General features: G+C 45.1%; 1 protein-coding gene across 2 annotated transcripts; it reads left to right on the top strand.

Annotated features, from left to right (window-relative positions):
* The first annotated feature begins 80988 nt into the window (after positions 1–80988).
* On the top strand, positions 80989–135095 carry TBX5 (T-box transcription factor 5). 2 transcript variants are annotated; one of them, XM_004053950.5, is made up of 9 exons: positions 80989–81617; positions 85496–85680; positions 87556–87650; positions 89831–89950; positions 90749–90896; positions 94574–94726; positions 103567–103658; positions 122638–122864; positions 132898–135095. In XM_004053950.5, the coding sequence occupies exons 2-9, from the start codon at positions 85534–85536 to the stop codon at positions 133470–133472; spliced, it is 1557 nt and encodes a 518-aa protein (XP_004053998.3). In that variant the 5' UTR covers positions 80989–81617; positions 85496–85533; the 3' UTR covers positions 133473–135095. The 2 variants fall into 2 exon arrangements, with proteins under 2 accessions (XP_004053998.3, XP_004053997.3); XM_004053949.5 differs by lacking the exon at positions 80989–81617 and adding an exon at positions 83288–83804.
* The last annotated feature ends 9084 nt before the right edge of the window (positions 135096–144179 follow it).

Genomic DNA, 144179 nt, shown 5'->3' with positions numbered 1-144179 from the left:
GATACGCCGTGGAGGCTTTGTTAAATTCTCAGAGGACTTTGGGCCTGGAGGACCATGTAAATGAAAAGGCAACAGTGATGGTTTACGAGAGCTTGTGGAGATAACCATAACGACACAGAATGAGTGTGGTCACTCTTTGTAATGTAAGCAGTGGAAATAGCAAAACTGGGTGTAACGTGGGCAGTAATTTTTACAGTGCTCATAATACAGCAGTCATCGTGGTATCAATTCATTTTATGCAAACATGAAGGGGGTGCTAAGATGCATTATACCACAGAGACTCCTTGATCCACGTCTGAGATCAGACTGCCTGGGTTTGCCTCTGGCCTCTGCCACTGTATTCCTTTTCTGTGTAAACTTGGGTGAGTTACTTGGTCTTTCTGAGTTTCAGTTTCCTCCTCTGCAAAATGGACATCACAAGAACTATGCCTATCTTCTAAGGTTGCTGTGGGGATGGATATAATGCCTGAAGCACTGTGCCTGGATAGTGAAGACTGAATAAATCTTTTCTGTGGCTTTCAAGCACAATGCATCCTCTTTGTAACACTGCTATGAAGAAGCGATTTCATCTCTTCTTATGGATTAACTAACTTTTATTAAACTATGTTGTCTCCCAGAGAAAGGTCCAAATCCTTGTTATCATGAGCCCAACATATCCAAAATCAAAATCACTTATCTCTTTCCTCGTTCTGCCCAAACCAGCATTCTCTAAGGTCTCTGTGGAGTCTTTTGAAATGCATCATTTATCCCAGCAGTCTCCAACTTCAGTTGTGCATGAGAATCTGCAGGAGAGCTTTTTAAAAAATACCCATGCCTGGTGTCTAACCCAAAGATTTTGGTTTAGCTGCCTTGGGATGAGGCTCAAGCATTTCCAGATGATTTGAGTTTACAGCCAGAGCTGAGACCAACAAGGTACACAGCTGCCCAGGGGAGGAGCATTCTCCTTCCCCTGAATTCCTCCTCACTCTTGAAGAACCCTGCTGAACTCACTGCTGAGACACTGTTCACTCTTCCTCATTCTCTCTAACCTTGGTGTCAATTGCATGCTTGTCGCTTCTCCACTGGACTGCTGAATAAACCTCCCTCTTGGCTTCTGGACTTTCAGCGTATCTCTCGTCGGCGGTCAACCTGCCCACCATTCTAGCTCCCCAAGTGTTCTTTTCACAGCATGCATCGGATCACAGCGCTTAATCTCTCAATGGTTTGCCATTGCCTGTACCATTTAATCCAACTCCCCAGCCTCTATTTAGAAGCCCTTCTAAATAGGCTCAGCCTGCCTTTTCAGCCTCATCTGCAACCTCCTCTTCTGCCTGAACAATCACTATTTGATCATGCTCTTCTTTCCACTACATCAGTCCTTGCCCAGTGGTAAACCCTTACACATTCCCCAGCCCAAGCCCCTCATCCACCTCCCAGGCAATATGGATTGCTTCCTGGGGACTTTGTAGCCTAATATGATACATGCTGTAGAAGTATGTACAGTATGGTTTTTATTTACATATCCGTCTCCCCCATTTGCCTTGGGAATTCCTCAAGTTCAAGGACTGAGTCTTATTCATCCGCCTGCTTATTCATCACCCCTCAGAAGCATTTGTGGAGCAGAACAAGCTGTATCCCTTTCAGGTTTTACTCTGTGACAGACTCTATTTTCCAGACTGCCACAGCGATATCTTCCATTCTACATCTTCTTCTTCAGCGTGACCCTGCGTGCCACGTGGAAAGTCTAGCTTCCCTCCACTTGGGCAGGTTTGTGAATGTTTCTACCAGTGGAATGGGGCATAAATGATGTTTTATGACTTCCAAGGTTGGGCCATAAAAGTCATTGCAGCATCAGCTTTGTTCCCTAGAGCACCTCTGCTTGCATCCTTAAGCCTTCATGGAGAAAGGCTGATACCCCTGGGGCCACCATGTTGTGAAAAAGCCAAGCTGCATGGGAAGGCCAAATGTACATGCTCTGTAGACAATCCCAGCTGAGCCCAGCCTCCAAGTGGTTCCAATACAGGCAATAGATACATGAGAAAAGAAACTTTCAGAAGATTCCAGCACTAGTCACCAAGTCACCTCCAGGCATTTGAATCTTTCCAGCTCAGATCTCAGACACTATAGAGCAGCAGTAATCCACCTTTATGGTGCCCAGTCTAAATTCTCGACTCTTAGAACCTGTGAGCATAAAAGATTTGGTATTGGAAACTGCAAAGTCTTGGGGTAGATTCTTCTGCAACAATAGCACCTAAAGGGCTCTGTTTTCTCCTTTGTTTGATATGCAGCCCTGCACTGGCTCTGCCTACCACCCCCTCCCATATCATCCTCCCTCACCAGGATGCACCTTTACTGGACTTTCTGCTCCTCTATCATCCCTACCTGGCTCCACCTCAGGGCCTTCACCATTGCTGTTCCCTCTACCTGGAACAGTGTTCCCTCTGCCTGAAACAGTCTTCCCTGCCTCTTTCTATCATGGTACCTTCTTATCATTACTGAATTTTAATTAAAATATGTTTTATATGACATATGTTATAAAGTATAAACATGTAAATAATTGATAATTATATGTTGTAAACATAGCATAAAAATTATATTTTATGTAATAGCCAATACATTCACAAAAACATACTCAACATCGTCAGTCATCAGGGAAATGCACTATGTATATACTAAGATGGCTAAAATAAAAAAGGTTGACAATACTAAGTATTGACAAGGGTGTGGAGCTGGTGGGAATGCAAAATGGCAGAACCACTTTGGAAAATAGTTTGGCAGTTTCTAATAAAACTATACATAGAGTCATGCACACATATAAGCCAGCGATTCCACTCCTATGTATTTACCCAAGAAAATGGCAAACGCTTATCTACCTAAAGACACGTGCATAAGTGTTTACAGCAGCTTCATACATAAGAGCTAAAACCAGGAAACAGCTCAAGTGTCCATCAACTGAGGGATGGGCTAAGGAACTGGGGTTCATCATCCGTACCACCCATACTATTCAGCCACAGAAAGGAACAGGCCAGTGATACTTGCAAGAACACGGATGGATCTCAACCACACTGGGCTAAGTGAAAAAAGCCAGGCACGGGAGGCTGCATACTGTATGATTCCCTTTTAACCACTTTCCAGAAAAAGCAAAACTAAAGGACAGGAAACAGATCAGTGGTTTCAGGAGGCTCTGGGGGCTTGGTGGTGGGGGTCAAATGGACAGGCTGTAAAAAGATTCAAAGGGACTTTGGGGGCAGGAAAATATTCTGTACTTTGATTTGGTGGTAGTTATACAATAAGACACATTCATCAGAACTCCTTGAACTATATCATTATCAAGGGAGAATTTTAATGTATGTAAATTACCCTGATAAACCTGTCTTATGAAAAGTCACTTCTTTAGGGAGGCTAAAGACTTCTCTGACCTTATTTTATTTAAAAGATATCCTGATCCATCATAATTCTTTCTCACATGACTTTATTTTTTTGCATAGTACTTAATGATTTCTAAAATTATATATAAACCCACATACATTTAATTTATACTATATATTTTATATAAATATATAATATATTTCTATAAATAAATAAGAAATATAAAATATATGTATGTAAACAAGAAATATAGAATATATTTTCTATAAATTAATAAGAAATAGTATATTTTTATATAAATAAGACATATATAATATATTTATATAAATAAATAAGAAGCCTCTCCCTCTCCCTCTCCCTCTCGTCTCTGTCGTCTCAGTCTCCCGCTTTCCACGGTCTGCCCCTCTCCCTCGTCTCCGTCTCCTGCTTTCCACAGTCTCCCTCTGTTGCCGAGGCTGGACTGTACTGCCACGATCTCGGCTCACTGCCACCTCCTTGCCTGATTCTCCTGCCTCAGACTGCCGAGTGCCTGGGATTGCAGGCGCGGGCTGCCACGCCTGACTGGTTTTTGTATTTTTTGGTGGAGACGGGGTTTCGCCCTGTTGGCCAGGCTGGTCTCCAGCTCCTGACCTCGAGTGATCTGCCTGCCTCGGCCTCCGGAGGTGCCGGGATTGCAGGCGGAGTCTCGCTCACTCAGTGCTCAATGTTGCCCAGGCTGGAGTGTAGTGGCCTGATCTTGGCTCGCTACAACCCCCACTTCCCGGCCGCCTGCCTTGGCCTCCCAAAGTGCTGAGATTGCAGCCTCTTCCCGGCCGCCATCCCATCTAGGAAGTGAGGCGCGTCTCTGCCTGGCCGCCCATCGTCTGGGATGTGAGGACCCCCTCTGCCCCGCCGCCCAGTCTGGGAAGTGAGGAGCGTCTCTTCCCGGCCGTCATTCCGTCTAGGAAGTGAGGAGCGTCTCTGCCCGGCCACCCATCGTCTGGGATGTGGGGAGCGCCTCTGCCCGGCCGCCCCGTCTGGGATGTGGGGAGCGCCTCTGCCCGGCCGCCCCGTCTGGGATGTGGGGAGCACCTCTGCCTGGCAGCCCTGTCTGGGATGTGGGGAGCGCCTCTGCCCGGCTGCCCTGTCTGGGAGGTGGGGGGGCTCCCCCGCCCGGCAGCCGCCCCGTCTGGGAAGTGAGGAGTGTCTCTGCCTGGCCGCCCCGTCTGAGAAGTGAGGAGCCCCTCCGCCCCGCAGCCGCCCTGTCTGGGAAGTGAGGAGCGTCTCCGCCCGGCCGCCCTGTCTGGGAGGTGGGGGGCCGCTCTGCCCAGCCGCCAAGTCTGGGAAGTGAGGAGCCCCTCTGCCAGGCCGCCACCCCGTCTGGGAGGTGTACCCAACAGCTCATTGAGAACGGGCCATGATGACAATGGCGGTTTTGTGGAACAGAAAAGAGGAAAAGGTGGGGAAAAGAAAGAGAGATCAGATTGTTGCTGTGTCTGTGTAGAAAGGAGTAGACATAGGAGACTCCATTTTGTTCTGTACTAAGAAAAATTTTTCTGCCTTGGGATGCTGTTAATCTATAACCTTACCCCCAACCCCGTGCTCTCTGAAACATGTGCTGTGTCCACTCAGGGTTAAATGGATTAAGGGCGGTGCAAGATGTGCTTTGTTAAACAGATGCTTGAAGGCAGCATGCTGGTTGAGTCATCACCACTCCCTAATCTCAAGTACCCAGGGACACAAACACTGCCGAAGGCCGCAGGGTCCTCTGCCTAGGAAAACCAGAGACCTTTGTTCATATGTTTATCTGCTGACCTTCCCTCCATTATTGTCCTATGACCCTGCCAAATCCCCCTCTCAGAGAAACACCCAAGAATGATCAATAAATACTAACAAAATTAAAAAAAAAGAAATATATAATATATTTTATATAAATAAATAAGAAATATATTATATATAACTAAATAAAATATATTTATATATAAATAAGAAATATCTATTTTATATAAATAAATAAGACATATATAATATATTTACATAATATATATATTTTAACTTGCTTACTGTCTGTTTCTCCTCCAGAATGGCTAACTCCCGAGGCAGGGATTATATTCATCATGCTTACTTCTCTATCTCTAGTTCCAGCCCACCGAGTGGCAGACAATGAATGTTCAAAATAAATATTTATTGAGTTCATGGAAAACAAAGCGGCTTAGGCAAATACATGCAGTGACCTAAGCTGCTAAGAAAGGTTTTTTTTTTTTAATCCTGAACTGAATTACTTTCAAACTAGGCAACTTCTCAGCCAGAGCCCACTCTCTGCCAGAACCTCCAGCCTCTTCAGAAGGGGCAAACGTGGATGATGAGGATTCCCGAGTGGCCTGGATTAGGGGACAAGAGGAGCACTTTCCCTGGACAGCTCAGGTCAGAAAAGAAATCTCCCTCTCCCAGGCATGGTTCACTTCCCCCATGCATGGCTGTGGCCTGTTCCGTCCGATCAGGCAATAAAAGTACAGTCAGGAGGTCTGCAACCTTTGGGTTTTGTTTTGTTTTATTCTTAAAAACTAAACATGTAGAACACAGATAATTTGGTTCTGCATGAGGCTTCCTTTGGCTCCTGCATCTGAGGAATTTAACAAGGGACAAAACAGGGAAATATATACATAGCTATTTGGTATAGAGATTGAAAACAAAGTTTTAATTCAAAGGATTATTAGAGTAACCTCTCTGGGCAAGTTGTGATCAGTAACGCTGCCCAGATAATCATATTGTGGGCTTTTTAAAGAATCTGGAGGCAGTGGGGGACTGTAAGACTTTTTCTTTGTTTTGTTTTGTTTTTTAAAAATTAGCTTTAAAAGGAAGAGTAGAGTGATGGTAGAGCCAACTTTTAAATATCCTTCTTGGAATGGTTGGATTGAGTTTCAAACCTTAATGTGCTCCCAGGGACAATAATACAGGCTGGAAAATAATTATTTTCCAAGTTCCAGAGCTGCTTTACCCCTCCATCTGTACTGTCCCTGGCCAAGTTAAGTTACCACCCAGGGCACATTGCCCCATTTAATTCTTTTTTTTTTCTGCTCCTTCCTTCTTAAGCACTATAAAGGGGGCAGGTCCTTCATTATAAACTCTTGGGGATCATGCCAAGACCACTGCTAACAAAACAGTTTAGAGTTGAGCCCCCAGAAGCTTGAAAAGATGACACACACCGCAGTTCAAGTTGAAAAAGATTCCTCAGGTGTAAAATCAGGCAGCAGTATGAAGCGACTCTTTTGTGTCTCACTTCTTTCACTCAATGTTATGCTTGTGAGATTCATCCACTTGTTTCCAAGAGGTTGTAGTTCATTCATTTTTCCCTGCAGTGCCGTACTCTTCTCAGTGAATTTGCCACAATGTATTTATCTATTTCACTGTGGATGATGGTTGCTTAGATTGTTTCACTTGTAGGGCTATTAGCAACAGTGTTGCCATTAAGGTTCTTCTACACATGCTGGTGACTGTGGGTACCGTTTGTTCTCCAATATCCTTAACCTCCTGGCCCGGAAGTTCAGAACCCCTTTGGAGTCACGGAGCTCTTGGATAACCTGATGGAAGCTGGGCCCCATGTCCAAAATACACAGACACATACACACAGACAGACAGAGACAGAGAGACAGAGACAAAGAGACAGAGATAGACATACACAGATATAGAGAGGCAAAGGTGTAGACATATACGATGTTGCGTATCATTTTAGGGAGGTCGCAAGGAGCTTCAAGTGTATGCAGGGATCACCTCAACAACACCAGCTGTACTCTGGCCTGGGAAGGGAATCAGAGAGACCTTTTCAGGGGTGCCTGACAAGCCGTATCTTTGGGGGAAACCAGAGAACAATGAGGTGAGTTTCCCTCAAATCTGCTTCTGAATACTTTTGTTTTTCCTCCTTGGTGCTGGGAGGTTTCCAGCCCCAGAGAGGGAGAAACAAGAGGTCAGTTTCCCCAGCATAACTCCAAACCCCATGGCACTCCTGCAAAGCCTGGTCTGCTCTGTGTGGATGTCTGTGTTTGCACCAAGGGTGAGGGTAAGGCTGGAGCCAAGAATAACCCATAATTCTGCACACAGCAGATTGAGTTTCTTGCAGAATTTGCTCCCAGAGGAAAAGGTAATGGCAGGAGCTGAGCATGGCTAAGGCCTCAGAGAGTGGATACACTGCATGTGTTGGAAAGCACCCACGGCAAAATTTGCAGACAGTGACGGGCTCTGGGGGGCATGCACATGGGTCCAGCCATGTTGGGCAGTGCCACTCTTAGTCCTGGTTAACAGGGTCCCTGTGCTCTAAAGGATTCTGCCCTTACTCTCTTCTGACTGTGCCCCTCCCTTAAAGGCAGAAGAGTTGGCAGGAGCCACTTCGCCCCATCATTGGTACTCCCATGTTCAGGGCACACAGAAACTGAGATTTCTGTCACCTTACTGCAGCTTGGCCACCCGGGATCACCCGGCTGTGGGTGATGCACCCTCTAGTCCCAGGATGCTGCAATTCCCACCTGCGTCTCTCTCTGCATTGCTCTGTGTGTCTCTTGTCTATTGCTCTCCCGCTGCTTCTATCCGTGTCTGTTTCAATATCTCACTGTGCTTTGTTTTCCTGTATGCATCTCTTCCTCAAGCTGTCTCTTTCCTTGACACTCCTCTCTCTCTTTTTATCTCTCTGTACATCTCTCTCTCTGATGTTCCCTCCATCTTTCCTTAGCCCACAAGCCTCTCAGTGCCTTCCCCCCCATAACTGGCCATTGGGGACAGCTGCCGGCAGTGACCTCAGAGCCCTTTTGTGCCCACTTTGCCTTCCTCCCTCTGCAGCGCCAGCCCTGAACCACTGCTGGAAAGGGAGCTGCAGAATGAGCTCAGCTCTCTTTGGAGAGACCTGCACCCACTTTCTCGCTCCAAGCCCCAGGGGTCCTTGCCGTCAGAGGGGCTTCAAAACAGCCTCTTAATAATTAGAACTAGGTTTCCCATGAATCCTAAAAAATGTATTTCGATCCTCTTAGCACCAGGGCAGGAAAAAGACTGGAAGCTCTCAGAAATCAATCGAATCTGCATCTCCCGGGCTTCCTGACCAGGCAGCTCCCTGCACCAGTCGGGACTCTTCCCAGGTTGATGCCTTATCTCAAAGGGAAGGAGAGGGAGATAGTTTTGAACTCATCACCCTTCCCCAGCTCTCCGCTGCAGGAGCCTCAGGTCCTGGAGTCCAGAAGGAAAAGGACTGGGGGACAGCGCCCCGAGTGTGAGGAGGTGCTCTCGCTGGAACCCGGCGCAGGCGGAGCTTCAGGAGCACCCAGGATTTCCTGCTCCGAGTCCGGGGTCGCATCGGAGACCCCCAGCTAATCAGCGTCGCCTGCCGGATCTTGCCTTTTCCAGAAGGTGAAGAAGGCATAAATTTTGAAATTCCCCTCCCCCTCCCCTCCCCGCCAAAATGGGTTTAGATTACCCCAGGCAAAACTGTCTCTTCAAAAATTAAAATTGGGAACGGTTCCATTCCAACTCAAATGGCTGAGCAGAGAATATTGCAAAAACTTTCCCAAGTTGCGCAAAAAACGGTTTCACTCCCGGCTCCCGCCAAGCATGTCCCTAAAGGGCATTTTTCCAGGCAGACGGTCCATAGCTCCCATTAGATTTTCAAAGAGCTACGAGGAGCCCACCACCGCCACCACCAAAAGGGTGAAAAAGTTAAGGACCCTTACAAAGGTACGCAGCGCCGCGATTACACTTCGAAAGAAAACCTCTGCCTGCCTCCCCGCCTCATTATTATTTTTTTAATCTCCCTCCCCTTCCTCCTCCTCACCCCACCCCTTTTTTCTTTCGTAGCTTTTCTTTGACATTTCAAAGCCTCTCTCCTGGTTTCGATTTGAAGCTCCCGGATAAAATCGATCAATTTCAAAAAAAAAAAAAAAAAAAAAAAGGCAAGGATTCCGGTTCTGGAATTCGAAGTTCTCCCCCTTCCGCGAGGGCGGAGCTGGAGCCAGAAGCAGGCGGGCATCAACATTTCGCTTGGGCAGGCACCTCACTCCCCCCCCACTTCCCTCTTCCCCAGACATTTTTCCCCCCAAAGAAAGAGCGGGATCAAAGAAAAAGGTTTAACGTTTTCGGCAAGCGAGCACCAGGCGCCCTGCGCACTTGAGGTCGGGGAAGCGGGATGTTGAACGTGCCCCGCCCATTTGGCGGCGGGTGGCCCCCACCTCTGTTTACTACCTGAATCTGCGACCTCAGGTATTCCAGGAAGCCCGTCCGGCGACCTTAAAAGACTGCGAGGTGGCCAAAGTCATAAACGGGAAGACAGAAAGCGACTCTTGGATCTGAGACCTAATTCTTGTTTTATTGATTAAGGAGGGCAGGCTAGATGGAGTTAGAAACAAGATGAAAAATTGAAAAGTCCCGCACGAGTCCTCTTCCGCTGGCCTTCGCCTTCCCAACAGCTTCTGTGCTTCTCACCCCAGCTCACCTCTGTGGGGAAGGGGACGCCCGGGGAGGGGAGGTGGAAATTTGCGAATGTGGCCCTTACAGGAAATTCAAAAGGAATAAGGCTAAGGGAGCAGAATTAAATCTCATTTTATTTAGTAACATCGTGGGCTGCAGGTAAGAGGGCGCTATCCTGGTTATTGATTTTTTCTTAATGTAACATTTTTACATTTTGTTCATCGTGGGATTCTTTTTGCATTCATTTTTGACGTTTTAAATATACTGCATTAAAATATTATTTGTCTTGATTACCGAGATATTTTCACCATCTTATTGGCCCATGCAAAGCCTCATTCTGGTCCCTGCCCTCTTAGCCAGGGCACCTGAAAGGGGCCTTCAAAGTCCAAGTCTTGGCTGGGAAACATTTGGGGGTTTGGGTATCACTGAGAGGAACATGCATTTAGGAAATGAAGAGAAGGAGACAGAGGAGGTTTTAAGGGTGCTGAGCTTGTTTTCTGATTGGAATCCCCGGGTCAGATCAAGGCAAGAGAGAAATCTCATTTTCCTCCCCTAAAATGTGACTCCGTTCACTGTGACATTTCTGGCTGTGATTGAGAGCAGGGAGGCTCGGCCATCTGACGTGAGGTCAGAGGCCTGGATTTTGTTCCTGGGAGCCCAAATCAAACTTACTGTGTGGCCTGGGACAAGCTGTGCTGTGCTGAGACTGTAGCCTCCTTAGCAGATTTTTTTTTTTTTTTTGATGGAAAAGACCAGCCAGAGACATCCAGAATATGTTAAATAAATCAGTTTTCCAAAATTCTTCTTGGTTTAAGAGTAGGTTTCCCCTACAAAGCCTCTATTTGATTAAAAGGCTTGTAATAATGGTTAAGCTTTAGTGAGTGTTCGCCCCAAGTCAGACACTTTGCCAGTCGTTTTTAAAGCATTATCTCTTTTAATCTTCACAACAGACCCAGGAGGTAGAAAGTATCTTTCATTCCTATTTTACAAATGAAGAAACTGAGGCCAAGAGAGGGGAAGTAATTTGTATACAGCGGCTGAATGGTAGACTTCAGAGATCAGGCAAGTTTCCTCCAAAGATCCCCTTCTTACACAATACATGTTTGTGAAAATGTCACTGCATTTGCATTTAAGAACATTTGAGGACAACGGAAGTGTGAATGGATTTGGAGAGGGAACGCCACCTGCTCTAGAAGAAGCCGCCTTGGGATCTGCATTTCTGTACCTCGAATTGCCCTTCAGAGCAGCTTCTTCCTTGCCTGGCTCATATGCCCCAGAATGAACTACACTGCCATCCAAAAACAGCTGTTTTTTAGCCAGTAACAACCCAGGCATGTACTCTGTGTACCAGAGCATTTTCAATAAGCCACAGATCCTTAGGCTGAGAAAGAAGCCACTGGAGGTTCAGAGCCAGGCACGGGGGATGAGGCAGACAGAAAACATAAGACGAGAAACTGGGAAACAGGGAATGTCCTGATGCTGCCTAAAATTCCAGGAAAAAAAAGGCACACAGTGGTTAGAGGAATGGGTGCTGCAGCCTGAGAACCGTGGAGAGGAAACGATGCTGGTTGGTTCCCCATTCATAGCCTTTGGTATCTCTAGGGTATTTGTTTTTGGAGAAGAAACATCTGTGAGGGTAAAACACTTCCTGAGTGAAGCAACTGTGTCCCACAGAAGTTGGGATACATCTAATTTTCTGTGATGCCTTCAATGCAGAAGTAAACATGATTAGACTTTTAGTTTTTCATACAAATACTTTGTTTGTTTGTTTTTTGTTTTGTTTTGTTTTGTTTTGAGACAGAGTCTCGCTCTGTCACCCAGGCTGGAGTGCAGTGTTGTGATCTCAGCTCACTGCAACCTTTGCCTCCTGAGATCAAGTGATTCTTCTGTCTCAGCCTTTTGAGTAGCTAGGATTACAGGCATGCACCACCATGCCCTGCTAATTTTTGTATCTTTTAGTAAAGATGGAGTTTCACCATGTTGGCTAGAATGGTCTCAAACTCCTGACCTCAAGTGATCCACCCACCTCGGCTTCCCAAAATGCTGGGATTACAGGCATGAACCACTGTGCCCGTCTACAAATACATTTTTAAATGTATTTATAAAGGTCTTTCAGATTTGGCGTTCAAACAAAAATGTCATCAGAGATCAGATTGGCAGCTGGAAATGGATGACCTATTAAAAATCTGAATTATCGTTCCCTGTTGTTAATGATTATAACTTTAATTCAGAGAGCGCTTTAAACACATTTCTCCTTTTGTCTTCAGGCCATAGCTCTGTGTGATAGATAGATTAACAAGTCATTCCTTTTCACCTGTGAAGAAACTAAAGCCCAGCAAGGTTAAGTTGCTCACCCAAAGTCACACAGCAGTAAACAGAAAAAATAGGATTCAAACCAAGTTTTTGTGGAACCCTAGACCCATGTCCTTATCCCACTCCAGGGCCAGGGGCTAAGCTCATGGAACAAACTCCACGTTTTGCAAGGCTGTCCAGGGAGTGTCAGAGATTCAGCATATCAAAGAAATGCCAGATGTGATTTCTGAAGGCAGCCCCAGAAAGTTCTCTCAATCCTTTCTTCTGGCTGGGAGGCAAGAAAGGAGCTGAGAATTGCTGTCCAGGATAGCCACAGTGCTCAAAAACTTGGGGCAAGGGACATACGTGTTGAGAAATAGACTGCCACTGACTGAGCAACACGATCCCCAAGTGAGATTTCTCAGTGACAGTCACTTGTCTCAAAGAGACAGCATCATCCAATCTGTTTGAGCCAGAGCTTAACAGAGTAGTCAGCATTTGCTGAGAACCTGTGTGCGATTTTTTTTTTTTTTTTTTTACCAAAGTGCTAAATCATTTCTCTTTCTAATACTCCAGTGAGGGATTCTCTTTCTAATACTCCAGTGAGGAATTGTCTGGGCAACCATGCACAGTTGTGCGGGTCATGCACTGTACAAAAGGGATGTCATTCACATCTTTCTATCCTTGCCTTTGCACATTTATATATATAGCTGCCCCTCAGTATCCATGGGGTACTGGTTCCAGGACTCCTTGCAGATAACAAAATCTGAGGATTCTTCCCTGATATAAAATGGCATTGTATTTTCATATAGCCTACACATTGTTTTTAATGCTTTAAATTACCTCTAGAATAGTTATAATACCTAATACAATGTAAATGCTATGCAAATAGTTGATATACCATATTGTTTAGGAAATAATGACAGGAAGAAGAGCCTGTATGTGTTCAGTACAGACACTTTTTTTTATTGTTGTTTTGAGTATTTTCCATCTGCAGTTGGTTGAATCCCTGGATTCAGAACCCGCAGACAGGGGGCTGACTGTATTTAATACAACCATTTTCCAGAAGATGGCAGTAAGGTGTCTTGTTTTAATGACAGTATATTATGACAAAATTCCAATGTGGAAGTAAGGTGACTTGAGGGAAGGGTGCCTTCTTCTAATTGCATAAAGACACAGTATGGGTAGTGACCCTGGCTGTGATCATTTTCACATACGCAGCTGGGCACACTGAAAAGTGGAGTGCCTGACTTACGTTCACAGAACTGGTTAGAAGGTAAGTCAGCCCTCAAACAAGCCCATAGTCTGGGCTTCCACCCACTATACTGGGGCTCCTAGGAGGTTGAGAAACAATTTGGAATCACCCAAATCTGGGTTTAACCTCTTCCTCTCCTGTTTAAAGCTGTTGTAAAAAGTGATTCATACCCTCTGAGCCTTGGTCTCTGCATCTGTAAAATGGGTACAATAATAGTTCCTCCCACAAGCCTAAAATTTATATGGAACCACAAAGACCTTGAATAGGCAAAGCAATCCTAAGTAAAAGAAGCAAAACTGGAGGCATCATACTACCTGACTTTAAAATATACTACGAAGCTATAGTAACCAAATCAGCATGGTAGTGACATAAAAACAGACACATAGACTAATGGAACAAGATAGAGAACGCAGATATGAATCCACACATTTATAGCCAACTCGTTGTCAACAAAGCTGCTAATTACATACAATGGGGCAAGGATAGCCTCTTCAATAAATGGTGCCGGAAAACCTGGATAAACACATGTAGAAAGAAGAAACTAGAGCCCTATCTCTCACCATATACAAACATCAAATCAAAATGGATTAACAACTTAAACATAAGGCCTGAGACTTTTAAACTACTAGGAGAAAACATTGGGGAAATGCTCCAGGACATTGGTCTGGGCAAAGATTTTTTTTGTGTAAGACCTCAAAAGCACAGGCAACCAAGGCAAAAATAGACAAATGGGATTACATCAAGCTGAAAGGCATCTGCATAGCAAGGTAAAGAATAAACAAACTGAAGAGACACTCCACAGAATGGGAGAAAATATTTGCAACCTATATTTGACAAGGAATTAATCACCAGAGTATCCTGCAGGAGCTGGATTTAAAATAAAAATAACCAGAATACATAGAAGTTCAAACAACTCAATAGAAAAAGGGAAAGGAAGGAAGGGAGGGAGGGAGGGAGGGAGGGAGGAAGGAAGGAAGGAAGGGAGAAAGGAGAGAAAAAGAAAAAAACAGGTATATGAAAAACTATTCAGTAACTCTAATCATCAGAGAAATGCCAGTCAAAACCACAATGAGATATCATCTCACTCCAGATAAAATGGCTTTTATCAAAAAGACAAGGAAGAACAGATGTTAAGGAGAAAAGTGAACCCTTATGCACTGTTGGTGGAATGTAAATTAGTACAGCCACTATGGAAAGCAGTATAGAGGCTATTCAGAAAACTAAAAATAGGCCAGGCATGGCAGCTCATGCCTATAATTCCAGCACTTTGGGAGGCCGAGGTTGGTGGATCACCTGAGGTCAGGAGTTCAAGACCAGCCTGGCCAACATGGCGAATCCCCATCTCTATTGAAAATACAAAAATTAACCAGATATGGGCCAAGTGCGGTGGCTCATGCCTGTAATCCCAGCACTTTGGGAGGCTGAGGCGGGTGGATCACGAGGTCAGGAGATCGAGACCATCCTGGCTAACACAGTGAAACCCCGTCTCTACTAAAAATATAAAGAAATAGCCAGGCGTGGTGGTGGGCACCTGTAGTCCCAGCTACTTAGGAGGCTGAGGCAGGAGAATGGCATGAACCAGGGAGGCGGAGGTTGCAGTGAGCCGAGATCACGCCACTGCACTCCAGCCTGGGCGACAGAGTGAGACTCCATCTCAAAAAAAAAAAAAAAAAATTAGCCAGATATGGTGGCAGTTGCCTGTAATCCCAGTTACTCGGGAGGCTGAGGCAGGAGAATCACTTGAACCTAAGAGGCAGAGGTTGCAGTGAGCCGAGATCATGCTGCTGCACTCCAGCCTGGGCGACAGAGTGAGACTCTGTCTCAAAACAAACAAACAAAAACAAACAAACAAACAAAACCCATAAAAATAGAATTACCATATGATCCAGCAATTCTACTTCTAGGCATATCTCCAAAAGAAAGGAAATCAATATATTGAAGAGGCATCTGTGCTCCCATGTTTATTGCAGCACTGTTCACAATAGCCAAAACATGGAAGCAACCCAAGTGTCCGTCAGTGAATAAACGGATAAAGAAAATGTGAGCTATAGTTATAGATGTAGATCTCACATTGGAATATATATATATACACACACACACAATGGAATATTATTCAGACATAAAAAAGAATGAAATTCTGTCATTTGCAGCAACATGGATGGACTGGAAGTCAATATGTGTAGTGAAATAAGCCAAGCACAGAAGGACACATGTGCCACATGTTCTCACTCACGTGTGGAAGCTAAAAAAGTGGATGTCATGAAGATAGTAGATTTGTGGTTACCAGAGGCTGGGAAGGGTGATGGGAAGAAAAGATAAAGAGAGGTTGATTAATGATAAAAATATACAATTTGATAGGAGAAATAAGATGTAGTGTTTGATAGATCAGTAGGATGACTATAGATCACGATAATTTACTGCATATTTCAAAATAGCTAGAGGAGAATAATTTGAGTGTTCATAGCATAAATAAAAGATGAATGCTTAAGGTGATGGATAATCCAGTTACACTGATTTGAGCTTTACAAGTTATATGAATGCATTAAATTATCACATGTATCCTGAAAATATGTACATCATCTATTATGTATCAGTTTATAAAACTTTAAAAATAGTCCCGACTGCAGGAAAAAAGAGATAATGTAAGCAAAGTGTTTCATTCAACACCTGGCATGTAAACATTGACTAGCATTATGATGAATTGTGTCTGATTTGTACATGGTTGAATCTTTTTCTTTCATGTGTCTTGAATGGAAGGATTCCAGACCAAACCCTATCTCCCAGCACACAGGATTGAGAATGTTAACAGGCTTTCTGGTCATCATGGTTCCTGGAAGGGTCTCTTGTTTGGGGACATTCTGTCATGTCTATTTTCAGTCCTATTTTTCTTCAGTTTGCAGCTGGATATGGAGGAATTATTGGGAGGGGGGAACTAGATGATTTGTCCAGCTGTGGCTGCCCTGAGTTCTCTGAGAGACAGAGAGAGAAAGCGGGAAAGAAAGACAAAGAGAAGGTGGTAGAGGGAGTTTGTCAACCCGGCAATACTCATGAAGCCCTAAATTTATTTTGCAAATGATGACTTTAATAATTCAAACCCAGCAAATGGCTGGGAAAGCCAAAGTACCACCTCATTCAGCACCTTAGTGACATTCAGAACTAAGAAACCTGTCCTCTCATTTCAGCCTGATGATGTCACCAGATGCAGATGATGGAATTTCCACAACCTCCTCCACAACAACAAAATTAAGTTATTAAGACCGCTGGGGAACTTACAATTCTTAACATTTATTATATAATTGTTATGATTATTACCACTCTAATTTATTTCCCTACTTAAAAATGTCCTGGCGACTGTAACTCATTTTAGGCTGATCCTCGCAAACCGGGAGACCTCGGATTATTTAGAGAGAGAGAGAGAGAGAGCGTTTAGCCAGGTGCGTGAGTCTCGAATTTCCTCAAAATTGCTGCAGGGCCTCACTCAATATAGAAATAAGCAAAAAACAGTGTGTGCATTATATCAATATTATGATAATGTGCACTGAATGCGGATCGTAAGTGATTAATTCGGTCATTTTCCAAGTTTATCCCTGGGGGTTTAGATCCTAAAGAGCCCATGAATGAACACAAGCACCCACATAATCCCATCTTCCTAGGGCTCTGTGGAAAAACACTTTAATGCAAAATGAGGAATGAGAAATTAGGTATATATAGTAGGAAAAGCAGCTTTTTAATTGCAGGCTTAGTCTTGTCTCTAACCTGTGGGCAAAGCGGGGGGACTCAGGAGGTAGAAAGGAAATAAAAGTGGCTGAATCATATCATTATGTGGTATTTCACCAGTATGTTAATATTATAGAAATGAAAAGCTCTTCTATGGAGAAGTTTGCATCTGAGGTTAAACTGAGTATTTGATCTGAAGGGCCTGTGAGTAGAAAAAGAAATTGGACTCCTACATGGACAGTTAAAATGCCAGTGGATTTATATTAATTGAGCCATTGAATGTTTTATGTTCAGTAAATGTGCTACCCTGTTATAATGATGATATTAATATTAAGAAGAGTTTATTGAGTATTTAATATGCTCCATTGTGCTAAGACAGTGATTCTCAGTGGGGAAGGTGATCCTGTTCCTCCTTCCCTCCCCCAGGGGACATTTGACAATGTCTGGAGACATCTTAGGCTGTCACAGCTGGCGGGGGTGCTGCTGGCATCCCATCAATGAAGGTCAGGGATGCTGCTACGTATCCTTCAATGTACAGGACAGTCCGCACATCACAGAGTATCCAGCCCCAAATGTCCATGTGCCAACAGGGAGAAACCCAGTGCTAAGGCTTTGCATGCATCAACTCATTTAATATTTGCAACAATTTTTCAACCTAGATATTACTAGTTCCTCCATTTTACAGATGAGGTAATGAGGCTTGGAGAAGTTAAAAGGACTGTCCAAGGTCATTCAAGGACTATTGGAGGCACTGAGAAAAAGACTCCCCTCTTGTCTCTGTTCACAGCTGGAAACAAGGCAGAGAAATGCTCCCAGATAATCCATGCGGCTCCCGTCTCATGCTCCCATGCAAGCTCAGGTGTGTGGCCCATGGAAGGTTCTACCTCCAGCCACCTACCAAACCACCTCTGTGCAGACAGAATGTACCCCAAGCCTGATAGACAGGTACGCAATACTATCTGCCCTGAGCAAATTCTGAAAGAATATAAACCAATCTATCAATGTTTATCTCTAGGGTCAGATTTGGGAGACTTTATTTTTCACCTTATTCATACATTGAGCATGTAACAATTTCATGATCAGAACAAAACAGTGATTTTAAAAATATGTAGAAAGCTTATGTAGTAATGGGGGAAATAATTGCGGCAAGGGAAACAAGATAAATAGGTGCATCTTCGGTGGCTACTCTCGGTTTTACAAGAATGTAAACCATAGTGTCAGGATGTCCACCTTGATGGAGGAAACCTGGAAGCTGGCAGCCCTCACTTTCTTACAAGGTAGGAAATGAATGCTTTCTTTCTTTTGTATACCTTGTCTATTAAATTGACTTACTGTATACTAATATATATTTTTACTATTTTTCATAAATTATGTTTACAATAATAATACAAAGTACCTCTGGACTCATTCTATTTTATTTATTTATTTTGAGGCAGAGTCTCCCTCTGTCACCTAGGCTAGACTGGAATGGCATGATCTCAGTTCACTGCAACCTCTGTCTCCTGGGTTCAAGCAATTCTCGTGCCTCAGGCTCCCGAGTAGCTGGGATTACAGGTGTGTGCCACCACATCTGGCTATTTTTTGTATTTTTAGTAGAGACAGGTTTCATCATGTTGGCCAGGCTGGTCTCTAATTCCTGACCTCACATGATCCGCCCACCTCAGCCTCCCAAAATGCTGGGATTACAGACGTGAGACACCGTGCCTGGCCCAACCTCTGGATTAATTTTTAAAACTTATTTATTTATTTATTTAGAGGCAAGGTCTTGCTCTGTCACCCAGGCTGGAATGTACTGGCATGATCATAGCTCACTGCAGCTCAAACTCCTAGGCTCAAGAGATCCTCCCAACTCAGCCTCCCAAGAAGTTTGGACTACAGGTGTGAGCCACTGTGCCCAGGTTAATTGTTTTTTTAATGCAAAAGAATGTAAACATTTAAAGTATATTTTTCTGAGACATCTTTCCATAGTTTTCTATAGATTCTCAAAGAGGTACAGGGGAGTCCAAAAATAATAATTGCAACTAACATGCATTAAACGCTTAGTTTCAAGAATTATGCTAAGCATTCCACATGCATCATCTCACTATCCCAATAACCCTATGAGGCCAATAATATTTTTAACCTTATTTTACAGATAAAAGAGAAACTCAGAGAGGTTAAGACACTTGTCTAAAGACCCACAGCAACAATGCCAGAATTTGAACCCAGATGCATCTAGCTTTTAACAGAGCTTTAATCGTCCACCACATAAAAAAGTTAAGCAGCACAGGATTCGGTTATTCTTTAGGGACCTTCTAAGTGTGCCATTTTATTATTTTCCAAGAGAGTTTCAGGGACATGTGAAACAGAACCTTACACATCTAACAAGAATTCTTCCACCTAAGAGCTAGGGGACAGCAGGTACGTGCACGGTGAGAAAAAGACTCACCTCTGGTCTCTGTTCACTGCTGGAAACAAGGCAGAGAAATACTCCCAGATAATCCATGAGGCACCCATCTGGGGATGGGGGTGGGAGAAGGTGACTTTCATTAAGTTAGAAGGGGGTGAAAGTGAGAACTTGAAGAGTACATGGTGGAGACAAGCATTTGGAATGGTCACAGTGGTTTTAAAGCTGTGTTAAAAACATTAACAAAACTGAAGGCGGGCTGGGAGTGTGGACCCGTCAATCAAGGCAGGGATTGCAAATAGTGTGTTCCCCTTTGACGAGACTCCTAATTAACCACAAGCCATCACATCCTACATTTGAGATGTGTCTTTCCTTATGGCTTATTGGAGGGTGGAAGAGTGTGTTAAATATGTCCATGTGGTGAGAGTAGATGGTGAAGAAACCTACAGTGGGTTATTACCTGGAAAACAGTGGCCGGCTTTGGTTGTCCAAGGTGAGGGTGAAAGAAATAAGGCAACTTGGATTAGATACAGTGCCAGGAGCAGGGTAAGGAGAATGAGGCACTCTACTTCTAACGCAGAATTTAAGGGAGCACTGAAAACCTCAGTAATCAAGATAAATAGTATTTTAATGGAATTTTTTTATTTTGATTTTTTTTTTTTTGAGACAGGGTCTTGCTCTGTCACCCAGGCTGGAGTGCAGTGATATGATCATGGGTCACTGCAACTTCTACCACCCGGGCTCAAGCAATTATCCCACCTCAGCTTTCTGGATAGCTAGGACTAGGGGTGTGAGCCACCATGCCTGGCTAATGTTTTGTGTTTTTAGTAGAGATAGGGTTTTATCATGTTGCCTAAGCTAATCTCAAACTCCTGGGCTCAAGCGATCTCACCTAGGCCACCTGGGATTACAGGTGTGAGCCATTGAACCTGGCTTAACATTTTTAAAAATACAAAATTAATGCACAATAATCTGTGATTTTAAATATCATTTATATTTTAAATGTTAAATGAAAACAAGATCTTATATGTCCAGGTAGGGTGAATAAGATGAAGTAAGGCTGGACCAGACCCTGGTTTTATTTAAAATTATTGCTGAACAATTTTAAAAGAATACCCAGCCATTGTGTTATTTCACCCCTACAACAGGTTAGTGGGCATCTCTAAATAACATAAGCAGCCTTTTGCATAACCTCAATGCAATATCGCATGAACAACCTTGACTTATTATCATCTAATGTTGAGTTTAGAATCAAATTCTCCTGATGGTCTAAGAGAGTCTTTCATGATTGATTTGTTCTAACTGGGGCCTGAAGTGCACACAGTCACATTTGGTTGAGATACCCCTTAGTTATCTTTCATCTAGAGCAACCCTCCTTTTCTTTACACCATTGCCTTGTTGCAGAAACAAGTCATAGATAATGCTGTGTATTCTGAATTTGCTTCTTCTGATGCCATTACGTTTTATTTATTTTCTCTATTGATTTCCTGTTTTCAGTTTCATTGATTTCTCTACTTCTTTTTTTTCAATAGAGACAGCATCTTGCTGTGTTGTTCAGACTGGTCTTGAACTCCTGGCCTCAAGCCATCCTCCTGTCTCAGCCTCTTAACGTGCTGGGATCACAGGCATGAGCCACCATCCAACCAGCCTATCCTTCACTTTTTATTATTTCTCTTCTTCTGCTTAATTTGAACATGTTTTCTATTCCTTTCCTAGTTTCTTAAGCTTCCACCTTAGATCATTCATTTTAGATCTTTCTTCTTTCATATCTGCATTCAATGCTACAAATTCACCCTTAAGCACGGCTTTTGCTGCATCCCACAAATTTTGATAAGCTGTATTTCTATTTTCGTTTAGTTGAAATATTTTAAGTGTCTCTTAAAATTTCTTCTTTGATCTATGTATGATTTAGAAGCATGTTGTTTAATCTCTAAGTATTTTGGAATTTTCCAGATATCTTTCTGTTATTGATTTCCAGTTTAATTATCTTGTGGTCGGAGAGCATATAGTCTATGGTTCTTATTCTTTTAAATGTGTTAAGATGTGTTTATTGCCCAGAATGTGATCTAGCTTGGTGAATGCTCCAGGTGACCTTGAGAAAAAATGAGTATTCTGTTATTGTTGGGTGAAGTGGTCCATAGATATCAATTGCATCCAGTTGATTGATGGTGTTGTTAAGTTCAACATGGCCTTACTAATTTTCTGCCTGCTGGATCTGTTCATTACTGAGAGAAAGCCTATATTTTGTTTTAATTAGCCTGTGTGGGTTTAGAGATTACTAGGTTTTATCAATATGTGATTGGGCAGGAACTAGCCATTTTATTAGAGTAATTCTAAATGTCTTTTCAATTTTATTTTTATTTTGAGATCAAGTCTCACTCCGTCACCCAGGTGGAGTCCTAGCTACTTGGGAGGCTGGGGTGGGAGGATCACTTGAGCCTGGGAGGTCGAGGCTGTAGTGAGCAGTGATTGCACCATGGCACTCCAGAGCTGGGCAACAGAGTGAGACTGTGTCTCAAACAACAACAACAACAAAAATACGTATACATTTTGGAATGGTTAAATCAAGCTAATTAACACATGCGTTACATTGTAGACTTATCATTTGTTTGTGGTGAGAACACAGAGAATCTACTCTCTTAGCAGTTTCCAAGAGTACAATGCATTGTTATTAACTGTAATCATCATGTTACACATTAGATCTTGAAGATTTTCCTCCTATCTACCTGATATTTTGTATCCTTTGACCAACATCTTCCATGCAGGCCCTAGAGTCTCTGTTTCTTAAAATAGAATACAATTTATGATTTTTAAGTTTTTCTCATGGGCTTTTTAAAAATTATCATTCTTAGACAAAATTTATTTTTTCAATAATTTTACTTTAAAAATTATCAAAATAAAAATGCAATTGAGATAGCACAGTTAGGAAAATAGAAACATAAATTAACAGCTTTTATTTATAAAGCAATAAATAAATCTACAAGAAAAATACAAACATTTAAACATAATATGAATAGATATATGCATTTGCAATATTTAAACACTCCATATTCTTCCATTACCACTCTGCTTCTAAAATTCTATTCTTAAGAAATAATCATGGCTGTGTCCAAACGTTTCCCTGTGCTCTGTCACCCAGGCTAGAGTGCAGTGGTGGGATCTCGGCTCACTGCAACCTCTGCCTCCCAGGTTCAAGTGATTCTCATGCCTCAGCCTCCTGAGTAGCTGGGATTACAGGTGCCCACCACCATGCCTGGCTAATTTTTGTATTTTTAGTAGAGATGGGGTTTCACCATATTGGCCTGACTGGTCTCGAACTCCTGACCTCAAGTGACCTGCCCACCTTGGTCTCCCAAAGTGCTGAGATTACAGGCATGAGCCACCAATCCCAGACACATGGGCTATTTTTAAAATACTTAACCACAGATACAGCAGAGACATTAATGAATCCAAAAAGATTCTGGCCATAATAACACACACAATAGAATTGGTGGATGCCAGTTGAATACTCAGTCCTGGTTTTCCCCCCTCTTCTATTCGGTTCTTTAGAATCCTCAAATTGCATCTGAGGTACCTGCTTACATATGTGAAGCACCTGGAACACTTTCAAATGATTTTTAGTTTTTCTACTCTCCTACTAAGGCAAGCAGAGATCGGTGAGTTATCTCTACATCATTTCTACTCTGTACAGATGCCACATCCACTTTATTGAATCAGCCTCGGACGCTGTACACTCAGGAAAGCTGGCTTTAGTTCTCATTAAACAAAGCCTGAGGAGCTTGTCCAAGCCTCCTCTCTCCCCAATCCTCTGTGAGCTGAATATACGTGAGCTTCTGTTTATGGAGGAAGATTAAATATAACAGAGGAGAAGAGGAGACTTTGGTAGGTTTTAAGACTTCAATTTCAAACCAATTGGGAGCAGGTGGTGAGACACACCAACTTCAAAGAGAATGTTGCCTCCAAGCTGATGAAGAGCAAGGTGTGTGGAGGGGAGGCACCTGGAATCCTGATGTGCTGTGGAGGACCCTAGATTCTGGGAAGCCCCAAGATGATGATGGTAATACATTGTGCTGCTCTGAGACCTTGCATCTAGTGATCTCTGGAGCAGCCCACATTGAAAATCTGTTGTTCAGTGTAGCCACTTTTATCACTGATCTTAACTAGATCTTCTGAATAACTTATTGCAGCTTCTCCATCAGCACTTACTGCTTCACCTTGCATTTTTACATTATGAAGATGGCTTCTTTTCTTAAACCTCATGAACCAAGATCTGCCAGCTGCCAACTTTTTTTCTGCGGCTTTCTCACCTCTCTCAACCTTCACAGAATCATAGTTAGGGCTTGGCTCTGGATTAGGCTTTGGCTGAAGGGAATGTTGCAACTGGTTTGGCCTTCTATCTAGACCACTCAAAATTTCTCCATATCAGGAATAAGCCTATTTCACTTTCTTATCGTTCATTTGTTCACTGGAGTAGCACTTTAAATTTCCTTCAAGAAATTTTCCTTTGCATTCACAATGTGGCTAACTTTGGCGCAAGAGGCCTAGCTTTCTGCCTATCTCTGCTTTTCACATGCCTTCCTCATTAAGCTTAATCATTTCTAGCCTTTGATTTAAAGCAAGAGACATGTGATTCTCCTTTTCATTTGTACACTTAGGGGCCTTTGTAGGGTTATTAATTGGCCTAATTTCAATATTGTTTTGTCTCAGTTGTGTCTACAGCTCCCACAGATAGTGATTTCTCTGATGGATTTAGGCCAAGTATATTGAAAATTTTATGGAAAGGATTCACTATTCTAGATACCATTAAGAACATTCATGATTTATAGGAGAAAGTTAAAATGTAAACATTAATAGGAGTTTGGAAGAAATGGATTTCAACTCTTTTGGATGACTTTGAGAGATTCAAGATTTCAGAGGAGGCAGTCACTGCACACGTGGTGGAAATAGCAAGAGAAACAGCGTTAGAAGTGGATCCTGAGGATGAGGCTGAATTGCTGTAATCTTATGATAAAACATGAATGGAGGAGGAGTTGCTTCTTATGAATGAGCAAAGAAAGTGGTTTCTTGAGATGGAATATACTCCTGGGGAAGATGCTGTGAGCATTGCTGAAATGACAACAAAGGATTTAGAATATTACATAAATTTAGTTGATAAATTACAACAGGATTTCAGTGGACTGATTCCAATTTTGAAAGTTCTGCTATGGGTAAAATGCTTGCAACACCATACTACAGAAAAATCTTTTGTGAAAAAAGACAGTCGGCGGTGGCTCATGCCTGTGATCCCAGCACTTTGGGAGGCTGAGGTGGGCTGATCACAAGGTCAGGAATCAAGACCCATCCTGGCTAACACAGTGAAACCCCGTCTCTACTAAAAATACAAAAAAACCCCACAAAAATTAGCCAGGCATGGTGGCAGGTGCCTGTAGTCCCAGCTACTCAGGAGGCTGAGGCAGGAGAATGGCATGCTTGCAGTGAGCCGAGATCGCACCACTGCACTCCAGCCTGGGCAACAGAGCGAGACTCCGTCTAAAAAAAAAAAAAGTCAACCAATGGAGTAATCTTTATTATTGTCTTATTTTAAAAAATTGTCACCCCAACCTTCAGCACTGCCACCCTGATTAGCCAGCAGCCATCAACATCAAGGCAGGACCCTCCACCAGCAAAAAGATTACAACCTGCCGAAGGTTCAGGCGATTGTTAACATTTTTTAGCAATAGAATATTTTTAATTAGGGTATGCACCTTGGTTTTTGTAGACATAATGCTATTGCACACTTAATAGACTATATTATACTATAAACATAACTTTTATATGCACCAAGAAACCAAAAAAATTATGTGACTCAATTTATTGCAGTGATCTGGAACCGAACCTGCAATATCTCTGAGGTACGCCTGTAGTTAGAAAGTCTTTGGCTCAAGTAACACAAAGCCCAGATTCAACCTGGTGCTAACAGTGAAGACAAGATTTCACTCAACATGAGGTCTAAGGTAAGGTAGGTTTCAAGGCTGGTTGATTCAGTAGTGCCACCGTGCCACAAAGAACTCAGGTTTTTTTCCATTTCTTTTGCTTTGCTACCCTCAACATGTGGACCTTGCCTTCAGCTGGATTTCCTGTTCTCAAACTGGCTGCATCTAGACCTGACACACCCAGAGGAATCAAGTGGAGGGTAGGTGGTGTCATCTTTCCCCATATCTCTGTCTTAGAAACAAAGAAACTTTCCTTAGAAGTTTCTTTTTCATGATTCTTTGGGTTGAGCGGGTTCAGCAGGACAGATGTCACTTGGAGTCTCTCATGAGGCTGCAGTCAGATGACAGCTGGAACTGCAATCATTTGAATGGCAACTGAGCTTGGTGTGCAGGATGGCTTCTTGTCTAGTGCCTCAACTGGGATGTCTGGAACAGCTAGGGGATGGCCAGGCATCTCTCTGTGTCCATGCAATCTCTCCATGTGGCTAACTTGGGCTTCCTCACAATATGGCAGCCTCAGGGCAATCAGACTTCTCACATGATAACTGGCTTCCCCCAGAGCACATATGCCAAGAGATCTAGCTGGGAGCTGCAAGCCATCTTATGACCTAGCCTTGGAAATTCCACAACATCATTCTCATCATATTTTGTGAGTCAAAAGTAAGCACAGGGTTAGCCCAGATTGGAGACCAGGAGACAACACAAGGTCATGAGTATTGGGAAGCCCAATTCATTGGTGGAGGGGGTCTTTGGAAACTAGCTACCATAGCCCCCTTCCTCCCAGAAAACTTCCATATGTCATTGGCCAAAATTGGATTATAGGCCCTTTCCTAAATCAATGGCTGGCAAGGGAAATGGAGTCAGTATGATTCATCATCACATCGAGGAAGGCACCACTATGGGGGTCAACATCATGGTATTGAGAGAAGTAATCCAGGGAAGACCCACCTTTCTTCCCTCACACTGCTGTGAATTTCTTATGGTTGGTCCTTACAATGATCTCTTTCCCCAAGGTCCAAAGATCACCTTCTCTCCCCCAAGACATACTGGAGAAGCAAGAGCTAAGGCCTTAGCCTTGTAACTAATCCCCTGCCATAAAATATACCAAGGTTACAGCAAAATTCTCTTAGACATTTTTTTCAAGTTCAAACTGTCCTCTAAGTGACATGGACTAACTGTGTTCCATGCCACTTAGAGGGTCTTGTCCCATGGTATTGGAACAACACCAATAATTTGTTTAGGTTCTGGACTCCTGGGAAGTTCTCCTGTGTCCACAGGTGTTTCTGGATGATTCATAAAACAAACAAGCAAGTGAGAGGGGGAGAGAGATAGCCTGAGGTTACAGAATGAGAACAGGACAAGAAGTCAAAAGGCCTCTTGTTAGCCAGGTGGTCTCAGACTAAATGGCTTTAACCTCAAAGACTCTTGGATTCTTCACTTGTAAATGATAATAATAGTAATAATATCCTCACAGAGTTTTTGTGAAGTTTGTGTGAGATGTTATGCAAAAAAGATATAAAATGATATATAGAAACCAGATATTCTTATGAAAGAAGAGGAAGGCAGAATAGCAGAATGGGCAGAGGGGAGGAGTGGAATGGGAAGCCTTGGATTTGGGTTCTGCCCTTTCCTGGCTGTATGTGTTCTTGGGAGAAATGCCATCACCTCTCTGAACCTCAGTTTCCTTATATGTAAAAGGGGGGGTGGTGGTAATGCCTATACATCTGCCTCACAGGATTAGGGGAAGCTGAATTGTGATAAGAGATGTGAATGAGATTTGAAACTCATTAAGTGCTCTATTGATGGGAGTTATCACGCAAGAGGAAGCAAACAAGAGTCACAGACTTTTTTTTCTCTCTTCCTTTGCTTTCTTTTTCTCTTTTTTTATTTTTTTTGATACAGAGTCTTTTTCTGTCACCCAGGCTGGAGTGCAGTGGTGGGATCTCTGCTCACTGCAATCTCCGCCTCCTGGGTTCAAGCGATTTTTGTGCCTCAGCCTCCTGAGTAGCTGGGATTACAAGTGTGCGCCACCACGCACGGCTAATTTTTGTATTTTCAGTAGAGATGGGGGTTTTACCATGTTGGGCAGGCTGGTCTCAAACTCCTGGCCTCAAGTGACCCACCATCCTTGGCCTCCCAAAGTACTGTGATTACAGGCGTGAGCCACCACACCCAGCTGAGTCATAGACCTTTTAAAGAGGGCATAGGATGGGTTACAGTAGCTGCCTTGGGCCGGGTGCCGAGAAGCACATTCTAAGACAAGGTTTGTTTTGTTTTTTTTTGAAACAGGGTCTTGCTGTGTTGCCCAGGCTGGAGTGCAGGGGCACAAACATGGCTCACTGTAGTCTCGACTTCCTGGGCTCAGGCAATCCTCTCACCTCTGCCTCCCGAGTAGCTGGGACTACAGGTGCATACCACAACACTCATCTACATTTTTTCTCTTGTCATAGAGGTGGTGTTGGGGGGTGGGAGGGCAGTCTCACTATGTTGCTCAGGCTGGTGTTGAACTCCTGGCCTCAAGTATTCCTCCCACCTTGGCCTCCCAAAGTGCTAAGATTACAGGCATGAGCCACACACACCCAGCCAAGACAAAGTTTTAAGTAATTTATTTGGGAGGAGATGCCAGGAAATATAGCAGGGGTGTGGGGAAGTGAGGCAGGATGGGAGCGAGTTAATACAGGGTGAGTTGTCCAGCAAGTGAGCTCTGTAGGATATTGGAGCTTAATCCTACTGGCGAATTGTGAAAGTCAGTGTAGACCCACACCCCAGGGTCAACCCACCCAAAAGGCTGCAGTATTTACATACCATGTTCCATTGGTCATCACTTGAGGGCTGTCCTGGGAGTGGGGGTGAAATAGCAATTTCAGTTTGCCCATAAACAGGGAGAGTTTGCCCACTCCAGTGCCACTCCTCAGGCAAAGAATTTCAGGTGCTGGCAGTTAGAAATTAGGCTAGCGTCAAAAAACACATGAAAAAATGCTCATCATCACTGGCCATCAGAGAAATGCAAATCAAAACCACCATGAGATATCATCTCACACCAGTTAGAATGGCAATCATTAAAAAGTCAGGAAACAACAGGTGCTGGAGAGGGTGTGGAGAAGAAATAGGAACACTTTTACACTGTTGGTGGCACTGTGAACTAGTTCAGCCATTGTGGAAGTCAGTGTGGCGATTCCTCAGGGATCTAGAACTAGAAATACCATTTGACCCAGCCATCCCATTACTGGGTATATACCCAAAGGACTATAAATCATGCTGCTATAAAGACACATGCACATGTATGTTTATTGCAGCACTATTCACAATAGCAAAGACTTGGAACCAACCCAAATGTCCAACGATGATAGACTGGATTAAGAAAATGTGGCACATGTACACCATGGAATACTATGCAGCCATAAAAAATGATGAGTTCATGTCCTTTGTAGGGACATGGATGAAATTGGAAATCATTATTCTCAGTAAACTATCGCAAGGACAAAAAACCAAACACCGCATGTTCTCACTCATAGGTGGGAATTGAACAATGAGAACACATGGACACAGGAAGGGGAACATCACACTCTGGGGACTGTTGTGGGGTGGGGGGAGGGGTGAGGGATAGCATTAGGAGATATACCTAATGCTAAATGACGAGTTAATGGGTGCAGCACACCAGCATGGCACATGTGTACATACGTAACTAACCTGCACATTGTGCACATGTACCCTAAAACTTAACGTATAATAATAAAAAAAAGAAAGAAATTAGGCTAGCGTGCTGGAAAAGAAAATATGAACAGATACAGGCAGGCACTAACTGTACCTCTCTAACAGAGGGCCACAGTTATCTCTTAGATCTAACCTACTGACAAGACGGCAGGTAGAGTGTAGCCATGGTCAGCTGCAAGGGTTGTCCACTGTGCAGGGGCCATTCTCCTTGTTCAATCCCCATAACAACCTGTGAGGTTAAACAAGATAATGCATACAGAATGGTTTGCCCAGTGCCTGGCATGGATTAGGTGCTTGGTTGCAATTATATATTCTTCTTCTTATTGCTGCAAAGGAAGGGCATTCTCTATGCACAGAGACTTGGAATCTCCTCTCCCTGGTCCTCAGTGACCTTGGAGGGGTCAATGTCTGAGTTTGTTCATCCTTAAAAGGGAATCCTGATTACTTCTCATCTCCCCGCCATTTTTCCACCGGGCAGTCATCATGAGTGTGGGGCATTTGGGATCCTTCAGCAGGGAGACCCAGGAGAGGGTGACCGTGAACCTCAGAAGCACATCTCACTTCATCCTGGTGCAGGGCTTCTCTCCCTTTCCTCGAAGCTTGGCTTTTGTGCATCTGGAAGTCCTTCTCATCTCACTCAAATGCCCATAAACCTCTTTTTTATTAGTCTTTCCCTGACCTCCCACCACCCCCAGTCATTTTACAACGACTACTTCAGAGATATTGAATACACGTATAAAGGAATCCACACCACTGAGGGCAAAGAAGGGAAAGTCATTTTCTTCCTTCTTCCTTTTTTTTTAATCTACAAAAGAACTCTTTTTATGTTCATTTCAGAAATAGCAGAAAATGTGGACAAATGAAAGAGGAAAAGTGTAATAGCATCCACAGACCAAGCCACCCAGAGATCACCAACTCTGTGTATGTCTTTTAAGGTATTCTTCTATGCATAAAGTTCATATTCTTTGACTACTTATAACTTCACTTTTTTTTTTTTTGAGGTGGAGTCTTGCTCTGTCACCCAGGCTGCAACCTCTGCCTCCTGGATTCAAGTGATTCTCCTGCCTCAGCCTCCCTAGTAGCTGGGATTACAGGCATGTACCACCACACTTGGCTAATTTTTGTATTTTGATTTTTTTTTTTTTTTTGAGATGGAGTCTCACTCTGTCACCCAGGCTGGAGTGCAGTGGTGTGATCTTGGCTCACTGCAACCTCCGCCTCCCAGGTTCAAGTGATTCTCCTGCCTCAGCCTCCCTAGTAGCTGGGATTACAGGCATGCACCACCATGCTCAGCTAATTTTTGTATTTTGATTTATTTCTTTATTGTTTTTTGGGATGGAGTCTCACTCTGTCACCCAGGCTGGAGTGCAGTAGTGCAACCTCAGCTCACTGCAACCTCTGCCGCCCAGGTTCAAGGAATTCTCCTGCCTCAGCCTTCTGAGTAGCTGGGATTACAGGCACCTGCCACCATGCCCAGATAATTTTTGTAGTTTTTAGTAGAGACAGGCTTTCACCATCTTGGCCAGGCTGGTCTTGAACTTCCCACCTCATGATCCACCTGCCTCGGCCTCCCAAAGTGCTGGGATTACAGGCGTGAGCCACCGTGCCCGGCCAGTTATTGTATTATAGTAGAGACAGGGTTTCACCATGTTGGCCAGGTTGGTCTTGAACTCCTGACCTCTCAAGTGATCCACCTGTCTCAGCCTCCCAAAGTACTGGAATTAACAGTTGTGAGCCACAGTGCCCAGGTAATTTCACTTATTTTTAATAAGAAGAATTCACGTGGTTCGTAGTTTAAAGGCTAAAATAGCATGAAGAGTGAGAAATCTGCCTCCCATCTTTGTCCCCAGCAGTGCATTTCCCCAGCCCAGAGCCACCATTGTCCTCATTCCTCAGGAATCTGTCTCATTTTATATATGCACTGGCTCACACTAGACCCACTGTTAAAACATGGCTTGTTTCTTAATTTATCTCAGAGCTGGTTCCTCTTTTTCTTCTTTTAATGGCTGTATAACACTCCACTGTAGAGATTAATCCATGACTTCTTTTTGGTTTTTTGGAATCAGGGTCTTGTTCTGTCACCCAGGCTGGAGTGCAGTGGTGTGATCATGACTCAGCTGCAGCCTCCACCTCCTGGGCTCAAGCAATCCTCCCACATCAGCCTCCTGAGTGGCTGGGACCATAGGCATGCACTACCACAATGTGCCAATTTTTTGTTTTTTGTTTTTTGTTTTTTTTTCTAGAAACAGGGAGGGTCTCACTATGTTGCCCAGGGAAGTCTTGAACTCCTGAGATTAAGTGATCCTCCCACCTTGGCATCCCAAAGTGCTGGGATTACAGGTGTGAACCCCCACTTTTGGGAGTTCGAGATTTCTTTAATCAGGCTCCTACTGTTGGGCATTTAAAATGTTTCCAATCTTATGTTATCCCAAAAGATGCTGTAATGTAGAAATATCATTGTGCAATTTTGCGAGTATCTCTGGAAACGAAATTCCTGAGTCAGAAGGCATATGCATTTGTTATTTTAATAAAACATACAGACATTTTAAGACAATGCATTCAAACTAGTTTGTAACCTGTTTTTTTGTTTGCTTTTACTTAATGGAGAGAGAGAGAGAGATCAGAGATGTCAGAACATACTCCATTTTGTACATGCATAATACCTTTAATTAACCCATCCTAAATTAGGAAATAGACTCCACTTTTGCAAAACTGTAAATCACTGCAGAATTGCAACTGCTCTGTGGCAAATGAGAAAGGTGTTTTCAACCATGAGATTGAATGTTAAATATTAGAACAGCGAATCAAAATCCCGTTCAATTAGGCTTGAGGAGTCTGAAAAGAATGAGAAAAATCCAGGTATCAAGAGCCGGTATTTTTTTTTTTTTTTTTTTGTAGCGAGTAAAGGATAAGGGATCCTTTTAAGTGATTCTTTTCCCCAAATGAGGATTCAATGTTTCAACTCATCCCGTGCAAATAAATTATTTATAAATTACATTCCTCTCTTTTAAAATAAACACCATTCCCCCAGAAATTTAGATAAATAAAACGTCATCTATTTATCAAATTGACTCGTCATGCTTAATAACCCATGGCCGAGCTAAAGGAATTGTTATCTAACAGCTAGGTCAAAAGTGCAAGACTCCAGACTTATTAATGCTAAGCCTAGCCTGGCCATTGATTAGCTCTGTGGAGCAAAGACTGGGAGGAAGGGGACTGTGGACACTTCAGTTCCCTGGGTCTTCTCCCCTCTTAGATGATACCATTTTCTCTGGCCTTGGCTTGCGTGTTTAACAATGTTTGTGTAGCACTCAGATAAAAGGTGCAGGGTGAGACTTAAGTGGTTGTTAAAATTGTCAGCCCCAAAGTCATCAGAATTCCGATTGATAACCCACACTTACAGTGAGAGGAGAATTTGTTTTCTTAGGGAGGCTGATTTTCCCTTTTTAATGACCTGGGAAAACTCTCCAAGTTCACTTGCACTTAGAAGGATTTTTATCCAAAATCTTAATTTTCTGTTTTCTGTAAGAACTGAACTTCTGAGCTAACGGAAAGAGCTCATAGTTTAAACTGGAAGGTCATGAAAAATGGGATTCAGGAACACAGAGATGAACTCAGAATCATCCTGCAGTTGTGGAAACTGAGGCCAAGAGAGAGGGACCAAATGGCCAAGACACATAATGACTTAGAGTCAGCTCTGGGATTGTGACCGAGGTTTCTTGACTCTTGGTCCCTTGCTCTTTTCCTTAATGGTTCCATGAATCACCTCCTATTTAACCCTTGCTGGACCACTCTCTGGAGCCCATCTCTCCATTTAACAGGTGGATAAACTGAGTAAGGGATGAACCCACACAAATTTAAGCCCAATATCCAGAATGTCTTAATTTTTGTTCCACATCATCTCTGCTCCTCAGAAACCGTGGAGCCCATTTCCATATTCTTCTAGAATAAAAGCCAGTCTAACATTTTAAAATATCTGGCTTCACGGGTGTGGTGGCATGCACCTGTAGTCCCAGCTACTTGGGAGGCTGAAGCACGAGAATGGCTTGAACCCCGGGGGCAGAGCTTGCAGTGAGCCAAAATTGTACCACTGCACTCCAGCCTGAGCGATAGAGTGAGACAGTCTCAAAAAAAAAAAAAAAAAAAAGGCTGCATCAGAGAAAGACTACAGGGTTCTCTGCTATAGCCAGAAAACAGCCTCAGCCCCCATTACTTCCTGGGGTATTCAGAAGGTTTGGGGTCAAATCCTGCATTCCTGCTTCTGAAATCTGTAGACGTGGAAAGTGAATCTCCCTAGGCTTCAGGTTCCTCATTTATAAAATGGGAATAATCATATACTGACCTAATAAAGTTGTGAGAATGACACAACCAGTTTCCTTTATTAATACCCCATGTTAACATAGATGGTACATTTGTAGAGACAGGGTTTCCCCATGTTGCCCAGGCTGGTCTCAAACATCCGTTCGAGACCTGTTTGTTCATAATTAATAAAGCAATATTGATACATTTTATTAAAAATAGTTGTGAGAATGAAATTTAAAAAGCCATGTAAAAAGGCTGGGTGCAGTGGCTCATGCCTATAATCCCAGTATTTTGGGAGGCTAAGGTGGGCAAATTGCTTGAGCCCAGGAGTTTGAGACCAGCCTGGCCAACACGGCAAAACCCTGTCTCTACTAAAAATACAATGGTGGTACACGCCTGTAGTCCCAGCTACTTGGGAGACTGAGGCATGAGAATCACTTGAACCTGGGAGGCGGAGGTTGCAGTGAGCCAAGATCACACCACTATACTCCAGCCTGGGTGACAGAGTGAGAAACTCTGTCTGAAGAAAAAAAGAGAAAGAATCCATGTAAAGATAAATTACATGGATTAAATGTCAGTTTTAAAAAATCCATATTTAGCACCATGCTTGACTTCCAGGAAGCCCTTAATAAATGGTACCTGTTGTTGCTGTTGTTGCTGTCATTGTTGTCACTGCTGTTGTTTTCATTGAAAGTTACATGGCTTTGCATAAGTCACTTCACCTATCTATGCAACAAGTCCCCTCCTGCAAAATGGGTATACTGTCTCCATGAAGGAGTTGTTTTGAGGATGCAATGAGATAATGTATACACAATTCTCAGTGCAGAGTCTGACCCATAATAAACCTGAAATAAATAGTAGGCATAATATTTACCTGTGATATTACAAAATGAGTGGTACAAATAATATTTATTGTTACATCACTTTGCACAACTTGTCTCCTCTGTGTCTCAGTATCTTTTAAAACTAAGTGTCGAAGCCGGGTGTGGTGGCTCATACCTGTAATCCCAGCACTTTGGGAGGCTGATGAGTGCAAATCACTTGAGTCCAGGTGTTCAAGACCAGCCTGGGCAACATGGGGAGACCCTGTCTCTATAAAAAATACAAAAATTAGCCAGGGGTGGCAGTGTGTGTCTGTATCTCAGCTACTCAGGAGGCTGAGGTGAGAGGATCACTTGAGCCAGGGAGGTTGAGACTGCAGTGAGCCAAGATCACACCACTGCACTCCAGCTTGGGTGACAGAGCAAGACCTTGTCTCAAAAAAAAATTAAAATTAAAATTAAAATTAAGTAAATGAGTGGCAAAGGTGTCTGTAGCAGTATTGTAATTGTGGGGGGCATAAGAATGACCTGTGCTGACTGCTTACATTGTAGATGCTGCAGACCTGAGGATCTGATTCAATGAGGGTGAAGTGGGGCCCAGGAATCAGTGTTTGCAGCAAATAGATCAGCTGACAGGGAAGCAGGTAGTTGTAGACCACTCTCTGGGAAATGCTGCAATAAAGGTGGGGCCATTTTGCACAAAGTCAACAAATATTAATTAATTCCTTAGTTCATAGACACCAAGGAGTCATGGATGCCTACTCTGTCGAAGGCACTGCAGAGCAGCTGACTACATAGACAGAGGTAGGCCCTTCTTCAGAGACTTACAGGCTGCTATTCCATTGGCTAAGCCAACAGGCTTCATTTCTAGCTGTGAAAAATTTCCGCCTCATCTCCCTTCTCTCCAAAGCCAGCATGCAGGTTTTCTGCAGGCCAGTGGGCAAGAACATTTACTGGTGATTTATTTAAAGGTTTTGGCAAGAGAGGCCAATAATTAACTTTCTCCAAAATGGCTCAGTGCCTAGAACCTCAGCCCCTTCGTAAGGGGACCTTCTGCTCCCACCCTCTCATTGCTCCGTGGCTCTCAGTGGCCCCACTATCAGAAGATTTCAAAGCATTTGGGATTACTTAGTCTCAGGGGCACTGGGCCTCTCTCTAGCCCACTGAGATGCTCAACATTGCCGTTTTTCCTGTTTCAGCTTTGCTGGGTTTGTTCATTCGTAATAGCAACCAAATGTCCCCCCCGGGTCTAAAAGGTCCTTCTTCTAGTTCCCTTTGGTGACAAGACTTTCTATGTTAACTCCTGGCCTCTCAGAATAACCTCTTATTGCAAGCCCACCTAATTGACTTCTCCAGACTTTGCCCCCTTGGTAGCCTTTGTTGGTCTTCCCGGACATGAAAGTTCATCAGACATGAAAGTTTGAGTGGGCGGCTCCCCCCTCCTCCCACTGTGGTCCTGCTCAGGTTAGCAGGGTGTCATCCGGGCTTAGGAATCCCTAGAATCTAGAATCATGGCTGCAACGGGGAAGAAAACTTTGGGGGAAGCTCTTAAACAAGAGCCCCAAAGAGGAAATGCACTTGAATGATGTTGTTATCGCTGAAGAACTGTGCATAGTTATAAACATTGTAAATGTCTTATTATGGAAAAGTTTCAAACATATACAGAAGTAGAAAGGACACTATAATGAACCACACCATAATTTCATCACCTAGCTTCAAATGTAGAAATATGAGGGAAGGGATGCTATGCACAGTGGCTCATGCCTGTAATCCTAGCACTTTGGGAGGCTGAGGCAGGAGGAGTGCTTGAGGCCAGGAGTTCCAGACCAGCCTGGGCAACACAGTGAGAACTAATCTCCATCCTTTTTAAAAATGTAAAAGAACCCGTCTCTGCAAAAAATTTAAAAATTAGCCAGGTGTGGTGGTGTGCATATATATGCAAAGGTGATATATATATATCACCTTTTAAATGTGTATGAATACACACATGCAGATAAACACTTATAAAAATGGGATCAAAAAAATACATACAGGCTGGGCACGGTGGCTCACGCCTGTAATCCCAGCACTTTGGAAGGCCAAGGCCTATGGATCACTTGAGCTCAGGAGTTCGAGACCAGCCTGGCCAATATGGCAAAATGCCATCTCTACTAAAAATACAAAAGCTGAATGTGGTGACAGGCACCTATAATCCCAGCTACTTGGGAGGCTGAGGCAGGAGAATCGCTTGAACCCAAGAGGCAGAGGTTGCAGTGAGCCAAGACTGTGCCACTGTACTCCAGCCTGGGCAACAAGAGCCCATCTTAAAACAACAACAACCGAAACAACAACCAAAACAACAACAACAACAACAACAAAACATACATACAGGACTACCTTTAATTTACTTTTCTTACTTAAAATAGGATTTTTGGCTGGGCGCAGTGGTTCATGCCTATAATCCCAGCACTTTGGGAGGCTGAGGTAGGCAGATTGTTTGAGCCCAGGAGTTTGAGACCAGCCTGGGCAACATGCTGAAACCCCATCTCTACTAAAAATACACACACACACACACAAATTAGCTGATTGTGGTGGCGGTCACCTGTAATCCCAGCTGCTTGGGAGGCTGAAGCAGGAGAATCACTGGAACCCAAGAGGTGGAGGTTGCAGCAAGCCAAGATAATGCCACTGCACTCCAGCCTGAGTGACAGCGAGACTGTCTCGAAAAAAAAAAAAAGATTTTTAATGGTTGCATAATATTTCATCTCTAGATAAAACATAATTTTACCAACCTCCTATTTTTGGACATCTAAGTTTTTAACTTTTTTGTTATATATTTCCCTGCTATGAAAATTCATACAGGTAAATATTTGCCCACATTTCTTTATGTGTTATTTCTGTAGAAAAGTTTTCTAGAAGTGAAACAGCCATAAATGAAGCTGTAAACTAAACTGCAAACTGCCAAAGTGCCTCCAGGAAGGTTGTTACCATTTACATTCCCTCCAGTATTGTAAAAGGGACCCGCTGTTTCAGTTAGCATCATGTTCCCCCAAACCCTTGATGGGAAGGCTCCAGAGACTTGGCAAGCATTTCTCATTATAATGTTTCCTCCCCAAATAAGAGAGCTCTGAGGAAAGAAAAGATGAAGGAATAAGAAAGGGGAATGATGACTATAGTGGGAAGAGAGAAGAGGTGGAAAAATGAAGGAATGGACGGAGGAAGCAAAGGAGAGAGGAAGGGAGGGAGGAAGGAAAGGGGAAAGGAAGGAAGAAAGGGAGAGAGGGAGGAAGGAAGGAAAGAAGGGAGGGAGGGAGGGAAGAAAGGAGGGAGGGAGGAAGGAAAGGAAGGAGAAATGAAGGAAGGGAGGAAAGGAGAGAGGAAAAAAGGAAGGAAGGGAGAGAGAGATGGAGGGAGAAAAGAAGGAAGGAAGGAAGGAAGGAAGGAAGGGAGGCAGGCAGGCAGGCAGGCAGGCAGGCTGGCTCACATAAGGGCAGAGGAAGAGACAATAGGAGTTAGAGAAATTGAGAAAAGGGAGAGACCAGGCAAAAAGGTGAGGGAGGTGTCATTATCTTTTGCTAGAGAACAGGAAACTAGGGGACCAGGAGACAGAGAGAGACAGACAACATCCTTGGCTGTTATTCTTCTGAACAAGGGACATGGCAGTATGGATCTTCAGCAAGCTGCCACCCTTTGCCTCATGTCCTGACTACTCCAACTTCTCCAGTCGGGTTCCACAGGCCCTGGGGACAGCCATACTGGCCTCTCCCACCTGTCACTTGGGCGGCTGCCTGGAAGCCTTCACTCTGGAGCTTCATGGATTTGTCAGGAAGAAACTGTGTTTAAAAACTATATGAAGGACAACACCAGCGCCATTTGGGAAAAAAAATCTTGGTTTGAGTCATTTGAACCAAAATAAATAAAAGAGAAAATTTAAAAATTTAAGTGGTGACAGTGTTGGGGATGGGAGTGGGAGTGAGGATTGAAATGCATAAAATAATTCCTGAAACTTTACTCTGCCCTGGCAGGGACGACCCCGTGGGAAGCCAAAATAGGCCAGGCGCATCTCCCAGTTCCTGTTGTCCAGTGAGTCTGGTGTTGCTCAACCCTCTACCAAAAAGCATGCCTGCCCCTCTGCACAGAATGGAAAATGAACATGGCTCTGCCCTGTCTCTGAGAGACCATTTAAGGCTTTGAAAATCTCCTGCAAGTTGAGTGACACTCCCGTGCCAAGAGCGGATGAGCATGTTTTGTTCCTGGAACATCTGCTATCTCTGATTGGAATGTAAGAGATGTCTGAACTTCCCGATATCCTCTTTCTCTCTCTCTCTCTCTCTCTCTCTCTCTCTCTGTCTCTCTCTCTCATCCTCTCTCCCTGTCCCTCCCTCCCCTTGCTGCCCCACCCCCGCATTTCTGTCCTCAAGCTGCTACAATGACCCTAAGCAAAAAAAAACCTGACTCTTTACCAACCCCAGGGAACAAGCTCCACCAACATCCACTTCTTTTTGTTTGGCAGAATCTCCTTTTATGTACAAAGATTATTGATGAAAAGACCATACTTTGCAAATGTATCGTCAAGTTAACCAAATAATAAAAATGCAAAATGCAAAGCAGTTTGTATTGTGAACTCCATTTGCAATTTAAAAGACTTTTTTATAAACATATGCCTTTATACACATATATGAAGAATATAAACAGATACACAAAAGAAAAACTTTGATATTAGTGGGCGGGGGGAGGGGAAATGAAGGGAGTAGAGGGCGTAGGTCACTGCACACTCTTTCTGTCTGATATTTTTTATCATGTGCGTACATGATCATTTTTTAGGATTTATTTTTTTTAATCCTATTATTATCTAGAGACTGGTGGATTTGGTTCAAATCTTGCTCTCCCACCTACTAGCTCCAGGAGTGTGGGTACCTGACTTCACGACTTCAGCAGTCATTGGTTGTAAAATGGGGCAATTGTATTGCCTGCCTTCTAGGGTTGTTGCAAAGAGCAGACGAGTTAGCACATGTGAAGCACTTAGCACAGAACCTGACACGTGTGGTCGATAAATATCGGCCTCATTATCATCATCATCATCATCATCATCATCATCATCATCATCATCATCATCGTTAGTGTTACTATCTGTGGCTGTTATCCTGACCCAAAGAACTTGGTTGTTTGTTTGTTTGTTTCCTGAAAGCCAGGAAACCCTGCAATATCACTAACCAGGCTGTTCTTTGAAGTAGGGCTGCCTGCTCCGCCCGGGGAAGGAGGGAGCCATGTGTTACAGACCTGAGGCATATAGATCTTCCCTCAGCAGATCATTAGGCTCATGTTTGTCACATTTATTTTAAGGAAACTGGTAGGGAGAGGGTGGACGAGGTTAATTGCCCTGTGGATGCTGGGCAGCCCTGTTCTCCAGATGGGGGGAGGTTCAACAAAGCCTGGCGTGACCCCAGAGGCATGGCTAAGGCCCTGGCTCCTAGGCCTTACCAAACAGAGAAATAAGACTTGCAGAGAGGGAAGAGGAAAGGGGTCACTGGGGCCTGAGCTTTCATCCTGGGGACTCTGGGCTTGCAGAGAAACCCAGATGGATTGGTTGTGGTTCTTACAGAAGTTTGGGAAAGCCCTAGACTTCATCTTATCCAGAATGAATCCGGCAGAGTCTCACTCCCCAAGCAAGTTAAGTCATTCTTATGCACAAATAATTCCTTAAACTTTACTCTGCCCTGGCAGGGAAGACCCCATGGAAAGCCAAAATAGGCCAGGCGCATCTTCCAATTCCTCTTGTCCAGTGAGTCTGGCGTTGCTCAACCCTCTACCAAAAAGCATGCCTGCCCACCAGCTAGTGGCGGGTGCAGAGGGTGGGGTGATTCCTTTCTTTCGATCAACAGGGTTCAGACTTTCCACAAACCTTTAGCACAGACCTACTGGGTGATGTCCCTACAGCCATGTCACTCCGGGATGTCACTTCACCTTTTCAAGCCTCTGGTCATTCATCTGCAAAATGGGTAAAATAATCATTCTGCCACATTGACTTTTTGGAAGGATTAATACACATAAGCTTTCATCAAATGGTAGCTACGTATATGATGATGATTATTATGTCTCAGTCTACCTGTGAACCAAGATTTGCTTTCTCCTTCCCTGTAAGACCTTCATCTTCATAAAAGGAAAACACATCAGTGTCCGTTAAACTGTATGTTTCAGCCCTTCCAGAAAATAATCAGGAACACACGGCAGTCCCGGCTAAATGAGTAGAAAATGAACTCCTGGTGGATGGGCGGGGGCGGGGGGGTGCGGGTGACACACCTAATTCAATGTTGATTTTTCTGGCCACCGAAAATATTCCTTTTTACGGACCTGCTGGAGCTCCTTAGATTAACAACCTCGGCCGGCACTCATCGCCCCCACCCTGGCAAAGCTTCCCAGCCAGGGAGAAGGTGTGACTTCAGACTTCGTGGTAAGGATGGGGGTTGGGGAGGCGGAATGCAGGCCGGTGTGTGAGGTGATTGTAACCAGAAACGCCTAGGCAGGCATCTCGCTTCTGCCCTGAGCGGCCGCTGGCAGGCAGCCGGACCGGGAGCCGGGAGCCGGTCCGAGGTGCCCTGACTCGCCGCTGACCGCCCCTCCTGGGCCGCGCCGATAGCTTATCGGGTCCACTCGGGGGGCGCCCAGTGCTAAAACCGGAAACGCGGCTGGAGGCCAGTGGATGCTTGATGGAGCAGTTCGCGCCGTGGTGCGCGCGCGCCAGGGCTTAGGCTCCAAGTAAAGGCCTTCTTCATCCATCCACCCACAACCAGGTAAGTAATTGCCTCCACCCTTGGATCCGTTCGCTATAGGCAGGTGAACGGCTGGTATTTTATGGACACTGTGGAGCAGGGAGGGAAGTGAAAGTGTGAGGCAATGCAGGGGTCCTGGGAGGTCAGTGCCACCTCAGTGCCCACGGGCCTCAGAGTGGGGACATGAGCGCGGGGCGAGGGGAGGTGATGCTGGGAACCCGGTTGTGTACCCCAAGTTGCCGGTAAGGGTGCACCTGACCTCCGATCCGCATTTTCTCTTTCCCACAGCTAGACCTGGGACTCCTGGCTCAGGCTTGGCGTGGGCTCCATCCCACCGCGATGCTAGCATGCGTATTGGGGTGCCTTGTCTTGGGGTGGGAGAACCTGTTGTAAGAAATTGTTTGTGGTATAGTCGAAAATGACAGAAATTTAGTCTGAAGTCTTGAGTTTAGGTCCAGGCTTTCCACTACTGTGCATTCCTGGGCCGCTTGCTTAACCTCTCTGGACCCAGCCTCCTCATCTTGCAGAGAGAAGTTCTATTATGAACTAAGTGGGTTGTTGGAGTTTGGTAAGATGTAGAGTTGGAAGATCTTTATAAAGTAGAAGAAGCCTTATTTTTGGTGGTCTATTGTTATTAGAACATTTTGGCACTGTCTGGGGAAAGTCAGCCGGCAGCTCAGCTGACTGGGGTGTATGTTCCCGCAGAAGGAGATCCGGGCGGGGTCAAACAGGTTGAACCATTGCCCTCTTCTGCTCAGAACAGGTGTCCCCAGCCTCGGGGAAAGACATTTGGAAGGAAAAGCAGGGGGCGTCAGTGACCCTCCGAGGGCTGCAGAGGTTAGCCATGTGCTCCTCTGAGGCCTTAATCCCAGTATCCCAAACAAGCCGCTCAGGACTGGGTCCCCGGCAGATCGCCGCCCGAACTCGGCCCCCAGTTCGTTTCTTCCAGCGCTTAGCCTGGGCTCACCGCGCGCCCTCACCCCGGTCCAGCTGCGCCTAGAGTTCACTCGGGGCAGCAGAGGACCCGGGAGTAGGCGCTCAGACAGACAGACGCCGCGGTGCCGGGCGGTCTCCGGCTGCGCCTGGGTCTGCGAATCAAAGGAGAAGCGTCCTTCTCTCACCCTCTCACCCCGCTCCGCTTGCTAGCCAAGCACGGAACCCGCCAGGCTCTGGCCAACCGGCTCACGTGGCCCGGAGCCCAGAGGCTCGCTGAGGCGGCTTCTCTTTACTTTAAACAGGGGGCCTCATAAGACCTGTTTAGGGGCCCTGCAACACTGTATACAGAATCGCCTATTTAAGTAAGTGCTTTTTTTTTCTCTCTCTCTCTCTTTTTGGTTCATCTTTCTAAAGTCAGGTTCTCAGTGGGATCCACATTCCCTCTGAGGTTAAGAACCATCCTTCTCCACCAGAAGCTCAGGGAGTTGTCGATGCAGGATGGAACATTACAAGATTACAGGCCCCAGGTGGTGGTTTACACCTGTAATTCCAGCACTTTGGGAGGCTCAGGCGGGAGGATCACTTGAGGCCCGGAGTTCAAGACCAGCCTGGGCAACATGAGACTTCCACCTCAACAAAAAATTTAAAAATTAAAAATAATTACCTAGGCTTGGTGGTATATGCCTGTAGTACTAGCTACTGGGAAGGCTGAGGTGGGAAGATCACTGGAGCCCAGGAGGTTGAGGCTGCAGTGAGCTGTGAATGTGCCACTGTACTCCAACCTTGGCAACAGAGTGAGACCCTGTCTCAAAAACAAACAACAAAAAACAAGATGACGTGTTCTTTCCTTACATGTACCCTTAAGGCTCTTGGCTGTGAAAGACAGTACACACATGTACACACTTCAAAAATGTCTCTTCCCAAAGGGAAACTGAGGCCCAGACAGGAGTTGCCACTGGTTCAAGGTCAGACAGCCAGTTAGAGGTTAAAAGTAACACATGGGCCGTTGGTTCTTGATCTGATGCTAAGTATCAGATCTAATCGATTATTAGTTCTAAACAAGCTAATCACCAGTCCACAATTCACCCAGAAACTGGCTTCCACAATGCACTTGATTAGGACTTCTGGCTATGGTTACTCTTCAAGGGCACATGCTAAACTAGTTGAAGACCACAACTTGAGTTTGCAGGCTACCAGTGGCTTGAAAAGATGAAAGGTTCAGCATAGCTCTATCCTTAATTACTAGATGTTTAACCTTTAGGATGGCAAAGTACCCCTGGAGACACTGATGAAAACTATGGACTTTCTCCAGAAAAATACACCCAAAATACAATTTTGAGACCAGCATCCAGGCTCTGAAGACCTGTGACAGCCATCCATGGAGTCATGTTAAGAACCTCCACTCCAACTAACCCAAAGCTCACAGCCCTGGAGGAGAAGAAGCCTGTTTGGGGAATTCCACCTTGGCTCCATGTCTCTGAAGAGGCTTGTCCCAGGGAGTATATGGGATCCTCGCTCACACACAACCCAACAGCCGACCCACAATGGCACACCTCCCAGTTATTGCCTTGGTCCGGCAAACCCCTGGCTAAGCATCCACAGCCGAGCTGAGGGCAGTGAGAAAAGTTCAAGTCGCCAGCTGAAGTGGTCTTTAACACCCCCCCGGCCTTCTCAGCCTCACTGTTTATCCATATGAAGCGCTCTCCTTCCCGGCCCACTTCCACCCCCACCTTTCTGAGATCGGCTATAAAAATAAACTATTTTTCCTTGTTAATAAATCTCCGCCCGGCGCCCTCTTTTAAAGAACTCAAAAAAAAAAAAAAAAAAAAGAAAAGAAAAGAAAAAGAAAAAAAAATCACTGCGCCCAGCGCGAGCGAGCAGGGAGATTAATCTCGAAGCAGGATTTATGTGGCGCGGGGATCCTCAAACAATTGGAGTCGTAAAGTGAAATGAGATTCGGAGGCGGGTGGGGGAGGGGGAGGGCCTCGGGAACCGCAAACACGTTTGTGTAGCTAAACAATGTGGAAACTTTTAAAGACCCATTTCTGCAGACATCTTGCAGCAACCGCGCTTCTCTGTCAGCCCGCGGGAAAGAGAGAGAGATATATTAACTGAAGACACAATCTAAAATTACTTAGGGGTTTTAAACATGCGGACAATGGGGGCGGGGGTGCTGATAAACTGTTGTCCATATTTCCTTCTCTCAGGGTATTATTTCCAAAATATTCCACCCCCTTCACAATGCCCCCTCCCTCCCCGCCCCTTCTTTTCTCTCTCCATTCATTACTTTGACGAGTGTGCAGCAGCCGAAGTCGAAGCCGGGAGGTACCAGAAGCCAGCGCGCAGGATCCGGGTTTGCGCCCTAGTGCCCGGCGCAATTGCGCCTGTGCGTAAAGACGCTGGTGAGGCGCAGAGCCCGAATGCCAGGGCTTAGGTACATCACATCTACTTCTGTGTGGTCTTTCTTAGGACGTTAGATTCTTAGAGGCTTTAAGGATTCCACGCAGTCTTTTAATGCGTGGCCTTGGTCAGGATCGCAGGCAAACCTTTTTCCCTGGCCTCAGGAGTAAGCGCGCAGGAACACATGCCCAGGCGGTTCCGGCTCCCAGCCCTGATATGTGCACTTAGAGCTGGTGAGCTGTTTTGGACTCCTTGGCTCCAGATATACAACTAAGAGAGAAGCAGGAGCGAAGGCTGGCCCTCCTTGTTGCTGGGGGGACTTGTGTAGGAATTGTCGTTAAGTTTGGCGAAATTGGGGCACGGGCTCAACATTCATCGTGCCCTGTGGCAACGCCCGCCTTCCGAGCACGGGATTCCCACAGTCGTCAAATCCCCGCAGGAACTAGGCTGCCTGGGTCAGCCTGTTTGACCTCCCGTTTGACCTCCCGTTTGCTTCTCTGTAAAATGGCGATATAACGGTATCTACCCCGATGGTTGTTGGGAGATTAAGTGACTGCAAAGCTCGTAGAAAAGTGTAGGTGGTCAATTAGTGTCAGATGTTTCTGTGGTTATCACTTCTTATGACTGAGTTGTAAGAGCGTGGGCAGAACCCGAAAGACTGCCCTGTTACTCTACAGAGGAGACAGGGCCAGAGAGAGGCATTCCGTGTCTCATAGTGAATGAGGAGAATGTTAGGGTTGAAAGCCTGATTTCTGGGTTCATTCATTGATTTGATAAATATCCCATTAGTTTCAGGCTCGGTGCTGAGCTCTGGAGGCCCAGCTGTGACCAGGATGGTCCTGTGCCCCGCGGAGCCCGACGATCAGCGGGAGAGACCGATGCTGAAACCTACAGTATTTCCTTTGATGCCAAATTCTTGCCCGCGCCTCTCCTTAATGCTTCTCTGGTCACAGCTGGGGCGCTGCAGGCTGCAGACAGACCCCTGCCCCAGGAGGCATACAAACGTGGGGGTTAGGGGAGAACAGGCAAAGGCAGAAGCATTCTCCACCTAGGACGCCTCTGTGGCCGCCGCCGCGCGCCAGCCTGTGACCAGCGGCGCAGCTTCACCCAGGCTGCCGGCTGCCGCTGTCGCCCTTGCGGGGCACACGTCCAGCAAAACATTTCTAAATGTGTCTGGGCCCAATTCCGGAGTGTGAAGCAATCCCTCCGGCCCACGCTGCCGGCGGACCCTTTATGTAGTCGCGTTTCAGCCGCGCAGCGCTCATCAGCGCCACTTATGTCATCGTTTCTGGGTGCGCGCGGGCAAATTTGTTCCGCGCGCGCGCGCCCAGGGACCCTCCCCTCCCAGTGGCCTCCACTGGGATTTGCTCCCAGGGCCCCCAGGGATTTGCTCTGGGGGCTTGGCCAAGAAAAGTGGCCACCGGGACGGGCTGTTCTCTGCCTCCGTGAGTGTGGCCCAGGTGGAAATTCCAGTGAAAACTGCGCATTCTGAATTAAAACAAAACACAGCTAACTTAAACTAACCTAAACTCGTTTAGAGAGGTTTGAATTGGCTGCCTAATTATGGATTCCTCCATCATGAGTCTCTTGAATTACCTAGGCAAAACTGTCAATTATCCAAATTGTTATATTGAATTTCCCAGAATTTCCTGGATTTGCCAGGTAGTCAACATATGCTGTTATGGGGACAACCGTCCAGATTGTATTAGCACAGTGTTCTGCTCTCCAGCTGTGGCTGGATGCCTGCTCACTCTCCTGAATTTTTCTGATACAGTACTTCTGGATTTATTTTTCCCTGGCAAATTCCAAGATGCTCCCAAGGCTGTGATGGAGAAGGGAGGGAGAGATGGGTGTGGTGATGAGAGTGGTGGTTACCTTGGCATCTTCTCTGAGCTTCTTGGGCTTCTGAGTATGTTCATGGCTGGAAGAAGAGCTTCAGAGGCAGCCCCACCAGGTTTCCCAAATTAGAGAATTAAAGCAATCTCTCTGGTCATCCACACACTAGATGTCTCAACTTTTCCCAAATTTCCAGATAATTAAGTGTATAAGGGAAATGAGAAGATGGGCCAAAATTTCCACATAATTTTCTAATTTTCTTTCATCTCCATTATGTCACGAGAAGTGTAAATATATCCCTTTTACCTTGAAAGGAGGAAGAAAGAAAGAAAAAGAAAGAAAGAAAGGCAAATAAAACAAATCTGTATTTGTTTGAAACTCTCTTCCTGCATTTAGAGGCTGTGTGTTTGTGTTTGTGTTTGTGTTTGTGTTTGTGTTTGTGTTTGTGTGTGTTGAGCCAAGGTCACTGAGCAGCAGAGGAACAGGGCTAGGGTTTGGGACAACCATGTCGATGTTTTCTATTTAGGAAATGTCTATTGGATCTCAATCTCAGTGGATCCCATTTTCCCCAGAAAGCACCAATTTCTAACACTTTTGTTTCTTCAGGCCCCTGCCTCTTGTAACCTATGACAGACCTCAAGGATAGAGGCTGGTTCTACACTAACAAAGTCCAGTGAATCTGTCCACAAAGTCTCCCCCAACAACTTTGGTATGGGTGGGTGGTGGTGGTGGTGGGAAATGTGTGGCTGCCTGGGGCAGGAGTCCACATAATCCAGCTGGACTGGATCTTGATTCCTTTCCCTTCCCTTAATTTCACCAGTGTAGGTCTCTGCCTAGAGACAGGGAAGTTTGAGAGAAGATCCAGAAGTCCCTGCTCTGGGAGCTCCTTAAGGGCTGTGGTTGGTTATGGTTTCCAGTTGTTGGGGATATTTTTGAGGGCACAGAGACTCCTGACTTTTGCAGCTGGAGAGGGGATTAAACACATGTCCAAGCGTGTGCACACCCTCTTCCTCCTCCAGCAGCACACAAAGAGGAGGAAAGGTTGGAATACGTGAAGGATCAATCCTAAGCCCTGTCATCAGGAAGGCAGCCTGCAGATCTCCAGCTAATTACAATGAGGTCCTGGACCATGATGCTGGTTCTGAAGACTTTAATTGGAGTTCAGGAACACCTCCCCACGGGAGGCAACATCCAGAGATTCTATTGCATCCCAAGGATGTGCCCAACTCCCAAACATTAAGAATATATCCTCATTAGAACCTGTTTCCCACTGGCGGTCCTCCGTCAACTCTTCAACTCGAATTAAACTGGGGACACTTCGGAGCCGGTCTGGGTCTGGAAATGCAGCTTTCAGAATCAAGGGCTCTGGAGTCTGAATGCCGAAGCTGAAGCTCTTCCCTCACTTGCTAAGTGATGTTGGGAAAGCAATTTAACCTCTCTGAACCTAGCTCTCATCTGTGAACCGTGATAACAGTACTCCCCTCTTAGGGTTGTTAGGAGGAGCCAATGAAGGAGGCAGGAGGAGGGAATGGCTGGATCAAGATTTGTCTGGTCTGTAGTAGAACTGGAGGCCTGTCCATACTGGATCCTCAGCCAACAGGTTGCAGCATGCACGCTGGCAGCGGCTCCTCTCAGCCAGATGGTGAGAATGTAATAAAATAAATATATATTGTTGGGCTATTCCAGAAACAGCAATGTGTGGCGTAGGAAAGCTTCGTGTTGAGCTATGTTGGTGGATGTCTGCTTTTCACTCCTAGGCCAGTCCTCAGGCTGTGGGTTCCAGTCCAAGCCCTGCCCCTTTCTTGCAGGGTGACTCTGTGTAAGTGCCTTCCCCTCTCTGGGCCTGGAGTAGGCAGTGCTGGAAATGACTCCTACCTGCAGGGTCATTGTGCGAATGAAATAAACGAGTAGGTGCGTGGCACGTGGTAGTGAGACTGAAAGATACAGTATCACAGCACGTCGTAACAAACACATAAGCACAGCCTAACACAATATACACATCCTAATGGGAGGTAAACGTGGTATAATATCCGATATTATGATGTGTTATATTGTATTATAATTCTAGGCTCACGTGAGCGTGCTGGAAGAGACAGACTGCGTTAGCCAGGACGTGCTTCGCCATTTTAGTGCCCGTGGGGGACGCAAGGTCTTACCGACTGGGGTTTTGAAGCGCGGGTGAGCGCTTGGCAAAACGCAACATCTTTCTCCCGGCAGCGCTGCTCAGGGCCCACTGCTCCCGTCCTGGGAAGATTCTTGCAGGTACCCGGGCACTGGGAAACCCTGGTAGGATCCGGCCGCTCTGTGGCGGCAGCTAGGAGCCCACATGGCACCGAGGAAACCGGGCGTCTGTGGCAATTCCCGACTGAGCGCGGCACAGCGCTGTGCAAACTGATGCAGCAACCTGAACGAGCCGTACCTCACCGAGCACGAAGCTTGGAGGAGGCCAGAGAACCCAGAACACGTAACCCACCCTTCCGCCTTCTGCTTTCCGTGCGGCGCAGGGAGCAGGCGGTTTCCGCAGGGAGAAGGCATGGCTGGAAGAAAAGCACATTTTGTTTCTCCGCGCTGCTTCCCGGGATTTAGCCAGTGTCGCAGATGCGCGCGCTGACCAACCATCGAGACACGATTCTTTGGAGCCCTTTCTTCTAAAGGCATCGACACATCTACAGAATTGTTTTCAGCGGTGCAATCACTGACACACACACCAAATCGCTTGCACTCGGAACAATTTGCCCGTAGAATTATATGCACATAGAAGTACTTGAGAATTGCAAATCTGTCGGCTCGTGGGCATGGAATTATCTGCACATAGATCATCGTTTGCATATGTTGTTTGCATATGTCGTTTGCATATGTTGTTTGCCACGGATAATTTACGCGTAATTATCTGTAGACAGAAACGTCTTTGCGCACACACATTATTTGCAGGCGCGTTAGCGCGCAGACACTTCATTATATATATGAAAATTAAGGGCACACCCGCGGCTATGCGCTCCGGCACAGCCCGTGGCCCCCACCCGCAGGCGCAGACCTAAGGGTGTAACGATGAGCACTGGGTGTCTTATGTTTCCGGGAAAGTTCTGGAGTTGAAAGGAGAAAACTGTCTGGAGTCCGCGTTCTCTCTTTGTTGTTGGGGTTTGGGTGTTTGTTCTTGTTTTTTGTTTTTATTTTTTGACAGAGGTTGAATTCCCGACAGTTTTCCTGCTAGGAAAGACAGCGGGGACAAAGGCCAGAGGGTCACCCTGCCTGGAATCGAGGTCCAGGAGCAGTCCTTCTAGGGTTAAGGGCAGCGCCATGGGAACAATGAGTACAGAGATCGTGGCGCGGCCTCCTCGCCTCCCCTAGGCCGGAGAAGAGCCAGGTGGGGCCTGGAGGGCCCGCGGCCTGCGCTCAGAGGGTCGGGGGAGCTGTGTTTATTTTCTGGTTATTCTTGGCCGCCTTCCACGCGATTATTTGTAGCAGCTTAGGGAAGTTCAGGGAGAGCTGGGGCCTTAGGGGGTGGGGTGGGGGTTCCTCTGCCAGACCCCATGGATTTTATGGCATCGGAGCTCCAAGGGCAAATTACAGGCGGAATCAAAATGTGTAAATTCCAGTATAATATATAATAATATAATTATATATAAAATATATAATATAATGTAATGTGTAAATTATAGGTTAGTATCGTAAAGAATGCTAAGTCTGGCCGCTCAAGAAAGGCGAGTTGTGGGTTTCCAAGCTGACTCCCAGCCGGGCGCGCGCCAATGCGCCATGGGCGTCTGCGGGCTCCGTCCCCAGGCTTGGGAAGCCGGGGCGCCCGGGCGCTAAGAGGGAGAGCTGAGACGCAGGCCCACAGTTCTGTCCCAAAGCGGGTGGCCTCACCAGCAGGAAAGAAAGGGGGCCAGGTTGAGCACCCTGGCTTCGGAGGCAGACAAAAGACCGACAACCTGGAGCTGGAAGCATGGGAATTGGGAACGCTGCTTTTTCTCCCTGGGCCCCGCCGCTGTGGCGGCCTTTTAGCTCGGGCTCGCTAATTAGACTTAATCGAAAGTGCCTTTATACGCCTAGCCAAGAGCTAAAGCTAGTTTAAGAGGTTAGGATGTATGTGCTGCCACAAAAGTGCGTCGCAGAGTTTCCTTAGAAAGAATTTCAGAAGCCTTACAGTTCAGAAAGCTGTCTTGACTTGATTTTTCATTATTTAGCGTTTTCTGGGTCTCATTTGTTTTCTTCTTTTCCCTCCATAGTCTTTCTTGTTACGTCCTCTTTCCCCCTTTTTCTTTTTTTTCTTTCCTCGGTTTCCTTTCCCTTCTTCCCTCCTCCGCCCTTTCTCCCTCCCTCTATCCCTCCCTCACAACTTTCTTTCTAATTTCTTTTCTTTTTTTTGTCTTCTTCCCCCTTTTCTCCTTGCCTCATCCTTTCTCACTTCATGCCCAATTTTCTTGTTGTTCTCCCCACGTTTGCGATATTTCAAAGTCCCTCCTTTCTGCTGTCTTTTTTTCCTCTTTGTTCACTCTATTTCGCAATCCCCCATCTATTTCCTCCTTTTCTTTTTCTTTTTTTTCTCTTTCTTTTTCCATTCTATGATTAATTCTTCATGTCTTGGCCCAGAATGTGGTGCAATTGAACTTAAACTTCCTTGATTATGGCAAATTTAACTAAAAACAGGTCGCACTGGCCTGGAGAGAATTAGAAAGGGGAGGAGAACATTTCGATAGCAGCATCAAGAAGTGCTGCATTCAGTTAACACTAGCCTCTCCAGGGCTGGATACATTGGAGAGGTGAGGGGGCTGAAAGATTAGTAAGAACTCAAACTTTCCATGGCCAACGAGATTGTCCATTTGGAAGGGGTGAACTATCCAGTTATCAGCAGGACACCGGTGCGTTATCATGCACGTGAGCATACCAGGGTCTGTGCATATCAGCTGTCCATTTGATTTCCATCTTTGTTCTAGGAGCTCCTAAGAAAATCTTGCTAAGAGTTAGCACGAATTTCAAGAAGACAAATAAACCACCCATGATAAAAATCCTTTTGAGACCACCTAGCTCCCTTCCTGGATGACAGATCTCTATTTTTCCTCCCTAGGAGCCTAGGTCTCCCCTTCTCAACAGCTGTTCATCCATTGTTATATTTATTGGGTAAATATAAATCCATAAATACACCTGAATGAAAAGGTACATGTTCCATAATATGCTGTTCAGAGCCAACAACATTCATCTTCCAACCATTTCACTTCTTTGGTTTGACAAAGAGTGCAGGAATTCTACCCTCCTGCTCCTTTTCCCAAGTGATGAGAATATTAACATCTGACCACTCTGCCCCCAGGAGTAGCCTCCACCCCTATCCACCTTTCCAAAGCCTCCTTATTAATAAGAGGTCACTTCCTTCCAGGCCTTAAGCTCAGCCTGCAATTCAGACCAGACAGGGAGAATATGTTGACATACCTGAGCCAGTGGCAATACCAGGGTGATCCTATCCTCATGGAGGGAAGGGAAGAGGCTTCCTAGGGGCCCATGCTGGGGACCTGTGCTAGAGACTGGAGAAACAGGCGCTCCTGTGTGGAGATCAAGGGAGCGACTTCAGGAAAGAAATCCTGGCTCCATCACAGTTCATTTTCATAAGTGCATGCCCTTTAAGTCTGGCTTTCTGGAATGACCCAAGCAGCAAGCTGCTGAGCCCTTCTCCTAGCCATTGATTGCCTGGCTCTTTTAAAGCTTGGAATCCAGTAAGGTTGGTGTAGATGAAACATATTCAATTAGCATATCGTGTTGTTGAGGGTGTGGGTAATAAGCACTCAAACATGGGCACGTACAACTCCTGTGGGGGGTGGCAATTTGGTGTGCCATCAAAATGATGACAGCACAACCTTTTGACATAGCAATTTTTGTCCTAGGTGTTTATCCTACAGATGTAGTCCTGCATTTGCAAAATGGCATTTGTATGAGGATGTTCAATGCAGCACTGCCAAAGTTTGAAAATGACTTGGTGGGCGTAAATGGGGAGCTGGTTAAACTGATTATAATAAGAGGGGCAGTGACATATTATGCAGCTATAGAACAGATCAAGGGCTTTCTGTATGTACAAATATGAAAGCATCTCTAGGATATAAGCAAAGGACAATGAAATTAAAAGCAACAGGCAGAATGGTTTGTATAGCATGCAACTGTGTGTGTGTGTGTGTGTGTGTGTGTGTGTGTGTATGTGTGTAGTGATTCCCCAGAGGGGCATAAAAACACTGCCACCCTGTCACCGTGGTTACCTCCAGGCAGAGCCAACTAAATAGCTGAAGAAGGAAAATCTGCTTTGCACTGTATACTGTTTTATACTTTTTCAGGTTTTTTTCTTTGCCTTTCACATGTCCTACTTAGGCTATACATAATTTTTAAATGAATTGAAAAAAATAATAGAAAATGGTTGCTGTCCTCATGGTCTTTTCTTTTTCTCTGCAGCCTTCTTATTGCTTTCTCTCATTCTCCTCTCCCTTTCAGAATAGTAGTCACCACCTGATGAACACTCACCCCATGTAGAAGTTGTGGCAACTGCCTTAAAAATACCTCACTTCATTCTCACATCAGCTCTGCAAGAGAGGCATTCTTAGTCCTGTTTTACAGGTGTATAAACTGAGGCTCTTAGCAACAAATCTCCTGCCCAAGCTCACGTACCTGATAAGATGCTTTCCAATCCAGATAATCTGTTTCCGAAGGCAAATGATTACAATCTAACTGACCCCTACTTCCATATCCTCTTTCTTTTCTCCATTTATTCTCCTAAGACTTCCAGCCACTCCCCCATCCCTTAATTTCCACCCCATCTCCCACCACTCACAATTGAATAAATGAAAATAAAATACTGGAAGGAGAACAGCTAAGTCCAGACCAAAGCAGGCCAACTGGTTCTAATGCAAATTCAAAGACAATTTGCTGAACTACATGGTGGCAGACGGCATGGAAAGGTAGACTTGATGGAGACAGAAATCAGTCAGTCCCTCGGCTGTTCATAGGAAACCCACCCATGGACTCACAAGTCCTGTTTCTTTCTCCAGCAGTTCCCATAAATCCTAGCAGGTCTTCATTCTTGGAGCCAGCGCTAAGCCCTGAAAGGTAATGGGGTGTGAGAATTTGGCTTTGGAAAAATTCTCGGTTAAGATCCGGATGTGGGGCCAAGATTCCTGCGGGGAGCCCTTAAACATAGGAGCTGGGGCTGTTAACCAAATTTCCTCTTATCTGAGGATTGGGCTTCTGCAGGTGAGGCCTCCAAACTTCAAATGCATTCCTCTGCTACCACAGCAAGGCCCCAGAAAGATAGCAGGAATCATATTTTTTGGCACATGGAACTAACTCGTGGCCAAGTCAGCAAATAGCTCTGGAACACTTAGGATGTCCAAGGCACTGCACAGCCAAGGTAGCAAAATGTGTGTCGGTTTCATATATACTTGCATATTATAAAAATTTAATTCGAATTATCACAAAAATCAAATTCGATTTCTATTTTTTAGAAGTTATACAGTGAAAATACATTTCTATCTCAGCTCCTTTCCCCAGTCCTCTAGTTTGCTTTTCTGAGGCCATCCAACTGTGACCTCTTTCTTGTATATTTTCTGGATATAATCTAAGCATGATTGATTTTTTTCTTATTTGAATCATTACCTTTTAGACCCAACATATAGCCATGGCCTAGTGTGTGAGAGCCTGGATCCACACACTGGTCCATGACTTTTTAGGTCTATGTACTTGGCCTGGTTCCTCAAAGGCCATGCTTTGGTTTTCTCATCTGAAAAAGGGGATGATACCAATACCCGCCTGAAAGGTTTCCTATGCAGATTAAATGTGACAAAGCAATGTAAAGCATCTAGAGTTGTGCCTAGCACAAACGCTCCTTTATTTATGAGAGGAGCTAAGATAATTAGTACTTTATTATCTTAATACATAGTTGTGTTCTATTCTGTGTGTGTGACTGTGCATTCCTCCCCACTAAATTTCTTCCTGATGCAGTGTAGGTGACAGTATCTTAGACCATAACTAGGAAAATAAGTGAAGAATTAAGATTCTACCATCAGTGAAAGTATCTTATAACTTCCAATGTCTAAAAAGGAGAAAGATGTTAAAATTTTCTAATACTGGCTTCTTCCACATAGAAAAATGTTGTATTTGGTGGCTCTGTACAAAATAGAACTAGCATTTCTGTTACTACTCTGGGGTGTGTGTGTGTGTGTGTGTATGCATACGCCTGTATATGTGGTTACATAGGCAGTTGAGGCAAATGCCTGAACCCAGAATCTGGCCACATTGTATATGAATAGACCTCAATAAGACATAAAATTTGCATTAAAGTTGAAAATGTTTGTGGTCATATTAAAAAGCAGGGTGGTGTTTACAAATTTAAGGTTATGCACAAACTACATCAACTTTTAAAATGAATTTGTCTGGATAAAACTTTATTCTCTTTAAGAAGTGTGTTCACATATCATTTATTTAAGTTGAATCCTCACTTTGTGTAAAATATTGGGGGACCCTAGAATATGATATTTCCCCTGCATTCTTTTCTGGTCCCCTTGGTGATAGAGTGGTTTCTGATGCTCAGGGCGTGGGTGAAGGTCTCTGTACTTTATAGGTACAAAGACAAATGCTGGGCTCTTCCCTGCAGATGGGTTTTGAAAATGACTTCATAGTTCTTTGCAAAGATCATTGCACAGTTGGATAGTAAATGATGCGGGTTTTTTTATTTTTTTGGTCATTCGCAAGTACAATCTACCCCTTCTCCCTGCCAGGAATGAAGCCAAAAAAACAGAAGGATAGCAAGATCTCAAATCTGTTGAGTGTGAGCTTCTCATAGCAACATAAACATAAACTTTGTGGGTTTTTTCTTTATACTTAAAAAGCTGTTTAAATACAGAAAAGTACATAGATTAATATGTCAAATACCTATGTACTCACATCTAGAAAAAACACATATTAACAAGTGGTCATATTCACTTCAAATCTTTTTTTTTTAATAACAGAAGCAAAATACTATAAAGTTCAAGTGCTTTTTCCTTTTATAATTTTGTCCCCCTTCCTCTTCCTCTTCTTAGAGAAAACCACTGTCATAATTTTGATAAATTACTTGCAGTCTAATTTCTTATACGTTTATAAAATATACACTTGTCTCTTAGCAATACAAACTTTTGGCTTGTGTTTTTTAATTTGCATAAATCTTATATATAACAGGTCTACAATTTGCTTTTATATTCAATATTATACTTCTGAGTTTAATACATATTGGTGGATAATATATAGTTGTAAATATTAATATTATATTATATAGACGTATTTCATTCATTTTAATTGCAACATAATAACCTATGATTGAATAATAATTGCAGCTAATACTTGCATAATACTTTCTATGTGCCAAGTACTGTTCTAACCATTTTATGTAATGAACTCACCTAATCCTCACACCTGTGAAATAGTTGCTATTGCTATCCTCATTTTCCAGATAAGAAACATACAGTTAAGTAATTAGCCCAAGGTCACTTTCTCAGCTGATGTATTTTTATATTTTTTTCATAACCATTACAGATGGCCGGGCGTGGTGGCTCATGCCTGTAATCCCAGCACTTTGGGAGGCCAAAGCAGGTGGATCACGAGGTCAGGAGATCGAGACCATCCTGGCTACCATGGTGAAACCCCATCTCTACTAAAAATACAAAAAAATTAGCTGGGCGAGGTGGCAGGTGCCTGTAGTCACAGCTACTTGGAAGGCTGAGGCAGGAGAGTGGCGTGAACCTGGGAGGCAGAGCTCATAGTGAGCCGAGATTGCGCCACTGCACTCCAGCCTGGGTAACAGAGTGAGACTCCGTCTCAAAAAAAAAAAAAAAAAAAATTAAATGAAATTAAATTTAAAAACCATTACAGACAATACAGCAAACATCTTTGTATCTGCTTCTTCACATACGCCATTTATTTTTATATGTGAAAGGTTTATTTTGAGTAGAATTGCTGGGACTTTGAGTATGCACACTGCTAACTTTGCTAAATATTTTCAATGTCAACATCTGCATGTGTGGTTTGGGGCAGCCTTCACTTTACTGAACCTCAGTTTCTTTCTTTGTAAAATGGGAACATGAGGGCTGGCTCATAAAGGTTGAGGTAGAGATTTAAAAAGCTGTATGTGGTAAACCTGCAATAATGAGTAGCTATTATACATCCTCATAAGAATATTACTGTTGCATTATACTGTGATAGCGCTGACCAGACTCTAATTAAGGATAAGTATTTCAAAGTTCAAAAATGATCGTTAGGACTGAACTGGACAGTTTTTCTTAGTTGCTGTCTCATTTTTATAGGCTTGAAAATAAGCAAAAGGAATTTCTGATAAAATTTTATATCAAACCATACCAAATAACCCAGAGGAGGGAATATGAAGCCAAGACTTAAACTACACAACTGAACCATTCTGGACTAATTGATGACTGTGGAGCCTGGGCAGGTCCCTCGGACTTTCTGGGTGTCTTGTTCTCCGGGTCTTAAGGAAAAACAATGATACTTTCTTGCCTTGCAAGATAAGGTTGTTATAAAGAAACAGATGAAAGAACTGGGTGAATCCCCATTTTTTTTTCGAACTATGGAAAATCAAAGATCTGAAGTGGATTTAAAGATATTACTTTCTGGCTGGATACCAGAAAGTGTTTTACTATTGCTTACATACTCAAAACATTTCAGAAAATTTTATCTTAACTTTTGAAATTGGTTTGTCTTAGAAGAGGAAAGGAACATACCATATTGGTGTGTTCATGGAATTTTTCTCATTGCTGTGCCAACTTCAGGTTCATGAAAATATTAAGGCTTTGTTTTCCTACATAAACTGATTTAGGTAGTAGAAAGATGGGAGAGAGAGGAAAATACACAGATGCAACTCAATCAAACAGTTGTTTTGCAAGCAATTGGTTTCTTGATGGGATTTGATTAATTGTTTTCAAAAATAACTTGCCTGAACAAATTTGGTATCTTTCCTTTGTCTATCTGCCACGACTGCCAAGATATTAAAACCCAAACTAGCTGTGTTTAAAATTTCTTTAATCAGTTATCAGCTAAATTCAGCATCTTTTATGTCAAAAATAGCTCACTGGTAGCTTGGGTAAAGCCAATTGGCTCCTCTTCAAACTGGTTTGTCTGAGTCTGGGGCCACAGGAAATGCTCTGGTCCTGTTCCTAGCTGAGACCCCATTGATGTCAGCTGGAGTTGGGCCATTTTCATTTGCTAATAAAGCCCCAGCATCCATGGTGAATAACTGATGAAAGATGCTGGCTGCTGTTGGTGGCAGGGAAAGAATGCAGCACATCCAGGGGGAAGGGAAGAAATTAGAAGGAAAACTTAACCAGTGGTTCAAACCTGTTCTTTCAGCCAAGTCCTAATGGTGTAATGGCTGGCTTATTTTTCCAAAGGCTAGGGGTATGGGAATAAAAGGGCTGAAGAGAGAGAAGGACAGAAACACACACACACACACACACACACACACACACACGTATACACATACACACACACAGAGAAGGCAAGGTGCATGATGAAATAGATGTTTTATAATTGTTTAAATCAGCTAGAAGAAGAATAGGCACTACTCAAAGACAAAGACAATTTATTTTCTCTTGTGGGGAAAGGGTCAGCACAGTTTCAGTTGTATGTGGGATAGTTGTATCATGTTAGGCAGAAGTACGGCTTCGTGATCATCTTTAGTTAGAGGTTAAATACCGTTGAAAGAGATGAGTCTGGGTGTTAAGCTGACAAACGGCAAACTGATGACTTTGTAATGTGGTTGTATGATACAGAAATCACTGTTTTCTGAATTTAGTTACTGTTAAATTCACTTAATGACTTTTGCCATGTTCAAGCACCGTCTATTCTATTTTCTCTTTTATTTACTTTTCTAAAGCTAAATGTCTACTTCGGCTTCATCTGAAACCATTATGGGTTTGTTGGGTTCCTCTTTTTAAATAGCATACATTACAATAAAGAGACACATATTAACATTTCTCCTAAAGTTCATCTGGTCACACACTTAAAATCATCTTGTGGATGGCCAAGGGTGTGGGACACTTTAGGGTGATGGTTAAGAGTGTAGGGTTTGGTGTCAGTCAGACTCAAGTTTCAGCACTAATATTTAGCAGCTGTATAACTACATTCAAGTTACTTAACCCCTTTGAGCCTCAGTTTACCCACCAGTAAAATGGGGATGATACTGCCATCTTCATGGGGTTGTTTTGAGCATTGAATAAGCTCAAGCATGTAAAGTGTCTGTGCCTGGCACCTATGCTATTGGGTGCATCGTGTCCCTCCAAAATTCGTGTTCTCAAGTTCTAATCCCTAGTACCTCAGAATGTGGCTGTAATTAGAGGCAATGCCTTTAAAGAGATAATGAAAATAAAATGAGGTCATTAGGGTGGGCCCTCGTCCATATGACTGGTGTCCTTTTAAGAAGAGGAGATCAGGACACAAAAATGCAGACAGAGGCAAGACAAAGTAAAGATAGGGGAAAAGCAGCCATCTGCATGCCAAGGAAGGAGACCTCAGCACTTAATCAACCCCACCAACACCTTGCTCTTGGACTTCCAGTCTCCAGAATCATGAGAAAATATGTTTCTATTGTTTAATCTACCCAGTCTGTGGTATTTAGTTACGGCAGTCCTAGCGAACTAATACCATGCATATAGAGTGTATATCCAGAGAGCCTCTTGTTTACACCCTTGGTGGTTAGCCATATGCAGACATGGGCTCAGACTCTACTCAGATCTAAGTTTCAGATGATGGCACAAACCACAGAATAGTGGATCCTGCATTGAAGCAGGGCCTCCTTACTGCCTTCTTGGCAAATTCACAGCAATGTTGTCATCTAAGAAATGTGGTTATCACGTGGGAAGAGTGACTAATCCCCAGTGATTCTGACCCAGTTTAATTTTTAGGTAAGAATTCTAGGATTCTGTGAAACACAGACTTTTTTTTGTTGAAAAATAAAACTTCTGATCCAGAAGTTTTATATTTTACCAAATGAAATTTAAGCCTGCAATTTCATTTTAGGTGGAAAGAAAATATAAGTCTTTGAAATAAAGTTGTACATTTACATGCTTTTACAACTCAAAGGCAATTTTGATTTTAATATCAAACTCTTTCAGATTTTGGCACATCGTAAGAACAAGTGCCTCAGGACATTTGTTTTATTCTTTTTTTTCTTTTTCAGTTTTATTTATTATTTATTTATTTATTTATTTTTGTTTTTTGTTTTGTTTTGTTTTTGAGACAGAGTCATGCTCTGTCACCCAGGTTGGAGTGCAGTGGCATGATTCCGGCTTGCTGCAACCTCCACCTCCCAAGTTCAAGTGATTCTCCTGCCTCAGCCTCCCGAGTAGCTAGGATTACAGGTGCCTGCTACCATGTCCAGCTATTTTTTTGTATTTTTCGTAGAGATGGGGTTTCACCACGCTGGCCGGGTTGGTCTCGAACTCCTGACATCAGGAGATCCACCCGCCTCGATCTCCCAAAGTGCTGGGATTACAGGCGTGAGCCACCACGCCTGGCCTTATTTTATTTTTAAACTTTTTTATTTTTTAAATTGTTTTCCCAAGTTTTTATTTTAGACTCAGGAGGTACCTGTGCAGGTTTGCAATATGGGTAAATTCCATGCTGCTGGGGTTTGGTGTGCAAATGATTTCCTCAACCAGGTAGTGAGTATAGTCCCCAATAGGCAGTTTTTCAATCCTCACTCTCCTCTGACCCTCCACCCTCAAGTAAGCCCTGGTGTCTATTGTTCCCCTTTTTGTGTCCATATGTACTCAATTCAACTTTTATTTTAGATTCAGGGAGTACATATGTAAGCTTGTTACCTGGGTATACTGCATGAGGCTAAGGTTTGGGGTATGAATGGTTCTGTCACTTGGGTACTGAGCAATGAATTCTGCAGAGCTTCTGACCCAGATTCATGCTTCAAGATGCAGTTAATGTTGTCCGATGCTTCAAATGGCTTATCAGGTTTGAGAAAACGTTCATCTCAGAATCTGTTTTCAGCTTCTCTCTCTTGGAAATTGTCATTAACTTTCCCACCTCACTACCTTATACCCCTTCACACCTTTCATCCAACTACCAACTAGATTTTTTATAAGGTTTTGTGAATTTCAAAAACGTTTTATAATTATTGTTATATACCCATTTCTATATACTTTATTCCCAATGAGCTATGCATGCAGTTGGCATGGTGAGGCATGTGGTGTTATTTACCATTTTTCACATAAAGTGATGCTTGATGGTTTAATCACTATGAAAACAGTGGTTCATAGGCTCATGAAGGAGGGTTGACTTGGGCTGCCTCCTAAAGGATGATAATTTGGATAGGTAGAAAAAAGAGGACCGGGTGTGGTGGCTCATGTCTGTAATTCTAGCACTTTGGCAGGCTGAGGCAGGCAAATCACTTGAGGTCAGGAGTTTAAGACCAGCCTGGCCAACATGGCGAAACACTCTCTCTACTAAAAATACAAAAATTAGCCAAGTGTGGTGGTGCATGACTGTAATCCCAGCTACTTGGGAGGCTGAGGTAGAAGAATCACTTGAACCTGGGAGGCAAAGGTTGCAGTGAGCTGAGATTGCACCACTGCACTCCAGCATGGGCAACATAGTGAGATTCCGTCTCAAAAAAAAAAAAAAAAAAAGTAGAAAAAAGAAGAGGAGAAACTATTTCAAGCAACAAGGAGACATTGAGCAAAATCAGATGGTATTGTGTTGGCTGAATATCCCTTATCAGAAATATTTGGGGCCAGCAGTGTTTTGGATTTCAGATTTTTTCAGATTTTGGAATATATGCAAATACCTAATGAGATATCTTAGGAAAGGGACCCAAGTCTGAACATGAAATTCATTTGTTTCATATATACCTTGTACACATAGCCTGAAGGTAAATTTATACAATGTTTTAAAATAATTTTGTGCATGAAACAAAGTTTTGACTGTGTTGACTGTGACCCATCACATGAGGTCAGGTGTGGAATTTTCCACTTGTGGCAACATGCTAGCACTCAAAAAGTTTTGGATTTTGGAGCGCTTTGGAATTTAGATTTTCTGAGTAGAGACATTACCCATATTGTAATAATTTGCTTGTACGTTCATCTCCTTATTGGAGCATTGTGAGACCATTAAGATGAGTGGGTCTTATTCATCTTTTTCCACCTGTTGCCTAGCACAGTGCCTGCAATGTGGTGGTCATTTATTACATCGCAATAATCAGCGGGACTCATGGATTCTCAGCTGACTTCACTCAACTCATAGAAACACAACTCACACTGGTTTATGCAAAAATAAAATTCTAAAGGGGAGAAATTATTGGCTTATGAAATGTGGAAGCTTATGGACATGTCAGCTTCAGGTATATTTAGATCAAAGGACCCTAACAATGTCTCTTCATCTTTTGGTTCTGCTTTTTTCTCTGTTGAATTCCTCACCAGACAGAATCATTCCAGACAGTAGTCTCTCTTTTTCTCTCCCCCTATATAAATAATTATTAATGAACCATCTGAGCAAGTTGGAGACATTGTGCCTCTTTAAACACAACAGAGAGCATTTGCTAAAAACAAGGATTTTATCTTACATAATCACAGCACAATAACTGAAATCAGAAAATTCAATGCTATTATCAAATCCACAGTTTACGTTTCGTTTCCATCAATTGTCTCAATAATGGCTATTGTGGCTATGCCACTCCCACCAATCCAGAATCATGCATTATATTTACTTGATATGTTGTTCTATAATTTGGAAGTGTTTCTGTGTTTTTCTTTGTCTTTCTTGATCTTGACATGTTTGAAGAGTACAGACCAGTTGTTTTGGAAAACATCCCTCTATTTGAGTTTGTCTAATGTTTCTGCATGCATTTTTGCAGGTATAACATTTAATCCTTTCGAAGGTGACAGCTTTTTCACTAGACACTTAATATGAGATTGCTCTAAGCCTTTGCCTTCCATGAACTCCACGGAAGTGGTCTTTGGAAAAAGTCTATTTAGCTTCCTGTGTCTACTGGCTCATAGTTTCATGAGGCTTATTGGCCAAGCCTTTATGGGTGCTGGGTTTTCAAAGCCATGTGACTCTACAGACCTACCTTCAAACCACAGTCCGTTTTAAGTCATCTTCAGCAAGGTGTGTCTCCATAAGTCTTCTTTCTTGGGGTCACTTTTTCAAGATTTGTTCAGGAAGGTAGCCTTCCTGCAAAAACATAAAGGCCCCTGGTTTCCTTCATCTCACCATGCACAGGCAAACCATTTCCACTGTCCCATATTCTAGCTGGTCTGAATTTATTTCATGCCCTCTAATCCATTCCAGTAACCCAGCTTTTACTCACATGCTGCACTTATTTACACTAATTGTAGTTGGAGTTCTGGAGCAATTCTTTATTAAATCAAATTACTTTTATTCTGTGCCTCAAGTGTTCTCATCTGTAAACAGGATACAAGAAGACTGCCTATTTCGAGCTGGTTGTGAGGACTAAATTTGAATTAAAATTAAGTCAAGCATTTAGTACAATGCCTGATACAGGGCCAGTACTCAGATCATTTTCTGTATCTCAAGCTATGTATTTATATAGACCTATATGTATCTCTATCTGTTTCTCAATATGGGTAAATTCTACCCTTTCCATTGCAAAGATCTTTATGCATGGTTCTTTCCAGAATGACACTTGAGAGAAAGCATGATGCAGTTGATATCCAGTTGTGTAGGCCTCTTATGCATTGGTAATTGGTATGACAGTAGAATATGAGCTTCTTGAGGGCAGAAATATTTGTCTGTTTTGGTGACTGTTGTAACTTCAGCCCCAGGAATAGTTTTTGAGCAGGTAGTAGACAGTCAATGTTTATTTAAATCACAAGCCCCTACTTGGTAATCCTGGAGGTTGATTTTAGAATTAGATAAACTTGGAGCATTCAGTTAATTCCAAGTATAGCTCAAATCTACATCTGATAAATTTCTTTCAGCTGGTCCAGAGAAACAGGGTGGAAAAGATGCTCTTAGCGGTAGACCAGTGGCACATTAACTAAGTACTCATATTTGAGCTGAAAAGTGAGTGTTAAGAGAATAGCAGTGAACTAAACCTTGGCAAATTCAGTCCCACGGGCTCCTTGATCTGACTTGTCACTTATGATGGCAGTTATACCTGACGTCAGGTTATTGTGTTTCTCCACTGTGCCAGACTTTTTGCAAATGTAACCCCCAATCTTTGTAATATCCTTATGTTGTGGGTGTTCACAGCTTCACTTTTTCAGATACAGTCAGGAAAGCTGAGAAACAACCCAACCAGAATTGGCTTTTTCCCTCTTAAAAGGCTGTAAGACTATTTCGCTGGGTTAAATTTTCTTAGTTCTACACATTGAGCACATGAAAAGAGAAGAGCAATTCTACTAGATGTGGTAACCTTCTGTTTGGGGTACATTACATGTTTTACATAAGAATCTTTTTCATCCTCTCAACAATTCTAAAATGTAGGTAGTATTGTGGCCATTTTACAGAAGAGGAAACTGAGGGTCAGAGTGTTTTAATAACTTAACTGCAGTCATCCATATCTGCCTATCTATGCTTGAAACCACGACAAAAAAATACCCTGCACAGGGGGATCTATTTACAAAGCTTGATTCAATATGTGCTTTTGCATTGGGGATCCCTTCCCTACCCCCTACACTCCCCAAAGTCCCAAAAGACCAGGAGGAATTAGGTTGTTTTTACGTCACACCAGAGCTTACTAAAAACTTCACCATTCCTTTTTCTCCATGTTGATGAAATGAGACATTAGACAGTGGATGGGCCAGGAAGTGCTGCAATACTGGATTCTAAACAAATATTCACTGAATGATTGAGCAGTCATGTGAATGAATCCTTCCAGGCAACTCTGCCCAGGGCTACTGAGATGTGGAAACTGAGCTGCAGCTGGGATGAGTGACCACCAGCTCCACCCTGCAATCACTCAGCTCCAAAGAGATGATAATGACTTTCAACCAGAATGTAGACACAAAGATGAAAGACCCTTTTTCAATGTCAACGCTTTAGCCAGTCACCTTGGCTTTAGGGCCATCCTTTGAACTCCCTTCATAATCCAGCAGAAGAGAAACTATAGGTTAGCTCTGAGCAAGACTGTCTTTCATTATTGCTTAATAACCCTCCAGAGGTCTCTTGGTATATTGTACCCCTGTACCGTTTGATTTCCTTTGTAGGGGTGTGGAAGGGGAAATCAGGCTTTGACATAAATAAATGGAGACTGATACTCCTGAGAGAAGAGGATGTTGTCCCCAGGATCCATGTGGTCTGCACCAATATCTTCTTTGTTTGGAATGTAAGTTGTTTCTGGTAAATTTCTGAGCTCTCATAGCAGATGGGTCAAAGTACATTCATTCATTGTTTCTTCCCATACATCGAGGCATGGCTACTTTATGAGCTTTGGGGGTTGAGGGAAAACTGGACCAGGACAGCCTACAGCTGCATTGCCATAAAATGGTGCCTGAGCTACCTCCAGGTGTTTAAACCCACATCCTTTCTTTTGGGCTTTGACCTGCTGAAGACATTTTACAATCTCAGCTTCTTTCACTGACACTTTGTAGATGCTTCCTTGGGAATGCAGTATGAGCTGAGGTCTCATTTAGAAGCTTCCTTTTTCCAAAAACCATGTCCCACCATGTCCCAGAGACTTGAGTTATCCACAGCAGAAATTTGGGGTGATTTGTCTTGCTCAATAGGTCTCGGCTCCGAGGTTGTACACTGTAGTATATATATACTTATCTATTCTTTAAAATTGAGATTTAAACAATTATCAAGGGAAAAAATGAGGGAAAAACTAGGAACATTTATTGAGCCGTCACTCTGTGCCAGGCACTGTACCTGACACATATTGTTATCATTCATCTACTTTTCTAACAGATTATGTGAGTCCTGTAATTTTCCTGATTTCAGACATAGAGAAACTGAGGGTCAGAAAGCTTGCTAATCTACGAAAACTGTACAATATGTAATTGTCAATGCTGGGACTTGAGCCCAGATTAATGGATGCTTTAGATATGTTTATTAACATCCATGTAAACATGGAAAACATCAGACACACACACACAGGCTCATTTTTAGTTACGAGTTAAATATCAGATACTGATCTAGGTCAATAGTTGCACCGAATTAATTGCAATAGCTTACATTTATGGGTCACTTGCCTGGTACTTTTTATTTATTATCTCCTCACATCCTCACAACAATACTGAGGGGACATAGTTATTAGCCTCTTTTTACAGATGAAAAATACTGAGCCTTAGGGATGTCACATCACTTGCGTGTTTGGGCAAACTGTCCCCTTCTGGTAACAAGATGGTGGCCAGTATCACTAAGCTTTCCATCCTTAACACTCTAAGGCCAGTAGAGAGGCCTTCTCTTCCCCACATTTCTAGCAGATGTCCCACAATAACCTCTGATTGGATAGAATTTAAACACATGCCTACAGCTGAACCAATCATTGCAGCTGGAGGATAGACTATGCTAATTGGCCATCTACTGGGTAATGAGAGCTAGGAAGGGAAACTCAGGATGCTGTCACCAGAGGAGGAAATGGATGCTGTCCACTATTGCATGACTTGTGCTACAGAAAAACCTGCCATAGATTTCAGAAGGGGCTTCCACTCACTTGGCCTTACTAAACCCAGGTCTGTGTGATTTAGATGAACAGGGAAATTGCTTCAGTGTAAACCTAGTCTTGGAATTCTTGTCAGCTCCAGTTTCCACAATTTTGAAGCCAGAAGCACCACTCTATTTCTGATGCTTTAAATAGTCAACCCTTGAAATTAAAGTAAGGCTGAATGTTTGCAACTGGAACCTCAAAATTTCTTTCTTTCTTTCTTTCTTTTTTTTTCGAGATGGAGTCTCGCTCTGTCGCCCAGAATGGAGTGCAGTGGCACCATCTCGGCTCACTGCAAGCTCCGCCTCCTGGGTTCACGCCATTCTCCTGCCTCAGCCTCCTGAGTAGCTGGGACTACAGCTGCCCGCCACCACACCCAGCTAATTTTTTGTATTTTTTAGTAGAGATGGGGTTTCACTGTGTTAGCCAGGATGGTCTCGATCTCCTGACCTCGTGATCTGCCCGCCTCGGCCTCCCAAAGTACTGGGATTACAGGCGTGAGCCACTGTGCCCGGCCCAATATTTATTTCCTTGCCCAAAACTCAAATGTGGAGCCAGTCAGGGATAAATATAGCTCAAGGCTCTATTGGTTAGCCATATTGCTGCAATTATGTCACGTAACAAATTACTACCACCAACAGTGGCTGACAACAATAAACATTTATTTTTCACTTATGAATCTATGGGTTAGCTGGACAGGTCTGCCAAATGGAGTGTACTTAGGTATTTGTGGTCAGCTGCAGTTAACAAAGTGGCTTTGGTAGTCTTAGCTGGACTCCCTTACTTATCTAGAGCCTTGGCTTAGACAACTGGGCAGACTCAGTCATGTGTCTCATCCTCCAGGAGGGTAGCCCAGAATCGTTCACACAAAGAAATCAGAGAGATAAGAGTGTAGAAACATACAAGGGGTTGAGTTTTCTACTATCCCATTGGCTAAAGCGAGTCACAGAGGCCAAGTCTAGAGTCAGCATGGGTAGAAGGTAGCATGGAAAATGGGGTCACTATAGAGTCAGCATGGGTAGAAGGTAGCATGGGTAGAAGGTAGCATGGAAAATGGGGTCACTATAGAGTCAGCATGGGTAGAAGGTAGCATGGAAAATTGGGTCACTAGATGCAATCAATCTTCCATAGGCTCCAAATGGATTCTTTTTTAAAATTGTTAATTTTGGTGGGTACATAATAGGTGTATATATTTATGAGGAACGTGAGATATTTTGATACAGCCATACAATGCCTAATAATCACATCAGGGAAAATGGGATATCCATTACCACAAGCATTTATTCTTTGTGTTATAAACAATCCAATTATACTCTTTCAGTTATCTTAAAATGTACAATTGAATTATTCTTGACTATAGTCACCCAGTTGTGCTATCAAAGGCTAGATCTTATCTCATCTTATTCCTTTTTTCTAACTATATTTTGTACCCATGAACCATGCCCACCCCTCCACTCACCACACCACCACCACTACCCTTCCCAGCCTCTGGTAACCATCGTTCTATTCTCTATCTCTGTCAGTTCGATTGTTTTAATTTTTAGCTCCCACCAAGAAGTGAGAGCATGTGAAGTTTGTCTTTCTGGGCCCGGCTTATTTCACTTAGCATACTGACCTCCAGCACGGATGGATCCATGTTGCTGCAAATGACAGGATCTCACTCTTTTTTTTACAGCTGAATAGTACTCCATTATGTATACGTACCACATTTTCTTTATCCATTCATCTCTTGATGGACATTTAGGTTGCTTCCAAATCTTAGCTATTGTAAACAGTGCTGCAACAAACACGGGAGTGCAAATATCTCTTTGATATACTCTTTTCCTTTCTTTTGGTGACCCAAATATATTCTTTTAGTTTCCTGATAGGAGGTAATCAGATAGTGAGAATTATGCCACAGCTAGCAGAAAAACTGAACACATTCACTCCTAGTCCCCGACTCTGGCCTCATCCACACCAAATGCCAGGAATACAAAGCCAGAGGCCCCCGTCCTCACGTTTGACCATTCACTTACTGAGCGCTTCTTGATGATCTGGGAGCTGGGAGACAACAATCACAGAGTTCCTGCCCCCAAAGAGCTGTGTCCTATAGGAAGACAGGCCTGGAAGTCAATGGTTAGAACTTAGGTTCTTAAGTGCTGAGCAGAGATGGGGGTGCAGGGCCGCAGAAGACCAGAGAGGCCATTGCTCCATGATTATGAATTCACAGAACAGCCATGCTTCCTCCCTCTGCCCCCGATGGGGGCCAGGGATCTCCAGGCCCATTGACCAGGCTATGAGCATTTCTTCCCTCCTCCTTCTGTCCTCACCCTGCCTCCTGTTTCTTAGAAACCTTGCTCAGAGGAGGCTTAGCTTCTCCTTCCAGATACTGATCAGTTGGTATTAATGTTTTCCAAGAGATCAATTACACATACGGCTGCTGAATCCTTCTCCTGGCTCCTCTCCCCACCGTGGGTTGGGACTCTGGTGAAGCCTGCCTCTGCTTGTCTCGAGAGGATTGGCATTCTTCAGCACAGTGCACTCAAGACCTACTCCAAACCTGTGCCAGATGTTTTACATATACAGTCATATATCCCTTGACAACAGTGATATGTTGTGAGAAATGCATTGCTAGGCAATTTGGTTGTAGTGTAAACTCCTACATGATACAGCCTACTACACACCTAGGCTGTATGGTATAGCCTATTGCTACCAGGCTACCAAACTGAACAGCATGTTTCTGTGCCGAATACTATAAATAATCATAACACAGTGGCATTTGTGCAACTAAACATAGAAAAAGTACAGTAAAAATACAGCATTATAATCTTATGAGACCACTGTTGTGTATGTGGCCCATCATTGACCTAAATGTCTTTATGTGGCATATGAGTGTACTATATTGTATTATTTTTCCTCTCAACAACCACCTGAAGCCGATATTCTTATGAAACCCATTATATGGATTGAGAAACTGAGGCTGAGAAAGGTGAAGAGACTTATGTTCCCTAGTTCGTAAGTCCTAGTTCTTAAAGTTCATTAGGAACTGGCAGGGCTAGGATATGGACACGTGGCAATGCCTAAGGCTTAACCACAATATCCGGCTTCCTCTCTAAGCAATGTCCACTCCATTTGTCTGCTCTCTTTTCAATTCTGAGTCACAATTTGGGTTTAGGTCTGCTCAAGCTACAATACAAACAAATTCTTCTACACGAGCCCAAGAGAGGGAAGTGGAGAGACTGGAGTTTAGAAAAACTGGTTTGAGAAGAGCCCAGCCAATGCTCCTTTTAAGTTGGCTTTTTCTCGCCTCCCTAAATCTCCTTTTCTGCCAGGAATCCAATCCTTCTCCCTGCTCCTGGGAGCCTCCACCTAGGGAAAACAGGAGGTCAGAGTGTGAGAAACAGGCCAGCAAAATCAGCTAGAAACAGCTCTTTCTTTTCTGCCAGTGACGGGTCCACACCCTGGATGCATAAATCCTTTATTTTATTTTTATTATTATTATAGCTTAGGGTCTAGCATGGGCCATAAACGGATTTAAGAGGCTGCTAGAGTATAGAATTTAATATAGTTAGCATCATTAAATAGTGGCACAGCAAACCCACTTGGGAAAGTCTGGACCCCACTATCCTTCTCCCCATCTCTTCTCACCTCCTGATTCCTCAAATTCTCCTGGCAAACATTGCATGGGGCAGCCCCCCTCTCGCAAAGGCGAAGGGCAGGGAAATTAAACAGAGAGGCAAGAAGGCCAAGGAGGGTGGCCTGAGTCACGTTTCCCTGGTGTCTGCAGCCCTGGTGGAGAGGGCATTGGGCAAATGATCAACTAGGGACACGGGGAGATGGGACAGAGCCTTCTAGATAAGCATAGGTTTTATCAGCCTATAAAAAGTACCACTTTCACTTATCTGCTGGTTCCTTCTCCAGGCTCCTGGGAAGAGATGGAAAGGTAGCCAAAAGAAAGGCCCAGTGGACAGGGGAGGGGTAATCGGTGATGGGGGCCACTTGGGGCAGAAGGAGAGGAAATTTCTCAGGGAAGCAAGGCTCAGAAAGCCAAAAAAGCATGCTGCGGGGGAGTGGGGTATTTTCCCCTGCAAACTGATCGCCATTCAGAATCATCTTCTTATTTGTATCGCCCAGAGGGAGGAGAGCTCCCTGGTCCTATGCACTTTATTGATTCCTTATGCCGATGGTCCCTGACTTACAATGGTTCAATTTACAATTTTCCAACTTCAGAATGGGTTTATCCGGGTATTAAGTGCACTTTTGACTTAACAATATTTTCATCATACGATGAGCTTATTGGAACGTGACCCCATCTTAAGTCGAGGAGCATCTGTATATGTTTTGCATATGTCTCCCTGGGTTCAAGTCCATCTCTTATGACACCATTATATATTTTGTTTAACACATGTTTAACTAGTGTCAATTACAGGAAGGCATAATCCTGGATACTTGGGATGTGGTGTTGAAGGAAACAGCCATGACCTCTAGCCAGCTTAGAGTCCGAGGTGGAAACATAATAACTAAGCACATAACAAAAAATGACAGCAATACAGTGTGCTTATTAGACGCCAAGTATTTTCTAAAAGCTTTACCTCTAGAAATTCACTTAATCCTCACAAATGCCCTAACAGAAGGGAGTACCACTGTTAGCTCCATTTTACAGAGAAGAAACTAATACATAAGCAAAATAATTTTTTAAAAATTATTATTTTTTTTAAGTTCCTGGGTACATGTGCAGGATGTGCAGGTTTGTTACATAAGGTAAACGTGCGCCATGGTGGTTTGCTGCACCTGTCAACCCATCACTTAGGTATTAAGCCCAGCATGCATTAGCTCTTTTCTCTAATGCTCTCTCCCACCCCCCACCCTCTCCTGACAGGCCCCAGTGTGTATTTTTACCCTCCCTGTGTCCATGTGTTCTCACTGCACAGCTCCCACTTATAAGTGAGAACATGCGGTGTTTGGTTTTTTCTTCCTTCGTTAGTTTGCTAAGGATAATGGTAAAATAACTTCTGATAGTGGTCAGTGCTATGTAATAAATAAAACAGAGTGATAAGATGGAGAGAGGGAATTTCAATGGCCAGTGGTCAGGGCTGGCCTCACGGAGGGGTCGGCCACAGAGGAGGCAGTTGCAAGGGGGGCTGGGAGTAGAGGGAATGGCATGTGCAAAGGCCCTGGGGTAGGAGCAAAGGCTGGTACAAATGAGGATCAGAGAAGGAAGTGGGTGGAATGGAGAGGCAGAAAGGAGGGCAGGATGAGATAGGAGGGCAGGCAGGGGCCAGCTCCTGCAAGGCCTTCCTGATACGGGAAAGAGTTGGGGTTTTATTCTAAGACTTTTTGTTTGTTTGTTTTGAGACAGGGTCTCACTCTGTCACCCAGGCTTGAATACAGTGGTGCAATCATATCTCCCTGCAGCCTTGAGCTCCTGGCCTCAAGTAATCTTCCCTCCTTGGTCTCCCAAAGTACTGAGATCCCAGGCATGAGCCATGGTGCCTGACCTTTGGAGGGTTGTGAACAGGATCAGGACATGAGCTGATGCTTCATTTTTCCTCAGTGGCAGGTAGCTCAGGCATCCTTGGGGGCTAGATGGGACCACTGGGTGGAAGGATGGTGATGGCAGTGGTGGTGCTGTGAGGAGAGGGGGTTAATGGGGTCCAGGAATCTCCCAGAGGTCACTGTAGTGTGGTTTGCACTGGAGGCAGAAGAAAACGGTCCCACTCTCAGCTTGCTTCAAACTCCTGGAGAACTTTAGCAATTCCCTTCACTCTCTGCACCTCTAGATCTCAGTTTCCCCATATATAAAATTAAAGAGTTGGACTAGTTATTGCTAAGGGACTATTCAGGTCCCACCCTCAAGGATGGGGCTGTGTCGAAGCCCTGGGACCTTAAGGGGTGGGCTGAGGACTGAGGACATGGCTGGAGATGGGTTTTTCTTTTGCCTGCTCCAAACCCACAAGTCTTTCTTCCTCCTGAATTGGTGGTTTCTAGTCTGAGTGGGACCTGTGGAATCAAGGGGTTCGCTCCAGGCTAACCTCACCATGCCAGTGGGGAACAGTCTCTAATCGTGACCACACAATTCCTTCTGCCAGGCTGGGCAGGGGCAGCCCGCCTCCAAGTGTACCTGTGTGTGTGTGGCCACATAAGAGGATACATGAGGGTCTGAGGCTGATGTGTGGGGGACCCTGGAATGATGCAGTGATCATGTGAATCTGGAATGAATGGATCTGAATGCAACCGTGAGAGTATGTGTGGATCCAAGAGTATGCATGGGCTAATGTCTGTGACTCAGGGGGAAGACCTGTAATTGTGAGTGTGGCTGGTTTGGGACTGAGTGTGTGAGTGTGTGTGTGGCTGCACATGCACAGCTGTGCACACAGCTATGAGTGCATGTGAGCTACTCCATGTAAGATGGAGTCATATTCCAATAAGCTCGTCGTACGATGAAAATATTGCTAAGTCAAAAGTGCACTTAATACCCAGATAAACCCATTCTGAAGTTGGAAAATTGTAAATTGAAGTCATTGTAAGTGTGTGTATGCATGGCCTTGGTTGTGACGTGTGTGCCTGACACTGAAGGGGGAGATATACTGGGGGTGGGAGGCAGTGTGTGGTTGTGTGTGAGGGTGGACAACAGGGAGTGTAAATGTGACTGTGAGTGTGTGTGTGACTGAACTGATGTGCATTTATGCACAGCTGTGAGCCTGTGGGTGGTTGTGAGTGGCCAGGATTGTGTGTCTGAATTGGTATCTGTGGGTGTGTGCCTTTGTGTGAGAGTATGTGTATGTGGACAAAGAGGTGTATGTTTGTGGGTATTTGCCTATTGTGTGAGGCTGCGTGTTAGAGTATACATGTGTGTTTGTGCATATCAAAGATTCAGTGTGTTTCTGTGATGTGTTGTTGAACGTGACCATGACAGTGGCAGTGGGTTTGTGATCAGCCCATGTGTGTACAGGGGTGTGTGCATGTGTGGCTTTGTGTGACTTTGAATACTAGAATGTGTATGTGACTGTGTCTATGCATGTATGAATTCATATGTTAATACATACATGTATTTATATATGTATAGTATATATGTTTATATGAATGTGTGATGAATATGGTGGCAGCTATGTGACAAAATTGCTGAACCTAGACACGCGGTGGGTGGCTGCTTGGCGTGCCTGTGTGTGTGAGATAGAAAAGCTGCACCCATATACAAAGTGGGTGGCTGTGCATGGCTGTGTATGCTATAAGTAACTCCCAAGTGGCCGGGTCTGGGGCATCTCACTGCTTGACCCCTTGGGAACAGAGGGCTGAGGCTGTGGTGTCAGTGAGGGGCTGGGCCACCCTGAACAGGTGAAGCAGCTTTCTCCCAGCCCCGTGGTGTCATAGGTGGCCAAGGCCAGAGCATTGCTGCTGCTTCACCATGTGGCTGGTGGCTGGCAGAGGGATCGGCTCAGCAGTCCAGGTCTTTACCTAGCCCAGGAAAGATTTGCTGCAAGCAGCTGTCTCTAATCATGCCAGCCCTGGAGCTGTCACCCTGGTATCTATGGAGCAGCAGAAGCAAACCCTCCCTGGAGTCCGCCAGGTCTGCGAACCCTCGGGGACAAGGTCAAAGGCTGCTTTGGGCAAAGGACTTGTGGGCAGCCAGACTGGTTCATCTGATCTCCTGGAATCAATTTCCAAGAAGTACACATAATCAGGATTTACAGTCAACTCCCCTGTCCTTCTGGTACTGGGGAAGGCCCAGGAGGTGTGTGCCCGGGGAGCATGTGCACAAGTGTGGTGCAGGTGCTTTGCATGCCAGTAGGTAGGTTGTGCCTATATATCACCTACACACGCCTTTCACTCCATCTATGGAGGAAGTAACTGTGCCTCCAATACTGCAAAGGGGGGCATTTCTGACCGTGTTCGTGCCCAGCATGGATCTTGCACCTGCTATTTCCAACCTGCTAAGTGTGTGAGGGCTTCCCCTGCGTGCTCGGGGACAGGGACGAAGTTGCACTGACAACACTGTCCTCTCCAATTCCCAGGCACCTTTTTCCCAGTTCCCAGGAAGTGGCTGTGGAATTTGCTTCCAAATATAGACTCGGGTGGCCCAGGCTGCTGCAGACAGCCCCTTTGGCCTCCCAGGCTGAATGGCAGAACAGTGATTGCCTTCCAGGAGGCCCAGGCCCACAGGCCTCTGCTTGGAGCTGTCGGTAAAAATAATAATCATAAAAGTGTCCAATAAAAGGAGGGGGGGGGGGCACTGAGCATTAGGTTATGAGCCCAGAAAACCATCTGACCCGAGGTGATGTTTGGGCGGTGGCTGCCCCACCCTCTAAACACCCACACCCACACACTCACACACACTGCCTTCCACAATGACACACAGGCTCACACAAACTCCCACCACACACATGCACAAGACCCCATGTTCCACAGGCTCACAGCTGTTTTCACATAAGGAGGTCCACAGAAAAAGTGCATAGGTAACTATTTTCGAAATGCCCCCTCTCAAGGAAGCACATGTAATGACACAGACACACACAACTAACACAACAGCACAGAGATACGTAAAGCTCCCCCTCAAATGACTCAGTCCTATAGAAAGACTCCAGGACAATGCTATATTCAGCCACACAGAAAACAGACCTCTCCAGCTGGGCAGCCTGGACCCTCTGGTTTTGTTAGAAGATGGAGTTCGGGAGCATGGGCAAGAATGCTATAGGACTGGCCCTTGTCTTTAAGACTTAGCCTCCTGGGTCCTGGGCACTCATCAAGACTCACCCACGGGGACCAGGAACCAGGATGCGGGGCTCCTGTGGGAGCCGTTGCTAGTGAGCAGAGCAGGCTGAGAAATCTGGGAGGAACCCCAAACGTTGAGCCTGGTGTCTGCTAGCATGGGGGTGGCCTGGGCTGGGGGGTAGCCGAGGATCCTGGAGATGAGGCAGGATCACCTGAGGGTGCCTCGGAGGGAATGTATTCTACGTGGAGGTGGAAAGACTCAGGCACTAAAAGAATGACTCTGAAGCAGGGAGGACACAGGTGGAGGAGGGTGGAGGGAACCGAAGGGAGGGAAGTGAGAGAGTGGGGATCCCTTGCATCTCCCTTTGAGGCGCTGCTCGAGGGGTTTGGATCTCAGAGTCCCCCACTTTCTAAAGAAGTCATTTTCTTCCTAACTTGCAAGTGTGGCAGCCAGCGCTGCGCCCAGAGCAAACAGGCGGTGGGAAGAGCCTGAAACACCGGGAAGCGAAGGGAGCGCCTGGGGAGGCTGAAGGAGCGGCGCTAGCGGCAAGTCCCTCCGGGTGCCGAGTCTGGGGCCTTGAGGCGGCAGGACTCCTCCGGCCCCAGGGAGAGCCACAGAGCAAAGATAGGAGAAGGGCCGCGCCTGGCGGGTGCTGTCCCGGCCGCAGAACGCAGTGCCTGGGAGGGGAAGGCCTGGAACGGAGAAGCCGGGCGGCCGCGTCCGACTTCGAACTCCACACTTCACCGGGGCGCCCTCCGCAGACTGAGCCCGCAGCCGCTCCAGCACGCCGGGGAGCAGCCTCCACGTGTACTCGGGAACTGCTGGGAATCCCTTAAACTCTCTACCTGAAGGCGCGGCAGAGTAGGGAAAGGGAAGGAGCATTTCCAGCAGGGGCTGTGTGCATGTCCAGCAGGGGCTGTGTGACTTCGGGCAAGTCCTCACCCTCTCACAGCCTAATTATTTGTTTCAAAAAAAAATGGAGCCGGGCACATCTCTGCCCAGCTCCATCCCACCCACCCATCTTCCTCCCTCAAAGCCAGGGGACGGTGTGTACTGGCCTTGAGGCTATGATGAATGTGCACCAGGATTTGGGAATAGAACAGTGAGGTTTGGAAAGGAGAACATCAGCATCTTTCCGTCCGCCCTCCCATCTTGCTTAATGCCAGTGAATCTGGGCTGTTTGCCCCCAGGCTCTCTTCTGGGGCCTCAGTGGGAACGGGGAGAAAAGACTGAGACATCAGAAATGATGTGAGCCTTCGCTCCGTGACAGAAGGAGCAATTCCCCCCGGTTTTCAACTAAATGTGCTTTTCGACGCTGAAAAAGTGCCCTTTGCACTCCCCCAATCCAACAGACCTCTCCCCGGTTCCCCTTCCTGCCTTGATAGAGGAACCCTGCCTTCTGATAGTTCGAATCCCACCAGAGTGGGGCGGTGGCCAGAGCGCCAGAAACCTCTTCTGTAAGGCTGAGGAGAATTGAGCTCCCTTCTCATAGAGCAATTCAGAGCTAAATGTGTGAGCAAAACCAGGTTACAATGGCTCTTTCCTGGCCTGCCATAAATGTTAGCTATTATTGCACCTCAAATGCTAACAGATTTGTGAGCCTAAAATACTCACATTGCTCTCTTGGTGGCTGTGTAGACATAAGTAGGACTCTTCTAAAATATTAATGCAAAATGCTGGGGAGGGAAGGAAACAGGAGGCCTTGTGTTAGAAGCGGGAGCCTCTGTAGGCTGCCTGGGCTCTCAGAAGAGAAAGAAATGGGTGGAGGCACTACAGAGCCAGCCAGCAGCTTTGAGGGACATTAGATGTCCTGTCGGAAACAGGGGGAGAGAAGTTAAATTTTGTCTTTCCTGAGCAGTCAGGAGAAAGATGGGGTTGGCAGCAGAATGGAATAAAGCTGAGAGAGGACCCAGAGGAGGAGTTGCTCCCATCCCACCACCAAAGACCTCTGTCGGCACCTGAGGCCTGGACGCCTTCTCTCTGTCACCCTTTCTCTCCTTGCTGCCTGCATCACTGCCAAACCCTGCAGGCGCAGTGCCTCCGAACTGGACACAAGAAAATCAGCCTGTATTATCCACTGTCCACCCCAAAATGAAAAGATCCACTTCCCCCTCCCCTCTGATAAACATTCAAGAAGAAAGCAATGCAATCAGAAATATTATTTTAATGGTATTTCTATTACATCCACAATTGAAATTTTTTTCTAAGAAGAAAAGGAGAATAATGTATTCTTTTCACTCCATTAGCCCTTGCAGACATTAATGCCACAATTTCCAATGCTCAGACTTTTCTCCTTCCATTTAGAAGAAATGGCCCCAGGCAAAGAAAAAAAGTTGCCTGGACTGATGTGGGGAGCCTCCTATGCAGATAGGTGTAGTTAACAGATGTGAAGAGATTAAGTGACACCTAAAGTCCCAGGTTCCTGGCTGAGATGTTTGGGCCACGGGTTTCGATTAAGATACACTATAGGCTCTACACGATCGGCCCTGGGGTCAGCATTCTGAATTCAAAGATGGGGCTTTTGCTCAGGACCTGAACCCACCTGGTACTAAATCTCAATTTTCTCCCCTGTTTAAAAAAGGAGGCAGTTTTAAAAATCCCTGCTCTGTTGAACCCACTAAGGAGGCTCCAGAAAGTCAAGAACGATGGGCAGAAACGCTTTTCTGGCCTCAGACTGCGCAGCCAATTGCACGAATGTCCTCGGGGTACCCCATTGTTGAGAGCATTCGGTGGGACTTCCAGGTCGCCATGGTGACCAGGAAATTCAAGGTCCTTGCGGAAACAATCGTCAGGAACTTTTCCACTGGAAACTTCAGTCAGTTGCTCGCCACAGAGACCCTCTGTCAGTTGTTTCACCCCAGTATGTTTTGGGTGTGATTTGGGAGAGGGAGCAAGGTGTCTGGGGTCCCTGCTTCCGGACCCTTCTGTTAGGATGTCACCAAAGGCCAGAAACCCAGCACCAGGGAGCCACAGGAGACTGGCTGGAGAGGAAGAAAAATTTGAGGTCTCGACCAAGCAATTGTTTCGGTGACAGATCCTTCCAGATTGGGGTTTGGTCTCCCTCGTCACCCACACCCCCACCTACCTCCCTTCACCTCCTCAAGGTCATTACTAGAGTTTTCACTCACAGTTCCAGGTGGGGTGGCGGCCTCCAATCCCACCCATGTATAGCAGAGCTCTGTAGCTGAGTCCTGTAGTGTCCTCTCTCAAGAAAGTCTCTCCCCAAAAGAGAGGCCTGAAGGATGTAGAGATTAGCTGTCCTGATTAAACTGGTGATTTCAGAGTCTCTTGACAACAGCATTTCAGGTTCTCTTGACCCAGCTAGGCCCAAGTCCGAAAGCCTGGTCAGACCTTAGGAATTTTGTAAAACAATGGCCTGGATGATTTAATGGCCTGGATGATTTTGGCCATTGCTTGAATATTGCCTGAATTGTTGTTTTGATTTGGAGGACATCAAGATGAGTTTTCATAAAGAGGGTAATTATGATTACAATTGTTATCTCCTTTGTTTTCTTTGCCGCTACAAATTCTGGATTTCTGCAGCATAGACTTGGAGACAGACCCATGCCCCTTCTCCTTAAATAAAGCGCTTTATGAAACATCAGATCGAATTCTCTCCAGTGGGGATGCCTTGCTCTGTGAGGCCTGGCTGGTTGGAAAGAGGCCCGCAGGCAGCCAGAACTGGAGTCGAAGTTTCATCTCTGGTTTTGACTCTGGCCCTTTGAGCGAGCTTAACACGTGTGGATTTAATTTCCCTTTCTTTCTTGCTTCCTTTTCTTTCCCCCCACCCCCACCTTGTGAGGGAACAAGAAAAATAGTCTGCTCTGTCGACAGCGCGACACTGTTCCGTTTGCCAAAGAAAATTTGTCTTTCCAGAGTCCCAGAGAGCAGTGGGTTCCTATGTTTCCAACGAGCCCTTCAATTGAGGGAGGAGGTATCCAGACAGGCCCCCCACCTTCACCCCAGACCTAGACATATTAGTTCGAGTCTCTCTCTTGCAGGGTTACAGACCTGGAATGCCCTATGTTTCTTCCCCCTACCCCAAACATTTTGGGAGACCTATCAGTGGGTTTTGACCTGCAGGATGGTTGAAGTTCTTAGGCTCAGTGTGACCCTGGGGGTACTCCATGGTCTCCCAGATGGGACCCTCACCTTTCTAGGCTGGGCACTTCCCAAATTGGAGGAGATAAGAGCAGTGGCATCCTTGTGTCCAAGCACCACTCGCTTCCACCTTTCTGCTCTTTGAAGTGTGTAAATTTTTAGCATTGGGATCCTTCTCAGCTGGGCCTCAAAATGATATCCCCTCTTCCAGTTCTCATTTCATTACCCTGAACAGGAAAAACAAAAAAACAAAAACAAAGAAGAACCCAACCACCACCACCACCACAAAAAACCCTCACCCTCCGAACTTGGAGAGTAAAGAGGACGATTGTCATCTAAAGCACACAAAGCAACACTAACATGAATGAGGAGAGCAGCGATAATAATTCTTGGTGGAAATATTGGAGGAGAGTATTGGACACTCAATAATCATAATAATAACAGCCAGTATTCTTCCCACATACTTCCGGTCAAAAGTGGGGAAACCAGAAACCGAATAAAACATTGGGAAGAGGCATACTGTGTTCCTGGAAAAAATATAACAGAGCCAGATTTAACTCGGTGAGAGGGAAAGTGACCCCCTTGAGAAATCAGGGAATGTCTCACCCTCAGACCAACCCTTTCTTTTGCAAATTGAATTGGTCAAAGTTTAGTTTTGTCATCATTTCTATTGTTATAATTCTTATTCATTTTCCCAGCCCCGTCCACACTTCTATTTTTCACCACCCCCACGCCCCCCAAGTTGCCACCGGGTCAGGTGGGGACATATCGGGAGAGAAATAGAAAGGGATGCATTTTAAAGAGAGTTCTCTTTTGAGAGGAAAACAATGGGTAGTTCTGGAAGTGTCTTTCTTAAAAACGGAAGGAGAAAGTGAAGAAAAAAAATTATCAACAGCAATGGGCCCCTTTGGTTTGGATTTTGACTTTTTAAAGAGGAACCTCTGCTGTCCTGTTGCAGTATTAAAATCAGGGCAGGAATTTTGCAAAATGAGAAAAATAACCTTCGGGAGAAAACCCAGCTGGGAGCAGCTTCGGGAAAGCGACAGTTCTCCGAAAGGAGGAAGGGAGGATGCGCGCTGTAGCCGGCTCCGGAGTTTACTGCCCGAACGATTGAGGAAAAGAACGAGGATTCTCAAATCCAGTTGCGATCTCTCGTCTCTCCTTTATTCTGTTCGTGGTGCGGGCTTCGGAGCGTCTGGGAAAGCCAGTCTGTGAAGCTGGACTTGCAGAATCCTTTGAATGTCGGTCCAGGTGGCTGCAGGGCCCGCGGTCCGGGATGCCAGAGAAAGGAACCACACGGAAAAGACGCTACGCTCGGAGTTTCGCCTTTTCCTTGCAGCCCCGGCGGGGCCTAGGCCTCGGTTTCCGGCCCACCTTGGCTCAGAGGTCAAGTAGGAACTCATCTCGTCGACCTAGGGTTTGGGAGAAGGATTTCGAGTTGCCTTCTTGGCATCTGGGAGCAAACACGAGCCTCGGATTTGGGGACATATCGTTATTAACAACTTGAGAAACGAAAGCGAAGCTCGGGGCAGCCACTGCAGCCTGGCTGAGAGAAAGGACGCGGGTTATGCTCTCTGGAAGCAAAGGGGTCTGCGGCCCAGCTGGTCTGGGAGCTTGTGGCCGGCGCTGGAAGCTGCCCGCTCTCCCCGCGGGCCTGACCTTGGCTCCCGCCGCAGCTCTGCCGGCCGACTGCCTCCCTGCACATTTTGCTGCCGTTCCAGTCCTGACAGGACCGGGCCTGGAGCCAGGCCATGCTTCGGAAAGCCCTGGGGGTTGGGGACGCGCAAAACCCAGAATCGAACCCCGAAGCTGGGGGCAAGTCCAGATTCAGACGTCCAGCTCCCTCGGGACCCCTTGGCGGAGAACTTACCCTTCCGGAAGGCCCGACGCTCTCCGGCTCTGTGCTGGGCAGGCCTAGCTCTTCTCTCGGCGCCACCAGGGGCGTCTACGCGGTACGTTTTGCAACTCAACCTAGTGGGTTTCCAGCGGTGCGCAAAAGTTTGCGAGCTTAGAAATTGTGCCCATTGATCAGACTAAAAATAATAGTCGTCGTGATTACAAAACAAAATAGAGTGCCTCGTGCCTAGGCGGGCCCTGGTACAATAATTATTCTCTACAGAAATCACCTCTCTCCACTCCCACCCCTACTCCACCACCCACTCGCACCCCGCCCCTGCCGGGCCACTCTGGGACGAATTGCATTCTTGGACCTTTCTCTCAGCAAGGCACATTACGGAGAACTCCCTCTGTCTCGGGTCCCCTCCACGACAACCCAGTAATTATTTCTATGCAAGTCTGCAAGAGGGCACTGAGTTATCTCATCCCAAGCCTAACCAGCTAGAGCGGCGCCTCGGTATTCATTTGCCAAGAGCTCCTCCGCGGGGGATTTAAAAAAATAATAATAATAAGGATCCCATGCCTTATGCAAGAGACCTCAGTCCCCCGGAACAACTCGATTTCCTTCCAATAGAGGTCTGAGGTGGACTCCCACCTCCCTTCGTGAAGAGTTCCCTCCTCTCCCCCTTCCTAAGAAAGTCGATCTTGGCTCTATTTGTGTCTTATGTTCATCACTCTCATTTCTCCGGAGAAAGCCGGGTTGGTTTATGTCTTTATTTATTCCCGGGGCCAAGACGTCCGGGACTTGTGGCTGCGCAGACCCGGCACTGATAGGCGAAGACGGAGAGAAATTAACCTCCCGCCGCTGCCCCCCAGCCAAACGTGACAGCGCGCGGGCCGGTTGCGTGACTCGTGACGTCTCCAAGTCCTATAGGTGCAGCGGTTGGTGAGATAGTCGCTATCGCCTGGTTGCCTCTTTATTTTACTGGGGTATGCCTGGTAATAAACAGTAATATTTAATTTGTCGGAGACCACAAACCAACTTTGAGCTGGGAGGTACGTGCTCTTCTTGACAGACGTTGGAAGAAGACCTGGCCTAAAGAGGTCTCTTTTGGTGGTCCTTTTCAAAGTCTTCACCTGAGCCCTCCTCTCCAGCGAGGCGCACTCCTGGCTTTTGCGCTACAAAGAAGAGGTGGGATAGTTGGAGGTGAGTTTCACCCTGGAGGACTAAGGGGGGAAATAGGTTTCTCTTTGCACTTGGCCCTCCTTGGCTTTTCACCCCATCTTGGTCTTGCTGAATCTTCTCTTGCTGTGCTGCTACTTTTCATGAACGAAATAAGAATGGCTTCGTGTGTCACCTGGCAAGAATGGATTCTCTCGAAAGGTTTGAAAATCCCTATTTTGCTTGGTGGCCCAGACCATCTGTGCTCAATGAGCTAAGCAAATCTGGCTGGGCTATTACCTGGGGGAGTCCAGATTTTTCCTCTCTGGAGGGGCCTGAAGATTATTTATGGGAATTAATTTTATCCCCAAATCTCTGAGAACTTAAAGGGATTGGGAAGGTCTTTCTGGATTTCCCTTTCCCTCTACTGGAGATGTAGCGGTTCAGCCTTCTTCCGATGCCATGTTTGTTTTTCGTGTCTTCGGCCTAGGGTCGCCTTGTTAGCAAGCCCAAAGGCCTCCAAGCTGACTTGGAGGGTGAGGGTGTTTTCACAAATAAATAAATCGCCTGGGCAAAGGGAAAAGATCTGTTTGCAAACAAACCTGGAAAGTGGAGTGAGCACCATAGCAAAGGAGGGCTGGCTTTCTCCCTGGTTGCCCCACATTCAGGGTTGGAGATTCTCCACTTTGGCATTTTGCAGCAATGGCCTGGCCTGGGATTTTAGCAGAGCAGTCACAGAGGGTTACACAGCTGCTGATCTCGGGGCATTTCTCCTCCCTCCATCCCTTTCTCCAGACCTTGACTTGCAGGCCCAAGTCTCTTATCAGAACCCTAGAAAAATCAGTATGATGGGGGTACAGGACGTAAGGATGGGAAACAGAACAGCACTCCTGACATTTACTCCAAGCACCAATATTCGGTGTCCCAATCTGGGTCTGCTCAGACTGAGACCTACTGACTGTGTTTATGCTTTTATTGACCTCTTCAACTCACCCTAAAAAAAAAAAAATACATCTCAGAGAGGGGAAGGGCAAGGAGAGGAGACCAGTAGAGATGAAAACCCTAGCCAGTCCCCAGTGACTGTTTGATTATTTTAATAAAACTGGGCACTGCCTTGTGTACACCTGGAGCAGGGGAGGTCTGGTGGCCCCACTGGGTGGGGGGTGAGGGCCCGCAGCGATTTCTTAGCATCTTTGATCTCGGCCCCCATCCCAATGCACCTTCACCCTGCCTTCACCCCAGAGTCGTTGAGAGTAGGGGTGATGAGTAGGGGGTGGAGGGGAGATGTCACGAAGGCGAGCGCCGGCCAGGCGAGGTCAGGCAGCTCTCCTTCTCGAGGTCAGCGTTGGAGAGAATGTCTGCAAGGCTGCGGAGGCCCGCGGTGTGTTTGTGTGTGTGCGTCCAGACTCGGTTCTCCGCACCGCCAGCGTCACTGAGATTACTTCCCGGTTAGAAGCCGACCGAGTTTGAAATGATTTGTGCAGGAGTTTTTGCAGCCACCGCTTGCTCAGAGAAGCAGAGATGGATGGAGGTTGGGAAAGGGGTAGAGAGGAGGGAGTTATTGCAGGTCTGGGTTGAGAGTCGTATTGTGATTTGAGTGTTCGGGAAATCTAGTGGAAATTTGGGGTGGGGGGAAGGGAGGACGGGAGGGTGGGAGGGAGAGAGAAGGGGGAGGGCGACAGAGTGCAGTGGGAGCTAGTTGGATAGGCGATTTCAGTACTTTGTGAGCATCGAGGCAACCCAACGTCACTGTGCTCAGCTGAGTTGGCTTGTATTTCAGAGAGAGAGAGAGAGGGAGAGAGAGTGAGAGAGACTGACTCTTACCTCGAATCCGGGAACTTTAATCCTGAAAGCTGCGCTCAGAAAGGACTTCGACCATTCACTGGGCTTCCAACTTTCCCTCCCTGGGGGTGTAAAGGAGGAGCGGGGCACTGAGATTATATGGTTGCCGGTGCTCTTGGAGGCTATTTTGTGTTCTTTGGCGCTTGCCAACTGGGAAGTATTTAGGGAGAGCAAGCGCACAGCAGAGGAGGTGTGTGTTGGACGTGGGCAGTCGCCGCGGAGGCTCCAGCGGTAGGTGCGCCCTAGTAGGCAGCAGTAGCCGCTATTCTGGGTAAGCAGTAAACCCCGCATAAACCCCGGAGCCACCATGCCTGCTCCCCCGCCTCACCGCCGGCTTCCCTGCTAGGAGCAGCAGAGGATGTGGTGAATGCACCGGCTTCACCGAACGAGGTAACCGTCCCGGCAGATGGCCCGGGAGGCTCAGGAGGGAGCTCGTCGGCCGAGTCGGCTGGGGCGGCGGGAATGGCGGATTCCAGCCCGGCTTTGCATTCTGCAGAGCACAGCTTGCAGAGATTTTGCGCGGCTCGGAGCTCCCCGGCAAATGGAGTCCGGGAGGCCGCCGCGGCTGGCGGAGCGGCATTGAGGTTTGCAGAAGCACGGCCTGGTTCTGTCAAACCGCATCTTGTTCGCCTCCGCCAGCCCAGAGCTCCCCGGGACCCTGGCGAGGGCGCGGGGTAGGATTCTCCCCGCGGCCGGCAGTGAATGGGAGCGCGTGTAGGGGCGCCAGCCCTGCTTTCTTTTGTTGTGAGTAGGCTGCGGGGCTCCAGTCGCCGCCTCCCTGAAGCCCCGAGAACGAGGCGAAGAAAGCTGCTTGCAAGTCAGGCCTCAGAAGCTGTCCTTCTCCTCGGCCCCATTTCTAGATCTCTGGCCACAGCAGGTCAGGGTGGGATCTGGCCCCTTGCTTAAGCAGCTGCTGAGGTTTTGGGGGACCATTGCTTGTGCCCGCTTCCCAAAGTCTTCCCGTTCTAGGGGGAATTCCTACTTGCGTATAGAAGAGATTGGAAGGAGATCAGAGAGCAGGAGACAGGCTCATCGGGCTTGAACAGCTCTGCGGCAGTTATTTTGTGTGTTCTAACCTCATACGCCTGCAAACCCGGGCCGTTCTATGCATTGCGGGGACCCGGGCTGCAGATTCAATGTCTCCAGCCTAGGACTTATCCGAGAATGATTTTGTCCTCGCCAATCCTGAGCCTGAGCCTGCAGTTTTAGCAAGCCAGGCCTGGCTGAAGTTCAGAGAAACCCCTTTCGGCCTGGTCACTCCACAAAATGCCCGCCATCCCCCGCCCGGCATCAGAGCGCTGGTGGCGGGCACCCAGTGACGAGCCTCCCTCGGAACGGCTGCACGGTGACTTTCTTCATCTAGTCTTCTGTTTGGCTACTTTTTATCTTTTAAAGAATCTTACTTAAGGTTGGGGTAAAGAAAAGGATGTTTAATTTTAAAGGACTTTTAATGTTAAGGCCTGTAACTGGTAAAAGGTGTATGTGAATTCTCTTTTGAACCTAGTCTCAATCTGCACAACCTTCCCCTTCTGTGTTTTTCTTTTTGCAAGAGGCGGATTATTTCACACATTTCTGCCTGCTGCAGAAAACTATTCCTCTTGTGAGGTTTAATAAAAAGAGTTTCGACGGCATCTTGTAATTTGGCGAAGAAAGAAATTCTCTAAAGGACACTGGGTTTTTGTTTTGTTTTGTTTTTGGTTCCTACCCAGTGGCTTCCAAAAATACCCACGCCTTATCTTTATTGGCTCTTCCAGAAGTCCAGACAAATTTGACGGGCAGCTTGCTTATCACGGAGAGCCTGCGCAGGGGAGATGCGGGCCTCGCCTCCTCCGGGTCTGACGCGGGTCTTTTGCAAGAAGTTGTGCCTGCTCATAAAGTAATAGTAATACTACTAGGAATACTAGTAACAGCAATAATTCTAGGGCCTTCTGCAGTCACCTTCGGCTGGGAACGGAGGTGCTAGTAGCTGGAAACTGGGGGCCAAACTGCTCCCTCCTGTCACTAGAATTGTGCTCTCCAACCTTTCTCTCTTTCTCTCTCTGTCCTCCCCACCCCCATCTCCCCCTGCTTCTTGTCCTCAGAGCAGAACCTTGCGCGGGCACAGGGCCCTGGGCGCACCATGGCCGACGCAGACGAGGGCTTTGGCCTGGCGCACACGCCTCTGGAGCCTGACGCAAAAGACCTGCCCTGCGATTCGAAACCCGAGAGCGCGCTCGGGGCCCCCAGCAAGTCCCCGTCGTCCCCGCAGGCCGCCTTCACCCAGCAGGTAAGGAGACCTCGCGTTTCGGGTCCCTTTGCAGAGATCAAAGTCAGAGTCTGGCTTTCCTGCTCGGCTTCTCTTGCGGGGACAGAACAAAAACAAAATAAAAAAACCCCAAAACGAACCCAACGACTATAATCATCCCTTTTCCTTTTTATTCCCACTCAGTTCCACCTTTCTCTGCCCTGTCTCCCCAAATACTAGCGTATTGCCATCTACTTTATTGTGACGGTTATCTTTACGGCCAAAGGATTTTTGAAATCTATTTAAATTGTTCGAGAAATCTCAATTATCCGGCCGTTTGGGGTCAGCTAACAATGGCCTAGATAATTCCTTTCCCTCTGCACTATGTGTAGAATCGGCCCCCAGCATCTTAATAAGGGCCAGGTCAGCGGCCGATTCAGGCCGGCATGAGCGATGGCTTGACCCCTCTTCTGATCTTCCGTAGCCTTCGCCTCCTCCCGCCTCCTCCTGCCTCCTCCCGCCTCCTCCTGCCTCCTCCTGCCTCCTCCGCGCCGCCGACTAGACCCGCGCGCCGCACCATTTGTCTTGCGGTCGGGGCCTGGCTGGCTGGCGCGCCATCACCGGCCGCTGGGAGCGCACAGAGCTCTGCCCGGAGGGCACCAGGAGCCTCGGGTTCGCCAGGCTACAACCTGGGCCCAGGCAGACGGAGGACCCTCACCTTGCGCTCTGCGCCCAAAACCCAGGACGCACTGGGCGCTCAAGTCGGCCCCTCAGTAGATCCTGGTGATTTTTAAATAAGGTGTCACATGGGGTGAAACGGGGTGACGACCAGAAGAGACACTTACACATGGCTAAAATCCTGCCTTGGGATTTCGATCCCTTCCTGGCTTTTCCCGGCTTCTCTCTTTGGCCTTTAAGTTTCAGGAAAACGTGTGTATATTTGTAGAGAAGCAGAGAGCGTTAACACAGTTTAGGAAACTTAGGGATTTATTTTTTCTTTTAAGGAAAAGCAAACCCACTTTTTAGACTGTTGTAAATTATTCCAAAATGAAGAGTTTGTGTGTGCGTGTATGTGTGTGTGCACATATGTATATATGTGTATATATATACATTTGCATCGGTTCTGTAAATTTAGTTTTAGCTGAAAGCCAAAATGTTAAATGGCATCAGGCGTGTCCTATAATCAAAATAGCTGGATGTGAATGGAACTACTTGTAGAGAGAGCCTGGAAGGTTTGTTAATATAGATATTTAGGATTAATTATCCTTCTGGACTGTAAGAACATATGATAATACAAACATTTTTAGGTTTCAAAATTCATGTATGTTCAGGTTTGCACTCACCATGGTCGAGAATAAGCAAGTATTTGCACATCTGTATGTTTGATGTGTGGGCATCTGAGTGTCTACATGAGAATATTCTGAGTGGTTTTCTAGATTAGGTTTCTAGTTTTTCTAGATTAGGTTTTTTGTCTATCTCCCCCCTCCCCACGCCGTATCTCAGGTGAAGTGGATTGAAATTGGCTCTGGTTTTTTTTTTTTTTTTTTTTTTTTTTTTGGTTTGTTTGTTTGGTTGGTTTTTTCTTATTCCGGTCCTCCTCAGTGACATTCCGGAGCACCCTGATGGTGGGTGATCACTCCATAGCCTTGTGCTGATGGCATTAGAAGCAGACAATACAGCACTGTGGGTTCAAGTGGTTGTTGCAACCCTCAGGGATTCAGCCTACATAGGGATCCCTGGGCAGACGCTGTTGGGTGCTCCAGATAATTCTGCAGTGGGCTGAAGCCACTTTTTACTCTCTGAGACCACAGGCTCCAGCGGGAAGGAGGAGCAGTCTCTGTGTTTTGGGGGAGTTTGGGGAAGGAATGCCCACTACTGCCAGGGCTTGTCAGTGTGACTTTTTTCTCCTTCTTGCAGGGCATGGAGGGAATCAAAGTGTTTCTCCATGAAAGAGAACTGTGGCTGAAATTCCACGAAGTGGGCACGGAAATGATCATAACCAAGGCTGGAAGGTGAGATGGTTAGTTGTGTAGAGAGAGGAACGAGGAGAAATTGTGGGAGAGGTGAAGAAGAAAAGGTGGCTTGGAAGAGAAGAAGGAAGGAAAGGGGCAAAAGGAGAGGGAATATAGAGAAAGAAGAGAAAGGAGAGGAGAGGAGAGAGAGAGAGCGAAAGATAGATCCTGGTTAAAGAGGCACAAGGAGATTCCTCCATTGATCTCTCCTAGGATGGAGGAAATTCTCCAGAAGTTCAAGCCCGGAAACTGGGCATTTCTCCCACCTCACATATAGAAAGAATAAAGAGCTTGGGAGGCCGTGCTATCTGGATTCGTAATGAGGGCAAGGAGAAAACAGAAAACAGAGACCCAGAGAAGACAGAGTCTAGAAGGTCTTTGGGTTTCAGGGATCTTGGACTTTATCTTTACTCCCATCCTCATTCCCACCCTCCCTGACCTTGGAGTGGCTCCAGGGTCCCACCCGACTGTCAAACTCTGAATCGTTGAATGTATTCGCTACCTCTTTCATTGTTTATAGAAAGCAGGCGAAGCCTTTAAAACTGAACCGGGGCTCGGCCGGGCTCTATATACAGACACCAATAAACACAGCAGCTTCGCCAAGACACTCGCCCCGGAGTTCCCCTTAAAAGCTCGCAGAGTTTTAGCTAGAAATGCTAGACTTCTGGGGGAGGAGGAAGGAGAGTGGTGCAGCTCTGTATGTCAGTGTGAGTGTGTGAGCGTGTGCACGCGCGCGCCCAGGCCTGGGGACGTCCTGGCCACATCCCTACCCGTGCTGGACGGGTCTTCCGCGTCCCGCAAAGCAAAAAGCCAGAGGATGCCCCGGGCAGGCGTGTGGAGCAGGCGAACGGTAGGCCCAAGCCACCGAGTGTGTGAAGGGGGAGAGTGGAGCCGCCTTTCCAGACGCCCCCCGCCCCCGTTCTCCAGCCGAAGCCTCCCTCAATAAACTGACAACAGTGACATTTATTATTATTTAAAATTAAACAAAGTCTGCTCCCCGCTCGGCCCAAGGCCCGAGTGAACTAGGAGGCGCGTTCTGTTTATATCAACGAACTGCAGTCCTCTTCCTATTCCCCCAGGAAGGAAAGACACGTCCGAGTCCCTCTTTCCCCCCGAGCCTGAGCCGTGAGGATTTAACTATAAAAGGCCTGCGAAGTCTTCTGCGCCTCCGCCTCCGGGCGCGCTCGCTCAGGCTGATAAACACTGCGAGGCTTTGGCTCCGGGGCTCGGAGGGAGAGGCCTCCATTCGACCGTTCCCGCCATCGCTGAGTGAGCCGAGATCTGCCAACTTGTCTTTTCGCCCCGGGCCAGCCTTGAGAATCTTTGCTTTCTGGGGCATGTTCCTCAGAAGGTGGAGGGAAATTTGGAGTGCGCCAGGGCGCAGAAAGGCAGCAGAGACGGCACAGTTCCGGGCCATCGGCTTGATAACGACTGGATCTTAGTTCAGGCCTCAGCTTTTTCTGAAACCAGATCTGGAAGGGTCTGGAATTTCTTTGCTGAAGGCCAAGGAATTTCGACTCTCCAAGGAAGAGTTTCAGGGGCCTTGGAGAAGTTGTGGGGGCATTCAGGAATAAACTCCTGCTAGAGACCCATGTCAGAGGTCATTAACCGAGTTATACTGGGAACCGCGGCCTTCCCCCTCCTCCAGGGGCAGAGGACCAAAGCCAGGTCGGGAAGCCTGTGTGCACCCACGCGTGTGCATCTCTGGGGCGCACACACCTTGTGTACACGTGACACCTTAGCAACGCGAGGATCGGCGGAAGCACCTGGCTAGACAGATCCTCTAGGATCAGCGCCTAGCTTTGTACCTAATAAGCCTCCTCTCCCCACAAATATTAATAATAGGTGTCTGGCTCTGAAAAGGGCGGTTAGCAAGAGTTGAAATGGAGGTCCCTTCGAAGCATCTTCAAAACCCGTTCTCTAGAGGCGCATGCGTCCTGGTTTGTTTTCCGCTTAGGATACCTACAGTTGCCCGCCTGCTGTTACCTCCTCCCTTCGCCTTTCTCCTCCCTATAACTTCAAGGGAAACCCGGGATGGATCTTGCGGAGAGCGGAACGGGGCTAGTTTCCGCTTCCACGTTTCTCCAGGAATTGCTTTTTCCCTTAAAATGGACGAAGGCTGCCTTAAAATACTGGCATTAATTCCCGCCCCCCTCTCTCCCTCCGTCCCTCTCTCTTAGGCGGATGTTCCCCAGTTACAAAGTGAAGGTGACGGGCCTTAATCCCAAAACGAAATACATTCTTCTCATGGACATTGTACCTGCCGACGATCACAGATACAAATTCGCAGATAATAAATGGTAGGCACTGGGGTGGCAGGTGGAGCAGGGAGAGAGAAAAGTGGAACCTTCTCCCGAAAAGTCGAAAAGTTGTATCAGTGAACTTTTTTTTTTTTTTTTGTTTTAGTTCCTACTGTGTGCTAAAGGCGTCTGTCCGCCTATCCCATTGCTTTTTACTAACCATTCTCAGACAAAGAAACTACAACAATTAGCTCCGGTTTTCCAGATGAGAAAGCGGAGGCTCAGAGGAAGTGAGGTGCCTGTGTCTATCGCTGCACCCACAGGTTGTGGATTTTTACAAAGGGTATTGTTACCAAGTGCTGGAGGTATTTCCGGGGGCATAAAACCATTTACAGTTATTTTTTATGAGTTACCTGCTTTGAACATGCATTTTTATGAAATTGCAAAATCGACTCGTGGTATTCGAGTTAAACAGTTAGGAGAGGCCCATTTCTTGGGTAGAATTGTTCCCATGGCTGTCAGCAGTGCAGGGGCCTGACGATGAAACCCCCGTTGAAAGCCCTCAAGGAATTTTCAAGGCTTTTTGCACGTCCAGACCTCCAGAACCCGCCACTTTTTTGTGGGATGCGAGAGGCTGTAAGAAGAAAGGGCTGGGCCAGAGGCTTGCCTGGGCGCAGGCACAAAGTATTCTGGGGCAGCTGGGATTGCAGATACCTAAGGGAGACGGGAGAGCCTCCAGATTATTCCCAGCTACTACTCAACAACCCTCACCTGGTGCGTGAACTGAAGCACGCTTCGGTGCAGTGCGCTACCTCCAGACTCTGAGCCAGGCCTCTAGTACACCTCTCCTTCACCTAGGTCTGTGACGGGCAAAGCTGAGCCCGCCATGCCTGGCCGCTTGTACGTGCACCCAGACTCCCCCGCCACCGGGGCGCATTGGATGAGGCAGCTCGTCTCCTTCCAGAAACTCAAGCTCACCAACAACCACCTGGACCCATTTGGGCATGTGAGTACCGTGGCCTGGATTCCCCGCCTTGTCTCCCTCTTGTCCTCTCTCCCTTCTTCTCACTGGGTTTCTCTCCCTTCTTGGCTCTGTGTGCCTACATTTCTCCTTTTCTTTCCTCCATTTTCCCCCGCTTTCGTCGCTTTCTGCCTCTACCTTCTTGATCTGTACTTCCTTCCTCTTCCTTTTCCTCCCCTCCGTCTCAATTATTCTCTCATTCGTTTCTCTTCTTTCACCTTCTCACTCGCTTTCCCTTTGCTTTCTTTTTCTTCTTACTATTTCATCCTCTGTCTCCACTACTCTCCTACACAGACATCTGCCCCTCTGCAGTCCTCCCTGTGATCCACACTTCCCAGATTTGGGTCTGTCGTTCCTTGGTGGCTGGAGATATGGCCCCCGGCTCACCTGGTCTGGGGCTGCATCCTTGCCGCTAGGGCCCAAACACTCTCCCTTTGCCTAGGGATGGAGGAATGATTGAAGCTGCTCATTCCAGGCCTGGAGAGTCTGTGAATTCGATCTGTGGTTAGGAATGGAGGGCTGTGTTTCAGTCTTGCAGAAAATATGGACCCCCTAGCCCAGTGGATACCCAGTATAGACTGCACAGAGGCTGGACCACAATGAAAGCCATATACCTTCCCTCCCCACTTCCCAATCCTGCCTTAATTTTGGGATGTTCCAGGGGAGAGGGAGAGCCCAGCTCACCTGCCCCCTCTTTTCCAGATGGGAAATGAACTCATAAGAGGAGAACTATGGTGCCAGTGCCACTTTTTAGCTTGATACTCCCGGGGAGATCTGTTTTTTTCCAACAACTAACTTTCTCCCTTTCCACACTGTGCCCAGAGCAGGTGAACGTAAACTAGGGTCCTAAACTTGGAGTCTGGATTGGACCCAAGAGAGGGGACTGGTGAATTTCCTGAAACTGAATGCAGGGTATTGAATGTGCAGCCTGCTCACCACCCAAAAGAATGTGTAGGTTTTAGTGGATTCTTAGTAGGGTCATCGCCCCTCTTCCCCAAAGAAAAACAAAACACAAAACACTGATTTTTGAAAAAATGTCCCCAAATCTCATCGTAGAAGATAATTAATCACTAGAACAGAACACGGATTCTGTATTCACGTTTAGAACTTATAGCTGGATGATTCTGCCATACAAGTGGGTACATTCGTCTTGGGCATTTGATTCTCAAGGCAGCCTAGGGGGCGGACGGGAGGCATAGCTTTTGCACAGGAGAGTCCAGGGGACGGGGGTGACTTGCCAAGGTCCTACAGCTTGTATCTGGGAGCAGAGATTTGCGGCTAGGTCTCTCTAATTACAAAAGGAGTTCCCTGTCCTGGAAGGTTGTAGCTTCAAAGAGGAGCAAGAGATAGGCGCATGGTCGCCGATTTCAGGGAAAGGAGGGGGCTGGGAGGGAATGAATTTGGTCAAGGGGGCGGGGAGGATGGTTTATGAAGGTCCAAACGAGAAATCTGCTTCTTTGAGGCCTTGGGGCTGAAGCACTGAAGTCCCCAGGATCTGGGATGGGAAGAGGATCTCAGGGGTCCCCACTGATGGGTAAATGCAGCTCTCAGCACGTGGGTAGAGAGGAAAAAGATCATTCACTCTCTGGGCAGCCTGCTTGGAGAGCTCGGAAGGCATTCCCAGGCAAATGCAGAGCCACTCTGTTAAACCCGGGTGTTTTGCCCACGAGTCCTTCTTGCTGGGCTTCCCAGGAGGTGCTCTGTAAATTCAGCTTGTGTAGGCATTGGCTGACCCGCCCTGGCTGTGTATCTGCCAGTCCCCAGCAGATGCCTTACCAGCACCAGGGAAAACCGGGGCTATTTCTAAAGGTTCCACATGCATCTCTGGGCTGGCTCCTTCTGGAGGATGGGACCCTTGGGTAGGGGTCCTGCGTGGTCCTTGACGCTGGGAAGTGGGACGGTTCCCCAGGCTCATTTCAGCTCCTAGCTTTTTCTCCGCTCCTCTGGAGTGCCTTTGGGGTCTCTCTAGGGCGGATGCCTGCGGAAGGTGCACAACCCCACCACCAAATTCCTGGCATCCCTGCCAGCTTCAGGGCGTTCCCAGCTGGGGAGAGGAGCCCGGAGCTGCTCAGAACTGCCTAGAAGCCAGGCATTCCCACCCCAGACTCCGGACTTTTAATTCAGAGCCGGCCTAATGAAATTAGGAGCCATTAGATCGCCCTCGCGCTGATGTCTCCACACTGTCCCCAGCCGTCAAAGCAATTTGGCTAAGCCGGGCCGATGGCCCCGCCGGCCGGGGACTGTGGCGGCCAGCGGGGCCCCGCTGCGTCTCTCTGTCGCCACGCCGCCCCGGTCGGCGTCGCTATCGGCCGGGGAGGCGGCCGGGCCACGGCGGCCGGAGATTAGAGCCGCGCGGCCCGGGGTCGGGCAGCCGCGGGGCCGGCGAGTTCCTCGTCCCTCCCCCGCCCCCGGCCGCGGCTCCCCTCCCCCAACTACCTCCACCCGATCGGGGCCGGACTCCAGGGTTGGTCCAAGAATCTTGCCCCAGGGTCATCAATGCAAATAATCAAAGTCACTGAGACAACCTCCGCAGCTCCCGGGAAAAAGCAGGCCAGATTTTCAGGCTGTTAAACGCGGCGATTCGCACGTTCGGTGGGGATGTATCAGAGCGTTCTGGTAAATACTAGCGTCATCAGAACAACAAACCCAGTTTTATTGGTGAGGATGCTCATCTGTGACTAGCCCTGGCTCCAGCAAGAACGTGCAGCCTGGAAGTCCTCCTCCTCCTCCTCTTCCTAATGACAATGGTGGCTGTAAAAATTACAGCACAACTACAGCAGTTAGGACCCCTCTTGTCCCTGGGAACACCCCTAAATATGGGGAAGATAGGAAGTAGAAAGAGAATATTCCCGAAAAAGCAGATGTAGCCGTTCTGTCTGGGGCCAAGCGTGGAGATAATTCTGGCTGTGGATCCTGAAACGTGATAAAGCTGGAGAAAGGGAGTTTCCAAGGCAACCAGCCCCTTTGAGGGGTGTGGGTGGTGCTTCCTCCCCACACCTTATGAGCCGACATCCTTGGAGGGCAGATCACCCGCGACCCCCAAATATCTTCTCTTTTCACGAACTCTGCTTTGCTTGTTCTCCAAACAAAGGCCCCAGATTTGAGGTCTGATCACCCACCCTAAGCCTCAGAAAAAGGCTGTGCAGAGAACTGGTGATTTTTTTTACTTATTTCAGTTTTCCAAACACTTGATATCTTCTCTTGCATCCCTTAGAGATTTGGGGAGTGGGGGTTATTTCTATGTTTGTTGTTTGTTTGTCCCCGTGCCCCTACACCACCTGTCAATCCAAAAGTGCCGTTCAGGCTTCCCTCCAGACGCGGATTCCTCGATCCAGACTTGCTCAGCTCCCGTTGGGGGTGGGAAGTGCCCTATGCAGGGAGTTAATTTATTAAGCAAACTTTATTAAGAATTCTGATTTACTGCTCTGTGTGCCTTGGGTAGATTCCTGGAATATTACCCTGGCTTTTTCGGTTGGAAATTGTTATTTTTGAAATGTTTCTTTTTAATGAAATCCCTGGCCCCTTTTCAAAACAGAAGAAAAATATCTATTTTTCGAGAGCCGATATAACAAGGCGAATTTAGAGGGCGGGGAGCAGGGTTTTATCTGGAGACAAAGGGAGTTTTGATTTTCTTACAATCTCATTTTCTTTATTATTTTTAGATTATTCTAAATTCCATGCACAAATACCAGCCTAGATTACACATCGTGAAAGCGGATGAAAATAATGGATTTGGCTCAAAAAATACAGCGTTCTGCACTCATGTCTTTCCTGAGACTGCGTTTATAGCAGTGACTTCCTACCAGAACCACAAGGTAAGCCTAAAGCCCAGGAACCAGTGCCTGGGGCCGTCTGCTCTTTCTTTTGCACGAATCTGCAAGGTTTTCCTGCTGGAACTTTGCTCCTCTGAATGGCAGCAGTCACCAACTTCGATCCCAGGGTGCTGGGGTGGGGACAAAGCTGCAGCCTAAGAGTTTCAGCTGTTTTTACTACATCCACGGTCTTGGCTTGACAGTCACCACCACACATATGCACCCACACCAGTTAGAAACAAACTTGTCAAACCGTAGATGGGCCACACACTCAAATGCCACAAGAAGGCATCCCACTGACCTTATGAAATGCCTAGTGGGAAGAAAGGTTGCTTAATGGCTCTGGTGCTGCCATTTCATTTCTGGGGCAACCGTTTCTGCTGGGGTCATTTTTCTCCTCTCTGCCTTTTTAATTTTTTTCACTCCGAGACAGGGTCTCACTCTGTGCCAGGCTGGAGCGCAGTGGCACAATCATGGCTCACTGCAGCCTTGACTTCCCAGGCTCAAGAGATCCTCCTGCCTCAGCCTCTGGAGTAGCTGGGACTATAGGCACACACCATCATTATGCTCTGCCAATTTTTAACTTTTGTTTTTTGTAAAGACGGGGTCTCGCTATGTTGCCAGGACGGGTCTTGAACTCCTGGCCTCAAATGATCCTCCCACATTGGTCTTCCAAAGTGTTGGTATAACAGGCATGAGCCACTGCACCCAATTTTGCCACTCAACTGGCAACAGCACAGGTGGCAAAGTTGCTGGGATCCTTAGGATTGGATTTTCCTGATGCTTCCCTAATTGTTTCAGAAATCACTGACTCCAGACCACATTCTTGGGAAAGGTTTGCCTTGTTAAAATGAAAACAGAGCAACCTGCACCACCAGCAGCTTGGGATAACACTCCCAAGCTGGACTTAGACAAAGAGCCTGCAGAACCACAGCTTGGTGAGGGGAGGCACACCTGCATTGCTTGGGAGAAGGTGGCTGTAGTTTGGTGTAGGGGCGGGATGCTGTCGCATGGATTGTGTGAAAGTCAGACCCCATGAGATTCAAAATCCAGGCACTGGTTTCGGCATTTCAAAGCTTGACAATGACTTTGGAGCAGGCTGCCTATAGCGGCAGGTTGGAGGGTGGGGGAGGATCTTCTCTTTTTCCTCAGGAGAAAGTTTGTCTCGACTTGTCAGGACTCACCTCTTTTCCTTAGATACCCGAGTGCATGTGGATTCATTTTATTGTGGGTGGCAGGAGGGATTTAATGTTCTAAGCCTTGGTATGAAAAGTTCTAGAATCTGGAGAGGTGAGCAATAGGTGCTGGGGGAGGGGGGGAGGGGCCCCTGCCCTCGTGCAGTTGTAGACTGTTAGGAGTATTAAGCAGTGATTTGGGCTTAGAAGGCTGTGGAAGGGCAAAGTGGGAGGGGGGTCCATATGGGATCTGTGAGGGCAGGTCACCTAGATGGATGTGGAGATGGTGTGCCCCTCCCTTTTCTTAGCTACTGTCCCCACCAGTGAGGCTGGGGTGGAGGGGGAACTGCAGGAGCTGGGGACTGGACAGGAGAGGCCGGAGAAGGATGAGAGGAAGACTTAGCACCCCAAATCCTCCCGTCACCCCTCGAAGGTCATTCCAGTGCAGGCTGGCTTGGCAGAGAATACCCCAACTGAGGCCGGGACTGTTCCAAAATGCTGTGGCTAATCTCCAAATCCAGATTGTCTGTGAACAGGCCAAGCTGTGATAGACGGTCCTTTCCAGGCCACAAAGCCTGTCTGGGAACCCAGGTTGAGAGAGAGCTTCCTGCCCTCGGAAAGAAAACTCATTCCCCTCAAGACACCATTCCTTTTTAAATGGGTAGGAGGATTTTTCTGAGTATCCTTCCACTTGTTGAACCAGCAAGAGCAAAACCGGGGGTCGAATGCCCTGAAAGATGCAAAACGATTTCAGGCCAATTTGGGTCTGGCTCCTTGAAAACTTTTTCCCTCAATGGCTGCTGTAAACCTGTGTTTAGCTTTGCGGTGACGGTCACAGGAAAAAAAAATAGCAATAAGGAAGCTCAATTCTTCCTATATATGTATATACTTACATGCTCTCACACCAGACTGGGATCCAAAAATATATGAGATCTTTCCCCCCTCTACCCCAAGAAAGCCCAGGTTCATACAGGAGGATAGGAAAGGGTAGACATATAAAAGTGACCTGCTTAAAAAAACCATCTGAATGCTCAGGTCCTTTGGAAGAAACACCCTAAATTCTGTGTAGTTATGTTCTTAAGACTCATCAGGTGTGGATAGATGTGGGAAAACTCACTCCCTCTCTCCCTCTTTCTGTTGACAGCCTTATTGAGGCATAATTGTCATCTAATAAACTGCCATATTTGAAACAGACAACTAGATAAGCTTCATGTGTATATATATGTATACCTGTGAAACTGCCACTGCAGCCATTTGTGAATATGCCCAACACCCTTTACATTGCTATTTAAAAAATTTCTTCCCCAATACACATATTTAGTGATTGATGTGCATGAATGCCTGCCTGCCCAATGGGATGTGTATGAGTGATTTTTTTTTTTTTTTTTTTTTTTTTAGCACAATCCAGGGAATCGTGTGTCTGAATGCTCACAGGTCTAAGAATGTGTCTCCAAATACGCATTTGGATATATGCGTATTTCACGGCCACACTAAGTGTTCACACACAATAATTGCTTTTTCTTCTGTATTGATTGAGTCAGGGAGCCCAGTTGGGCTGTGCATAAAGTTCTGTTTAGCCAGCCTGACAGATTCCTTGACATCCGGGAGAGAAATTTCATGGGAGACAACTTTCTGTTACCCTCCCCCACTTCTTCCTTTAGAGCACCAAAGACACCTATTTTCTTTTTCAGGAGCAAATCCAAAACTGTGCACTTTCCCAGTCAAGTGCAGGGCCCCTGCAAACATTTCCCACATGGATATATGATGTGTGATTTAAATAAGCGGGCCAGGGTTGCATGTGATTTGTGGACTCAGTCTTGCTACTTTATTGTCCCACCTGGACTGGGTGTTGAGACTTCTGACTTCATGCGTAGAAGCCAGCTGAGCTCACCATCGCATAGGGTTAAGGTGGAGGACTGTGGAAGCTGACTGCTTGGGTTCAAACCTATCTGACTTTGGGCAAATGACTTAACTCCATTTCCCCACCTGTAAAATGGGGATAATAAGAGAACTCACCTCATAGTGTTGTTGTGAGGATTCAATGAGATAATTCCCGGCAAGTGTGTCATGTGGGACCTGGCAGAGAGCTAGCACAGAGCATTAGTAATGATTGATGGACCATTGATTGACTACTTAGCAGATCAGTTTATTAACAGGGCGACTCCATCCAAAACACAGACTTCGGAAAACTCTTTGTTTACTCATTCTAACTTCCTGGCTAGTTTAGAATCTGAAAGACTGGGAATTTAAATAAGTTCTTATTCCTGTGGTTGAAAAACAACTGCAAATATTAGTCTTTGTGGTTTAGTTGGCTCATTCCCTGATCATGTCATCAATTCAAGGACTATTTGTCTAGCGTTTTGCCTTGGATAAATGAGCAGGGAAAAGAAAAGCAATGCATGTGATTAAATTGCCAAGACAATTTGGAAAAATAAGGACCACCGTTTTTATGGTCAAAGGGCCCAGTGCCTTCAGAATGATCTGTCTGTATTTGGATGTAGGTACCAGGTGGAGGTAGGTAGGCTACAGGGTTCATTTCTTAGGCTGCAATCACATACCCATATACCACTGGGCCCCTAATGACGAGACACATTTCCTCAGCCCAGCTGTGATCTCGGGCTGGATTTGGGACTTATTTCCCCAGATGGTTGACAGCTTAAAAAAGATATTTAAAAACTCAAATCTTCCCCAGCGACGTTCATTCTGTGAAACACGTTTTTGTAAAGTTTTCACTGCAGTTGTCAGCAGCTCCCAGGGCAATCCCTAGAAATATTTAGGTGTTAAAAAAAGGTCACGTGGGCATTTCATTTCCCTGTTCTTGCAACAATGCTGTGTATGCAAGCAATGTCTATCCCCAGATATTAACTTAACTTTGCCATTAAAAAGCATTTTCCTCCTGCTTAAATCATTGTGTAAGGAGTCTATATTTATGAGGTATGAGCTTTCTGGTTCGGACCAGGAAATGAACCCTTAATAGAGAGACATAATTAAGATTTTTGGTCCTCTTGAGGGTTTTAAAACATTTTTTTCAAAAGCAAGAATTCACAACAATTATTCTCATTAATTTTTACAACCTCTGTCTCAGTTGGAGCTGGTATTTATGTTTGTTTTTCCCCCACTCCCACATCTCTCCCGGATACCCGGTTTTATGTTGATTTTGAAGGGAGTACATTTGCATGGTGAATAGAAGTCAGTTTCAGTGAAGCCTTTTGGTGGAACTGGGAAATCCAGGTGTATCAGTTTGTGTGCCCATGATCTAACACACAGCATATTAGGAAGGGAACTTTATAAACATGGTTATAGTATGTGAGTGGACAGATATTTTGACCTGCAGACAATGTATGTTGTATGTTGACATTTCTCAAGGGTAATTCTTAGCTCATATAGGCATCTATAATCAGTTTCCAAAAGAAGTTTCGTGTAAAGATCAACTTACCTAAGTGAATATATAAGAAATTGTGCTTATCCTGTGCAATCATATTTTTGCAAGCTATGATGGTAAGTGCAAGATTAGGTAACAGCCAATCTGTTTGAGGTTCAAGGAATGGATTTGAGCAAAAGGTTTTTGCTGATAACATAAAATTCACCCTTTTCTTCTTTCCTTGGGGCAATTTTTTGTTCTGAGTTCTTGGTGGAGCACGGACATCACGGACTGAGCACTAATTCTCATGCTGAGATCCTCACTAAATTCTGGTGTCACAGCCTCACCATCTTCGACATTTACTTCTGAGACTGCGGTGGGGCAGGCTGGGAGGTGGGAGGAAAAGGTGTCCTTCATCCACTTTTAAATGATCTATTTCTCCCTAACTTTTTGCAAGTCCATTAAAAGATGATTTATGGTCAACTGGGTGAAATTTCATTGTGATAAAAGCTGAGTGAGAAAGAAAAGCCCCATTAGGTGTTGGGTTTTTAGACTCTTAAAATACAAGTGAATACAGGAGTACACATCTTAAGATGACTTTCCAAAAGGATTTTATAGACTTTTCTACTCATTCAGAAGAGTCAAGAAAAAATCTGAGAACAAGTGTGGTGGCTCATGCCTGTAATCCCAGCACTTTGGGAGGCCGAGGTGGGTGGATCATTTGAGGCCAGGAGTTCAAGAGCAGCCTGGCCAACATGGTGAAACCCTGTCTGTACTAAAATACAAAAATTAGCCAGGTGTGGTGGTGGGCACCTGTCATCTCAGCTACTCGGGAGGCTGAGGCAGGAGAGTCACTTGAACCTGAGAGGCGGAGTTTGCAGTGAGCCAAGATCGCACCACTGCACCCCAGCCGGGGTGACAGAGTGAGACTCTGTTTCAAAAAATAAAATATAAATAAAAAATCTGAAAGCTACAGGAATAGACACAGTTAAACAAAAATGGGATGGGTGTGGTGGCTCACACCTTAATCCTAACAATTTGGGAGGCCAAGAGCTGGAGGATTGCTTGAGCCCAGGAGTTCAAGACCAGCCTGGGCAACATAGTGAGACTCTGTCACTCCGAAAACCTAAAAAAAAAAAAAAAAAAAAAAAAGGTTGGGGGAGGGAGAATGTGTACATACACACACACACACACACACACGGATACTTTAAAAATATTTTAAAATAGACTTTAGGGTAGGAATAGTGGCTCATGTGTATAATCTCAGCACTTTGGAAGGCCAAGGTGGGAGGATCACTCCAGCTTGGGAGGTCAATGCTGTAGTGAGCTATGGTCACTCCACTGCACTCCAGCCTGGGTAACAGAGTGAGACCCTGTCTCAAAATAAGTAAATAAATAATTTTAAAAAATACTTGGCTCAGCTGGGCATGGTGGCTCACACCTGTAATCCCAGCAGTTTGGGAGGCTGAGGCAGGCAGATCACCTGAGATCAGGAGTTTGAGACCAGCCTGGCCAACATGTTAAAACCCCATCTCTGCTAAAACTACAAAAGTTACTCGGGCGTGGTGGCAGGCACATGTAATCCCAACTACTTGGGAGGCTGAGACACGAGAATTGCTTGAACCTGGGAGGTGGAGGTTGCAGTGAGCCGAGATCGTGCCAGTGCACTCCAGCCTGAGTGACAGAGTGAGACTCCATCTCAAACAACAACAACAACAACAAAAAACCTGGCTGGGCACAGTGGCTCAGCCTGTAATCCCTGTACTTTGGGAGGCCAAGGCAGGAGGATTGCTTGAGCTCAGGAGTTCCAGACCAGCCTGGACAACATGGCAAAACCTCATCTGAACTGAAACTAAAAATAAAAATAAAAAAATTAGCCCAGCATGGTGTGCATGCCTGTGGTCCCAGCTGCTCTGGATGCCGAGGCAGGAGGATTGCATGAGCCCAGGAGTTTGAGGCTGCAGTGAGCTATGTTCGCACTGCAGCACTCCAGCCTGGGTGATAGATTGAGACCCCATATCCAAACAAAACAAAAAGGCTTCATTTTTTAGAGCAGTTTTAGGTTCACAGCAAAGTTGTGCAGAACATACCAAGATTTCCTCTATAGCTTCTCCCCACCACATGCACAGCCACCCCCACCATGGACATCCTGCACCAGAGTGGAACATTTTTTGCAGTTGATGAGCCTACACTGACACATCATCATCACCCAGAGTCCATAGTTCACCTTAGGGCCCACTCTTGGTGTTGTACATTCCACGGGTTTGGACAAATGCATAATGACGTGTACCTGCCTTTATAGTATCATAGGGAGTAGTTTCACAAACCCAAAAATCCTCTGGGCTCTGCCTATTCATCCCTCTCTCTTTCCAACCTGTGGCCACCACTGACCTTTTAACTGACTCCATAGTTTTGCTTTTTCTAGAGTGTTGTATAGTTGGAATCATATATCTTAAAATATTAATTGTATGTATATTTTTTATGGTGAATACACATAGGTGCACATACATATAATAATTTTATTTTCAATAATTTTGGGGTTAGAGGTAAATCTCATAGGTCATCTCTTCCAGAAGGCAGAATAGATAAGAATTCCTCTCTTCAAATGAAGAAATTAGAGGGTACATTCATTTACCAAGCACAGTTTCTCAAATCTGTAACTATACTACTGGGAAAGACTCGCGATGATTTTTAGGGAAACTTGAATATGATGAAATCACAGAGAAAGTGTTTTTTTGTTTGTTTTTTTGTTTTGTTTTTTGTTTTTTTTGAGACGGAATTTTGCTCTGTTGCCCAAGCTAGAGTACAGTGGTGTGATCTCGGCTTACTGCAATCTCTGCCTCCTGGGTTCAAGTGATTCACCTGCCTTAGCCTCTGGAGTAGCTGGGATTATAGGAGCCTGCCATCATGCCAGGCTATTTTTTTTTAATTTTTTATTTTTTGTAGAGATGGGGTTTTACCACGTTGGCCAGGCTGGTCTTGAACTTCTGATCTCAAGTTACCCACCCACCTTGGCTTCCCAAAGTGCTGGGATTACAGGCGTGAGCCACCATGCCTGGCTGAAAGTTGTTCTTTTTAAAATTATCTTTCTAGTCTTCTATTAGAGAGGGAGTCTCAGTTCAGTACTGGTTTGTGTTAACTAGTTCTCTAAAAGTGTCTAATTTCCACTTGCAACAAAGAGAAGGCAAGCTTTGGATATGAGTAAAGACAATTACATATATTTATTTTCTTCTTATTGAGTAGCAAGTGATTCTAGTTTGTCATTCAAAGAAGTGATATCATATTTGTGTGAAATAAATGCAAATTAAAAGTGGTTTGATTTAAATAAAAATATTAAGCCAGTGTACAGGTGCTGTATAGATATGGCAATAATAGTGAAAGAAGACCTTGAATGACTGAAGTTTGAGTCATGCTGCTCTCGTGTCTATAACATGATTCTCTATGTTCTCTATGAAAATTCAGTTCACACGCAATTTTTAGGAAATACTTCTAGCAAACTCCGTATGGTTGCCTTCTGTCACCTGGGTCTGCTACTGTACATTCACACTAATATAATGCGTTGATGGATTAAATTAAAGTTCTGGGCCTGGAACCAAAACGTGCAAAAAGACCCTGTTCTGTAACTATGCCTTGTATGTTGCAACACAGATTTCCAAGAGAGAAACCTCTCTTCTTTGCTTAGGACATTAAAGAGGTTTGGTGCTGTTCAATAGCTATTATATAAGTTATCATTATGTATATTGGCGTTTATTTCATTAGGCACCATTTTCCACCAGAACTAGGAAACGCTATCTGCAAAACTATGAAATGAACATGAAATGAGGCATAATAGAATTTTTGAATGCAAGAATCAAGACATGTTTTCTGCAGAAACACACGATGGGGTCAACCCTTCCAAATGGAGATGACTACGCTGCCTGATGCGCAACGATCATGTCAACATGCACAGCTTTCCAAAGGGGAGGGAGTACTGAGTATTGAGGCCTAGATGGTGTTTAAAACACAAAATGCAAGATTGGGAAAAAAAAAAAAAAGAACCCAGCTGGAATGATGCAGAGTATGACTCCAATTAATGGGCAAACCAAACCCAGGTGTTTTTCCCCTTTTAAAAGCAGTCCAACGGAGGACATTTTTCAAAGCCTCCACTTGAATGAAGTGGTGGGTCCCCTTGACGTGACTGGCTTAATTTGCTTCTTTTGGTTGCCAGAGGCTGCATTTCCATGACATTTATTATTAGCTCATGTCCTGAGGTGGTCTTGCAGCAATCAAGTGAAAACCAGCTTGCTCTCTCTTCCTCTTTCCTTCAGATCACGCAATTAAAGATTGAGAATAATCCCTTTGCCAAAGGATTTCGGGGCAGTGATGACATGGAGCTGCACAGAATGTCAAGAATGCAAAGGTAGGAAAGTGGATTCCTCAACTTTCTCCTCCCCACATACCCCTCAAATTACCCAGGTAAGCCAGCAGCAACCCAGCACCTCCCTCCACCAGCCTTCCTGCCCGTAGAATGCCAGGCACACGGAAATGGGGAGAATGAGCCCCCTCTGTCCCATTTTTTGATAACCTTCACATGTGGTTGGCGCCATTGGGCAACCTGGAGAATACATTTTCTAGTGGAGAGAAGGTACAAAGAGTTCGGCATTCTCCATTCTCCCAGGGAACAAAAGGCACAGCTTTCTCTTCTTTCTCTGCTGTCTCTCTCCCTGTAGGGAAACCCTTTCTCTTTTTCTTCCCATAAGTCACAGCCGATGAATGCTTTTTTTTTTTTTTTTGGCAACAGCTCTTGGTAAATGAAAGAGAAGTTAATGACTTGATTTCCTGAGGGTGAAATACAGACAAACTTGACACCATGTGGTGTCCAGGGCACTGGAGGATTGGAAGCTGGTGCTAAAAATTGCTCGGTATTTTTACATATCCTGTGGTCATAGTTGCTGATATGATGAATAGAACGGGCTGTAGCAAATGTACATAGTGGGAATTTGGTCTGATTTGAAAGGATTGTACAAGCATTGCCAATTTTGTGGAACATTCTCTCTACCTCTTGATGTGCTTCCAAAATAACTTACCATATGGCAAGCAAATTAGAAATACATCTTGATCCCTCTGACCAAGAAGGTTTGTGTGTGTGTTGTGTGTGTGTGTGTGTGTGTGTGTGTGTGTGTTTTCTTTTTTTCTGTTTGGTGGGTTTAGTGTTTCAAAATAAAATGAGATCCTTTTGGATGTTTTCCTTATCCTTTCTGGAAGATGTGAAAAGGGAGAGTCAGGCAGATAGACAGATATATTCATTCAAAGAAAGATAAGAGACCTAAGAACATAAAGGGAGAAAGACCTTAGATCTGTGGTTTTAATATTAGGTTTAGAAATACATGCAATGGAAAAATTGTTTTTAGATAGCGGGCTTATCAGGTCAAATTTTGCAAGCTTTTCAAAAATAATGCTAGCCCAGGTGGCATGTTCCTGTAGCCCCAGCTACTCAGAAGGCTGAGGCAGGAGGATCTCTTGAACCCAGGAATTCGAGGCTGCAGTGAGCTATGATCACACTACTGCACTGCAGTTGGGACAACATAGCAAGACCCTGTCTCCAAATATTAAAAAAAACAAGAGAATGACCCTGTTTCCAAACATTAAAAAAACAAGGAGTGTGGTACATCTGTGCACACATTCCTGTTTTCATAAATTGGTTTCCTTCAAGATTGTGGACTCACAAGGTACTTTTTGTGGCTAAAATAGGCAAGTTCTGAGTTTGTTATTTAAAATTTATTTTTGGTTTTAAGCATCTACATTTTGAAATTGATTGGGCCATAGGGTCAGTGGAAAAGATGACAACAAATATCATGTTTCAGCTGAGAGAGGTTCAATTATTCACGGCCCTGGGCTCAGAGTGCCAACTTTCTGTTCCTATCCCATTCTGATGGTGATTTGCCGGTAAGGTGGCTTAGTCATTGCCACACAAAGTCACCTCTCAGTCCTACAGGCAAAGTTCCTGCTGTGCAGGTGGGAGCTGAAGGGAGATCACCCATTCCCGCCTGCAATCAAAGGGTTTCATCATCTCTCACTTCTTCCCTCCTTTTTACAAGGTCAAGGGCAGGGGGTGAATAATAGATTTAAGGTATGTTGAATCATCCCTTCAAACTTTACCAGTTACCACCTCCTACTGATTATACCTTCCAGCATAACTCAGAATTCAGCCCCCTTCTGCCAGGGCGCTAATTCTAGCCGCCACCAGCCTCCTAACTGATTGAGACCCAAATTCAGTTCTGGTCTCCTCCAGGGACTTTCTTTAGGCAGCCACCAAAGAGATCTTTGTAAAACACAAATCAGGCAAGTTCTCTTTGCGGTGGAGAACATGTCCAAGTCTCCTGTTGCCATCAGTATAAGGTTTGGACTCTTTTGCCTGGTTAGCCACGACCTTCCCATCTGGCCTGGCTACCCCCCTAGGTTTGTCCTTCACCAGTGTCCCCCTAATATGTGTCAATCATGCTAAAGGAAAGGCTTCAAACCTGTGTTCTTTCCTTTATTTTTGGCCCTTCGAACACACATTTCATCTGTGTCAATCTCTTTTCCCTCCTTCTCACCAGGCCATCTCCCAACCATCACTGGGTCTCCTTGTAGCTTTTCCTTCCTTCAAGAAGCTTTCCCTGGCCATAGACTGTGTGGTCAGCCCATGTCTCCCCCAGGACCCCTCCTGGGAATCAGCCCCTCAAACTTTACCAGTTGCCCTCCAGGCTTTTCTGTGTCCGACCCAGGCCTGGAACGTTGGAAGATGATTGGACAGATGACAGCCAGCTATGAAAGTAGAGACAGGTGGGCATGTGCAGGTGTGTGAGAGCTCAGATATCAGATGTCAGTCATCAAGGGAGTCTTTTCTAAAAGCTCTTTTTTTTTTTTTTTGGAGACAGGGTCTCACTCTGTTGCTCAGGCTGGAGTGCAGTGGCACGATCTCAGGTCACTGCAGCCCCGACATCCACAGGCTCAGATGATCCTCCCACCTCCCAAGTACCTGGGACTGCAGGCATGCACTGCCATGCCCAACTAAATTTGTATGTTTTTATTTTATTATTATTACTTTTTTGAGGCGGAGTCTCCCTCTGTCACCCAGGCTGGAGTGCAGTGGCACGATCTCCACTCACTGCAACCTTGGCCTCCCGGGTTCAAGAGAGTCTCCTCCCTCAGCCTCCTGAGTAGCTGGGATTACAGGCGTTCACCACCATGCCTGGCTAATTTTCGTGTTTTAGTAGAGACGGAGTTCACCATGTTGGCCAGGCTGGTCTCAAACTCCTGACCTCAGGCAATCCACCGGCCTCGGCCTCCCAAAGTGCTGGGATTACAGGCGTGAGCCACCACGCCTAGCCTAAATTTGTATTTTTTGTAGAGACAGGGTTTCACCATGCTGCCTAGGCTGGCCTAGAACCCCTGGACTCAAGTGATCTACCTGCCTCAGGCTCCCAAAGTGCTGGGATTACAGACATTACCCACAGCCCCTGGCCAACTCTCCTAAAGTTCTAAACACATGTTCATTTGTTTGTGTACTTACTTATTGATTGATTGATTGATTGAGACAGGGCCTCGCTCTGTTGCCCAGGCTGGAGGGCAGTGGTGCGATCATGACTCACTGCAGCCTCAACCTTCCAGGCTCAGGTGGTCTTCTGGCTTCGGCCTCCCAAGGAGCTGGGTGTCCAGGCACACGCCACCGCATCCAGCTAATTTTTGTATTTTTGTAGAGGCAGGATCTCCCCAGGTTGCCCAGGCTGGTCACACAACTGTTTATATATTTAGGCAGATGACTCCTCTTTGGCCTGAATTGGCTGTCCTAACCGTCTGTCAAGGTATTGCAGATTGCTTGAGGCCTGGACTAGGTGTCCTTAATGGGTAGGAACTTTGCAGATGGAATGGAGGAAAAGTGTGGCTAGTCATTGGTAGAAAGTCAGTAATTGACATGTTGAGTCAAACCTCTCAGCCTAAGAGCCATGTGTGTCTTTGTGGCCATGTTAGCAGTTGCCCTGGAAACCAGAGGGCTGAACTAACCACTGATGAAGTTGGGGGAGTAGATGAGGTCATTGGCCAAGGTCTCCGGACATGTCCTTGGGGAAGGAGAAAGAGTGAAGAAGAGTGGTTCCCACAGAAGGCTTTGGAGTCAGACAAACCTGGGGTCAATTCTTGTTCTACATTTATCAGTATGAGCGCTGGGGTAAGTGATTTAACCTCATGGAACCTCAGTATTCTCATCTGCAGGAGGGGCATAGATAAGTATAGCCTCTACTTTCTAGGGTTCCTGTAAAAATTATATGAGCAAATGCCTATAGAGTGCTTGATTCCTAGTCTATATGTTCAGTAAAATTTAACTAATTTGGGGGAAAGCTCCCCAGTACTCCCAATTTTGCCCGTGTTCAGAATTTATTTTGGGTCATTCTCCCAACCCCCAGGTTGCAGTCAGTAGTGACAAGTGGGGAATATGGCTCTCCAGTCAGCCTTGATAACAGCCAGGCAGGAACGGCAGGCTCACTGCTAATCTTGTAATTCTGTTTCCTGTCCCCTACACACCCGGTGACAGCTGGCTATGGGAGAAAAGCAGGAGGGATGAAATATCCTCTAATTCCAACAATTGGTAGAAGGGAGTGAGGTGGGATTACAGAGAGTTAAGCATTACCTTGCACTTATTCCACAGAAATAACTTTTGGGTTTGCTTGGCAAATGTCTGGCTGTTCCCCCATTTACCTCTTGGCCCAACTCCGTGTGTTTGGAAAATGCAGATGATGTCTTCTTTATTTTCCAGCATTTTTTAATGGTTTCTAGTTACAGGAGCAATCACTGCTTATTATAAAAATTTGGGAGCTATGGGAAAGCACAAAGCATAAAGTCATTTAAACATCCTGTCTCAAGCAGACCAATTAAAGGGTGTGCCAAGTTTATTTAGAAAGGTTAATCAATCTGTGACTTAAAAAAAATCTAATCCTAAAAACTAATATTTCCCCAAATTGCAGTACCCTTAGATTGGTGACAAAGGAGTTTTTTTTTTAAAATAAAAACTATTTATTTATTTATTTAGGACAGGGTCTTTCCCTGCCACCCAGGCTGGCATGAAGTGGCACAATCATAGCTCACTGCAGCCTCGAACTCCTGAGCTCCAGCAATCCTCCTGCCTTAGCGTCTGAAGTAGCTGGACTACAGGTGCATACACCACCACGCCCAGCTAATTTTTTGTAGCGACGGAATCTCACTATGTTGCCCAGGTTGGTTTCAAACTCCTGGTCTCAAGCAATCCTCATGTCCTGGCCTTCTAAATCATGGGAATTACAGGTTTTAGATGGTGCACAGACCCATGGACACATCAGTCCTGTGATTTCATAGATGTTATTGCTCAGAATGAGACTGAGTTCTAAGAAAGGAAGAAAAGAAGGAAGCAAGGAAGGGAGGGGAGTTAAGGCTGATTAAAGAGGAAATATTAACTGAATAGCAGAACGGCTCGTATCAAGGTTTGGGGAACATTGTCAGGATAATATGCAAACCACAGAAATTTGAGAAACACACATAAAAGCTCAACCACCTACAAAGAAAGGCTTGAGAGTGCCATTGCTGTTTGAAACCATCTAGGCCCTGGTTTTTTATAGAACAGCTCTTTCTTTGGACTTTGCTTCAGTCTTCAAGATGTATTCAAACAAGTTCTGAACTTCCTAGGAGCCAAAGGGGCTGGAGCTGGGACTGGGGCAGAGTAGGCTTTATGGAGACGGTAAAAGTAGACCTTGTAGAGAGAATGGGACCTGAATCTGTTGGGAAGAAGGGTTTTCAGGGTTGAAGCAAGGAAGAAGTGGGCAAGGGTCTAAAAGTCTAGGGGGCTGGAGTAGGGGTCAGATTCTGAAGATCTCTGAAAGCCAGCTGGAGTGACTCTATGACAGGTATGAGGAGAGCTGCTCCTAGAAGCGTGGAATTGTAGAGATAGAAGGGATTCCAGGAGACAGCATCTGATCCACCTGCTCTCTTTTGCAGAATGGGAAACTGAGGCCCAGAGACTCATTTACTTATTCAGCTTTTGATCCGTTGATTTGTTTATGCAACTAAAACATTTGTTAAGTGTTTGCTGTATGCCAAGCACTAGGCATACAAGGATGAATCAACACACAGGGGGCCAGGGTCCATGGATGGAAACAGGCCCAGGAGCTGGGGTCCAGGCTGCCGCGCTGAGCAGCTCCAGGGCTTTTCTACTCGACCGAGGAGTGTCTGTTTCCTCATCTGTAAAAAGGAAATCATTACAGAGCCTACCTCCAGGCCTGTTGCAAGGATGAAATGAGGTAACGTGTGTGTACTGATTATTATTGCTGCATAACAAATGACTCCCAAGCTTAAGCTGGGCTGGCTGGGACACCCTGGCTTCCAAACTATCCCATCTGTTCTCTGTGTGTGATGTTAAATCCAGGCCAGCCAAAGTGGCTCACCTGAGACAACTTTCCCCAACAACACATTGGGAGCCTTCTAGCAGAGGAAGGAAGTATACACTTCCACAAAGAGCTCCCAGACCATCAAAGTCCCCAAGTTCCCTACAGTTGCAATCTGCTAGCCCCCAGTAATGTCCCATAAATGCTGCCTGTGGTGAAAAGACCAGGCCTTTGCTGGTCGCCGTTGTGTGCAAGGGGAAGCAGGAAGCACCAGGGAGGCACTTTTATTTTGTCTGTGATTGGTGGGTCATGCTATTTGGAAGGACTCAGCTGTGCAGTTCTTGCTAGCCATCAGATGGTGGCTGGGCTACCGGTATCGGAAGGCAGGTCAGGCAGGATGTCTAGCTTGGCACACTCCTGTGACCCACAGTTGATGCTGCTTTTGGATGGGACCTCAGCTGTTGTCCACTGAAAAATCAGAATGTGGCCTCTCTAGCTTGGCAGACTCAGGGTGTTCAGACTTTCTCACGGAAGTGGAAGCCACCTGGTCCTTGCTGACTGCACCTTGGATGTCAGGTGGTGTCACTTCTGCTGCATTCTTTTGGTTGAATGTGACTCACTCAGGTGGGTTCAGATTCAGGGAGTTTGAGACCAGCCTGGACAACATGGTGAAACCCCGTCTCTACTAAAAATACAAAAAATTAGCTGGGTGTGGTGGCACTCACCTGTAATCCCAGCTACTTGGGAGTCTGAGGTGGGAGGATTGCTTGAACCCCAGAGGTAGAGGTTGCAGTGAGCCCAGATTGTGCCACTGCACTCCAGCCTGGGCAACAAGAGTGAAACTCCATCTCGGAAAAAACAAAACAAAACAGAAAACAGGTTCAAGAAGGGAGGACAAGTTCTCTCTTCTACCTAGAAGGAGTGTCAAGGAATTCATCGACGCGTTTTAAAACTGCCTCAGCAGGCGTGGAAGCACACAGCACAGTGTCTGGCCCAGAGGGACGCTCGATCGCTGGTAGGTGTTAAGACACGGTCCATGTTCTGTTGAAGCCAGATGCCAGGTTGACTTGCCCAAGGTCACACAGTTTGGATGAAGGGGCCTGCCTGGCTGCAAGCTTGCTTTCTCCAGGATGGAGAGAACCCCCTTTCCACTAAACTGGGCTTCTGCTCATCTTCTTGTAACCATAAACCCCAGAATATGAACAAGCAATAGCAAAGTCCTTCATCTCTGTATTTCTTAGCTCACCTCACACAGAATGACCATGAGCAATGACTGGTCTTTTCACCATAGGAAGTATTTATGGAGCATTATCAAGGGCTAAGTAGATGATGGATTGGGGGACTTGGTTGGCCTCAGAGTTCTTCATGGAAGAAATGAAGCTCCCTTTACTTCCTTGCTCTCTTAGTGTGCTGCAGACGGCATCAGGGGCGTGGTCCCTGAACCTAAGGGGTACCTTGAGGCTCTACTTTTGGTGACTGGGATCTGAGCCACCCAACCAGAGAGTGGATGGGAAAGTTTGGAGTCCAGGATGTCTCAGCCAGACTGAAGCCCACCCATGACTCAGCTCCAGTTTGATTACTGAAAGGACTCTACACAGCCACATTGGGAACTGACCAACCTCACCCGCCTCTGTGGGTGCTTATTTTTACCCTCTCTGCCTTGTTCCTCTAGGGTAGGGCTTCTGAAAATGGGTGCAAGACTCCTTTTGAAAATCTAGTTAAAGCAAGAGACCCTCTGAAGGACTCACAATATATGAATAGAGAAAAAAATTCAAGCTAGGTGTGGTGGCTCATGTGTGTAATCTCAGCACTTTGGGAGGCTGAGACAGGAGGAGAATTGCTTGAGATCAGGAGTTTGAGACCAGCCAGAGCAACATAGGAAGATCCTGTCTCTAAAAAAAAAGAAAAAGAAAAAGATAAAAAAAAAAAAAAAAAGATTAACTGGACATGATAGCATGTGTCTATAGTTGCAGTTACTCTGGAGGCTGAGACAGGAGGATTGCTTGAGCCCAGGAGTTTGAGGCTGCAGTGAGCTGTGATTATGCCACTGCATTCCAGCCTGAGCAACAGAGCAAAATGCTGTCTCAATTAAAAAAATTCAATAAGGGATGTATAAGGCCTGGGTCTGCTAAAAGGTTAAAATTCTTCTATTTGAACCTTCCCTCTTCTATTGCTTCCTTCCCGATTTTAAATTAATTTTCAGCTCTTAACCTCAAATGATCATTTTTCAAACTGAAGTCTTAGCACTCTTGTGTTCTCATGCTTGTGGTTAAAGGTAATCTGAATGCCCAATTAATGAGAAGTGGTTTTCGAGACAACGTTAGACAACCTTCTGGAGATGGCATTAACTCCCCTCTTAGGGTTGTAATTTACCTAGCCACATGGCTTCCTCCAGGAAAGCAGTGCATTTATGTAAAACAAGAGAGGGGTTGTGTCTGGGGAGCTGAACCAGCCTAAGTGAAGCTGTAAAATTGAGATGTTTTTCTGAAAAGATCTCATCTTGGGTCATGGTTATTTGTCAAGGCATGGATGCTCAGAACCCAACCCCGCCACATTCCCACTTTCCCACTCAGGTACCCCCACCCCCACCCAACCCATCCCCAGCATATCTGCTATTCAGGAACAGGGTTGGGAGAAACTCACTCACCCATCTGTGTTTTTCCTCATCTTTAATGAGGTATAATTGACAAAAAGTGTATATACTTAGGTTATACAACTTAATAGTTTAATATACGTAAATGTGAGATAATTACCATAATCAAGCTAATTAACATATTCAGCACCTCATATAGTTACCATTTTATTTTCTTGTGTATATATATATTTATATATATATATAAATATTGAAGATGTACCCTCTTAGTTAATTTTAAGTACACAATACTGTGCTGTTAACTGTATTCACATTGCTGTACATTAGCTCTCCAGGAATTATGCCTCTTGAATAACTGAAACTTTGTACCCTTTGACCAATATCTCCCCATTGCCCTTCTCCCCAGCTCCTGGCAACCACCATTCTCCTCTCCACTGCTACAGGTTTGACTATTTTAGATTACACCTATAAGTGAGTCATGTCATGTTGATCTTTCTGTGTCCGGCTTGTTTCACTTAACAATGTCCTCCAGGTTCATTCATGTTGTCTCAAACGAGAGGATTTCCGTCTTTATTTTTAAGGCTGAATAGTATTCTAGTGTGTGTGTATATATATATATATACACCACATTTTCTTTATCCATTCATCCACTCATGGATACTCAGGCTAATTCCATATGTTGGCTCTTTTGAATCATGCTGCAATGATCATGGGAGTGTAGATATCTCTTTAAGATACTGATTTTATTTCCTTTGGGTGTATATCTAGAAGAGGGATATACATATATCCCTGGGTCATATGAGAGTTCTATTTTTCTGTTATTTGTATATTGTTTTGTTTTGAGACAAGGTCTTACTCTGTTGCCCAGGCTGGAGTGCAGTGTCATGATCAGGGCTCATTACAGCTTCCACTTCCTGGGTTCAAGCAATCCTCCCACCTCAGCCCTCCAAGTAGCTGGGACTACAGGCACGTGCCACCATGCCTTGTTAATGCTTTTCAATTTCAGTAGAGATAAGACATTGCTATGTTGCTCAGGCTAGTCTTGAACTCCTGAGCTCAAGTGATCCTCCTGCCTTGGCCTCCCAAAGTGCTGGGATGACAGAACGTGGGCCCCTGCACCTGGCTGATAGTTCTATTTTTAATTTTTTTGGGAACCTCCATACTGTGTTCCATGGTGGCCGCACCAACTTGCATTCCCACCAGCAGTGTGCAAGGATTCCTTTTTCTCCACATCCTTGCCAACATTTGTTATCTTTTGTCTTTTTGAGAATAGCCATCCTAACAGGTGTAGGGTGATATATCTCATGTGGCTTTGATTTGTATTTCCTCAATGAGTAATGAAGTTGTACATTTTTATTATACCTCTTATCTATTTGTATGTCTTCTTTTGAGAAATGTCTATTCAGGTCTTTTGCCCATTTTTTAATGGGATTTTTTTCACCACTATTGAGTTGTATGTTTCATTCATCCACAATTGAGCAGTGTTTCTCAAACTTTTGGTAGACATCACAATTACCTGGGGGGCTTGTTAAAAAAGATTTCTAGGTCTCACTCTCAGAGGTTTGAGTCAGTGGCTTCAGGGATGGGTCGGAAACTGCCCTTCAACACTTTTCTCCAGTGGCTCTGATGGAGGTGTCCCCTGATCACACTTGGGTAATCCCTTGGATCTAGAGAATGAGTGAGCACTAGGGAATGCAGATGAACACGTGATTGTATTTCTGCAAACAAAGCCCATGTATGGGCCATTTTACACAAAAGGCAACCCTTTTCTCTGCTTAGTACTCAACTCACACTGAACATTAGAATTACCTGTAGTCCTCCCCTCAGTGTTCTACTATGAAAAATCGAAGGCGTGTGAGAAACATGGAAGAATTGTACGATGAGTGCCCATGTACTCACTGCTTAGTCTACAATTAAAATTTTGCTATATATTTGCTCTACCACATATCCCTCCATCCACTCACCTATCCATCCATTCATCTAGCCATCCTTCCATCCCTCTCTCCCTCCCTCCTTCTTTTTATTGATGCATTTCAAATTAAATTGCAGACATGAGTACATTTTACCCCAAACACTACAGTGTGTACATCATTAACTAGGACTCAATTTTTGTTCACACTCCTTTATTTTAGGTTGAATTTATATAGGGTGAAATGTACAAATCTTAAGTACACCTCTCACTGTTTGACACATGCACATACCTGTGAAACCCAAGCCCCTATCAAAATATAGAACATTCCCATCACCCCAGAAAATTCTCTCATTTCCTGCCCCCTTGTCACTCCCTGCCTCCTTCTCTTCACCAGAGGCAATCAATGTCCTGACTTTTTTTCACTATAGGTTAGTTTTGTCTGTTATAGAATTTCATACAAATAGGATCATCCAGTGTGTACTCTTTGTGGAAGACTTCTTTCTCCTGGGAAGCTTTTAAAAACTCCCAGTGTCCATGCTGTTCCCCAGAACAATAACATCAAATTCCCTGGGGGTGAGTTTCGGTGTCAATATATATATTTTTAATTTCCCAGGTGATTATGGTATGCAGCCAAGCTTGAAACCAACTCCCCTAGAGGAAGTTCCTCGTCTTTGTCCATCCCCACCCTAAGCCGTGTCCCCCAATCACCCAACTCCACTAATTAACATCCTCACATTAAAATTTTATTTTCCAAGAGACCTGCTACCTTGTAGTTGTTCTGAACAGGGAAGGAGGCAGACTTTTATATTAGCGCAGAAAACATTTAGCATTCCTTCAGAAATAGTTGCTTTGGGTGACTTTGCCAAGGTCATCCTCGGAAGCGAAGATCACCAGGAAGTCCTTGGCTTACTTCTGAATCATCAGTGGCCTCCACATGATTTTCCCCAGAACAAAGGATGCCCCAAGGCAATCCCTTTGGTACAGAAAGCAGTTTGAGAAAGCTGTAACATTCCAGCTTCCAGAAGGATTGAGGCCTTGGAGGACTCCTTCTCACCACCCTACCCCTGTTCCGAAATCATGTAAAAGAAAAGACTAAACCTAAGTCATAGTTAAGCTGGTTTAAATGGTTAGTTTACAAGACTGGACTAAAATATTGGCTGTTCAATTCAGTACTAGACTATTTGATGAATTATTACCGTAAATTCATTAAAAGTTTAGCTTGAGGCTGGGTGCGGTGGCTCATGCCTATGATCCTAGCACTTTGGGAGGCCGAGGTGGGCAGATCACAAGGTCAGGAGTTTGAGACCAGCCTGGCCAACATGGTGAAACCCCGTCTCTTCTAAAAATACAAAAATTAGCCGGGCATGGTGGTGGGTGCTTGCAGTCCCAGCTACTTGGGAGGCTGCGGCGGGAGAATCGCTTGAACCTGGGAGGCAGAGGTTGCAGTGAGCTGAGATTGCACCATTGCACTCCAGCCTGGGCGACAGAGCGAGACTGTCTCAAAAACAAACACAAACAAACAAACTTTAGCTTGAATTGTCCTTTCATGTCTGTAGTTTTACAAAGTTTAGCTTGAATTGTCCTTTTTTGTCTGTAGTTTTACACCTAGCTTTTACCCGCAGAATCCACACCTGCCCTGTGAGATAGGCCTCTTGTTCTCCATTATGCAAACAGGGAAACTGAGACAAAGGGTGATGTCATGAATTGTCTGGGACTTTTCTCCATGATTTCCGAACCATCTCTATAGTTTGAGTCAAAACCATCTTTTGAGTCACAGACCCTTTTTGAGTAGCCAATGCAAATGTGAACCTCTTCCTAGAAAAAGTGATCAGCTCTAAATATTTGACATTTTTGGGTATTCATACCCATTTGAAGCCCTTGCTGGGTAAGAACCTCTGCTCCAAAATATATTAATGTATATTTACAAAATAGTGTTTATTGAGCAATGTGTCCCCAGTGTCTGTGTGTGTGTGTGTGTATGTATGTATATATATGCGCTAAGCCTTCCCATGCATCATTTCATTTTATAACCCCAAAGAGGTGGCTGTTTTATTATCCCCATTTTACAGACAGAAGACTGAGGCTTGGGTAAAGGAAGAAACTAGCCAGCAACGTAGTGGTCTAGTTCGTGGCTGGATACTGAAGGAAGGCACATTCACCTGGCCTGACTTCGGAGCCTGAGCTTGATGCAACCACTCTGATACTATATTATCTACAGATTTAACAAGTGGGACCCAAGGCCCCAAACCAAAATTTTTACAAGTGGTGGGTGCTTAAGGCCAGGGAGAGAAGTGCCTTTGAGTTTCTTGGCACCCCTCAAATCATATAGCCCTGGTTGAGTCAACAATGGGAAATTTAGGCCTTACAAGGTGGCTCATGCCTATTATCCCAGTGCTTTGGGAGGCAGAGGGGAGGATCACTTGAGGCCAGATCAAAACCAACCTGGGCAATATAGCAAGACCCCATCTCTAAAAAAAAAAATATACAACTATTGGCTGGGTGTGGTGGCACATGCCTACAGTTCCAGCTACCTGGGAGGCTGAAGCAGGAGGACCCCTTGAGCCCAGGAGCTTGAAGTCACCGTGAGCTATGTTCATGCCACCTCACTCCAGCCTGGACAACAGAGTGAGAGTTAGTCTTAAAAACAAAAGAAAAAACTGACAATGGGAAAGTTTTATAACCTCTTTGTGCCCTTACCCCCATTCTTTTTTGAAATTTGTATAAATTTAGAGAGTACAAGGGTAGCTTTTATACCTGGATCTGTTGCATAGTGGTGAAGTTGGGCTTTTAGTGTAACTATCACTTTAATAGTGTACATTGTATCCATTAACTAATTTCTCATCCCTCACCCACCTCCCACCTGTCGGAGCCTCCAATGTCTGTTATTCCATGCTCTATGTCCACGGCCAGGTTGTACACATTCTTTAGCTCCACTTATAAGTGAGAACATTGTGTCCCCTTATTCTCATCAGCAACATGGTACCCAGCGCCCTTCTCCTGCTGGTGTAGTGTAAACTGAGTAAGCACTTTGCAGACTTGAAGAAGCCAGTGATTATTTACTATTTGCACTAGGCGAAATCCAGCCTTGGGTGTGCCCTCCGCAGTCCCTGCCGTGTCCATGCATGTTAGATCAGAACAACTTCCTCAAGTGTATTAGAATTAGAATGTTAATATATCAACAAAGCTCTCAAGGGGTGATGTGGCCCCCTTTTTAATTTTAATCACAGATTAAAATGCTATCGAGAAGAGGAATTTGCTCCAAGAGAAGAGGGATTTTACAGTCCCTCGCCTTGCCCCAGTGCACTGCTTTAGTTGTTTGAAAAAGGCTGCCAGAAATTGGGTAAGGATCACCAGGGGAAAACAAACAAACACAAAAATCTGAACATGCCAGCGCCCCTGCCACCTGCTCCCGTGAAAAGGCCAATTCAGTCGGCTATGGTGGAAAACGTTCTCCCGGGTGTTCATTAGCTGGAGGGAGGCTGAGGATGCAGTTTGGCCGTGGATTTCAATATTCCCTTGTAACGTTTTACAACCCAGACCCAGCGACAATGGCGTCATTCATTGCACTCGCTCACGTGGAACAGAATGTGAGAGAAGGGCAGAGCTGGAGAGAAGCTGGTCTGTGGGCGCTGATACCCAAGGCCAGCTGAGGTACTCAGGACCCCCAGCTCGTGTTGGGGTCGGGGGTCCCAGACTCTTGTCAGAGCTTGTCCGTGGGATGCAGGTGTAGCTGCTTGATACAGCAGAGAGCAGTGAGATTTGACTGTTGCAAACTAAAGTTTCTGCAAACAGTAGGGTAGATCAGTAGATCTTGATATTGCCCGGATGGAGCCAATATCCAATTCTCTCATTACCAGCATGCTTTATAAAGTGGGATTTGCCAAGTAGTTGGTAAGGAGGTAACAATTGCTTATTATTAAGTATTAGTTAGGTGGCTGATATAATGGGCTTATGGGGACTTTTATCACTCATCCCTGTTCCACCATTCCCCTTGATATAGGGACTTGGAGGGAAGGGCGGGAGAGGTATGAGGGACAAAAGGCTATATATTGGGTACAGTGTACACTGCTCGGGTGATGGGTCCATCAAAATCTCAGAAGTCACCACTAAAGAACTAATCCATGTAACCAAACACTACCTATTCCCCCAAAACAAAAAAATTTTAAAAATGTCATGTGAAAAAAATAAACATGATAACTGATAGGAAAAAAAGGTTAAATGAGGTCATAAGTGTGGGGCTTTAATCTCACAGGATGGTGGCCATATAAAAAAGAGGAAGATAGATAGATAGATAGAGAGAGAGAGAGAGGGAGAGATCATCCCCCACTCTAACCCTCCCTGCCTGGCATGTGAGGACACTGAGGGAAGGCGGCCATCAGAAGCGAGGAAGACAGGCATCACCCGAAACTGACCATGCTAGCACCCACATCTCCAGAACTATGAGAAAATACATTTCTGTGTGTGTGCTTTTTTAAAAGTATTAGGTGGCATGAGTTTTGGAATAGGATTGACCCTGGGTGAGACTCAGCTTTGCCTCTTAGCTGTGTGGTCTGGGACAAGTCACTCGACCTCTCTGTACCTGCCTTTTCTTTTCTTTCTTTTCTTTTTTCTTTTCTCTTTTCTTTTCTTTTCTTTTCTGAGACAGAGTTTCACTCTTGTCATCCAGGCTGGAGTGCAATGGTGCGATCTTGGCTCATTGCAACCTCCACCTCCCAGGTTCAAGTGATTGTCCTACCTCAGCCTCCCAAGTACATGCCCAGCTAATTTTTGTATTTTTAGTAGAGACAGGGTTTCATCATGTTGACCAGACTGGTCTTGAACTCCTGACCTCAAGTGATCTGCCTGCCTCAGCCTCCCAAAGTGCTGGAATTACAGGTGTGAGCCACTGTGCCTGGCCCATCTGCATTTTCTTATCTCTAATGTAAATGTAACTGTACCTGTGAAATGAGGTTCTTGCCAGGATCAAATCAGGATAAGCATATAAGTCAAGCAGTACAGTGGCTGGAACATTAGGAGGCACTTGAAGAACAATGTAGATGAGAATGATGATGATGATGATTAAAAAAAGAGCAGGCTCCTTTTGCTGCCTGTATTTCTAGAGACAGAAGGGCTTTTCAACTTTCACTTTAATTCTCTTGTGTCCTTGCTTCTTCACGGATGTTCTTAAGCTGTAGAAGAAAATAGTTTTATCTTCTCATCCGGAGGACTTTAGAGATTTCTGCCATAATGATACTAACCATGTCTCTTTGGTTGACCGTTCCTTTGATCCATGGATGAGCTCTGTGAAAATTGCCCCGCTGTTGTTTGATTTTAACATTTTCTTTCCTTTGCCTGTGTAATTCTATAATGATTGAGAAGTCACTTCCCCATTCCATGCCCATATTTTGACACCTGTCAGAGGGGTTTGGGGACATCATATTTCAGGCATTAACAGAGATGTTCATGATCGGTGATGGGGATGATGTTTCAGGCTCTTTAGAGGGAAACAAGCTGTGAGGGACAAGTGGTTATTGGGATGATATTGCTTTTCCCACTTCTGTGTTAGTAATCAAAAGCAGGACTTGGCCTTTCCAGAGAGCAATTTTGCAATTTGGCTGTACTGGAACGGAGAATTCCACGGAGTCCATTGATACATTCTCTTGTAAATTCTCTCAGCCAACATTTTTTGGAGGTTATTTTCTTTAATTAAAAAGAAAAACCGTTTCTATTAAAAATATAAAACCAAAAGAGATTTCCCCCTTCCTCTTGGAGCTCTGACAGCAAAATATTGGAACTAAATAGATCTAAATAGAATTGCCGGCAAGTTTTGACAACTTTTATAATGTTTTATTGTTATTATAATTTTTCTTCTTTTTCTTTTTTTTTTTTTTTTTTCCCATTACGTAGCTTGAACCACAAAGCAAGAGCTATAAAGCTAATTCCATTCCCTTCAGCCTCCTGGCCCCAGTGGGAGATTCTGACTGGTGCGGCTGCTCAGATGGCTCCAGCTTTGGTCCTGAGATGGCACAGGGAAGCTGGGCTAGGAGACCCCTGGGTGTCCTGAGGGTGTCTGTAGACTCATGGAAACTTGGCAGATGCTCTGTGTTCCTGCCTGGCCACTCTGGTGTGCTTTCACATGACAAACAAAGGCAGGGGCATAGGGTGGAGATGTTCACACACTTGAGGGGGTAGAAGTAGAAAGAGTCTTGTGCCCCAAAACCCTGCTCCCCTAAAAGCATATTGTGTTGTAAAAATTGAAAGACATCATTAGGAGACAATGCAAAAGTTATGAGGAAATGATTGGATTAGAATTCTAGTTGTGTCTCTTTCTAACTCTGTGATCTTGAACAAGTTGCTTTATCTCCCTGGGCCTCAATTTCCTCATCTGTAAAATGGGATCAAAAATAATACCTATCACACAGAGTCATAGTAAGGATGAAATGGACGAATTCAAGATCCTTCAAAATGCGTTATGTGTAGCTCTTTGCGCATGATATTATTTCAGGTATACTCTTTAATTTTAATAGTTAAGCATTGATTGATTGATTGATTGATTGATTGAGACAGGGTTTCGCTCTGTCACCCAGGCTGGAGTGCAATGGTGCAGTCACAGCTCACTGCAGCCTCAAACTCCTGGGCTCAAGCAATCCTCTTGCCTCAGCCTCCTGAGTTGCTATGACCATAGGCACATAAACATTTGTCTTAATTGCATTAAAAGAACTATAATTAGCACCACAAGCCTGTAATTTCACAGATATGATCACTTATAGTGAAGCTTAACTTATTTAGATAAATGATTAATTTTTAAAATGTCATAAGTTAAAGAATAGATGGCTCTAGGTCACGGTGAAAGTTGTGTCTGACTGAAGTTTGGGATTTACTGACACATGCTCCTTCTAGGATAGGGGTTCTTAACCTGTTTGATGCCATGGGCCTCTCTGGCAGTGTGTTGAAGCCCATGAATCATCTCTAAGAATAATATGATTAAATGCATGAAATAGAATACATAGGTTACAAGAGAAGCCAATTATATTTGAAATATAGTTACCAAAATATGTTTTAAATGGCTGTTTAGCAATATATGCAGTTTGTAAATGCCATGCCCAAGATTCCCTATCCCCATCCTAAATGCTGGGTATGGGATGTTAGGGGTCAAGCTCTTCTTCTCTCACATACTTGGATATTTCTCTCTTTGTCCCTTCTATCTTGAAGCATCACCCCCACCCCACCCACCTTCTCTCTACTCCTCTGCAACCTTCCACATCCCATCCATTCCCCACCTCTCTCATTTCCTTTGAGCCTCCTGGTGCTGCATAGCACGACTTTCCTTCTTCCCAGGAGAGGTTTCTACTGAGTCCTTCTGAGGAAAAAAAATGGGAACACTTGGTATGAAATCTGAAGGTAAGGGAATGTGGAGGACCAATCCTAGGAGTGTGAGGGGCCAGATTTTGAGCACATTGAGGGATGCTATACCTATGATGTCATGGAATTTTTATTATGCTTACTTTGCCTGTGTGAGCCCTGAAGCTCAGGGGAGGGTTGTGTGTCAGATGGACACACAACCTGTAAGGGATAGGGATGGGGCCTGAATTGGGAGCTGCGTAATCTTAGATCCCAAGCTGTTTTTTTCTTTTCTTTTCTTTCTTTCTCTTTTCTTTCTTTCTTTTTTTCTTTCTTTTTTCTTTCTTTCTTTTTAAATCTTCTATGTCCTTGTTCCTCCTTCTTTCTCATTTTCTTTCCCTCTCTTTTTTCCCTCCCTCTATTCTCTCTGCCCAAAACAATAACAGTAATGACGATGGTTGCCATTTGTTGAGCATTTACTGTGTGCCATGTACCTTTCTGAGTCTTTTCATGGTTAACTCATTAACCCGTTTCTTCTATCAATAGCCCTTTGAACTGGGGACATTCATTATCCCTACTTTACAGATGGGAAAACTAAGGTATGGAGAAGTTAAGTATATCAGTGGCCACAAGGACAGAAGCTCAGGAGGAAATTCTGACACTAGCAGCAATCTATCCAGATGAGAGTAACTTAGGATTATACCTGAACTTCCTAGGTTGTCAGCTACCAGTTTTTACTAACTTTGAGCAATGACCTGAGCCCCACCTTAAAGATGGACACCCACAGGTTAAGTCTAAATAAATACTCAGATTAACTAGCTTTCAAATTAGGGAATTTAAAGACATACATAGACTAAATTGACATATTTCAAAATACCATGTGTGTTTATTGATTGTTAAAAGGGGTTCTTAACTGGGGGTGTTTATTTACTTTTCTGCTGAGGTATAGAACTGTTGGTAAATCTACTTGCCTAATGTATAAGGCATGAAAAATTAGTACCCAAATATACATTTGTGAAACATGATGGACATGAATATAACTGGATCATTTTATTCATCAAAGACCCCTTTTTTTTCCTTATTCTGTGACTTTTCTGGTGGATTCTCTCACGCCTGGTTCAGCCACTCAGGAAATCTGTATCAGGGCACTGATATTTGTTATCTCCCATCTTTTCTCTTTCAGTAAAGAATATCCTGTGGTCCCCAGGAGCACCGTGAGGCAAAAAGTGGCCTCCAACCACAGTCCTTTCAGCAGCGAGTCTCGAGCTCTCTCCACCTCATCCAATTTGGGGTCCCAATACCAGTGTGAGAATGGTGTTTCCGGCCCCTCCCAGGACCTCCTGCCTCCACCCAACCCATACCCACTGCCCCAAGAGCATAGCCAAATTTACCATTGTACCAAGAGGAAAGGTGAGTGTGATCACCCCTGGTCAATTCGCTTTCTTTCTTACCTTTTCCTTTCCTTGGGTTGGGGGTGAGGGGGTGAGGAGTATGCATTTATTTACTTTATTTATTTAAAAATGTAAACAACACAAAAATATATGGAGATAAGAAATTTAAACCAAACAGCTAAAACAAAAAGTTCCCTTGACATGTTCCTACCCCCAGTTCCAGCCCCTCCTTTGGAGAAAGCTTATTTGAAATGTTCAGACCTATTGTATTCATTTATGCACACACACACGTGGAGAGTGCAGAGAAAGAACTAGATTTATTTTTACTTTTTTTTTTTTTTTTTTTTTTGAGACAGGATCTTGCTCTATCACCCAGGCTGGAGTGCAGTGGTGTAGTCATGGCTCACTGCAGCCTCAACCACCTGGGCTTAAGTGATCCTTTCACATCAGCCTCCCTAGTAGCTGGGACTACAGGCATGCGTTCACACACTGCACTAAATTTTTGTTGTTGTTGTAGAGACAGGGTCTCACTATGTTGCCCAGACTTGTCTAAACCTCCTGGGCTCAAGTGACCCACCTGCCTTGGCTTCCCAAAGTGCTGGGATTACACACCTGAGCCACCACACCCAAAATTTTTTTAAAAAACTTTTAATATAGATGAAATCACACTGTATGTATTTTGCAACTTGCTGTTTTTTTTCTTTTAAACTTTAGAATGTGTTTTGGGTATCTTTTTATGAACCTAGACTGCCTTATTTTATTTTTAACTGCTAAGGAGGAAGAATTGACTGGAAAGGATAAAATGGAGTTTATTTTGTCACTCCCTCTGGTAGGCAGGGAGGTTGCTTGAGTGGTCCGTGATGGTGTTACAAGCCGTGATGCAGGAAAACCCCTTGTGACTATGAATGCTTCTCTGGCATATGTGTCAGTGTTTCTCCCAGGTGGATTTTGAACTCTTTTTTTTTTTCCTGATCAAAACCAACACACACACACACACACACATCACAAATGATTTTCCCCGTCTCATCCCCCATTTAAATCTACTAAGCTGAGGCATTCCTCAGTTTTCTTTGCCACATGAGAAATAAATGGCTTTTTTTTTTTCTAAGTCATCCAAGTCCAAAGGGGCTAAGCTAAAGAAAGAATTTTCTGGTGGCCCTTTTTGTGAGCCAGAATAGAAGTGTTTGGCACAGGTGGTGTGGTGGAGTTCAGCTCAATAGAACCATTGCTTGGTGTGAGCTGTAGATGGTATGGTGGGGAGACTGCAGCCTTTGGGGACAGAGAGATGCGGGTTTGAATCTCATCTCTGCTCCCTGCTTCTTGAGTGACCTCACTCAGGTGTTCTAGCCTCTCCTAGCCTCAGTTTCTCACTTTGTAAATGATATGTTTCCTAAAGCATCTGATAGTTAGCAAGTACCCAGTAGGTGGTAGCTATGATTGGGTATGTGGCAGATATCGCTCCAGAAGGTGATTCCCAGGAGGAATCTGCCTCTTGTCTTTGGACTGGCATTAATTTAATCAGTCTTCCCAGAGAAGACTGCCTCTCTAGGTGAGAGCTTGAGAAGACAGATACAGAAGGGATGGGGTAGGCTAAAGTTTACATCTGTGGTCTGCAGAATCAATCAGGATGAAGTTCACCTTTGCAATTTAAAAATTTTTATAAGTAGTGACAAGTTGCTTAACCTTTCCAAGCCTTGTTTTTAAAAATCTGTAAATATGGGCTCAGGGCTTGTCTCATAGGCTTGGTGCAGAGATGTCAAAAAATCATACCCATCACATGTTATCTCAGGGTTGACTCAGAAAGTAGTAGCTGTTTTGCTCTAAAAGACACCAGTTTTAATCTACAAAGTGGCCTGTTGAACCTCACAGCCTCAGTGGTCAACACAAGCCTTTGTGAATCCAGTGCCCAGTGCCTAGCCCTTTAGGAAAAAACAACTCGCTAACAACCAGTGGGAATGGATGCTTTGGTAGCTTTTTCTGGAGCTGGGGTTACATGAGGAAAGTAACATAGTTTGACTATTTGACATTTACCAATCTTGCGTTTTAAAGGAGGGAAGAGCTGTCATTGGTATTTACATGAGGCTAGGAGCTGACCTGGATGAGGCCTGACTTCCAGACTTACCTGAAGCCAATCCAAACTCCTTCAATCTCAAAGGCCTGAACAATATCACTCCAACAGGCCCCCTGGCATGACTCCCGGCACGTCTGCTGCCGGATGGACTGGAGACCAGATGCCTGCAAATATGTCTGCCTCTTTAGTCATGAGCAGGAGGTTAAGAATGTCCTATGGGATACAGGTCCCTGAATAGAGATTCTGTTTTATATTATATTTAAGGGTGCCCTTCCTAAGTCCCAGACCAAGCTTTTTCGACAACACTATGGAGTAGATGCTATTATTAACCCACTTTATCAATGGGGAAACTGAGGCTCAGAAAGGTTCCAAACAAAAACTGCCAGTGGTTCTTGAACCCCAGCCTGGTCTGCAGATTCTATACCTGTGCATTTCACCATCACTCTATACCGTCTTGGTTACCTTTGCTCATCTGCTACAATGTCAAAATTTCATTTTCCACTGAAGATCTGTCTTTGAGACTGGGTCAAACATGCTGATTAAGAGCTCACCAGGTTTGAATTCGGGAGCTCTAATCGATTAAATTAATGCCAGACCAAAAGACAGGCAGGAAGAAGTTAAAAAGGATCATGGTGCTTTTTAGGTTCAATATTTACAGCAGCATCCTTATAAATGCATCCCTGAAGGATGCGGCAGGGAGGCTTTGAATGCACGGTTCACAAACCTCTTAGGTTATGACTTGACTTTCATGGAGTGTTTGATGGATCCTTGGATGAGCTTAAAATCAACTTGGAGTGGCCACTGGGGAAGCTGGAGTTGGGGGCTGATCCACTGTAGTAATACAGTTGACGACACTTTGCAGCTGTGTGCCCATGGGCAAGTTGTTTTACCTTTCTGGGCCTCAACTATCTTTTGTGCAAAATGAGGATAACAATAGCACCTGCTTGATATGGTTGTGATGAGAGGAAATGAGATCATCCACAGAAAGCACCTAGAACAGTGTCTGGCACCTACAAGTGCTCAATGAACATGTGCTTGCCACAGGCCTGCCCTTATGAAGCTCACACGGTTGCAAGCAGGTCGGACATTACACAAGTAATTATAAATTGCTTAATTGAAATTGTGAAGCCTGGCACTGTGGCTCACACCTGTAATCTCAGCATTTTGGGAGGCTGAGGCTGGAGGATTGCTTGAGTCCAAGAGTTGGGACTAGCCTGGGCAACATAGTGAGACTCCATCTCTACAAAAAATAAAAAATTAGCCTGGCATGTTGGCACATGCCAGTGGTCCTAGCTAACCCAGGAGGCCGAGATGGGAGGATTGCTTGAGCCCAGGAGTTCGAGGCTGCAGTGAGCTGTGATTGCACCACTGCACTCCAGCCTGGGTGACAGAGAGAGACCCTGTCTCAAAAAATAAATAAATAAAATAAAATAAATGATTGAATGCTATAAAGGAGATATGCAAAGTGTTAAGGAATATCAAACTGGAGTGTCACTCTAGGGTAGGCGATCAGGGAAGCATTGAGGCTGAGATCAGAGGAGACTGAGTGCTGGATAGGAGAAGGGGGAGGTGTGAGGGTATCCACACATAGAGGAAAGCATGCATGAAGCCCCTTGGCTGAGGGAGAGCCTGCCCCCTGGGGAGTGAACAGAAGGCTGAGATGTTGGCACTCAGGGCAAGGGCAAAGTGGTGGGGGATGAGGGCTAGAGGGGAAGGCAGGGACCAGTGAGATGCCAGCCTGTATAGGCCATTTTAATGAAAGATGTCAGATTTTATCCTACCACCAGTGCACGTCCACTGGAGGGATTTAAATTTGTGAGTAACATGCCTAAGTTCTTTATTTGGAAGCAGTCACTGTGCTATGATAGCACAGGACTATTTAGCTGGCACCAGAGACCCATTGAAAGGCTGTCATGTGGTCTGAAACAGGAGACGGTGGCTCCGACCAGGGTGTGGGGAGAAGCTGGAGATGTGGGTGGAATCGGGCCTTAGTGGCTGGTTGGCGATAACAAGGTGAAGAATTACCCCACTTCTTTGTGGATTTGGAAACCAACACTGAGGAACTTACCCAAAGTCACCCAGCTCATGAGTGGCCCAGCTCGAGATGTATACTGAGGCCTGTGGGCTCAGGGTGAATGGGGTATGCACCCTGGAGAAATCCTTTCACCTTTCCAGAAACTCTGCCCTTCTCACCTCCCTCCACCCCCAAAAGGGAGCTCCCAGTGACAGGGAACATTCCAACTGAGGGCTCTCTGTCCTGCCTAGGAGACAACAAATAGCAATTCATCATCAGCCTCCACACTGTAAAGTGATAAGGAATCAGCCGAGGTTTCCTTCCAGTTGGGATTCTCGTTAAGTGATAACTCCATGGGTGGTTTTCCCCCTGGCCCCTGCCTGCCCCACTATCTGACTTCCCCTCATTGTCTGTCTCCTTTCCAATGAGCCCAGGAGTCAGGCCCAATGAAATGTCACAGGGCCAGGCAGGCCGGAGGGCTCCTTGTGTTTGGAACTGGCTGTCTCCAAACTATCTCTCCCGATGGATTGAGCCAAAAAAGCCGGGAAGGTCTTTTATCAATGCCACTCAATCAAATCCAGGACCCCAGGGCCTGGGAGAGCACTTGTCTGTCTTTCTCCCTCCCACCCCTGACTCTCACCCCCACTCACATTAGAAACTAAAAGCAACCCAAATAAAGATTCTAGTAAAGCCATGAGCTGAATCAGATATTCAAAGGAAAGTTAGAGATTGAGAGGGGAAGGGGAATTCGATATGGAAAAGGGCTTTGCAGGGTGCATTTTCTGAGTGCTGTGTTTTAAAATGCGATTTCACATCCATTCCTTTGCTGATTCTCCAGTTCCCTGCAGCAGTCTTTGAACTAGGGGAGATGCCACCCATCTCTATTTTGCAGGGGTCTAATGGAGGACCAAGAGACAGGGTTAGATTTTAAGCTTATGTGGCTGATGAGTGGCAGATCTGGGATGGATGCATCAGATTAATCTTTATTTATTGAGCACTTAATGTATAATGGACACTGTGCTAGGTGCTTGGGATAAGTGGAGGACATGGTGGAAAAGGCTCCCACTCTCAAGAAACTTGAATTCTTACTGGATGAGACATATAATAATCCAGTAAGTAAATTTATTGGTTTCAGCTAGTGACTAGGTGATGTTTGAAACTGAGTCTTTTGATTTCTCGTTGAGAATCTTCGCGCGATACCATTCCAACCCTTCCTACTTTATGCTAAGAGCATGGGGACACCAAAAACAAATAACAACAACAACAAAAACAACAACAAAAAGTCATCCACCCACTCATCCACCCACCCACCAATCCATCCACCCACCATTCACCCATCCACCCACTCACTCATTCATCCATCCACCCATCCATCACTCATCTATCTATCCACTCACTCACCCATCCACCCACTCATCCATCTACCCACTCATCCATCCACCCATCACCCCACCCATCCACTTATCCATCCACCCACTTATCCATCCCTCCACCCATCTATCAACCCATCCATCCACCTACCCATCCACTCACTCATCCATCAACCCACCCATCCATTCACCCATCTACCCACCCACCCGTCCATGCATCCATCCACCCATCCAACCACCCATCCATCCACCCACTCATCCACCAATCCTCTCACTTATTCATCCATCCACCCATCCACCCACCCATACATCTATCCTCCCATCCATCCATCTACTCATCCACCCACTCATCCATAAGAGTCAAGGTTTGCTACCTTTTCATGTTGGCTGAGCATGTAGGGTTGCATGAAATGGAAAGCCTGGGGCCATCTGTCAGAATGGGCACTGCTTTGTGAGTCAGAAGACCTGAATTATAGCCACCTTCCCAACTTGCTGAAGGTCACTCAGCTAGAAAGATTACTACTCTGAGTTTCAGGGTCTCTGTCTGGGAAGACTCGCCAATTGTTCTTCATCTGAATGAACTGAATTGGCAAGAGAAATGACCTATTTGGGAATAATGAAAATATTTGCTCAATATGATTAGTATTTAAAAGCACTCTGTGAGCTTTCCAGCTCTGTAATGTACCCAAATACTTTTAAGTATGGGACAACTTTCAGAAAGCTATCTGTCCAGTCTTCCAAAAGAGAAAGAGGGAAAAGAAAATGGACCCAGGTCATTTGGACAGACAAGATTTGAATGCTTTATGTGCAAGGAAGATAAAAACTCAACTGCCCTCAGTATTACCTCAATTAAATCTCATAAAAAGTTCAGGTATTATCTCCATTTACAATCAAGAACTGAGATTGGAATGACCTGGTGATTCATCCACAGTCACATGGCCAGCGAGCATTGGAGCTGTAACTCTGTGCCTTAATATCTGTGCCCTGGATGCATTACTAAAGTCACTTTATCCAGAATCAAAAATATCTAGAAAAATCCAAAGTACTAGGGTTTTCTACAGTGCCATGCCATAATGAGTGGTCAGAATCAGGAAGAATTTACTGTTACCTAAGAGACTCATTTCGGTTTAGGATAGTTGCAATATAACTGACCACTCTTAATATGCAACTTTCTGAAGCCGAGTTGTGGACTCATCTCATCAGAAGACTTGATACTTAAATATAGCCCATTTACCAACCCTGAAAGTTAATCATGACTTGGCTGGAGATAGGTCTTTGCTGTTGAACGGTTATTGGGCTCTCAAAGAAGAGAAAAAAGAAAGAAACTGAGCCATAACCAAAATAAACACAGAGATTACATCCAGAGCATTTATCATGACTGACCTGAAATTTGGATCCTTGAGTTGGAATTTCTTTACAATGTGATGAGGCCTGAGAGGAATTTGAGAATGTTCAGGACCTGCTTTCATCAATAAGCCAAGATTGAGTTTTTCTTAGTGCTCTGCATTAGATCTTTGGGGTATTAAATATTAAAGACTGGAATGTATAATTTTACGATTTTCCAAAATGTGTTCCGGCCGTTTTCTTATTATTCTTCCTTTTTTACTTGTAACAAATCTGGAAGGGGATCAGAAACTTGAGAATAGTTAGTTTGCCTTGTTTTTTTTTTCTCTTGCCAAGGGTACCCTGCAGCTGTACTTTCTATTATTGAAAAGGGGAACACCCTGGTTAAATGGAAAACCCAAAGGTTATGATTCCAGCAACAATGGAAACACTCAGGTTTATGAATCTGGGGGAAGGAAGGAAGAATTGAAGGAAAGGAATCAAGGGAGGAGGTGGTGAGGACAAAAAGAAGCTGAGTATAGCAATGTCTTCAAGCCTCCAAAAACAAACAAACAAACAAAAAAAACCCCACACAGTTAAAAGGTGAAAAATGTGGCCATTCATTCATCTGGATGTTTTCAAACATCTGCATGGTTGGCATGATGTAGATAGAACACCTGGGAAGAGTGTGTTTTTCTTTTTTTTTATTTTTGGTACAAATTTTTTTGGTATCCTATAGGTCCCAGATGTGGCCCAGAAAGAGTCTAGTGGAAATAAGTTTACTTGCTGTTAAGTGGGCACAACCCTAAGAGATATGTTTTGTTTGTGGATACTTTTGGCTTATCTGTGGGTGTCACTTGGACATTGATACAAATGGAGCTGATTGGTGGAATCCAAACCCAAGCTACTCTACCTGGGTTTGGGAGCTATTTTACAAACCAGTCCAAAGCCAAAGGATTTAGTCTTGAGTCAATGGCTTACTTGTGTCTTTATATCTGAGGACCACCTCTCAGTCACAGAGTGTCAGCCTCCCTCACTTACTGCTCATGGTAGGATAGACTGGGATTGAGGACATGCACCAAAAGCAGCATCATGTTCACCACTCTATCTCAAGCACCTGGCACAATACCTAGCACTTTGGAGCAGCTCAGTAATTATCTGTTGTATGATTGCATGAGTGGCACTGGATATTAGAAATCTAGAGAGTTGGAAGCAAGGTGTGTAGGCAAAGTCAATCCAATCTGGCTTAGATTCCAGCCTCTGTTCCTTCTCAGCCATGTGACCTTGGGCAAGTCACTTCTCTGAGCTTTAGTTTCTGCCTTTATGAGACAGGCATTACAGCAGACACCTTGAGGAATTACTGTGAGATGAAGAGTAAGGTCATGTAGTAGGTACTCAATAAATAATAGCTCTGATCATTTCCTCTCGTTATTTAGTTCAGCATTCTGTTTTCATGGCCATGAGCCATCACAGTGAGTTGCATGGATGCCCCAGTGTTTCATTTTTCTTCACTTCTCCAAAGACAGACATAATTTCTTAACATTTATTGACTAGAAAGAGACAGAAAGATGACGAAAGAGAATTTTCAGTTTGGAAGGTAAAATTTCAGATAAGTAATGAGTCTGTGTTGAGGTTTATACTTTGGTAGATATCCCCAAGTATTGCTTCCCCTGAAGGGAATACTTTGAGGGTATTATTGTGAATTATGTCTGCCATGAGCTTGACTGGTGGTGTTACCCCTGCAACAAGAGCTGTTCATGTTGATGGAAATCAGGAGACTTACATGCTCAATCTTAGTTCTTAGCTACCCAGTAAGGTAAGTATTACTCACTTTGATTCAGAGATGATGATGAGTCTCTGAGTGTAGATGCCCTGCTGGTATCACACAGATATTAAGTAAAGGAGCCTGATTCAAATCCAGACATGTCTAGGCTTCTTAACCTGGGGTCTGGGTTTTAGGGAGTCTTTGAACCCCCTGAAATTGTATGCAAAGCCTTGTATGCACATGCAGTTTTCAAAACATTGTGTTTCAATGTAGTTTTCTAGGAAAGAGCCCAGCACTTTTGCTTGTTTTCAAAAGGGCCAGTGGCCCCAAAGTGGTGAAAGGAGACCCCCTTTCAGAGACAAAACTATCTCCACTTCCCTACACTAGGAAATAACTAGTACACAGGGAAGGGAAGGGACTTGCTCAGCAGGAAACAGCAACACATTAACTTGTACCAACTTAACAAATACTAACTAGGCACATGCTTACATAAGGAATCAGGAAAGAATTTGAACATTCATTCAAGCTCCCTCCCACTCATCCATGCATCCATGCATCCATGCATCCATGCATCCATCCATCCATCCATCCATCCATCCATCCATCCATCCATCCATCCATCGTACAAATATTTATTGCATGCTTTCTCTATGTATCAAGACAGTGAAAAACAAGGACTTTGTGGTCAGACTACTTGGATTCTAATCCTGGCTCTACTGTTTATCAGCCATGTAAAACCTTGGGCAAGTTTCTTAACCTCCGTGAGTCCTTTTTCTCTCATCTGTAAGATGAGGATAATAATAAAACCCACCTGGTGGGGTTGTTGTGATTAAATGTGTTACTTCATGGAGAGTGCTTAGAATCGTGCTACGCAGAGTACACACTGTATATGTTTGTTTTGACTTATTGTTGATGCTACTGTTAATAGTAGGTGTTTACTAGGTTCTGGGAATATAGTCATGGATAAGGCAGACAATGTCCTGCTTTTATGAAATTTACATGCTGGAGAAGAGGAAAGATAGTAATAATTGCTATTTATTTATTTTTGAGATGGGGGGGTCTCACTATGTTGCCCAGGCTGGTCTCAAACTCCTGGGCTCAAGTGATCCTCTTTCCTTGGGCTCCCGAGCAGCTGGAACTATAGGCGTGCACAACTGCACCTGGTTAGTTGCTATTTATTGAGTGTTTCTGGGCTCTGGACTAAGTGCTTCATGTATTTTCCCATTTAATTCTCAACACTGCCCTTTGTAGGAAGTGCTATTTCCTACCCTTTCCATCTTACAGATGAAGAAGCTGAACCCAGAAAGGTCAAACTGTTTGCATAGAACTCCATAGCCCAAGGTCTTAACCATTACAATCCACCCCCCTTTTTTTTTGTTTTCAGAATGGCGGTTAGGGCTAACAATCTCTCAGGCCTTATTCTTCAGTACTTTGGCCAAATAACTGTCTCCACTTTTAGCTGCCTGGTGCCTGCTCCTGGCCTCACTGCTGTCTCTCCTGTCTTCACAGAGGAAGAATGTTCCACCACAGACCATCCCTATAAGAAGCCCTACATGGAGACATCACCCAGTGAAGAAGATTCCTTCTACCGCTCTAGCTATCCACAGCAGCAGGGCCTGGGTGCCTCCTACAGGACAGAGTCGGCACAGCGGCAGGCCTGCATGTATGCCAGCTCTGCGCCCCCCAGCGAGCCTGTGCCCAGCCTGGAGGACATCAGCTGCAACACGTGGCCAAGCATGCCTTCCTACAGCAGCTGCACCGTCACCACCGTGCAGCCCATGGACAGGCTACCCTACCAGCACTTCTCTGCTCACTTCACCTCGGGGCCCCTGGTCCCTCGGCTGGCTGGCATGGCCAACCATGGCTCCCCACAGCTGGGAGAGGGAATGTTCCAGCACCAGACCTCCGTGGCCCACCAGCCTGTGGTCAGGCAGTGTGGGCCTCAGACTGGCCTGCAGTCCCCTGGCACCCTTCAGCCCCCTGAGTTCCTCTACTCTCATGGCGTGCCAAGGACTCTATCCCCTCATCAGTACCACTCTGTGCACGGAGTTGGCATGGTGCCAGAGTGGAGCGACAATAGCTAAAGTGAGGCCTGCTTCACAACAGACATTTCTTAGAGAAAGAGAGAGAGAGAGGAGAAAGAGAAAGAAGGAGAGAGACAGTAGCCAAGAGAACCCCACGGACAAGATTTTTCATTTCACCCAATGTTCACATCTGCACTCAAGGTCGCTGGATGCTGATCTAATCAGTAGCTTGAAACCACAATTTTAAAAATGTGACTTTCTTGTTTTGTCTCAAAACTTAAAAAAACAAACACAAAAAGATGAGTCCCACCCCCCACTACCACCACACCCATCAACCAGCCACATTCACGCTACTCCCCAGATCTCTTCCCCCATTCCTTCTTTTGGGCTCTAGAAAGTCTTGCCTCATTGAGTGTTTTTCCCTAGTGCGTAGTTGGAGTCTGTCCCTGTCTTGGTGTTAATGTTGACATTGTTATATAATAAATGATAATATATTTTTTCTTTCAATTTTCTTAATGGGACCCAGTCCCTTATTTGGGGGGAGGTCTGAGGCAAGTATATTTCAAAATATGTACTTGCGGGATTCCCTTCAAGTAAACCATCCCTGAAACCTAAATTCACGTTTCCCCTTGACTAAGAAAAGCACCTACCTCTGCCATGTGATGTTTCTGAAAAGCCTCCGTATGTCCCCATTTGCTTTGGTTTTGTCCTGCCTTCTCCAATATCACGTGCTCAGTTTTGCCTCTACTTACCCATGGAGTCAGGATAACACTGACGCTCCCTGGCATCCTATCTTATTCAGCCCTACCATCTTGCCAGCTCTGTCTTTCCAGCTGTCTGTCGCTAAAACGTGGCCTATAGCTTCCCTTCCGGAAAGCTTGCTTTGAAAAACTTAAAAAGCCCCCGTTTACATGTAGGCAGGACTGTGATAACAGTGCAAGCTCTGTGTTGACAAGAGTTGTGGACAAAAAGCCAAAATAAATATTCTTCCTGATTAAAAAAAATTTTTTTGAAAAACACAAGGCCAGCCCCAACCTTCCAAACCTCCATCACCAACAACCCAAACTGGATGTCAAGCAAAATGCACAATTCCTACAGAAGAGGCAAGACACAGTCACCGATGATATCTCTCCAAAGAAACCACGCCCACACCAATGCCGACACAAAACTGTGTTTACTGAAAGCCGAAAACAGTATTAAAAAAAGTGTGTAAGTAAAGTGTTATGGTAGGGTTCTTCAGATGTAATATTTTACTGGTACTATTTATTTATAAATAGGAATTCTAATTAAGTAATAACATGAAATGAAACCCAGCATAGGAGCTGGCCAAGAGCTTTTAATTTTATTGATACTCAAAACCAAGTTTGTGTTTTTTTGTTTTTTTTTGTTTGTTTTTTTCCTCTTTCGAATGTGCTTTGCTTTTTTTGATTAAAAAGAATTTTTTTTTCCTTTTTTATAAACAGACCCTAATAAAGAGAACAGGGTAAGATGTGAGGCTGAGTGTGTTTAAGTACGTGAGAGAGTGTGAGTGTGTTTGTAAGTGAGTGTCCCTATGCGATTATGTCTCTTTATGTTGCTAAGGGGGGAGGGTGAGGATTAAGTATTCGTGCCTTATATTTGTGTGCCAATTAATGCCTAATAAATACCATGTGCTTAAACAAGTACAAGGAACTTGAACACCCATTTTTTTTTTCCTGTTCTTTCTACCGACTGAATAGAGGGGATAGGAAGTGGAGGAAACAGGAAGAGGTTGTCTTGCATGTGAATTTCTCACCTCACGTGATTTCTCATGCCCATCGCAGGAGAATTTGGGATCCATTGTCCTTGAGTGTGATGAAGCTGAATATATGATCCACTGGTTTATATCCCTGGAATGAGGTTACTTGTTTTAATGGAATTTGTGTAGGCACTGGAGAAGAAAAGTCTTTAGGAATTCCAACTGATTTAAAATGGTATCAGTCATATTATATGTAACACCTAATGTTTGGGTTTTTCAAGAATCTCTTTCTCTGAATTAATTGTTGGAGCCAGGCGTTTTGGGGGTTCTACTGCAAATAACTTTATGAACCATCAGTGAATCAGATATTGATTTTAAATCCATGGATCTAGGATTTGTGAACTTGAGCTCTAGAACACATATGGGACAGAAGAGAGCAGCAAATTGGTGAGTACATTTGTGCAGCAGATTTGTTCTGTTTTTGTAATTTTGATGCCCGCATCCCTCAAATTATCAAGAGCTATCAAATATGCCACATCCCCTTGAAAAAGAAACAATTGGCTTGTTGATTACAAGTTATTCATTTAATCAGGTCCCCTGGGACCTTTCCCGGGCAAAGAAGCCCTGAAAAGTGTGAATTAATTATAAAGAAATGACAATTCAGCTTCTTTCAAGTGCAATGGAGAAACTAGGTCAATGGCTTTCCTGTTCCCCCAAAGGACTGCATTAGTAAAGTTTCACTGAACAGGTTCTGACTGTGCTCCAAATAGATATTTATTCTGATGGGTTCAGTTTAAAAAAAAAAAAAGTTGCCTTTGAAGACATTGCCTTTGAAACTAATTTTATCAACTCTATACAACAGTCAGTTTTATGCTTTCAGAGGAACATCATCCAAATTAGGAATCTGTGTCCCCACCTCACCACTCAAACAGTTGCCACCATTGGAAAATCATTAAAAACATGTTCACAGCAAGTTTCACAAATCAGACAAGGGACACTGTCATTTCATAACCAATACAGGTTAACCTCTTTGGGTTCTAAACGATTGTTATAGTGGATCTTTTCACTGATTCAGTAGGATTAAGGATGCAATGTCCAAGAGTTAATGTAGTTTCATCATGGTGTTGATAAAACCATGGCAAGGCACACAATGCACATTGTTACGGTCCTGTAATGTATTTGGTGGGTGCTTGCTTTAGACTGGACATGTGGTAAGTACCGGGGACACAGCAGTGAACAAAAAGAGAGGGGCTGTGTCCTTTGGAACTTATGATTTAGTGAGAGAGAGAAAAAGCCCTTAGGAAATTATGTGCATCCTCAGTGGATTGCAGTGGTGGAAATTACTACAAAGACAGAGTGCCCAATGGCATAAAGGGATAAGGCAAGGGGTCCTAACCCCATCTGGGGGAGGTGACTCTTGAGCACAGCCCTAATGATGAGTAGGAATTAATCAGGTAAAAGGTTGGGAGGAAAAGTATTGCAGAGAGAGGGAACAACTTGTGCAAAGTCCTGAGGCAGAAATTGTGATGGAGGAATGAGATGCAGGTTTGTAAGTGGGTAGTAATCACCTAGTTCACATGCCTTCATTCAGTAAACATGTAGGAAGGTTCTACTATGTGCAGTCGATAGCTTTACTCATACAGGACCTACTAATTGTGATAGGCTCCTTTCCAGGTAATTTCTAAAGTTGCAGAGGACAGACTCTGGATGTGTGAGATGGTAGGTTTTTTTGTACCCAGGAGAGGAGTATTACAGCATCCGCCTGGCTTCCTGGTCCTCTACAGTTTAGGACCCAAGCTTATAGGGCAGAAGAAACACAAGAACTTTCAAGAGGGTCAGCTCATTAGTATTCTTGAGCTCAGAGAGGTTGAAAATTCCCCCCCAGATTACACAGCTGGTGTGTGGCAGGGCTTACCGTGAAACCTAAGTTAGCCCAAGCCTTAAGTTTCCTCTTCTATAAAAAGAAGATAATTGGCTGGCTTTGATGGCTCATGCCTGTAATTCCAACACTTCGGGAGGCCAAGGACGGAGGATTGCTGAAGCCCAGGAATAAGCCTGGGCAATATAGCAAGACCCCTGTCTCTACAAAAAAAAAAAAAAAGAAGATATTCTACATGCTTCAAAGAACTGTTGTGCATTTGAGATAATATCTGTGAAAGTTTCCAGCAAAGTATTTAACACAGCAGATGTTCAACAAATGCTTGAAAGACTTTATTTATTTATGTTTTTTTTTTTGAGACGGAGTTTTGCTCTTGTTGCCCAGGCTGGAGTGCAGTGGCGCAATCTCGGCTCACCACAACCTCTGCCTCCTGGGTTCAAGCGATTCTCCTGCCTCAGCCTTCCGAGTAGCTGGGATTACAGGCATGTGCCACCATGCCTGGCTAATTTTGTATTTTTAGTAAAGATGGGGTTTCTCCATGTTGGTCAGGCTGGTTTCAAGCTCCCGACCTCAGGTGATCCACCCGCCTTGCCAAAGTGTTGGGATTACAGGCGTGAGTCACTGCACCTGGCCGAAAGACTTTAATCAATGAAATTTAAGTTAAATATAATTTTTTAAATCATTGACTTGGCAAATGTATATTTAAAAAATAATATTACCTATTGCTAATGAGAAAGTAGGAAATCTCATAAACTAATGGTTGGAAATACAAACTAGATAAACCTTTGGGAGGAGAGTTTGCAAAATGTATCAAAAGTCTTAATGTGTAAATCATTTAGTCTGATAATTCTGCTTTGAGGAGTTGGTCTGAAGGAAATAATCAGAGATGTATATAAACATTTATTTTCTGGGAAGTCTATCATGATTTTTTAAAATCATGCAAAATAGGAAACAGCCTTAATATCCAATAATATGGAGTTGGTTAAATAAATTAGTGCATGATGAAATACCACATGGCCATTAAGAAACACATTTGTGGGCCAGGTGTGGTGGCTCACGCCTGTAATCCCAGCACTTTGCAAGGCCGAGGCAGGCAGATCACCTGAGGTCAGGAGTCCACGACCAGCCTGGCCAACATGGTGAAACTCCATCTCTACTAAAAACACAATAATTAGCTGGGCGTGGTGGTGCACGCCTGTAATCCCAGCTACTCGGGAGGCAGGAGAATCGCTTGAACCTGGGAGGCAGAGGTTGCAGTGAGCCGAGATCATGCCACTACACTCCAGCTGGGATGACAGAGTGAGACTCCGTCTCAAGAAAATAAAAAAAGAAGAAACACATTTGTGGAGAAGATGTTTAAGATTCAACGCAAGCTAAAGAAGCTTCAAGTAGCTTGCACAGCAGCTTCTCAATTTGATTAAACACACCAGCATACATTCACACTTGAAAGGAAACAAAAGCACTCTTAGGACATATAACAATAACAGTGATGGGATTGTGGGTGTTCAAATTTTCTTTGTTCTTTTGGGATGTCCCAGTTTTCCTTATGATGAAGATGAATTATCTTTGTAACTAGAATTAGTAAATAAAATCTAGCTTGTTGTTTGTTCATTGAAATGAGTCTGTGAGAAAGATGGGACACTCCTGTCTACCTTGAGGAGGAAGGGATGAAGCTCCTGTAATGAGATACATTGGCCCCATCAGTGACAGAGCTGGGTACTGGTACTGATCAGCCGACTGCTCATCATGGAATGCTCCATATTCAACTCAAAAACAAGGTGATGGCTGGATACTTCTCTTTGTCTTCACTTTCTGAGATTGCTACTTGTGTGCTTTCTTTTCTTTTTTTTTTTAATTTTATTATTATTATACTTTAAGTTTTAGGGTACATGTGCTTTCTTGGTCCTCTTGGGAGGTTAGGCTACGGTCCTGGGATGAGTTATTATTCCCTTTTAATAAACACAACACAAGTATTGAATCAGGCACTCATTTATCTCACCTTTGTTCTCTAATTGAACTGGGTTATAAAATTCACTCTGTCATTTACTGCCTTTGTGACCTTGGGCAAGTCTCTTAACCTCTTTGACCTTCCATTTGATCATATGTAAAATGGGGTTACTACAAGTATTTATCCCAGAGATTCCTCGTTTGTCTGAGGATTCAATGAGACAATGAGCATAAAGTGCTTAGCACAGAGCCTGGTGTATTAGTCTGTTCTCAGCTGCTAATAAAGACATACCTGAGACTGGGTAATTTATAAAGAAAAAGAGATTTGATGGACTCACAGTTCCACATGGCTCGGGAGGCCTCACAATCATGGTGGAAGACAAAGGTGGAGCAAAAGCCCGTCTTACATGGTGGGAGGGCAGGGAGCTTGTGTAGGGGAACTGCCCTTTATAAAACCATCAGATCTCGTGAGACTTATTCACTATCACGAGAACAGCATGGGAAAGACCCGCCCCATGATTCAATTATCTCCTACTGGGTCCTTCCCAGGACACGTGGGGATTATGGAAGCTACAATTCAAGATGAGATTGGGGTGGGGACACAGCCAAACCATATCAGCTGGTATAGAGAAAATGCGCAACAGCTGTTAGCTCATGAAAAGATTAACTAGGATTTATAATTTTTTTTTTTTGGAGATGGAGTTTTGCTCTTCTTGCCCAGCCTGGAGTGCAATGGTGCGATCTCGGCTCACCGAAACCCCCGCCTCCCGTGTTCAAGCGATTCTCCTGCCTCAGCCTCCTGAGTAGCTGGGATTATAGGCATGTGCCACCACGCCCAGTTAATTTTGTATTTTTAGTAGAGGCAGGGTTTCTCCATGTTGGTCAGGCTGGTCTCAAACTCCTGACCTCAGGTGATCCACTAGCCTTGGCCTCTCAAAGTCCTTGGATTACAGGCGTGAGCCACCATGCCCAGCCGGATTTATAATTATTAATGCTGCTTCTTCTTGTCTTTCTCCTCTTTCTTCTCTGTTGGAAAATTTGCCCCTATAATCTTCTACTATTTTTATAATAGACCTAAGCTCAGTAGAGGCTAGAAAACATCACCATCAACATCCTCACCACCACTGCCACCACCACTACCATCATCAGTATCATCACTTTCAACAATAATTAAAACATGGCTTTCCCACAGGCATCATCTTAAATCTTATTTAAACATCTGACTTTAGGCCAGGTGCAGTGGCTAATGGCTCACACCTATAATCTCAGCACTTTGGGAGGCTGAGGCAAGAGGATAGCTTGAGGCCAGGAGTTCAAGACCAGCCTGGGCAACATAGCGAAACCTCATCTCTATAAAAAATTTTAAATTAGCCAGGCATGGTGGTATGCACCTGTAGTCCTAGCTATTTGGAAGGCTGAGGCAGGAGGATTGCTTGAGTCCAAGAGTTGGAAGTTCCAGTGAGCTATGACTGAGCCACTGCACTCCAGCCTGAGTGACAGAGGGAGACCCTCTCTCTCTAAAAATAATAAAATAAAATAAATAGCTGCTTTTGTAAGTGACTGTCAACTTTGGACCTTTGTGGCCGCAAAGAAGGAAGAGTAGCTTTTATGTCTCTAAAGACTGATTATCAGCACCTCACCTTTTCTTTTCTGACTTCAACTTCAGAACCCTTTTTTTTTTTTTTTTTTTTTTTTTTAGAGATGGGATCTTGCTTTGTTGCCCATGCTGCTGGAGTGCAGTGCCAACTCACTGCAGCCTCAACCTCCTGAGCTCAAGTGATCCTCTCACTTTAGCCTCTCGCATAGCTGAGACTATAGGTGCACACTACCATACCTGGCTAATTATTATTATTATTATTATTTTTAAAGAGATGAGTTCTCACTATGTTGCCTAGGCTGGTCTTGAACTCCTGGCCTCAAGCAATCTGCCTGCCTCAGCCTCCTGAGTCACTGGGATTACAGGCAGAAGCCCACTCGCCTGGCCAGAATTCATTTTTATTCCACTTAGAAAGAAGTCATGCATGTTAATCCTAGTGAATATGTTGATTTAGGCATACTTGGTTCCAGTTCCTAAAACTGTGAGTGTTGGGGTGGAGGAGACAGCCTGGTGTGCAAGTTGAAGATTGTTCCTGGCAGAGTTTTGATATTTTACTGATGTCCCTCCAGTGTTGATAATAGTAGTGGCAATAGCAATAATAGCTTTCATTTTATGTACCATGTGCTAGTCCCTATACCAAGCAACATGGTGATCGTCCAGTGTTACCCAGCTCATGGTGGCTTGTCTTCCATTCCACGCTGCCCAGACTCCTTTAGGGGATGGAATGATTCATGTCATCTCTGTCCTTTCCCATGGGCCTAAGAGAGGGAGGGACAGAGGGAGATGGTGGCTGGAGTGTGACAGAGCAGTGCTTTTGGGTGGTATGTCCTTGGAAATGTCAACCTCAGGACAAGTAAAGGAGGATTTGTAATCTTGTGGCTAAAGACTGTCTTCCTGGTCTTGGAAGCCCAGCTAGCCCTCTAGTGTGTGAGCAAATTATTCACTTGCCCCAAGCCTCAGTTTCTGTCTCTGCAAAGTGGAAGTGATAAGATCTACTCTGCAGGCCTGAGGTAGTGATAAAAGGAGAGAGTTTATGTAAAGCAATCATCAGGGCATCTGGCCCTCTCTACACATTTAATAACAGAGGCTTAAAAACCATAACTTCCCTCAGGAAGACTTTGCCGTCCTCATGACACAACCTCATGACATAACGAGTTAGGAGAATCTTCTCTCTTTTGTTTTTTTTAAAACATTAATCACAGTTAACATTCCTTCCTTCCTTCCTGCCTGCCTGCCTGCCTGCCTGCCTACCTTTCTTCCTTCCTTTTCTTTTTTTTCTTTTTCTTTTTGTAGAGATGGACTATCATCATGTTGCCCAGTCTGGTCTTGAACTCCTGAGCTCAAGTGATCCTTCTACCTCGGCCTCTCAAAGTACTGGGATCTTCTCATTTATTGAACTGTAGATTTTTTCCTGGGACCAAGAGAGCTTCATGGAGGCAGGATTGCTCCAGTCTTAATTGCTTGTATTTTCACCCTGGAAGGTGTTCACTATGATCTGAATAAATGGATTAAGAATGACTCACCAGATGTGCTCATTGGAGGACAGGGTTCTACATGTCGAGGTTGCTGTAGCAGAGGATTCCTGTGCTATGTCTTGCATCCTCTCTGCCCACCTCTAATTTCAGACATAGTTAGGGCAGAAGGCTCAATGCATGCTGACAGCATCCCACCTTGAGCTCCACCACAAATCTGTTTTTCTGCAGCAGGGCTATCTCTAAAGATGAGAGGCTCCCTCGGCCTGAACGCAGGCACGGCCCAGAAATAATGACTCTGGGAACACTCTCTGTAGAGTGGGTGGGGAGTTGGTGGAGAGAGGCCTCAGCCTCCTGTCCTTTGGTGGAGAGAGGCCTCAGCCTCCTGTCCTTTGGTGGAGAGAGGCCTCAGCCTCCTGTCCTTTGGTGGAGAGAGGCCTCAGCCTCCTGTCCTTTGGAGGAGAGAGGCCTCAGCCTCCTGTCCTTTGGAGGGACAGTTTGGAGGTACATTCTACACAATTCCTCAGAGGGTCCTCAGAGGCCTGCACTCTGGTTGCCCACAGTGGTAATCAGCTCAATAACTCAATCACTTGGCTTTTTCTCCTTTCATCCTTCTTCCTCCCCGAGATCACCTTCCAAATCCTCCCAAATCCTGCCCTCAGGGTGAGCCCAAACTAAGGCAGGGTCTTACCAGCTCTTACTAGGCCTTCCTTCACCAGCCTCATTGTATTCTCTCCCTTTTTCTTAAACTTTCTTTCTTTTCTTTTCTTTCTTTCTTTCTTTTTTTTTTTTGAGACAGCCAGCCTGGAGTGCAGTGGCCCAATCTTGGCTCACTGCAACCTCCGCCTCCCAGGTTCAAGCGATTCTCATGCTTCAGCTTCCCAAGTAGCTGGGATTACAGGTACACGCCACCATGCCTGGCTAATTTTTTTTTTGTATTTTTAGTAGAGACGGGGTTTCGCCATGTTGCCCAGGCTGGTCTCAAACTCCTAGCCTCCAGTGATCCACCTGCCTCTGCCTCCCAAAGTGGTGGGATTACAGGTGCGAGCCACTGTGCCCAGCCTCTCTTAAACTTTTTATTTTGAAATGAGTGTAGATTCACATGCAGTTGTAAGAAAACACAGAGAAATCCCATATACCCTTTACCCATATATCATAATACCTTGCAAAACCTTAGCACAATGAGGATATTAACACTGGTACAACCACCAATATTATGCAGATTTCTCCAGTTTATTTGTACTCACTTGTGGGTGTGTGCATTTAGTGCCATGCAATTTTATCACACATGTAGTATCTTCTACCGCAGTCAAAACACAGAACATTTCCATCACCACAACGATCTCTCGTGTTACTCTTTTATAACCACATACAACCCCTGAAACCCTTTTTCTAACCCCAGACAACCACTAATTAATCTGTTCATTTCTATAATTTTATCCAAGAATGTTATATAAATAGAACTACAGAGAATGTTATATAAATGACAAGAATGTTATATAAATAGGACTATTTCAAGAATGTTACATAAATAGAACTATACAGTATATAAGTTTTGGGCGGTTGGCTTTTTTTCATTCAGCATAATTCCCTTTAGATTCATCCAAGGCATTGGGTGTATTAATAGCTCATTCGTTGTTGTTTTTTAAATCACAGAGTAGTATTCCATGGTATAAATGTACCTTCTGGCTGTCTCCTCACGTGGTCTCTTCTCTGTGGGCACATGAGGGTGGGAAGGAGAGAGAGACAGAGAGAGAGAAGAGAGAGAGAGAGATCTGGCATCTCTCCCTCTTTCTGTAAGATTAGGGAACCCTCTTATGACCTCACTTGACCTTCATTACCTCCTTAAGGCCCCATCTTCTACTACAGTCATATTGAGGGTTGGGGCTTCAACATACGAATTTTTGGCAGTGGGGGCTGGGCAAAATTCAGTCAGTAACTGGCAGGCTGTGACTCTCAGGTATGGCCAAAGCTGCTGTCCGCAGGCATAATTTCTTCTTTCTCTTTAGGGAAGCCTCAGCTCTGCTTTTTAAGACCCCACACGAGCTCTCCCATCTAAGGTCCTTCCTGTTGCAGGCAAATTCTGAGCTCAGCTGTGATGTGAACTCTCAACCCCCATCTGATGAAGTGGGGCAGACACTTAGTGGACGTCTCA

The sequence above is a fragment of the Gorilla gorilla genome, chromosome 10 (genome assembly GCF_029281585.2).
Source record: "Gorilla gorilla gorilla isolate KB3781 chromosome 10, NHGRI_mGorGor1-v2.1_pri, whole genome shotgun sequence".
NCBI classification, from domain to species: Eukaryota; Metazoa; Chordata; class Mammalia; order Primates; family Hominidae; genus Gorilla; species Gorilla gorilla.
The sequence above is the reverse complement of the archived record's forward strand: the minus strand, read 5'-3'. Positions and strand labels throughout refer to the sequence as shown.

What these genes read in the sequence shown, in the direction of transcription:
- TBX5 (XM_004053950.5), top strand. Translation starts at nt 85,534, where the DNA reads ATGGCCGACGCAGACGAGGGCTTTGGCCTGGCGCACACGCCTCTGGAG. An exon ending in ATCATAACCAAGGCTGGAAG is followed by an intron (nt 87,651 to 89,830) that starts GTGAGATGGTTA and finishes CCTCTCTCTTAG; the next exon opens with GCGGATGTTCCCCAGTTACA. An exon ending in AGAATGTCAAGAATGCAAAG is followed by an intron (nt 103,659 to 122,637) that starts GTAGGAAAGTGG and finishes TTTCTCTTTCAG; the next exon opens with TAAAGAATATCCTGTGGTCC.